Here is a 105,932-nt window from a genome sequence, read left to right on the forward strand (position 1 = left end):
GACTCAAATAAACTGAAGAAAGAGGAATTTTTACTACTGCAAAGTACTGGCTATAACAGAAAAAGTTAATAAATGCCTTCTAGTCGAGTACGTTTTTCAGGATGACAAAAAACGAGTTAAGCATGACGTACAACTCTAGCGGCAACGAGAATCTGCTCAGGGGGCTTAAAGTGGGGGTCGAAAACTAAATATGTATTGTATGAAAAAATATTAATACAAATTTACTCTTCGAATTTCTACATACACTACAGCTAAGCCATCTTGACTAAGTCCCCTGTACATCGAAAGCAAACAACGTAGGTAGACCGAGGCGAATCGGATCACAGGGCGAATCGGATCAAAATAAGAAATGTGTTGATAATTCAAATATCACATTCACATAGAACGCACTCAACCGGCGTTTTGTGTCTCTCCATTTACTGAGCACCTCCCGACATAAGCAGTATTTCGATCGCGCTTGTGGATCAGTGGCAATACCGCTCGTCAGCCACTCGGTTTTTTGTGTGTGTCGCAATTTGGCGCTCATCTAAGGTTACGTACTTACGTTTTCTTTGTGTCATATGATGGATTTGTCTTAAAATTTAACTACATTGGTTTATATTGTTAAGCAAGGTGTTAATATTGAAGAACCAATTCGCTTTTAACTATAATCTTAGAGGTTAACGTCTAAAATATTTATTTCAAAAGTCTTAATTATGGGGCTAATCGGATCATATCCTTAGGGGCGAATTGGATGATACTTTTAAACTGATTTATTACATGTTTGAGGTTATTGATTTATATTTATTTCATGACCACCGGAGAATGGTGTCAAGAAAAAATGAAAGAGGCTGTAAATTAAGTCCAGAACAAAGAGTTGACCTTGCGTAAAGCTGCTTAGAGTTTTTCAGTACCGTTCACGAGCTAACAGAAAAAAAGGACCATAATATATATGTGAATTATGTGCCAATAATTAAAATTGATCTTATTGTTATATATTTTTACTGATTCCAAAGTTATTTAACACTATACCTTAAAATTTTGTTATATTTTGTGCACGATCCGATTCACCCCAAGAGTTGGGGCGATTCGGATATTTGCCTTTTTTTAGTTTTTAATAGCTAATTAAGAGAAGATATGTATGATTTAATTTTTCAAATATTTATTGCATAGCTAATTGTTACTTCTTACGATTTTATCAATAAAAATAACATTATATAGCACTTTAGTATGATTTACTCAACCTCAAAGAAAAAGTGATCCGATTCGCCTCGGTCTACTATATATGTACGGCTTATAAATGAACTACCCAGTCAGTTATTAGATAGCCTAACGTTAACCAACCTCAAAAGTAAATTGAAAAACTACTTTTATATGCATTTGTCGCGCTCCTAAACAATACTGCTATTGTTACATTTATACAAACCACAGCGGTTTTCTAATGTAACATATTATGATTTTATTATATTCTCTAAAATAAATTTAAAAAAAAAACATATATTTTTTTATATCTAAGTACTAAAAACGACTTAAATTATTGAACTAAAACTCCGAATTACATATAGTTTTATGTGAGTAGTGTTCACAAAATCACAAAATGACAAAAGCAATATTTTTAATTTCACTTACGCTTATCGGCGCCAGCTTCTGTTCTGATAATCTATTTGAAAGTATCAATAAAGGAATTATAAAATATAATGCGATCGGAGCGTGTAATATGATGCGATTATTTTACAGAAAAAAGCAAGCCAATTGGAAGTTATGCTCACAAAATGACAAAAGCAATATTTTTAATTTCACTTACGCTTATCGGCGCCAGCTTCTGTTCTGATAATCTATTTGAAAGTATCAATAAAGGAATTATAAAATATAATGCGATCGGAGCGGAAATAGGCTGGCAATCTTTAATTAATCCTAGCAACTCCGATTTGGCTAGAAGGGCAGCGGTGTATCAAAAGGATCGTTTGTTATGGCAACACGAAAATTGTGATTATCTGTCAAAATTAGATTATAACAATGAACTAAATGCATCCCAAAACAGACAGACCTATTTGCTATGTCGAGGACCGAAATTTACTTATGAAGAGACGAGGTAAATGATTTTTAAGTTCTATCCGATCACATCTCATTTTCTCCCCAAAATCTTTCAAATGTCTGATCCATCGTTTTAGCCTATCGACGTCCACAGTCTATGTCAGAATGCTGACAGTAGATATTTTTGCATTACTATTTGGTATATTAACTGATGAAAAGGGATCATTCATAAATTAATTTAGCAAATGTATTTTTAGAAAAACAAGTTACTTATATGAAGAGTTACAATCCATTTATAATGATGTTCAAGTCTGTTTTCCCGCCCATGGTAACAATAGCTTGACAAATTTTGAAGCCGCCATCTTGAAGAAAACAACTGATGCGGAATTTAAATTTGAACGTTTGATTTCGAAAAAGGAAGGCGTATGTTTGATAGGTGAAAAGGATTTTGAGAATGTAATGAAACATTCTAAAAACGAATCCGTTTTAAAAAGGACGTGGTCTATTTGGCGGGAAAATATGAGAGCAATGAAAATGCCATATTTGAACATGTTGGGAATTGAAAATAAAGCGGCTAAACGAAATGGTAATTACAAATATAACTGATATACAAAGAGGAAAACTATATAAATAATAGGGCAATTATTCTTTCTTAATTTACTTTTTTTTTACTAAGGTTACAAAGACATGGGTGCATTATGGCGAGACGAGACAGAATTACCGAATTTACGTCACTTATGTTACCAATTATATGAAAGTATTTTACCCTTGTACAAATTATTACACGGTGTTGCTAGGTATCAATTAAGGAAATTATATGGTAACATCGTTCCTGAAAGCGGGCCTATACCGGCGCATTTACTTGGTATGTTAACATGCTTAATAATTAAAACAGCAGCAATATCGGTTCAGTAGTTTTGGAGATAATCGTGCACAGACAGCCAGACAGAAAAAAAATATTGTTGTTTCTGTGTTGTACTCTTTCTTATACAGGATCGCGCTCTTTTGCCTTGATTATATGTTTAAAAAATAATTATTATATATTTAATAATGTCTTATTTACCTTAAGAGCAGTGTTGCCCTTGTTGGCTTGGGCGTGTAACTCTCATACCTGAGGTCGTAGGTTCGAACCCCGGCTGTGCACCAATGGACTTTTGACTCGTACCTACTTCGATAAAAAAGTAACGTGAGGAAACCGGCATGCCTAAGACACAAAAAGTCTTAGACCTAAAATATAACAGGCCTTTTTTAAAACTTTATAAATATTTTTTGTTCCAATGTGTTTTTACTTATAATAAAAGCGCAGGAAATAAATGAGTAAGTCCGTATATTTTTAGAAACATTGATTAAAAACTTCATTTCTTCATACCTTAACATCAATATTTCGTAGGAATGTTTATATCATACTTCGTAGGAAGACGCGATTTATTGAAAAAGATTCTCAATATAGACATTTTGATATTACTCTCGTTTCAAAGGGGAATTCTATTGTCGATGAAAATCCGTGCTTTCCTTTCCAAATACACCACAGAGTATTTTATCTTATTGTATCAACAAAAACCTATAAATGTGTCTATTACAATAGCTATTATTTACCGTATCATTAGAACGATTAGTGTGTTACTAAAATCAGGTACAGAACATTAAAAAATATTTTAGGTGATCTATGGTCGCAAAACTGGGAATCCTTAGCCGAGTTGATTGTACCGCAAACAGTTGATTTTGATAAGCGAATTAATAAATTAAATTGGACCGTGGGGCATATGGTAAGTAAGAAATATTTATATGGTTTGCCAGTTGTATGCAGAGTATTTTTTATAGTCGTTATATCCAAAAAATTGTGTCAAGAATTGAAGGGATTTGTTCCTTGGATGTGTCCTCACTCTTTACTTTAGTTTTTTATTATTCTGCTTTAAAAAAAATATAATTAGAAAAACCAAGCTTGGCGCGTAGGCAGCAATTAACAGACGTTTTTTTTCACAAAAGTAACTAACGTTCAAAAACGTCACTTATGTAAAAGATACATGCAATTGTGTAGTTTTTGTAAAATACACATTTTTATAATATAGTATCGTGTAACTTGTTTTAAAGATAACAATGCCATTTAAAAAAGGGTGCGTGTACTTATGTACGCGCGTAAGAAGTTATACTTCTTTGGCATTATTAAAAATAGTTTTTGATTGCATGCAAATAATTAATTACAATTAAATAATCAAAGACTGGAAAAGGAGTCATTAAAGTCAATAAAGTTCAGTTTACATTTGAAAAATTAATTAAATAAATATTTATTATTATTCTCTTACATTAAACAAATAAAACACTATTTATCTTTAAAACATTTTTATTTCATTATACTATTTATTTTTAAGTGACTGTCTTCATCAGAATTTCGGTTTGTAATTTTAAATTAATCATTACTTGGTTGTGCATCTACGAGGCTTCTCCAAAACTAAAACTACTACTTGCTTTCTGCAACAAATAAGAGAATATTAATTTAAGCTCTGTCCATGCAAAACTTAAAAAAATTTATAATTCATATTATAAATTTTTTAACACATTTATATTAATATAATTATATAAATGTGTTAATAATATAATTTGTAGCACATGCTACAGACCTGGATAGCAACTTTCTTTTATTCTATTTAGAGATAGAGATAATTTAAATATAATACCGGTGTCTTCCTTGTAGGTTTCTTTGGAGTTGTTTGGGGATTCTTGTTGTTCAGTTCGACATGATTTTCTTTAACCTTTCTTTAATCCTACAAAATAATGAAATTGTTAAGTTATGTTGTCACTGTTGTGCACACCTTTGTTTGGCTTTTTTAGTATTCAAGTTATGTCAAAACTGATTTATTACCTTGTCATTGTTGGCTTTTGGGATATCAATTGTTTCCAAAATGATTTTATTTGTAATATCCTGAAATATATAAATAACATCTATTAATTTAAGTATCATGGTGAGTGGTTCGCACTCAGGTATTAAGGTGTATTATACCCACTGTCCATTATAAGTGGGAATGGGCTCACTTCTGGCTGGACAGAGTTTCGGTACTACAAGTGCAACATGGATGTTTTGAGGTATTACAATATCTCTAACTACCTGTAGGGGAATAAAGTACTGTTGTGAGCATATGCCTATGCTTGAAAGGTTGAACCTTGAACATCACCATACATCATATTTATAATTAACATTCCTACCTCGACACCATCACAATCAAATTCATTGAAATCTACTTCAAACCGTTGCGGTATCATCTCTGCCATATCCATTGTGTCTCGAGAAGGTGATGGTGGCTTTGTTCCACCTCCAGTTTTAGATGTTTCACGGCGATAAGATGACAACTCTTTTTTTGTATTCAATTTAGTGCACTTCCACTGATTCATCAATTGTTTTTTGTCTCTTGTCCTTATATTTGCTAGATTAAATCTGAAAAATTACATGTTTTGATTAAATAATGTGGTCATTTTTTTGAGATGCAGGTACTTATTAAAATGTTTACTTCTCTGTTATATCGCTCCAAGCCTTCATTTTCTCCTTATTAGTATTCGTGCTTAAATCTTTGTTCTCAATTATTGATATATAGAATATTTCTAAAACGTTGCTGTAACAAACGCAATAAACATAAGCAATGAATAATGGTTCATGTTTCAGTTTTAATCAACAATAATACTCGATAATACCTACGGATAGTTAACCTCAATTGTATTGAAGCACTCAGGAAGGTTGGCACAGTTTTTTCACAAATATTTTATCATATTAATTAGTTTTGATTTACATATTAAATTTAAATCACTTCTGATTATAATTCAGACGCACATATAAAATTCGCACTTGTATAATGAAAATAACTAGATACATAGATAATCTTTTATTTTAAACAATAATTCAAACTCCTATATTTGTTTAAAAGGTAAATGTCAATGTCAGATGTCAATTGTCATGGATATTCAAAATTCTTGTTAAGCTGCTAAGCTAAGAAATAGAATATGCGTGAAGTTAGCTTATATTCTATTTCTTTTGTAGATTGCGCACGCTATAATCACACTCCGAATTTTGTGTCATAGGTGCGCGCGCATCGTAAAATTTCACTCTCATCAAATTTTCATAACGCGCCTAAAGAAGTATAACTTCAAAAAACGTAAAGTAAAGTATTAGTTACGTAGTTTTTTGTTAAATTACCTTCAATTCTACTTCTGTATTTATATACGACTTTTTTAGTTAGATATTATTTAATAGTAGTAATAAATACAATCTGATTTATAAAATTACAGGTAAAACGCGCTGAAGATTTTTACACGTCACTCGGGCTGCCCGCAATGACAGATACGTTTTGGCGGGAATCTGTATTTCGGCGGGATAACACTTCGATCCGTTGCCATGGCACCGCGGCGGACATGTTTAAAAAGGACGATTACAGGTTTTTATTTTTATATAAAAACCTTTTTCGTTTAATTATTATTATGCATGTAGCATTTCTATATATTGCTTCTAAAGATCTACTGTAATTTAGATCTTTATCTTTAGTAGGTAATTATGCTAGTCTGACGCATTTCTCAAACTTCAGCCAGACTTATATTGCCTTACAAACAGAAAATAATTGTTTTTGAAGCCGGCTTAATTCATTATTATAACAAAATGCACATCGCTACGCCAAGCCTAGACGTTTATCAGTTCTTGCTTAGTAGTTTTAAGGAGTAATAGATAGATTTTTGTCTTAGGCTCTTATACTGCGCGGACAATACGTTTGAAGACTTGTATGTGATACACCACGAAATGGGTCATATAGAATATTATATGGCTTATAATACACAGCCAGGGCTGTATCGCGTAAGTTAAAATTGTTCTTTTCGCTATTATATAGTTTCAAATATTTTCCCGTATAAAACGCGACTCTAATTCTAATCTAGTTTTGAAGATCTGTTAAATAATTTATTTTTCTATGGAGAGTGACATTTTTGACAGCGCTTAAGACAAGATTGTGATCTAGATATGTTTTAGAGTTCTAGTGTTTAAAGATGAAAGAGTTTGGCAAAATAATGTTGTTTCAATCTTATTTAGAAATTTTAGTATTAGTAAGTTTTACAATTTTCGTTTTGCATATTATACCTATACTATTTTAATGGAATATAAAAACTCTTATTTTAATCAAATTTTAGCAACCAGAAAGTGTTATCATTTCATTTTGTTTAACAAAAACAGTGGGTAATTTTTTTCATAAATGTATTTTATATTAAAAAAAAATTTTCAGCAAGCAAATACTGCTCTTCACGAAGCTATAGGTGACACTATAATGTTAGGAGTAGCCACCCCACAGCACTTACATAGACTTAATCTGCTAAAGGATGAGGAATTATACAACACTAGTATCAAAATTAGTAATATCGATCTTATTAAATTCGAAAATAAATCAAGACTTCTTAACGAGAAAGAAAATAAACTTAGAAACAACAACCGAAACATAATAATAAATAAAATATTCGATACAGATAAAATTCAATACGAAATAGTAAATAGAAGAAAAAAAGGAAAAACTATAGCCAAAATCTTTGACAATGTCAACCGTGACATAACCACAGATGATATTCTAATTTTGAAGCACGCCTTAAACAAAATACCACAGATACCATTCGCCCTTGTTCTCGATGAGTACCGATGGAGGCTTTTTGAAGGGAAATTGGATGAAAGATATCTAAATATGGAGTTTTGGGAATTAAGTAGACAGTTGCAAGGAATAGCGCCGATAGAAAAAAGAGGAGAAGAATATTTTGATGTGGGTGCCAAGTATCACGTTGCTGATAATATACCGTATACAAGGTGATTTGTATATAATTTTAATTATTTGTATTTAACAACATTTATTTTATTTAAAGTATACATTCACTGACCTTTGATTTCGAGATTTGAGTTGAGGAAAAACATAGCAACTCCAACACCAGGGGTTTTTATTTATTTTTTTATGTTTCTAGTTAGCCTGCCTATTTTCCCTGCGGCTACTGTATCACCGGGGTATCGTTAAATCGAAATAGCATCGATAGATAAATGTTCTTAGATCAATTATTGAACGGAATAGCGAGATATTTGGTATGAAATAAAAAAAAAATCAGTAACTTAACCAAAATAAACGAAGCGCAGGTCAGCTTTAAGTTTCTGTCACCAGCAAGTAGCAGCAAGGTTTTCAGTGAGCCCATACTATCTATTTATACAGTTCAAACATCATATCAGTTAAAACTTATATATTAACAATTATCTCATAATTACTACCATTCTGTTATCAACCTTTTTATTATTATATTAAAGGTAGTTGAATTTTTGATTATTTCAGGTATTTTCTAAGCAGTTTTCTACAGTATCAACTATTTGAGAGACTATGCAAAGCAGCTATCTTCGGGCGTCAGCCTAAATCTCTGCCAGATTCCATTCCTCTTCATCGTTGTGACATTTATGGATCAAAGGCTGCAGGAAAAATTTTAAGGTACATGTTCGATTGTAGGTAGGTAATACAATCATGTATAAATCATAAAGACACTATTTAAGTAGACGCGATCTTTCTATGAAAAAATTATAGGTAGCCCTGAATTTATAAATAGTAAGTTTATTTTTAATCTTAAATGTTTTTGAAGTTATACTTCTTTTTATTTTATTTATGAGAGTGAAATTTTACGATGCGCGCACACCGATGCTACGGCATTGGACATAATTTAAAAACAACATTCGAATAATAATAGAATTTATGTTACACTTAATGTAAGAGAATAATAATATTTATTTATTAAATTTTTAAATGTAAACTTAACTTTATTGACTATAATGACTCCTTTACCAGTCTTTGATTATTTAATTGTAATTAATTATTTGCATGCAATCAAAAACTATTTTTAATAATGCCTAAGAAGTATAACTTCTTACGCGCGTACATAAGTACGCATAATAAGTAATCTTTTTTTTAGGAATATAATGTCTCGTGGAAGTTCTCAACACTGGCAAGAAATACTTAATGACGCTGCAGACATAGATAATATTAACTCGGAAGCTTTGAAACGATACTACCGCCCTCTATATAATCTATTAAAACGCCTCGTTGCAAAATATAACATACCAATTGGCTGGTAAAACGGATAAATTTGTATTGTATTCTATTCAATTAATAAAATATACTGATAAAAATTGTTTCACTTCCCCATAAAAATCCCATTGTTTATTAATTGAATATTCCATAATTTAGCTATTAATAAAAAAACTATAAAAAATTATAAGTACTGCTGTAGTTGGTATTTCCTTGTTACTTTTGCTATTAACAGATAGATGGCGCTGCATGTTTCTAAAACGCGCTATCACTGTGTTTATGAAATTAGTATATAATATCCACATGTTGAATGGTACGTGAACCGATTTTGATGAATTTTGGACTTTTTTGAAAGCTGAGCCTCGCGATGTCGCGTTGAATCCAGCTATAATATTATAATTATTAAATTAGGGCTTAGGCCTTAGGCTTAGTTATTGATTTATATAATATAACACTCGTGATGTATTGATAAATAATTGAAGTGTAGTTCCCACGAGAATATAACTTATAAGTAATGTGACATTCTGCATTAAAAAAAAACTTATTCGATTATTATTTTTAGCATGAAAAATCGATTAATAAATAATCGATTTTTCTTAAAAAAATTATCGATTTTTTCCTAATTTTTGAATTAATTTCAAAATAAACACCCTAAATATTTTATTTTTCATGGTTTTTTTATTTAAAAATAAACAATAGAATTTATGAACACAAATTAACGTTTAAGAATAATCAAAATCGAAATGAACTCTCTCGTAACTTTTCTCAAAATCTCGTTTTGATAGATATAGATTGTAGGTGAAATTTGATAAATGCTGAGTGTATGCCTTTTCAGTAGCACATTGCAGTATTTTTGTTTTCTTTTTAATTGTATGTAGTCTAGTGCTGCTGAATAAATTGACTTTACTTTTGAAAAAATGTAAAGTTAACTTTATTCGATTATGTTGGCGTCTAGTGCAGATCGGTCTGGAGACAGAAACAATCAATAAAGAAAATTTGCACCTCAATTATCTCCTCTTTGGCTAGGAATTCCAAATTCAATTATTTATAGCTATTTACTTTCATTACATGTGCATTTGTTTTTCGAAAACCATGATTAATTTCATTTTTCCCTTTAATTTTTTTTTGTACGGTGTGATACTGTATGTATTTGTAATTCTTCCTAGAAAGATATTAGAGCGACTCATGGCCATGTGTAATACCTTTTCAGAATCCCTATGAAATGCGCCAAAACTTGTAATGCAGGGTACTAATTAATTAATTAATTAATTACTCTACTTTTCGGTAGAGTAATTTTTTTTCACAGTGGGGTCCGAAGTAAACAAAAAGTTTTGATTTGAAAAAAAAATTATATCGTATAACTTAATATTATCTTCAATATACTCAATAAACAACTATAAATAGTATGTCTAACGCAAGAACTAGTAACGCAGTACCAATCTAGTGGATATCATGAAAAAGATACAGGATGTAATTTTTTTCGAATATTAATAAGAATTAGTAAAAAAATTCAATTTTCTTATAAAACGCAAAATAAATTATAATTCTGCAGGGGTTGAGCTTAGAGACCTCCCGTAGAACAATTTTTTGCAGCTGATGACCTCATCTATCCCTTATTTGGGTTTGATCCACGACTGTTTGACCACCCTGTTTATATGTATACGTTTATTTAACTTATATTAAATAATAAGAACGAAATAAAACCAACAAATAAATTAACAATAAATATACTTTATTATCCTAGTTAAATAGTTATTGATAATCTTAAGTCTAACTACAAAAGTTAAAAATAGCACTAAGTCCGAATGTAAATAATTTATTAAAGCACACTAATCGTATGAAATCTTGTATTCTACTTAATAATAAAATTATCGATCTTTGTATTTCCTTATATGGGTGTGACATTTACAGATAATGCTAAATATAGCCGCTATAAAATGGAGACTTCATCATTTTTAGTTGAGATTCACTCAGCAGGGCTAATCTCTGACATTATAAACGAGATCACAAAAATCTTACAGCGCTTCTGGCGGTAACTCTATTAGTTATTCTTATGACATCAGTTGGCCAATCAAAACATTCGTAATTTGACAGTTGACATGACATGGCAACAACATGAGTTGTCAACTGTTCCATAAAATAATTTTGGGAAGAGTCGCTTGTATTAGTCTTGCTAAACATTTTTGTCTCACGACATTGTAGATATTTCTAGAAAAAATAGGAAGAGGCCGAATGTTCTACAGACAGTTGAACAATAATAAATTAATAAGTGAAAGCTTATTAGAAGAGATTCGAAATAAACTCTATTCTATATAGCGATTTTAATTTAGCGATATCTGTGAATTATGAAACATGACTGCAAAATATTTACACTGTAAACTATATACAACTTATTGTAATATTCTATCACATTAAAATTAATTTAAGAGTATTTTTGTATAAGTCAAAGAAAACAAAAAGTGTATTGGCTTTCATCTTTTCAAAGTTATGGTAACATAGATTAAGCCAAAAATAGTAGTTAAAAAATTTACGTTATTCCATAGTTGTAATTTTATTACTTATTAGTTATTTATTGCAATATGTAAATTGGATCAAAAACTTATTTATCCTTTTCTATATACAACTACTAGTTGCTTCTGAACTCGGAAGTCCTGCGTTTAAACCCATATCCTTTTTATCTATAAGCAATTAACTGAGTGAAGGAGTGAAGAATTGGTATATCTTAGACACAATCGATATTTACGCACAGAAGGTATAGCCTATTTAAGTAAAAAAAAGTATAGGACATAGAAATCGCATACGTTCACCGTTTATGGCTTTCGTTCTCTTTCTGTGGTACAGATGGGTCTCTGGGTTTAAACTCCGAAAAACAATATGTATGTGATCTTCTTCTTGGGATTGCTATTAAACTTAGTAAGCCCGCTGATTCTATTTAAATCCGTAGACTACGCCAGCGTAGTAGCGTGTGATATCCAATCTACAGTGTGCGCTACTCTATGGTAAATTCCAGGTTGACCGCGACTCGCGCAAGAATATCCGGCGGAAACCACGCCAATTAAATACCATCTTCCCGCGCGTTCTAACATCAATGGCCCGCCGCTGTCACCTTGACAGCTGTCTTTTCCCCCTCCACGGTATCCCGCGCAAAGCATTTCTGGGTATATTACTACGTTTATACCTGAAACAAAAAAGACAATTTACACTCATCATATGCAATACTTAATTCATCAATACATAAATAAGAAATTGGTCGTGTCCACTTGTTATAGGCACGACACCGCTTTTGTATTTTTGTATGTATGTCAATTTATATTATGTGTTTGTCCTAATTTTGTGGTTCAAATAAAAAAAAAGAAATTATATTTATTTATTTATTTCAAATTTAAATTTTATATTCTATGATTTTATCAACTCTCTTAAGCGAATATCAGCTAAAATTATGATAAAAAATCTTTAATTATAAAGAAATAAAAATAGATTAGGATATATTCAAGAAATATACTGTACGACCTAATTTAATATCTACCAACATACCTACATAAAAATTTAATAGATATCAGTCGAGTCGTTTCGGAGGAGTGCAACCCTCCATTGTATGTATAAAAAATTTGATATTTTATTACACGATAAATTATAATTAATTTTGTGAATGAATGAATGATCGTAAGAAATAACTCCCATAAAATACTCACCATTAGCTCTGTGCCAGCGTTCACAAACTCTATTATCTAGTACAGGAACGTCAACAGCCTGCAAGGTCCGGGGGCGAAGCCTCGAGCCGGGACTTAGGGCTCCCCAGCCGGCCGCCCACCCGTACTGACCCAGAAAGTCAGAGCCTCTTTCAGGTAGGCATATTGGGGCTGAAATCAGATATATTTTACTAAAAAGGGATAATTTTCAGTTTAAAGATTTCTGTATGCTACGTCGGGAAGTAAAAACGTTAAATAAAACGTAGTCTTGTCTAGTACTGTGAGATTTTATGGTTTATAAGTTTAAAAAAAGAAATAACATAAAATAAAAACTTTAGAGGTGTCAAGGGACACCCGGATGGAACGAAATTCCTCTCGGTTAATTTATATGTTAATTGGTATCATAACAGTATGATAGATTTTCTCGACACCAATCTTACGACGAAAAAAAAAAGCCAACATCACGAGGTGTTCCCAGGCGGTCACCCATCCAAGTACTGACCTCGCCCGACGTTACTTAACTTCGGTGATCGGACGAGAACCGGTGTATTACAATAGCAAATAGCAAAAAAGTGTCGTGACAACTTTTCGTAAGAATTTTTTCCGTCTAGCCCCCTTTCACAACGCGCGATAAGGAACTTCGTTCCAAATGGACACCTACAATGTGTCAGCTTGTTTATGGAAAGAATTTCGATATGCTACATACATTATTCTGACAGTGACAATTGCTATCTCTTTTAAATCAAGAGTAACTCACCAATATGAGGCATGTAATGAACATTTCTGTCCAATGTGAGTACTGCGACATCAAATCGGTCCGCTTGAGGAGTAAACTTGAACAGTGGGTGCACCTGAAAGTTAAGTCCTTGATGACTAGACTATAAATTTATCACATATACATTAATTTGTATGTTATTTTAAACTATAGTTAACATAGTGAGCAGTGAAAGCGCCTAAGGGCAAATGTGATTTTCGAATATCAAATTCCATCACTTATTTTCGTATTTTTATGTTACCCAAGTTTAAAAATTTACGATTATGGGTGAAGATTTTATAACCATATTTCTGAGAGAGAGCGATAGCCTTCAGCGTGCGACATCCCTGAGGTCGTAGATTCGATCCCCAGCTGCACCAATGGACTTTTCTGTGTGCGCATTTAACATTCGCTCGACCGGTGAAGGAAAGCATCGTGAGAAAACCGGCTTGCCTCAGAAAAAAGAGACGGCGTGTGTCAGACACAGGAGGCTGATCACCTACTTGGCTATTAGATTGACAAATGATCATGAAACAGATAAAGAAACCTAAAACGGTTGATTCGCCACAGATTTTTTATAACCCTTTTATTTAATTTAATCTTTTTGATACCGAAAAATTGCAATAATATTATGATAGCAGTTAAGTATTATTCATATATCTCGTTTAAGTAATGGTTTAATCCACAATTAATCTTAACTATTTCTTATTATACAAGTTTTAATCATGCTTAAATCTTGCGTATACTCTTTCTTAGATTGTTACCTTAATTGTCCTGACTCCAAAGGTATAAGCGGGCAAGGGCTCTGCCGCTGAGTTGATAACGTAATCTCCTAATGTCACTCGCACGTGACGCGGTTGCGCCCGCGCAACACAGTGACCCGCCGTTACCACGTGACGACGTGATATAAGGGAACCGCCACATCTGAAATCATATGACTTTTATGTAGGTTTTGTAATGTTCTGCGCTATTTTTCGTTATACACTGAGTGAGTAATCTATTTTAATATTAAGTGCATTTATAATGTGATAGAGCAAAGATATACATTTTTAATTAGGTAGGGTTGCAAACGGGAGAACCATAAAAGGCAAAATTCAAATTACTAACTATACGCCAGGTTTATATTCTCTGTTGTGTCCTTAGTAGGCACGCAAACTCTCCTCTTCGTCCCAACACACCCCAAAATAGGACTCAATCTAATATAATTAGCTACGTAATTTTTATCGCAAGATTTATCCTTCCACTAATCTCTACAATGGCTTAAATAAAAGACTTGCATAATCTTACCTATCACAATACATTTGTGACAAACGATTTTAAAACATTGGCTCGGAATTTTTTCTTTCATCCATCCACCTTTTTCATGCACGCATTCTTAGGTGTCGTCATTTACACACACAATCACACAGTCATCAGATATATTTATTATTTTTCCCTACTACTAATTGTGTTATTTATTTTGTTACATGTTAATTAAAGAAGAGCCAAGCGAAGCTGTTACAGGTCTTCGACTTAGGGAGGCCTCAATCTGAACTCTATATTTGAATTTTTTGAATACAATTTTTGGGTGCGTTACCGACCTTTACCTTGCCTTAAACTAATGAAAACATCTTTGACATGCAATCTTGAGGCGCGTTATGAAAAATTGATGAGAGTGAAATTTTACGATGCGCGCGCACCGTGACACAAAATTAACAGAATGAAGTTGCCAACGGAAGATGCTACGGCATTGGACATAATTTAAAAACAACATTCGAATAATAATAGAATATATGTAACACTTATTGCAAGACAATAATAAATATTTATTTATTTAATTTTCCAAATGTAAACTGAACTTTATTGACTATAACGACTCCTTTTCCCGTCTTTGATTATTTAATTGTAATTAATGATTTGCATGCAATCAAAAACTATTTTTAATAATGCCAAAGAAGTATAACTTCTTACGCGCGTACGCACACTTTTTTTTAATGTAACAGTCTGTATTTTAATCAAACATTACAGTAGATTCAAATGTGTAAATATCCTAGTGAAATATGTTTAATATACCCAGAAGCTGTTGAAATACATTCAATCTTAGATAACGACACCCACGGCCAAGCTTTTGTGGTTCTTGTCATAACATAATCACTAGAAAAATATTGAGAAATGCGCTAAGTGTTAAGTGTGTAAACGACACATAAACTTAATAGTAAGAAGAACTATTGGTCACTATTTGTAATAAAAATAAAAATAAAAAATCAGTGGCGCTACAACATTTTAGGTCTGGGCCTCAGATTTCTGTATCTGTTTCATGATCATTTGTCAATCTAATAGGCAAGTAGGTGATCAGCCTCCTGTGCCACGCCGTCGACTTTTTGGGTCTAATGCAAGCATGTTTCCTCACGATGGTTTCCTTCATCGTTCGAGAGAATGTTAAATGCGCACATAGAATGAAAGTCCACTGTTGTACAGCCGGGGATAAAACCTACGACCTCAGGGATGAGAGTCGCAAGCTTAAGCCAATAGGCCAACATATAATAATAAAATATATATAGTACCAATTTTTTAAGTTACTATTTGCTTTGGTGCCCAACGATTGATTGGTTAAAAATATTACTAAAACATTACGCTATGATATTATGAAGGTCCTAACTGAGTTCACAGTTGTTAAACTGTTAACTAACTTAAATGAGAATATATCTTTTTATTATATTTGATTGACACACTATAGGAAGCAAAAAGCCTTGACTGGACGTAAAAGTAAAATTATTATTACACACGCACAATTGTAACGCAAGATAGCACATTGATTAATTGCAAATTTTGTTCTGTTTCGGTAAATCTATAATCTTTGATTTATTATCTGTATAATAGTTTATAAAATAATAGCCATTTTTGCATTTGGCAACACTGTCATTAAAACCTAGATAAATTGTTGTTTTATAAAATGCTTTCTATATTTGAAGAGTCGTTAAAAGAATTACAAAAAACTGTATAAATACAAACAAGCAATAGGCAAATGTATATTTTTTTTCTTGACATATTTTAATGAGCTGTGTTGGTCTATTGGCTACAGCGTGTGACTCTCGTCCCTGAGGTCGTAGGTTCAATCCCCGGCTGTGCACCAATGCATTCTATCTATGAATTTGACATTCATTCGAATAAAGTAGACATCGTAAGGAAACCGGCTAGCCTGAGACCCAAAAATTCGACGGGGTGTGTCAGGCACAGGAGGCTGATCACCTACTTGGCTATTAGATTGAAAAATGATCATGAAACAGATACAGAAATCTGAGGCCCACAACTCAAACGATCGTAGCGCCACTGATTTATTTATAATAGACATATGTTTAGAGGCTTGAAAACTATTGTATTCTGTAAAATATTTGTGTGCCATATTGATATGTGCAATTTCTAACAAAAATGAAAATTGTATATTTACTCACGATATATTTGTATAGTGTACACGTATTTTATTCGAAAGATATACCTCTTATTAGTTTGGTAATCTCAATTTGATTTGAGAAAGTTTGCGCATGTAGTTAGCAAAATACTTGTAAAACAACTTCTGCGCATAGCGACTCATACCAACATATTAACAACTTACTGTTATATTAAAAATGTATATTTATAAACAATAAAATGAATATACTAAAATCCTACTTCAGGGATTTAGAGATTTTACTATCCAAGTTATAACTTATTTATTAAGTCATGCAAATATACATAGAGCCTTAAAAATAAACTTAAACATCATTCCAATGTAAAATACGAAATGTTCACATTTAATAAAAGTACAATGAATTATAAAATTTTTTTCAAGTTGTTGGCACGAATCTGGCATTTTATTCATTTAATCGACCCTGGGTTCGATTGTTAGTCAAACAATAATTCTTTAACATTCAAACAATTATCTATTTAAAAGTGTAATGTCATGAAATGAGTTCATTTGTAAAGCTCAATAAATAATATAAATACAGATATACACTTATCTTACATAAAGAGGAAAAATGTGCGAAAGTTTTCATTAAGCAAACATGCAATAGATAAGACAATATTTAATAATAAAACAATATATTTAACATATAAACATGTCATGATCTGTGATCACCAAACCCAATCATCTAAGTACGAGATAAACATTACCAATGTAGTTGTTTTACTGCGGAAACAGTTTATGCTATATGTAGAAGAAAACTATGAAAACAGTATGATGTGCCTTTAAAAACTATCTATATAAGTATTTACAATACTTTAAGGTAACAAATGAAGTCTTTATAAAGGAAGAAATTTTTGTACAAATGGTATATCTCTTTCGCACATTTACCTCTCTATCCAACATTGTTTCCAACCAATTAGCTCGAAAATGGACATAAGCATGTTGCACCTGAAATTAATGGTTTAGTGTGTTAGACGGCAACTGTGTTGCCATTGTTAGAAATTAATAAAAGCAACTTTGGGGTTACCATTATGTACATATCCCTTAGCAAAAAAATACGAAAGATGATAATGTCCGTTTCTGACTGGTCGAATTCAGAATTGTGGTTTAAAGAAATTTATTCTCACAACAAAACTGTCACTTACATGAAAAAGAACAAATAATATTCAAAGTAAAATTTATCACACCACTATAATTTACTACACGAATACTATTAGTCCTTACGTTTACTTCGAAATACGCTCAAACGCAATTTGTCATATATAAATTTACTATTACATATTACATTAACTACTCAATTTAATGTATTGTTTGTACTAAGGGTTTAATTAATTCTGGGTATCATATTTTATTAGATAAAACAAAAGAATTCTTGGGAGTAGTTCTATTATGATCTAAAGGCTTCCTATATACACTTAAACGTATGTTAATATTCTTATAATATATTATATTATATTCTCTTCATGTATTTTATGTTTGCCAAAGAGTGCTTGTCACTTTGAATATTGTATTTTATTTTTCTAGTGCCGTATGTATCAGAGTGCCGAGCGTTGAAAAGCTATTATAAATAAATAAATTAATTAAATTCCCGTCGTAGTACAACTACTAAACTAAAACGTTGTTTCGATTAATTACTATTATAAATTATTCCCTTTTCTGCCTTAAAACCCCTGTAATGAAATAGTATTCGCGCTTTTTTATATACTTTTGAAAATTAAAATATTGCATCGCTTGATTGTGATTGGTCTACAGTCTCTAGACCAACCATAATCTATTGACAGCATCTGTCATATTCCAGCATAGAGTCCGCGGCACCACTCATTGCCGACGGAAAACCCTGGAACTAAATTTGTCGTTACAGTGAAATATTATTTTATTCGTTTTAAGGTGAAACATTAGAAGCAAATCTTGGAATTTGCGAATTTCTTATTAATTTATGTTACGTTGGGGAAAAATAGCCTTGCACCTAGCACTAGCAACATATTACTACGCCGCGCTACTCGCTAGCGCCGCGCCTATCGGCATACAGTGGTGGCGCGGACTCTAGTTATAGATCTAGCTCCTGGATTCGAGTTCTTTAAAAGCAACGAAATACCTGTTCAGCCTTTCTGTACCTATTACATTGTTCTGTAGGTATAGTATGTCAAAACAGTGTATATCTAATATGATGTGGGCTCACAAATAATTATAAATTGTTAAATTGTTAGTATAAATTATGTAGATATAACCGACATATTAGTGCAATACAATATAACCTGGAGGATCCGATTCGAATATACGCTTGCCATGGGAACGTCCCGAAGCCAGCGTCATCACCGCCAACGATTCTTCGCTGGGCTGTCTGCTTGCTGGTTGCTACACCACAACCTGGAAAGAAAAAGAGCTGGTTAATTTTTCTTTATTATAAAATGTTGAGGTCGTATATCCTTACTGTTAATATGTCAATTCCATCCTTGGTCTTGCTTTCACACCATCAATAACAGTTACCTATTAGTATATAATATAGTTAACCTATCTTTAGTGAGAACACAAACCCAGAATCACCAGACCAAATACATTATGACATATTTAAATTTCATGTAATGGACGTTATAGTATAAATATATTTTTATTTGGTCTGTTGAAATAATGGAAAACCTCCTCATAGGAGAAAAACGTTGCTATCATATAGAAAACTAGTTATAGTTATTTAAATAAAGAGTGTATATGTCACAAATAAAACGTATGTAATGGCAATAAACACGAATATTTAATTTAAAAAAATTAAAAGTTTTACTTCTACTGTAATCTGCGCTGTATCTAAGCTAGTAAATATCTATAGTCCAACATAAAATACCGATGCTACACAACGCTGTTTTTTACCTTTGTATTTGAATTTTGGAGCTTTTTCTTCAATTTTAGGGGGATCTTTCAAGTTCGGAAAAAGCCAGTTTAAAAATCTTTGAGAATCAATTCCATATAACAATAATAAAATTATAAGAAAATGATGATTCAATTTTACACATAACTTAAAATAACGCATTATCAGGCAATCTTTTTCAAATTACACTTTAAATGTCACAGTTTAATATTATGGATTTTACACAAAAATAACTAATTCATATTAATTAATTTAATAATTAAATCACCAAAAAACAGTAACACAGCTATTCTAGATGATCACCTTATACTCGGACATTAATTTAAAATTTTAACTTTTGACAATTAACTACATCAGAGTTTCGCGCCTTTAATGTCTTCTAATAAACATCCCGCGCGTCCGTTTCATTGGACACGTTATAATCTACTGGACGTGATATAATCTATGTACATAATAGTGTAATAGAGATCCAAAAAAGTAAGTTATCGTAGCGTTAAATATTATACAAGACGTGTTTGGTCATACATTTGCACTTCCGCCGACTTAACTTGTATAAATCGGTATTAGGAAGTAGTTTGTTAAGTTTAATTCATAGTGTAAAGAGTGAGGATGAGTTTGTCTTTGGGCTTAATGTGTGTCTGGTCACATAAGCATTCTTGGTCTACTGGTTAAGCATGCATTTATCAACCCTGATGTGTATTCGGACCCTTGGTTTTTTTTTAATAATATTATGGCCTGGTAACGAGACCTTTAAGCCAAACGGACCCTTGGATGTCTCAGACCATAAACAAACGTATTGCAGCACAGAGGTAATTTACTTGTCTATAAAAAATAAACGAAACAGATGAAGATGTAAAGTTAAAATTTTTGCTAAGGGTTAAAGCGATGCCATCGCTACAAGATCATCCAAGAATTACGCCAAAGTTTTTTATCACGTCAAGATACAGCGTCGTTTTATATATGTATGTATAATGTATATACATATATTTATTCTCTGTTTATTACTATGCACTGTAGCACTGGAATCGGAATATTTATACTGTAAGTATGTAAAGTAATGTTTTAAAGTGTTAAGTACATATTCTCTCACGACTTTGGGGCTAAAATTTGTAATTGTCTTGATGATGCCTAAAACAAAGAATTTAATAATGACTTTGCTATAACGCAATATTATATTAATTACCTACTGTTCTATTGTTTATAATCATTAAAAATCTCTAACAGTCTAGTTTCACATAGACACCAATAAGCAACACTGTTTTATTTCAATAAGTAATAACAATATTAACTCCTTAATTTTTAAACATTTTGGCATTAATTGATTGAACACATGTATGAATAAGTCCTTCAAGAAACAAACTACATTCCGTAATAAACAATTAATTTTAGAGATTTGCGCAAAAACAATTAAATTTAATTTGTCACACTAAATTGGAGCGTGAAAACTATTGTTTCCGTATTTTGCCATTGATTTTAATTCAATTGTATTAATCGTAAAGCACTTAAACACTGCCCCTTATTCATAAATCATTATAATTGCAGCGTTTTAACTAAAACACTATCTAAGTAGTATGTGTCTCTTTTCATAATACCGGTAACACAATTCAATAGAGACACGAAAAGTACTTTAGTTAAAAGAGTGGAAATACGACGACTCATTGGTCTAGTGGTTAGTACCCCTGACTGCGAATCCATGGGTCCCGGGTTCGATCCCCGGCTGAGACGAACATCGATGTGATGAGCATTTGGTGTTGTGCTTAGGTCTTGGGTGTTTAAATATGTATTTATATGTCTATCTATCTATAATATGTATGTATATCCGTTGCCTAGTATCCATAACACAAGCTTCACCAGCTTAGCATGGGACTAGGTCAATTGGTGTGAATTGTCTTTTAAAAAAAATAGGCCAGGCTTCGTGTTATGTGTATAGGATCGTCTAAAAAACGTAATTTACGCTTCTAGCTTATACATTTCCGTAACTCTATTGTTTATCTTTAAAATATTATATATCTTAAATCGCTTGGTAAGATTACGCGTAAAAAAGCTTTTTCTTTCACGTGTTTCACTCAAAATCGGACTAAATACTCGTTTTGACGGGTTAAACAGCGATTTTCGTATTTCTTTAACTTAAAATCGGATGTAACAGGATGATAGCAGTAAAAGTGGTTTGAATAAAATGAAAAGTGTGTCACAGTTCTTGTGTTACCGCAGACACCACAACATGAAAGTTCATCTCTATATTACTTATAATAAATAAATGCGAAAGTTCGAAGCATACATTTAACTTAAACATTTATGACTGAGAAATACATAGAACTTTTGTAGAGAAGAAACGAGGTATGACATAGAATATGAAACCAGAGACCTTCAGAAGTTAACATCTTTTCAAAGTACCAATTGTTAGATTTATGACATTATACATTTCGTAAAATGATAGGTGATTATTTCACGGTATCTTAGCATCGGGCACAAGACATCTTGCGTGCGCGCATTGTTTGGTACAGCAATTTCAGTCACGGATGTCACCAATACCTAAATATAGAAATATTACTCAATAAATCGGAAAAATGGAACAATATTGCTTTAATAATGCGAGGATAGCCAAACACTAGGCCTTGCTAGTTTATAATAAGATTGGAAGCATCTTTGGCCGAACTTTGTACTAGAACCCTTTCTGCTCTGCCCTGCGATTCTGTAACTCACTTTTCGAACTCACACAGCGGTTTTCGCATCGGCGGTCGCTCTCAAATCAGTCGTGAAGCAGTCATTTTATGATTTGGCGTTCTGAAAAGGTGGGAACTTGTAGTTTATTGTTATTAAGAATGCCAAATCATAAAATGACTGCTTCACGACTGATTTGAGAGCGACCGCCGATGCGAAAACCGCTGTGTGAGTTCGAAAAGTGAGTTACAGAATCGCAGGGCAGCTCTGTCAAAACCTCCAGGCAAAATCTATGAAGTATATTAATTTAATTACATTACTTTAAACTTTATAGAATATTAGTTTGAAATAAAACTAATAATTTTGGAATTATTTAAATTTAAGCAAAGGATTTTTAGACTCACATTCCATACCATAAAAGTACAAAGTGGATTCGAATAATGATCAAAAGGGAAAGTTTGAATCCGTTTGAACTCGTTACAAGAAACCAGCTTTGTAAACAACTGATCCTTTATAAAATAATATGTAACAAGCAACCTTAATTTTTTTCAGCAAAATTACCTATCAGTCAGATTAAAACATTTTTCTTTATTTTTTTTATTATGTATTTATTTATAAAAACACTCCTGCCCTAACAGGAAGGTATTGTTCACTCTTGTCAAATTAGGGAAATTTGACAAGAGTGAACAATAACTTCCTACGAACCCTGTATCTTCCAATAACGATATTGACGGCGATTCGGATCTTAATAATGAGTTTTTGTTTCGCGCGAACCCGACACATTATACTTTAAAATATATATATCTAGTAGACCGGCCAAGCGTTGCTGTGGCTAAGATTTTTTTTATATTACATAGGAGTAAACTATTCAAGGGAAACGGTAGGAGAACACCAGTCATGGGGACCACCGTGCTTTTTTGGTGGTAATGCCATTAAATTGTAGCTTATGTGAAACGTTGGTACTTTCAACACAGCGCCATCTGTTAGAATTGTGACTATCAAATAATAAGCAAATATTTTGCAATAAAATAATATTGCGGATTTAAATTGAGATGTAAGCTATCTTATCTTTTAAGTTGGATCTAACTACACACGGTGTGCAAATTTGATTGATATCGGTTCGGTAGTTTAGGAGTCCATAGCGGACAAACAACGTGACACGTAATTTATATATATTAAGATGTTAATCTACTTTTTTATAGATTTCGGATATTTGTGGACTTCTTTCAAAAGAAGGAGAAAAAGAACAAAGTAAAACAATGTTTTCTATTCTACTCTTGCCTATATTTAGTGAGCATTAATTTTCAACCCCTTATTCCACCATTCCAATATTAGACACCTATTGTATGCATAGGACTCGCGACTTATGAAGTTATACTTCTTTAGGCGCGTTATGAAAAATTGATGAGAGTGAAATTATACGATTGCGCGCGCACCGTGACACAAAGTTGTCAGTGTGATTATAGCGTGCGCGAGCGAGATGGGAATAAGACAATCTACAAGTAAAAAGAAATAGAATATGCGTGAAGTTAGCAGCGATGCCAAGAATTTTGAATGACCATAATGACATTTACCTTTTAAACAAATAAAGGAGTTTTAATTATTTTTTCAAAGAAATTTAGCAATGTTTTTTCACAAAGACCTATTGTTATTTGTTACTTAGTTAAAAGGTTATGAAACATACCAAGTTATTAAATTGAATTAATAAAATAATAAATAATAATAATACTTGTTATTAATATTAATTAATAATTGAATAATATACTAAATATTAAATATTATTAAATTGTTTACGTTAAATATTAATTAATTATATTTTAAAAAAATAAAAAAAGCCAAAGAAGTATAACTTCTTACGCGCGTACATAAGTAAGGATGGGTTATGTTGCCATTAAAAGCCAATTTAAACGGACTGTCATACCTATATAGGTCATATAGACCTGATTTAGGAAAATAATGTTTTGGATTTATAGGTTTACGTAACTAATGGTTTTAGTAAACATAAAATATTCATTTAATTATCAACACTTATTTGTTAAGCAAAAGTTTGTTGACCTGAAGAAAAACATTTTTTTTAATAATTCAAAATATTATTTATGTTATCGTGTTATCAACTATTAAATATTAAATACCTCACAATACTTATAAACTGTTTGAATAAGCATTTTACCCGGAAATAAATCTTCATTTTTCGAAACGAAATTACGCGCAATAGCTAATTATTTGAATCGACCCAACAGATTAATGTAACCCAAATTTTCCATTCTCAAATCATTCCAATGACTAACAATATCTACAATACTTTCTCCATGACATAACATATGACATACATTACGTATTGTGTACTAACAAATTTAACTGTGTCGACGTGAGGGCATGCATACAAATCAATGGAATTGAGTTTATTATTGTTTACTAATTGTATACTTATTATTCTTGTCTTAAAGTACCGTGGGTTATCGATGTGGAGAACTTTTCGTGTCTTAATTAATAAAATTAACTTTGATTAACGGAGTGTCCCGTTACCTGACATTCTACAACACGTTAGAGTCTTTAGCAAAAGAAACTACATATATATATAGTACAAGGGTGTGCAGGGACACAATATGTCTCTATTCTTCAGCTTTTATAATTATTGGAATAATGTCCAACACGACTGGAATGTCTAGAGGTTCTTATACAAGGCACAGGGATGATAAAATTTCACTAACAAGGCAACATTACATATTTCTTGATTTTTATAGAGGAGGCTCACCTGATGTACCAACTTAATATCAACTTACCACTGCCCATGGACACTCTCAATGCCAGAGAGCTCGCGAGTGCATAGCCGGCCTTTAAATAATTCGTACGCTCTTAAAGTACCCTAAGTCGAATTAGTTCGGAAATACTTCAGTGGGCAAATCTGCCTTTAATAATATTAAATTGATTGGTGATACAGGTGGAACTTTTTGGTGAAAAAATCTCAAAAGTATGAAATATTATGGGAAATACACGGGTATAGCATCAAGCAATAGGATAATACTAGATTTCCTTAAATGCTCGAAATTGCAGAAGTTTAAAAAAAAAAAAAAATTAATCAGTGCTACAACCTTTTTAGGTCTGGGACTCAAACTATATCTGTTTCATGATGTAGGATCGGCCTCCTGTGCCCGACACACGCCTTTTTAGGTCTAAAACAATCCGGCTTCCTCACGATGTTTTCCTTCATCATTCGAGCAAATGTTAATTGCGCACATAGTCCATTGGTGCACTGCCCGGTATCGAACCTACGACCTCAGGGATGAGAGTTGCACGCTGAAGCCACTAGCTCAACGCTGCTCTATGTTGCATATGATATGAATACGAATAATAATATTCAAGGCTACTCCCAAGGACACTAACACTCTAGAATAATTGAATACAAATGTGTTGACACAGTTTTGTGTATTAGAATGCAGGTCCCCATTACTTGTTTCGTTATGTCATGTGATTTTATCTATTAACAACATATACGTAACAAACAGTTGATTTAAATGTAAATATATGAGCTAATCATAATTTCGTATTATTATTGTATTAGAATTTCTCTTATTTCTTTCGTAATTTCCGTTTTGTTAGGAATAAAATTTTCTTTAGAATACTATTTGCGTGTTGTTCCCACGAGAGGTTAAGTACGTGCTCCTATTTCACCATGCCTCCTGCTGATCGAGGACAACTCTTTGTTTTTAATTTATTTTATTATTATTTATTACTTAAGATGACATGTGGAACATAGTGTAATGGTTGCAGCTCCTTACGAACGTTGTGTCAAACAAAAAACTTGGCGATTAAACAGAGTGGCGGAGAGTTTATTGCCAGTTCTTATCTTCCGTTCTACGCCCTTGTTTTGAGAACTGGCAGTAAATGTAAAATTAGAAGCATTTTTATACAGTTCTCTTAATGTCCGTATCCGTTATCAAAAAAGAGCAGAAGAGATAAGAGCAACGACCAAAGTAGAGGATAATAAAGAAAATAAGGCAATTAAAATGGCGCTGGACCGGGCACATGACGAGAGATAGCAGGTTGAAATTTACAAAAATAATTACAGAATGGCAACCACGCGATGGTAGGAAAAGACGAAGACAGAGCAAGAGATGGGCAGACGATATAAAGAGAATAGGAGGCACTTGGACAAGAAGAGCTAACATCAGAAAAGATTAAAAGCAGCTGGAAGAGGCCTATGTGTCACAGGACACGCTGATTACCTAAAACGAAAGTTTTATTATGTAATTTAAATAAGTGTTAATATTATACTGGGTGCAAGAAAGGCTTAATAATAATTATAAAAAAAATAAAAAAAATCTGTAGAGTTTTTGTCGGAACCTTTGAGATCGGGACAAAAACTAATCGATCGATCGCTATCGTTATCGCTATTGGAAGTGGAAGGGCTCTGATAAGTGTTGTTGGTTGGTATTAGTGTAATCGGAAAATATATTAAACAAACTCTTTCTATAGTGAAATGGTACTTTTGATTGCATCCGTATCTTTGACTTTAATTCATAGACTCTGCCCTGCGATTCTGTAACTCACTTCACGAACTCGCACAGCGGTTTTCGCATCGGCGGTCGCTCTCAAATCAGTCGTGAAGCAGTCATTTTATGATTTGGCATTCTGAAAAGGTGGGAGCTTGTACTTTATTGTTTATCAGAATGCCAAATCATAAAATGACTGCTTCACGACTGATTTGAGAGAGACCGCCGATGCGAAAACCGCTGTGTGAGTTCGTGAAGTGAGTAACAGAATCGCAGGGCTGTTCTGCTTTCCATGCTTGATATGACGTCAACATTTTGAGTGCAGGTCAGGACATGCCGGTTTCCTCACGCTTTCCTTCACTGTACGAATGAGTAGATGCGCACATAGACAGAAAGTCCATTGGTGCACCGGATTAAATCTTCCAGACTGCTTTTATCATTATTAACTAAAAACACAAAGTTGTCTAAATAATAAATAATGATATGTCATTCTATCCTAACACCGGTAGTTATATAAAAAGATTCATTAATGATTTAATGTGTGTAATAATGAAATGCCCTTGGTTTCATTATTTCGTAAAGCGGAAGTTGGCGTCAGTTCATTAAGTTGTGGTGTAAGATATAAGAGTATTAAAAATAACAAAATTATGGTAAATTTGATATCGCTGATTTATTATACGTTAAATATGTATGATATAAAACAATTACAATTTAACAAATTTGTATTCATAATGATAAGAAAAACACCACCCCTAGTCCTCGTAATTATTTAAGTGTTCATATTACACTTGTTTTGTAAATGAAGTTTTAAATAAATCAATAAAATAGCCGTTGAACTTTGAATTTTTTTTATTATAATAGTTAAATTAATTATAATAGTTAACACTAGTGCTATTTAAAAAAAAATGAAATTAGCCCGAGAATTAAATTAGATTACATTAAGACCATATTATGTTTTACACTAGTAGGAAGTGAAGTGAAGTGTCGTTATTTATCAGTGAAATGTGGATATGTCCAATGTGTTTATTTTATGTTTAACTTTTATTTTATCTTTACTGTATAGCGATGTATTTGTTTAGTTTCCTTAATAAATAAATAGATATATACTCGACCACCGACGGAGTTTAAGCCTCCACGAAACGTTAGTAATTATTACAGTATTTTTAATAATTTATCATACATGAATATTGCTATTGCCTCGAGAACTATTTAATTTTTTTACTTTATTTAGTCCCTCCCTTTCGGGGTCAATTATTCACATCTGCGTATCGTCGCAAATAGTAGTCGTAAATAGTCGCAGTACTAGATAGAAAAATAATTGAAAAACTGATTGCTTGCAGTATTCCTTCGCTGTGTGAAACTGTATTCTTTTATGGGGCAAAGCAGCAGATATACAATCTATTTTTATCTTGCAAAAACGTGCTATTAGGTCAATTTATTGCTTGAAACCAGGCACTTCACTTAGAAATTTGTTCAAGAAAATCGATATTTTGACGGTACCTTCCCAATATATTTACAACTGTATCATTTTTGTGCGTAGTAATATTAGTTCTCTTTTACGACAGCGACATTCACAATAGGAATACAAGAAATAAGGGAAAACTTTTCCAGCCGTCTTACAGGTAGCAGAAAATAAATACTTCATTTATGGGCCTAAGTATACGCTGCTATAACATGATTCCTAGTGAAATATTGGAACTGCCTTTAAACAGATTCAAAACACATATCAAAAAAACCTTAATGTGTAAAGGTTACTACACAGTCAATGACTACCTGGAAGATAAAAACGCTTGGCAATAGTTCTAATTATATTCTTATAATTTGATTTGTTATCTTTGAAGTGTTATGAATATGTGTGTAATGGTGAATGTGGTAAATCACAGAACAGATTTTTTTTTTTTACTTATGTAACTTTTATGACGTTGTGGTTTATGACATTTTCCTTTGAATAATTGTAATGTAAAGGGAGGGCAAAACTTGCTGAGTTTCTTGCCCGTTCTTCTCAGAACAAGGCCTCCTGGTAGTTTTGCGAACGGATGGCGTAGTCCTGCTCTTTCGTGAATTTTGTAAACGTTGTTGACATTCATAAGCATGCTCTAAGAAGCATCTAAATTGAATAAACGTATTTTGATTTAGATTTTTTGATTTTGTATATCGAAAAAATTAATATAAATTATTAAGTGTACCTTACACTGCCATAAACTTTTTAAATTTGTTTTAATTTTCGATTTATCAGTTTATTATTATTACTATGTAGGTTAAGAAATTTGTAAATACTGTATATTTGTGTGTACATATAAATAAATGTAAACCTAAAAAAAATATAGTATAAATGACGTAATTAATAATATTGCATCCGCTACATCTTGTACTTATACCACGCGGTATAATCGCGTTCGTCGTCGTTTCCTCGAGCGTCTTCCGACGTTCCTTTCACTATTTACTTATGCATTTACTAATACTTTATAATACCAACTTTTATTTGGTACATATTTTCTTATTTCTCAATCGAGGCGGTAGAAATGTTTATCTACTATGTAATTATATTTTACACACAATTTTTTGTTCCAGTAATATATCTTTTTGAGAGCAGTGTTGGCCTAGTGGCTTCAGCGTGTGAAGCCACTAGGCCAACGCCAGAGGGCTCCCAAAAGCATTGCCGGTACATTAAGAATTTGTTATGCTCTTTTCTTAAAGGATCCTAAATGCTTCAGTTCGGAAATACTTCAGTAAATGAGTCTCGCATTTTGGGTCGGTTCCCAAGAATTATTTATCATTTTTGATGTCTAAGTCTGCACCGTGAAATCAAAACTTAAACCCACGGAGTTGATAAATGGTTGGAATTGATTCGTGTATCAATGTGCTCCAAATATATGAAAAAATCTCTGTTTTGTTCGGTATCATTAAAGCAAATGTATACTGTGGCTAAGATAGGTCAGAGGGATTATTATGCAAATAAATCCAGATCGGGTTTTAGAACCGAAAAATTAAGTAAATACAGTACACAGCAGTATTGGATAAAGGCACCCAAGAACGCCTTATGCCAATGCAGCTAGCGTCCAAATTACGCAACATATTACCCAACGAGATAAAGGCGTGTACATTTCCGCGTTTCGATACTGTCCTATAAACTTATATCTTGAACCTAACTGGTATATCTATGTACTAGATATTATGTATTAGTATATTATATAAAGGGCAGGTTGATCGAGTAACAAAGTTAAATCTCTTGGACTTAAGAAAGATCGGATGGAATGTCGTTGATCCCTTTGAAAATGGGACGGGCTTTAGTATGGGACGCTACTTGTATGGACACGACTCCTTCGGACAAGGTAAAAAGCTGGGACGGCCACAAAGTAGGCAGAAAATAATAAACGGCACAAATATAAGAGTCTTTCCTCCAACTTCGATTTTGTTCCCTTGGGAGTACAGCCCTGCGATTCTGTAACTCACTTTTCGAACTCACACAGCGGTTTTCGGATCGCCAGTCGCTCTCAAATCAGCCGTGAAGCAGTCATTTTATGATTTGGCGTTCTGAAAAGGTGGAAGCTGCTTCACGACTGATTTCAGAGCGACCGCCGATGCGAAAGACGCTGAGTGAGTTCGAAAAGTGAGTTACAGAATCGAAGGGCAGACTCTTGGGCCGTGGGGTTCAAGTTCACAGGCGCTTATTAAAGATTTCAGTTGGCGCCTAGTAGATAGTACCAGTGACCCCAGAGCTGGTGCTTTCCTGGCTCAACGAATAAGTATTGCAATACAGCGATAAAATGCTGCCAGCATTAAAGGTGACCAAACTTTTTAAATTTGTTTTGAATTTCTTTTAAATAATTTTTATTATTACTTTGTAGGTTAAGAAAATTGTAAATACTCTATACTTGATTGTAAATAAAAAGTATAACACGAAGAAAGATCTTCGTAGAAAAGCATTTTTTGTGTTAAGCATCTTTATTGAGTAGATGTTTTTGATGTAACAGTGGACAAACAAGCAGGAGGCTAATCTGATGTTAACCACCGCCCATGGGCACTCATATCGTGCGATGCCGGCGTTTTAAGAATTGGTATGCTCTTTGAAGTCGAATTGGTTCGGAAATACTTCAGTGGGCAGCTGGTTCTGCATAGTGAGGAATGACGGACGTTGAGGTGATACGGATGGTATTTTGTAACAAGATGGTGTTTGTTAGCAATTTGTTGGAAGGGCGGGAAGAAATTTGTTAAACTAGCATAGTTTGTTTTAATAAATTTTCCATAAGAGTAGTGAAAATAGTTATATTATACGTTAAGTAAGTTATCAAATCTAAAAATAAAAAAGTACTCTCACATAGTTTTAGGAATTATTGTAATTTCTCACTCAGGCAAGGAGACAAGACTATGTGTCTATGTCTCTTGTTTCTTGTCATTAGTAAGCAGGTCTGAGAGAAACTAAAATCACCGAGTTACTTCGTTATACCACGAAGGTACTTGGAAATTAACTTTTTATTATTTGTAACCATAGCTAATATTACGAGGCGTGGTGAATCGTCAAATTTCTCCTCAACAGCTGACTGCGAGTTATGAGCGTGACGTATCAATGACATATATCACTGTCAATTTTATACGGTTCATCAGCCAAATGTCTATGGTTAAGTTTGGTTATGTTTTCAGTTTTGCGAGCTCGTAAAATATAAATAAACTAGCCGATCCGGCAAACGTCGTTTTGCCATGTATATCATTTATAATAAAAAAATAGGGGTTGATCGTAGAGGGTTGAAAATTAGGGGTTGTATGTATTTTTTAATTCTGTAACATAAAAAAAATAAAAAATAAATTTTTATCTATAAATAAAAAAATAAAAATTAGGGGTGGACTACCCTTAACATCTGGCGGGCTGATTTGTGAATCTAAACCATTCCCAGATCCCCTTGAACACACACAAAAAATTTCATCAAAATCGGTCCAGTCGTTTAGGAGGAGTTCAGTCACATACACACGCACACAAGAAATATATATATTAAGATAATGGAAATACCTTAATTTACTTATTTTGAATTATTTATGAAGAAAAATGTATTAAAAGTAATATCATGAATTAGATAGACAAATATTCTAGTATTTATTTGCTGGGCATAGAAACAGTAAAAGGGAATCACTCTAGAATAACAAAACTATATACATACATACTACCAACATAGCTAAAAGATATGATAAGATGAATTAATCACTATATAAAACACTCATGCTAGCCGCCGTCAGCGCAGTTCAGAAGATAATATCGTATGCCTTAATACTAAACGTGGACTAAACATTAAGTCAGTTACCATGGTTACCGATTATATTTTGGAAAGGATCATAATCTTTAAAACATATGTCTTTTAGAATACGGCCAATACTGTTTAAAGTAAAGCATAATTTTACAGACTATTATATAAAAGTCTGATACTTTCGAGTCTATTTCAAAAATTATATAATTTGATACGTGTTTAAAGTTAACACTTTTTATACATAAAAAAGTCAGCAAACTGAATATGTCTTAAGTGATTTATATGCGATGAGTCATTTTTGCAACATCAGTTGGTTAACAAAGTCTATTTAATTTGTATTGTGACAGGCGGATCTCCGCTAACCTACATTTTTGGGAATGCCCACGTTAATTGGTGTTTTGACAGAATATCCTGACCTCCATGTTGAGCAAATTAGGCAATATTGAAAAAAAAACGTGTGTGTACTTATGTATACGCGTGAGAAGTTTTAGTTTATACTTCTTTGGCGTAACAAGATTTCTACGTTTGTAGAAAAAATGAGAATTACAATAGAAAAAACTAAAATGTTTACTCTAGCTAACTTCAGGGTGTCGGTTTTTGGTGAAGGTGTGCGGGCGCATCGTAAAAATTTAGTTTCATCATTTTTCCCTAACGCGTCAAAAGAAGTATAACTTCAAAACTAAAATGTTGATTATAGCTAGCTTCAGGGTGTTGGTTTTTTGTGACGGTATGCGGGCTCATCGTAAAAATTTACTCTCATAATTTTCGCAAAAGGACCATCAAATAGGGCTCTGTGAATATATTACAATTGTATAAGATTCTAAAAAACCTACCATTACACACGCGTGGACATTAAAGTTATTAAAGCTTCTATCAATTGGCGTAGTAGGTTTTTAACGTTCGGAAAAAGCGTTGAAATATAGAACAATGTCATGAAATTTTGGAAATTTTCGCGGTTTTGGAATTTGTAAATATAACAATGCAACAGGGAAACGCTGCCAGTCGTACGAGTACCTACTCTGGCACAGAGACCAATTTCAAAAAAATAAAATACGTACGTATGTAAGGTACCTACGATGTAATTATAACATACAAAACAAAATTAGGTCGTCTGTTACCTTTTTCCGTTTAAAATATCATAGTTTTTATTCATATCTATAACTGGCGAAAACGGGCAAGAGGCTCACCTGTTGTTAAGTGATACTCACATTGTCAAAGAGCTCGATGGTAAATTGAAAGTGAAATTCATCTCACTCAATCACGTAAATACATATTATATACAGCAAATAACGATTTTTTTTTAAAAATAGGTAAATTTAATTCATTAAACAGCTTTGTTGAATTGGGATACCTAATGATAATACCCTTTCTTTAGAGAAATTTAATGTTAGTAAAAACCGGTGAAATATAGAACGGTGTCATGAAATTTCGGAAGCGGTTTTGGAAGATATAAATATATATATAATACTATTAGAAATGTTATCACAGATTTTAATTCTATAAGTATGCGTGCAAATCGCAGCGTAATAAGGATGTCTAGCGACGTACATGATTAGTATTACTAAAACTAAATCAAAGTGTAAAACAGAATAAGTTAAGGCTTCAAGTGTCCATGGATGCTAACAACATATAGGACTGGACCTACTGAAAAGAGAAAATAACGACAAAAGAAAAGATGGATTGGTGAGGTAATACAATTTTCCAGGGGAAAGCTGGATAAATGCTGCTTAAGACAAAGAGAAATGGAAAAATATGGAGAAGTTTTTACCCTAAAAGCGGCCAAATACAAATACTAAAACACTCTTAAACCATAATTTTTAGATCTTATATTAACACAACTAATACCTATACTATGAAATGCAAACAATTCTTGTATAATTAATAAAGCTTTAAAAAAATGTGAGCGTGTACTAGGTGTACACACGTAAGAAGTGAAACTTCTTTATGACCTTATTTTTGGAAAAATGATCTACTATATGCAACATTACAGAAATTGGTTAAATAAAGTTAAATTAGATAAAATTAAACAAAAGGCTTTTATTATCATAGACATGAACACATATACAATTATTTCATTTTAACTTATTACTGTACTACTATGTAGTACTAAGATTATTACAGAATTTCGTTAATTGTAATAGAATTATTAGTATTACTATCATCGTTATTATATATTTTTGTTACTAATGGCTTCGAATCTCTTCGGATCAACCGTGGTAGGGACAAGAAAAAGATGGCGCGTAACGGAAAAATGTGACGCGTAACGAAAAAATGATAAAGGAGTTTCACTTCAATAATAATAATTTAACAGTTGCCGATAGAAAATTCTCATTGCAGAGTTGAACAAAATGGCCGACTTAGTTCTCTGTATGTATTTATTTCTAGGTGGGGAGTTACTCGACAGCCAACACTGCTCCATTACGTTAGAGACGAGCATAAAGGGTCATGAGGGTTCTTCAAAAGGCACGATGATACTTGGGGCTGGTTGCTTGTGAATTGCGCCCAGAAAATTATCACGAAATCTACTTTTAATCCGCCCAATAATATTTATTTATCTAATTCTTATAGTAGGTTTACTAATAATTATTCTTATTTTTTAATTTACAATATAGTTTTACACACAAATCTTCCAAGACTTCTTTTTTTACACTGTTAATTATTGTATTATTATTTTTTGTACTATTATTAATAGTACATTATTTTCATTTTTTGCGTATGAGGCGCAAACTAACCATTGTGGTCTCTGGCAGAATGACCAGCGCTGTGGAACACGTCTGCTCCACAGCTTAATGATGAGCCACGGGCAGTTACTACCACAACACATACATAACACATTTGTACCTTATTCCTTTTTTTTCTTTCCATAATTTTTTGTTATTTTTCTTTTTTGATTATTATTTTTAATATTTTGTGTGTTTCGTTAGTAATAAATGTTATGTCTGTCTATCTGTTGGCGAGGTCTATATGGCCTTTGGACTTGATCAACAAACACCTAGATACTCTTAAAACATAAGACTGTCTCTATATGTACCAATACAAGCGAGGAGGCTAATTTAGAGAAACGCGACTGTTCAGTGACTATTTGTTGACGCTAAGCAAAATATTGAGTATTGGTCAAAGTGAACCTTCAATAAGAAGTTTTTTGGACCCTCATAGCTCGTGTATGAACACCCTAAACGCACGTCACGCGTTGGCGCCAGTGAAAGTGTTGTTATACAATCATGTAAATGAGTCACCTTGAAGATTTTCGGATAAAAATGCTTTTTATTGCTATTAATATGAACAAAAACGTTTTCGTAATAAAAGATGAGCGCGGAACGTGTATTTTATATGAAAAAATGCTTTTCTGGTTTAATTAACGCAATTCAAGTCCGGGTTCGATTCTAGGTTAACAACAATTATGTGGCTTACAGTTTTGAAAAACGATTGTGACTAAATATATACAAATACCACAAAAAGCATTTTCCATACATTAAAAACATTCATTAATGTTTTTATATTTAAAATAATAATGAAAAAAGCACTTACCATAATCCTGTTCGAAAGCATGCAAAGAAAGCGGATTAGTTTGTTAAGTTAAAGATGTGAGGAAGCAAGACATAGTTAGAAGAGCTGAAAGAAATATATATGATATATACCTGTGACGTCACGTTGTCTGGAACTCTCTACCTATGTCTTGCCACGACCACATGAGCTCTATTAGTCCGTTAGGTCCAGTAAATCACACCGTTACGTAACCAGTCGAAAATTTGGCGAATTTTGCTGATTTTTGTAGTTTATAGATTTTTTCTAGTTTTCTACTGTATATATTAAAGTAATTTGTCTGTTTGTTATCTTAATGATCGACAGGTTTCTTATTAACACGCCAATAGTTTGACAGAACTACTTCCTGAATTAAATTTTTAAGACTATTTAACTGTATAGAACCTCTTTCATTATTTAAATTATTATTTTTCATGTTTTATGCTAATTAGTAGCATCTTTTACTAAGATTTTTATTTACATAATTATATAATTAGATGAACAAAGGAAACATTTATTAAAACGAATGTTGATAATACATCCTTTATACCAGGAACTAAAAGCAGAATTCAATTTTAATTTACTTTCATTACTGCATTTTAAAGTTTTTCATTGCACAACAAACTATTTCAGATAATTATTATGAAATACGTTGAAGATTAGATCTTTTAGTCTTGGATTATGCAAATCGGTGATAACAACGATTCTAATGTTACGCAACGGTGTGACAAAATCCAAATGAACTTACTGTCATCGTTTATGACTGGGCCATAACTGAATCCTTCAAAAGGCGATTCAATGCTATTCGAATCTTGTACTCCAAGTATACCAGATTTAGCCACTCTGTGACAACAACTCTTTAGCAAACCGCCACAGGAACCCTCTAACAGTCCACCTTTCATCCAACAGGATACAAAAAATTCGCAAGTTCCTCCTTGAGGACAACCATCATCGTACTTTCTGTCTTTCTCTGGCGAGTTGGTTATTGTATCTCTTGTCTCGCCCGTTTCGCTATCAATAAGCTTGCCTTTTCGATAATTGGTAGGCTTTGTACTGAGTATATCATTCATTATTTCGTTTATTTTCGATATTTGAGCGTCTGATATCGGTTTGAATTCTGGTACTGTCGCGTTTTGGTATTCAATAGAATTTCTTTTCGTTGTCTCTTTTTGTATGAACATCGGTTTTCTGATTACAATTGGTTTTTTTTGGTAATACTTTTTCCATTCGTCGATTCGTTTGTGAGCTCGATGTGGTACGTTGGCATCTGTGTTTAAAAAAGAATGAATGAATGGTATGAAGCTTAGTGATCGGAAATAATTAAGACACCATCACCAGATGTTAGAATATATTTCATGTACAGTTCAGCGACTAAATAAAGAATTCGGTTCAAGAAACGATAGAAATAGAAGATACACAAGCAGGTTCGGAAAAAGAACGCAAATCTACAATCATAAGCATATTTACATATTATATAAGAATTTTAAATAAATGTTTTGTTAATGATAACATTACAACTGCTATAAAAATCGTCCCATTCCAAAGCTAGAAAATGGAGTTTAACAGGTTTGTGTATTCTATGCTACGCCGTGAATGGAAAAGAAGATCTTTAGGTTTTATCTGAAAACACTACATTAAACAAATCCTTACTGAGCTACGGAAATTCAATATCTAGGACCCTAGGTAGTAAAAGTGGCTTCAAGCAAAACGGTAATTTCTGGAAAAAATATGAAATTGTTCAATAGCAGTTTAATATGACGCTTTGAATCAGTTTCAGTGTTTGGCATTTCAATTATTCGGTCATTTATTAATAAATTTCCTAAGAACGGGAAAAAGGGGGAATGCTGCCAGCATATTCAGAACCTTGCCTAAAGCGACTCCTTTTAATAATAAATTATATTTTTAAGGTTTTAGTTTTAGATTAAAAAAATATTGTGTTGACGTTACTTTATTAATGAATATATATGAATATAATATCAAATATTCATATATATGTAAAACGTTGATAATCAGTGTACAATTCTTGATGTTTCAGTCTACATTTGACTCGACTTAATGTGGAAGGAAAGGGTTTTAAATGAAAAAATACAGCAGAACTCTTGGGCTCATTTGGAACTAAACATGAACGCATAGTTCGTAAACAACTGAATAATAAACAAATTGTATCAAATATTAACTGAAATAAGCACGTATGGGAAAAACGATTGAAGCTTTCAAAAGCTGACATTGTGTTGACGTACGTACTTGAATACGTACGTATATACGTACAAAAGCCTTTTGTTTTCATGTTCACATATATATTACGTTCATAAGTTCATATGTTATATTGAAAATGACTGTGACAATAACAATTTTCAGTTGAGTTATTTGCTGACGGTAACGCGTTTCACTTTCACGGCTCGCGTCATGTTATACAATAACTGGCTATTGTATTTACGATAGCGTTTTGTATGGAACATAAATATCTGATAAGATTCGTTTAATATCGGTATATATGATTAGTATTAAGTTTAATTACTTCGTTTCGCGGCAGTGCACTTTAATAGAAAGAAAGGATGAACTCCTGAATCGTCGTTGCGTAAATTACGTAAGTTTATGACCGGTACAGAAGTTTAAACATTTAAATTCTTTTTACCCCTTGTAACTAAAATTCTTATTATTGTTTTTATAGGTTACGGGAGCAGATCATGAACACCCAATTTAGAGGGTGCATTGCCGGCCTTTTGAGGGAGGCAATATAATCTTGTTTTAACCAGTTACGGGGGCAGACCATGAACACCCAATTTAGTGGGTGCATTGCCGGCCTTTTGAGGGAGTATAATCTTGTTCTAACCAGTTTGAGGTCGTATCTCTCAGGGAAGGGGTGTCTCTGGAATCTCCGCGTGGGGGTTTACGGAGAGATTTCACAATTTGCTAGTTTGCAAAACAAAATGCCCAGTGACCGTGTCCGTTCCAGGCTACAACTTGATGGATGGAAGTCTGGTGAATTAATTTATTGACAGAACTGTTTGATATAATATTCATATCTATTTGTTACGGCCTATCACAGATTTACTATGCTATAAAATAAAATATTATTAAATGTTGCATTAATTAATAGGTCTGACTCACTTTCTATAAGGAGAAAGATTAAGGAAAAGAAAGAATAATGTTCAATGCGTTTGCTAAATGCGAAGATATATACCACTTATATATAATTCAGTATTTACCATAAATATTTTAAGTAAACAAAACATTTCAAAGCCTATTTGGGATTGACGATTATTAAGCCGAGTTTTAAGAACTATAATCGACATAATATTCAATGACTTAATTTTGATTAAAGATTAATTCATTATCTCGTTGTTATTGTAATTATCTGTTCAGACTATTATATATTTATTTAATATTACGTTGCAAAAAACAGTATGAATATTTAAATAATATACTAATTATTTGCAATAACTAGGGGATCAGACCTTATCGCATTCGAGCGATATCTTCCTTTGCTTTCTGGTAATATATAACCAATTTAACTTGATTTAATTTAAAAAATATATATATATTTTTAAGGAATTTATAATTAAGTTTATTATGGAAGAACTCGGAACCCTGACAAAGGTATTTTTTACACATAAAAGGGTTCCCAAATCTTACAGATTGTAATGCATATGTACTTGTAATGAATAACAATATTTTTATAAAAAAAAAGAACCATGATATGATAGTGATAATTCCTATATTATATAAGGGATACTGTGTGGACAAGTAATGCTTAAAAAGTAAAGGTTTAAAAGGAGGTCACTATTAAAAGGTTGTTTTATTATTAACTAACAGGCCCCGCGAATTTCGTTTCGTCTCGATATTTATTACTTAGCCTCCCTTCTTGTAGGTACACACCAACATAAGGAACATTGAACTATATACCATAGACACTGTTCACTTTTCTGGAATAAAAACGGGTTCGTTTTATTTTTTCGTAAAATTTTTCTCTTCATAAAAATTAATGGAATTGGTCCAGCCGTCTTCGAGTTACGCTTAGCGATATAATTTACGATTAGTTTTTAGTTTTAAACACTTGTAAATATTGCGAAAAATAAAAGATAAAATGCTTATATAATTGAACGGTTAGTAGAATAGAATCTACTTCTTGTCTTAATGTTACTTAGTCTTTAATTCGATCTTTTGAATGACAAAATATTAGTATACAAGCTTTAGCTTCGACACTGTTTGTAAAAACAAGCTTAGTGCAACAGAATAGTGCGCCAGAGTCAATGACACTGCGGGAAAGAGACGGAAAATACAGGAAATAGGTAAATGAACGGGACAAATACAAGTTTGTGTGTGCGTGCTGCCGTGCGCCAGTGAAATCTTTCTTTTAAGGGGAAGTGTGTTACGGAAATTTAAATTTTTTTTCTTTTTTAACGTTCGACTGAGTTATGTAACGGTAATGAATTGTAATTGTGATGTATGTGACATCTACGTAATGTGAAAATATTTTAAATTCATGATAGATTAGGTATCTTAAATTTTCAGTCCTAAATTTTTTATTCAAAAGAGATATGAAAACAATACTCTAACCTTTTTGAGATTATCTATCGTATGTGACTACTAAAATATTGGATTTGATACTACATTACGTCAACGTACAGAAATCGTCAGAAAAGTGAGGTCGCTCCGTGAAGTCTGTTAAGGAGACTTCTATGCTCCTGGAAGGGCTTGGCTGGCTTGGTAAGCCAGGAGTTTAAGCACATTGAATCTAATGAGAGTCTAGAGAGAAGTGCGGAGACTGAGTCCACAAACCATTAACCATAAACTATAAATAAGATATATAAATATAAATAAGAACATTACATATGTTTAATAATATATTGGTGCATATGAGATTCTAGTATCCGCGAGTACAACACTTGTAAATGAAATTTCTTAAAAAAAAGGTTTATTCCCTGATTATACGTTAAAGAGATTTTATTGATATATTACAATGTTATTTTAATACCATCTTCAGATAGGCTTCCCCTTAAATACCGCGTATTCATACTTGCGTTATAACGGTTAAAAGTAAAATATTCAACAGTAAAAAATGCATTTAAGATTACATATTTAGTTAGTAAAATGGCTGTGTCGAATATTTTAATTGCTTTATGAGATAGAGTCTGTGTTAAAACGAGTTCGTTTTCTTACCGAATTTAAAAAAACGTAGGAGGTTAACAAATCGACATGATTTTTGTGTATGTTCATGGCTCAAGCATAGCTTCGGTATCCGTGAGTCAATCGGGATTAAAAAAATTCAAATTCAGTCAAAAAATTTGGATTTCTAGCGAGACTAAGTGCATTTTGGAGTTTTAAGAAATTTATTTATAAATCGCGTGTTGCGTTGTAACGACACCTATAGTCTATGGCTACAACCACTGCTACTGCTGTTGTTTTGCTGCTGCTGTTTTGACCTTCAAGACAAAACAGCAAACTTCAAGACAGGTCAAGGATCATTAGGTCGGACGCAGAGCAGCACTTTCCTTGCCCTTGTCATCCCATGGGATTGATTCTTGGCGACACAAGATTTTCACATACTTGCCTAACCTATCTCTAACTTGTATGACAAAGGTAACATACAGAACGTTTCCCTTTTATATGAACATGAAATAGGCCTTAATTAATAATTAATAATAGTTTGTAATAAAAAAACTTTAGAGGTGTCAAGGGACACCCGGATGGAACGAAATTCCTTTCGATTAATTTATATGTTAATTGGTATCATAACAGTATGATAGATTTTCTCGACACCAATCTTACGACGAAAAAAAAAAGCCAACATCACGAGGTGTTCCCGGGCGGTCACCCATCCAAGTTTGAAAATTGTAAATACTATATAAGTCATTATAATATATGTACAAAAATAATTAATTATTATAAAAAAACAGTGGCTGCAATCTTTTAAGGTCTGAGGCTCAGATTTCTGTATTTGTGATTTTTTTATTTACCTTCTGACACACGCCGTCGACTCTTTTCTGAGGCATAATGTTTTCTTTCACCATTCAAACGAGTATTGATTAAACTAAATACATTGTTATGGATATATTTAAAAGTATGTTTTTATTAATAGCACTAAAAGTATCTGCCAGCCCAAAAGAAGTTGAATTATATAAATGTGTGTCATAAAAAAACGACGGGTTGCACTCCGGGAGTGCCGGCAGAAGTGAAAACTTGAATATTAACGTTGTGCATTTTTGATATTTTGTAATGGTTAGGGAATAATTTTGCACGAATTGCTTTAATTATCAGTATAAAAGTACTATCATTTATCTGGTAGAATATAATATTTATTTATTGCGCTATCGTACACAAACATGACAATTTATATTACATTAAATACGCCGCGCCAGCTGTCTACTCTCCATCCGTCGTCAGTCTGACCAAATTGTTAATAATAAAGCTTTAGACGTTTCGCAAAATTAAACCTTGATTTATTGACTTAAGGTCCAATTCCACATGCATCAATGTATCTGAAGAAAGAGACAAATGAATTAAAACCATAACTATATAGTACGAAGGTTCATAATCCTTTAAAAAAACATCCATCTTACGAAGTTGTCCTGACGTGAGTTTACAATTTTTTACCCTTTCCAAAAAAAGTCTACACCGCCGCTAAAGAAGTTTTCACTTCTAAAACATTTTAAGAGTACCGAGACGAGACAGTGCATCATCAATGGATACTCAATATGGGCAATTAAAACTTGCTCATACGGAAAACGTTGATTAGGTGAATAAGATAAATATTTGCGCAATTCTTTAAACCTTCAACGGGTTTTTGACGTCGGTTAAATAAGGTCAAAAGTTATAGCGCCACTGGTTTTAAAACAACTGCTTAGTTTAAATAAATAATAGTTAAAAAAAACTAAAAACTGGGTTGCTCGATAGACGAAAAATATGGCACAGAGAGCCACAATAATACCAGTATTTTTTGTTCATTACCATTTTCAGCCTAAATTAGGAATTATTTTTCACTTTTTAGTTTGATGTGCTTTAAAAGCGTGTTTTTTAGTTTTAGTGAATGGTTTAAAACATTATTTATTTTTTAGTTAAATTTTATTTATTGTTTTTCGGATTATTGCATTGTCATCGATCTTTGACAGTTGCGCAAAGTTTGAATTAAATCTGTCCGTTAAAAGTGGGTCAAAATCGAGTCGGTTACATACATACAAACATACATACATACAGGTGAAGCTAATATAAAGCGTGTAAAATAAAGTATTAAATTTCTTAAACAGTAAGTTCAGGTTACAATTAGAACACCCTTTGTATATTATATAGCTGTTAACTGATACGTTAAGTCACTGTTACGAAACGAAATACCGGTACTCCATACTTCCGAATCACAACCAGTTTTCGTAAACACCGTGACATTTGATACATAATGTTTACGCAACAATTGCATAACGATAATTATGGCACCAATGCGATTGTCTTGACCGATGACCTGGATGTCGCATCTCGGTTTCACTATTTTCATAAATTTTTCAAATGTGACACACTTTATATAAGATATCGTGTACGTCATAATTTGTTTACTAGTTGTTGGTCGTAGGGGTTGTCTTTCTGACGATTCATGTTACGTCAGATAGAAATTTAGTAGTATTTCTTTTAACTAAGTAATTAATTTACAGTAAAATAAAATGAATTTTCTAAGAAAACTATTTGAGTTTGTTTTTATTAAAACATGAGATAAAACATTTACTAGATCTTAGAATTTCTTGATTAGACGTCGTAACATGCTAAGTAATAAGAATGTAGTAGGAAACTTGCAGTGAGCTTTTGTGTTAAATGTATTTCATTCAATAACATTGTAATAAATTCGCATCAAAGATTCAGAGTCGGGACTTAATACTAAGACAAATAAGATAATGTCAGTCATTTTTCGAATCAGAAACTTTTAATTTATCTATAGAAGTGTACAGTGTAAGTGTAGGAGTGCCAACAACGTTTACTTATAAGTACGTAGGTATTTGTACATATTCTCACATTTTGATTGAAGTTCTTATTAAACGCTGGAATTGGGTGAATTTTACTGTATTATTAAACGTATTAATACATTTACTATGAGGCTGCCTTTGCTGAGGGCAACAGTTTGGAGTTTCTTTATGTAAAGAAAACTCTAGTTTATATCTTGTAATATTGATTTAAGCCATGCTTGGACAGCTAGCGCAGTTATTTTCATTAAGTGTATCTAATTACACATGGTTACAAAATAAAGTTTTTTCAAAATCTGATATTATTTCTTACAAATGTTTTAAAAGTAATATAAAACGGTAGTCATATTATATATACCACGTCAAATTTGAAGGTTTATTTCATCAATAGTGTATGAAGCAAACATTTAATAAAATTAAAATCTTTGTTTATTACTATGACTGTCAATTGTCATAGAGTATAAAACGGTAAATAAACTATAGAATGATCAGCCACAGAGTATTGGAGGGTTGCTAATTATATAGATTGTAAAAACAAGTTTTAAATTCATGTTTCTTAAAACAAGCGAAGTTACTAAATTAAAGATATTTGTTCAACTTAAGTGAAAAGATGTGATAAAATAAAATCAAGTAATTATTTTTAACATATATATAGATGTGTCTTACTTAATACAACATCTGTACTTTCTTTTTTCACATTAAAAGTGATATCAATCATTTGAGACTAAAGTAATTTATAATTTAGTTTACATCCGCCATTGAAATTATGTTTTTTTCCCGAACCGATAAAAATCAAGATATTCAAAAATGCTTAATCACAATGCGTTCACAGATTATATCTTATTGTCACAACAGTGAAACTGCACATTTCACTCTTCTTCCCACGTTTATACGTAGAAATGTTATTGTTCTCACGATGGGCTAGCGACGGTTAAGCATCGCTGGCGGCGGTCAGGATCTTGATGGGTTACACTGTCAGAATTGACGTTCCGTGATCCTAAAAATATGAATGTGAAAGTCTCTATCACAACTCATAATTAATTTACTAAAATAATGTATGTTGTAGTAACTTAATTCCTTTAGCTATTTATATTTACGAAGATATTTTTTAATGTCATTTTTTTCGAAAACAAAACATCTTATGTTATTTTTAAACAAAAAATTTAGAATTTTTTATTAGACTGCATTTTGTTTGTTGTTCTTGATACTTAGTGTGCTGTCATTAATAAATAATTGGCCATTGTCGCTGATCTCTTAAAGCATTTGTGGCAGTCGACTTAGCTTTTTTTGAAGTCCAGAAAAACTTAAATTGAGCAAAGGCCAATTAGAAAAAGGACTTGTCTTGCTGAGTGACTTTAATATATATATATATATTTATAGCAAAAGGCAATTTCTAGTTTATTTTATTGATATTAGAAATCAGTCATCATCTTTGATAATAATACATTGAGAGATCTAACCTTTAACATATGCGCTTTAAATAAATTTTAAGTACATGGAAAAATACCGTAAATTCATAAGCACATTAGTAGGTTTTTAATATAGGCCAGTGGCGCCAAAACTTTCTATAGCTTATGCAACGAAGATGTTTAAGAAACTTGACGTAACCGCTGTGATGCAATCGGCCTATAAGTTATATATTTTTATGCAAATAATTCGGATAAGCTGTTTTGGATCCAATCAACTTTTAATACTTTGCGACTACAGTGTTACTTATTTTGCAAAAGTTACTCTACTTAACCGGAAAAGCGAAAAAAGGGTTAATTTAAAAATAGATTTAAAGTTTACAACACGTAATTTATATACAAGTTAGGACATCACGGCCTGTCATGCCAAAAAAGTGCAGGCCGCTTCTCGAGACATGCCGCACTTAACGATATCATACGCCGTTCCCTTGCCACCGTCAACGTGCCAAGTCTTCTTGAGCCAAGTGGTATTGCAAGAGACGATGGCAAGAGACCGGACGGTATGAGTTTGATTCCATGGAAGATGGGTCGGGTACTGGTATGGGATGCAACCTGTTCAGACACGCTGGCCCCTTCCCATCTACATGGAACCAACTACAGAGCTGGTGCGGCTTGTGAAGCGGCTGAAAAAAATAAAGCATGCAAATACAGGGGTCTGGGCTCTGAATATGATTTTGTCCCATTCGGTGTCGAGACCCTTGGTCCGTGGGGTCCTAGCGCTTTAAGGCTTTTTAAAGAAATTTCAAAAAGGTTAGTCGACATCACAGGATACCGAAGATCTGGCAGCTACCTCGGACAAAGAATTAGTCTAGCAATTCAAAGGGGGAACGCTGCCAGTATCTTCGGAACCTTGCCTAAAGGGACTCCTTTTAATGATATATTTTAGTTTATGTTAAGTTTCGTTATTTATTTCAATGTATATTATTTTATTATTATTAGTTTATGTTTATAAGTTTAATTTTATTAATATTGTTGCTAATTACATGTTGACGTGTTATAGATATAATATAATAATATAATTTATATACATATATGTTATGTTTCCGCCCTAATCTGATAAAAGCATCAAAAAACTGAGATCGACCTTAGTTTTCTTTTAATCGAGTTCATATACTTACAACGAGTTTTTCCCAACGGCTCACGCCCCACAGGGGTCAAATTTATAGTTTAGGGAGGCAATTCGATTTTTTTAAAAATAATTCTTTGTAATTCCAGTTTTTCATTAAATCTACTTACTATGTTTCGTTGACAATTTCCAAGTAATTTCTTCCTAAAACCTATCAGTAAAGTTTCTTAAGTGATCAATTCAATTTTAGATATTCAAAATTATGTATGTTACATAGAGGGGACTTTAAAAAGGGTATGACACACACAATTTTGGGAAACACTGCTTTAAACCATCAAATAATTATTAAAATTAGGCTGCCGTTATAAGATTTAGTTTATCTGCTGTCTGTCGAACAGATGGAATATGTATCACTGTTACTTACTGTAGTACTCTGTTCAAATTAAAAGTTCTCTCATTTATATATTGATGGAATTTTCCTTTTATAACCGTAATTAACTCGTTCCTGTGAAGGCAAATATCGTTAGGAAACCAGCATCTCTCAAACTCTACAATCTATGACAGATAGACATAATAATTTTGGAAAAGAGCGTGCAATTCCCTCAAAGGTCGGCAACACACCAGCCAGCGGTAAGCACTCTATTCAAATGCAGCTGGTTTGCCTTTTGTTCAAAAAATATATACCCGAGTGTACGTTATCATCTCGTATTTTGTGACTTCGAATTCCACGTTAGAGCGTTCGTAATTAGCATAATAATTAAAAATATGACATTATATTGATGATCGCACAACTTTCACTATTATACCGACATCACTTTCATATTCATACGCACTTAGAAGCGTGGAAAAAGAATTGTTCGCTCCACATACTTATCTCGTGGCTTCGCTTATTTATTTGGCATACGAACCTGTTGTTTTATAAACGTAAAAAATTTCGTAAAAAAATTACCGGTTTAGGACAAAAATAGTGACTTAAGCGGAAAAGTGTTCTGGTAAGGTAATTTTTCCTTTAGGATTTTTGTACTGTGTGGATGTGTGTAAACAAAAACGATTGATTCACTATCCCATTCCAACTAAAGTCGAAATGGTGTCCCCATTTCGACTGTTAATTGACTTACTGTTCGCATAACAATGGCAGATGTACAAACAGGAGGGCCACCAGGGAAAAGAAAGAGAGGTCGCTCTCGCACAGTGGGCTGACGAGCTGAAAGAAGTTGGTGGGGATGATTGGGAAATGCTCAAGATAGAGAGATGGAGTCGGCTAGAGTGGGCCTTTAGTCTACCTTGCTCTCTCAGATATAGAGCTCTGTCAGATATAAGTCCGGGTCCCTTCTTGGGTAGAATGCCTGGCCAACCCCGAGGGCCCACGAGGGCTCAGGTGTTTCTGGTAGGTGGGGCCTCGCTACCCTTCTGAATAGCAGAGGGCTTTGAGTGTAGACCCAGCCTCACAGTCCCCACGTCAAGCTCCGATATCCATGGCCCGGACCTGCGTAAGCGCATTTTCACCTAATTTAAAAAAGCCATATACTCTATAGGAGGTCTTTAAAAAATAGGCAATTATCTTTGTATAAAATTTTATATGTGTGTATCTCTTGTAGAGATGGATATATCAAGGAAAAAATGGGGCTTGAATATTATTATATGTGGGAAATCGTAATAATCGTAGGATTGACGTTATAAAACAAAAAAACTATTTATACAAAATATTATTTATCAGGGGGGCAAACGAGCTTGCGGGACGACCAAAAAGGGCAGTCTACACAGCCCATAGACACTCATTTTTAGTGGGTGCGTTGCCGGCCTTTGAGGGAGGAGTAGACTCGCTTTTTGAACTTTTGTACAAACACTTTAAAATTTACTGAATTTTAATTATTTATCGTTCGATTATAATTGAAAAACGTAGAGATAGAGTCGCGTGTCTATGATTGGACTAGAGATGCGATGAATCACAGACCTTTTGTTTGTTTCGTTTTTTTTATAGTCTCTGGATTATGCGAACTTTATTGGACCTAAGATCACTCATTACATCTGCTACAAAAAACTTCCCCGGTGGCTTAGTGGTTAACACATGGTTTAGATATATAAGTTATGACCATAATAATTTCGGTTTGATAGCTACAGATATATTATATTTTGATGATTGCTTAATTATGTAAAAATGATTAAACAGATGCAAATATCAAGTGCTTTTAGCCTCATTACTTACTACCAAAGTCATCCGTATATGTTATTTATATTATATATCTTCGAAAACTGTAAGTAATTAAATTTAGAGCTAACAATGTGAAATGTAATGTTATGTAGTGTGCAATAAATGTTTATCTCTCTTTATTTAATGGCGTTTTGATGGCTATAATGAAGGCAAACATGATTGTTTACAAGTATGCATTTGGTAAAATTCTACATAAAGTAGTTTTTCCAAAGAGTAGAGTTTTATAGTAAATCGTACCAATTACGACTGGATATTCACTCTTTTTAACTACTATTGTTTGTCTTTCCGTCAAATAGTATTTACGATTTGATGAAAAGAGACATACATAATATATTAAATACAGTGTGTTTTGACTCCTTTATTTTATGAGTGTGAGTGAAAGTGATAAAGGCATTAGTGTAAGGCCACTCAATTACAATTGTTTGTTCAGAGATGCAGGAATATGCAACGCCAATTTATTAGACAAATGAACTTTCTTTGACAAATGTAAACATGAATATTGTTATTACTAGGATCGATCGTCTGTTAGCGAAGTAAATTTTACAAATAACGAATTTTTTTTTTCTCATTACTTTTGGAGTATAAAGAAAAATTGGATATAGAGGTATCAGCAAACATCATCAATGCATAGTAGAACGTTTCTCTATAATTTATGTATAACTATATATGTACTAACTAAACTATCTCAAGTTGACATTTACGTTTTACTACACTTAGGGTCTGTTTCACAATGTATTGATAAAGTTCCAAATAGCTATGCAACACATAAGTTATTTGGAAGATAAATTGTGCTATTTGACACTTCATCGACTCATAACTTATAATGGACTTTATGTGACGAATAGCCCTATCTGACAGTCGTGAAACGCAACAATAGTGTTTATCCTACCAATAAGTAATAAATAGCTAATTTGGAACCTATCCAGAACTTATCCGTACATTGTGAAACAGACCCTAAGCAGAAGCACAGTTAAAATTGTGTTTGTTAACATTCACAAATCTTCAATTCCAGCGATTAGATTCATAAATCATAGAGCCACATTTACCCCCTCTCAGACTAACAACTGAAAAGTGGGAAGTATGTAAATCGGCCACTCCTTCCAATGCTTTCAAGGGGAAGGTGATTAAATTTTTAAAGGCAAGGTGCTTATAGCGTGGGCGAGTATTTGGACCATAAGTATGCCAACAATTATAAATAGCTTAACTTATTATTATGACATTGTGTTGATGTTCTTATTATATGACATAATTTGTATGTCTATTGTTAAATGGCTGATTGTGCGGATTTTGATAATTGATTGATCTAAATGTACCACTTTCTTGCAAATAAATGATTTACTGTCAGTGAGAACTGAAAACACTCACTGGCGACGGTATTGTTGAAAAAAGTTAAAGACAAATATTTCCGTCAATGACAGGAGTAAGAGCGGAGTGTTTATGAGTTATGAATCAGTAGTCAATAAAACTAAGTTTAAGCAACTTTGATATTAAAAGCTTTTATTAAAATGTATATAGCGCATAAAACATTTCAGAACTTTTTGATTTGTCAATAATCTCTGGTTCCCAAAAACCCTTTTTGGGGTAGTTGTTTCATTTCGAAGGGTTTCCACTTCGAACATAGTCTGTGGCTTTGGCGTAAAGTATTAAACGACATCTATGTTTTTGAATTTGGAATAATAGATTATAATGGGAACTATGTAGCCTTGGCTAGTGTAATGTGTTAAAGGCAATGGATTTATTAGGCGAAACAAAATCCTTTTTGAGGTAGATGTTTGTGCTCCATTGGATTTCGACTTCCAACATAGTCTGTGGCTTACGCAAAAAGTAATAATAATCTTTATTTTCTTCTCTCACATATACATACAAGGTTTTTATGATAAAACTAAGATGATAACATTAGGAAGTGTATGTGAGAGACTGGTCTCTGTAACAGGAGACCTGAGTGACAGATAACCAGCCTCTCCACCACCGGACCGGAACACGTACAATCATGTAATTGTCATAAGTTACAATAGAAGAAAATAAGTATTAAGTGCTAAAAGAAAACATTGCAAACGGAGTCTTAAAAATAAATTTGGTGTGTGTTTGTGTGTGTGTATGTGTGTGTCTCTCTCTCTCTCTCTAAGTGGGTGTGTGCGTGCGTGGGTGTGTGTATATGTGTGGGGGAGTGGGTGTGTTACAGAATAACAGTTATTAGATCTTCTGTTTCATCATAACTCAACGTCTTCAGCCAAGTAGTAACCTTTTTTTTACATTTATATTTGGGTAGTGGGTAAATGTTAGTTTTTTCATTTAATTTATTATACAAGTAACAGGCCTAGGAAACCAAAGAATCTTTGCGAGAAAGAAGTTGTCCATTTTGTAATAAAAGTATTAAGCGACATCTATGTTTTTAAATTTGGAATACTGGATTTAAAATTGGAACTATGACAGCCTTGGCAAGCGTAGCTATGCGTAGATTAACTGCGAAAATCCACTTCTAATCATAGTTCCCTACATTTGAATACACGCTACATATTGTCACGCGACCAATAAAAATGAGAGTGTTATATTATGCAAGCGAATTTCAACATTATTACAATGCGAATAAGGAAGAGACTTGACCGCAATTTCTATCAAAATAACATTTGACGTCTTTTCCTTGTTTAACAAATTTCTATTTAAAAACTAGTGAATGTGCGTGGAATTGCTTGGCGTTAACTGTTCTGAATGATATTACTAATTATATGATAAAAACGTGACTCGGTATACAATTATAATTACCCCAAAATTACGTTCTGCTGAACGCATCAATCCTAATATTATAGAGTTTGATATTTCAAGTAAAATTTTAGGTCATACAACATTTCTAAAACTCCACAACACAGGTGACACTTTTCGGACAAAATAATATATTAACATTACTTTAGTTTAAGCTATTCACCAGTATTGTAGAAAATTCATTCAACATAATATGTATTACTTGTTAGCCATAATCATTGTATAGGCTAGGTAATTCATGTACAGTTGCATTATTGTAAGAAAACAAAAATAGATTTAAAAGCTGAAACGACCATAACTTAAATATGTAAATTAATTTCATTTAAACGGTACCTACACTAGCCCAAGCAAAAGATAACCTACATTACAACTAATTCAATCATAAAAGAGACTCAATTTTGTGAACCATCAAGCTTATAATCGAGGCCTTCACGCACGAATTTTTCCTAATTTATATAATTGGCTTTTAATAACTTCTTCTTATAAATAGTCCAGTCAGTCAAGACAATTAATTCATTATAATTCCAAAAGTTTTCAAATTTTGATGTAAGGTCGGGAGTGGTATTAAAACAAACTATAAAATTTTGCAACCTGCTCTGCGGTCCGGAACATTGTTAAAAATGCAATAAATGATAATTTGCTCAGTTCTTGAGACAAAAATTTCAAAAGTTCTGCAAAGTTGGAGTGGTGTTAAATATATTATTTTACATCACGTGTCAAATTTGCAACCAATTTAAGTGTACGGAACATTTTTTGTTATTAAAAATTAATGTTTTTCTTTATTAAACTGAAGGAAAACGTTCCAAAAGTTCTGCAAATTTGACAGATATATCGAAAATAAAATAAATAACAAAAAATGTTCCGTACACTTAGGTTGGTTGCAAATTTTATACGTGATATGAAATATTATATCGAAAACTTCCCCAAGTTTGCAGAACTTTTGGAATTTTTTTCACGACCATACAGCAAAAATTAATTTAATTGCAATTTTAACAATGTTCCGGACTGCGGACAAGGTTGCAAAATGAGATTTATTGTCGTCCCAATGTACCATTCACTTGACCGAAGTTTGAAAACTTTTGGAATTATTATCAAATTTTCGATTTCGAATGTCTATAATGACTGGTCTAAAAAGCAATATTAGAAGAACATAGTTTCTACTAAATTTCATTGCGTATTTTTAAATGACTTTTTATTACTACTACATACTTATTTTTTTTTATAGAACAGGGGGCAAACGGGCAGAAGGCTCATCTGATGTTAAGTGATACCGCCCATGGACACTCTCAATGAAAACGGGCTCGCGAGTTCGTTGCCGGCCTGCAGGTTATTAATTCGAACATCTCCTCTGAACACTCTCCATAATAAATGCGGTAGAAGATGCAGAGTGACCCCACATCTCGACGCAACGCCAAGGGAATACGCCGCTCCCTCAAAAAAACGTTCCTAGGACTACAACTTACTAAACTTGACAGGAAAACATTTGCACTCGTAATAATTATAAGTAAAATAGAAATTCTGTGTCTCAAGTAGGTATATGATGTATCAAATAAGTATATAAAATTATCATAATCAAAAGCGTTTTAATTAGACTTGAAGAGAGTTAAGATTACCTAGCTAAATTTATAATAACTCCACAGATTAATTAATTTACAAACGAACGAATTTCGAATGGACGAATTTATCTGTAAAATAATGCTGTCATCTATCCTATTGAAGAAATTTTTTGTTTGCCAAGTTATGCGTGTGGGAAAAATGAATGAATTTTGACGAAAGTCTTAACGTTTAGTGGTCTTTGAAGCGTCGTTCAACGTTCAGTTCAACATATTTTTTTTTCAAACCTACGTAAACTTATCTATTTAAAGGAGGCTTTGAACAGCCTGTGTATATTATAGTAACCTGTTTTTTATTATATGTTTAAGGTAATGAATTGTTAATGAATAAATATATATATATATATATATATATATATATTATTAAAACTATGTAAACTGTTGACCAATTGTTATTTTTTTTATAGAACAGAGGGCAAACGGATAGGAGGCTCACCTGATGTTAAGTGATACCCGCCACACATGGACACTCTGTTTAAAAATGGTAAACAATTTTAATCTGTTAATGTATTCAAGTAGTCCACATTAAGTTAATAATTTCATACGAATAATATTATAGTTTCACAAGTTCTACTTTCTATGAATAAGAAAATATACAGTTTCATTATTCAACATAATAATCTGTCCTTGCTTTTTCTTGAATATGTTCTACATTAAAAAAATCACTATATTACCTGAAAAGCAAAAATAAAATTAAAAAAATAACTCGCGCAAGATTCCTAAAATTCTCTATTATATTATGAAGTAATCTGTCGGGATTTTTTTTATTATTTAAATTGTATAAAATCTTTTATTGCCATGTCTAGGGAAATTTGAGTATAGTATAAATGATGGCTTGGTAATTTGGACGTGGATGGGTATTGCCACTGCGAATGTGTTGCTGCTTCTTAACAAGATACACTTCACGAGATTGACGGCCAATCTCCAGTAATGAAGAGGCACCAAGAGAAGAAGTAGTTAAATTAAACCAAATAGGTAATATTATTACTTTTAAGGAAATAGCAAAAAGGGTAATCGACATCACAGGAGACCGAAGAGCTGGCCTTGGACAAAGAATTAGTCTAGCTATTCAAAGGGGGAACGCTGCCAGTATCTTCCGAACCCTGCCTAAAGGGACTCCTTTTAATAATGTATTTAAGTTATTTTATTTTAAGGTAACTTATTGTTTTTGTTTTCAACCACTCGATGGAAAAAGGAAGACAGAGCAAGAGATGGGCAGACGATATAAAAAGAATAGGAGGCACAATTTGGACAAGATGAGCTAACATCAGAAAAGAATGGAAACAGCTGGAAGAGGCCTATGTGTCACAGGACACGCTGATTACCTAAAACGGGTCATATGATGTATTAGATTAAGATTTATTATGTAACTTAAATAAGTGTTAATATAATATACTGGGTGTCAGCAATAAAGTATATGTATACTAACTTTTTTAGTATAGTAGTTTATTCTAAGAGTACATTGTCTTCACATATAATTATTTAACAAATGTAACAAAATATTGTAAACCTATTTTAAAAGAGTAAGTGTGGAGTTTCTTGCCCATTCTTCTCCACACGAAACTACCTTTTGGAAGGGGCAACTAGAATCTTCTTTATATTTTTTTATGACGTTCAAAAGTGCCATTTTAGATGGTTTAATTGAAATAAATGATTTGACTTTGACTTGACTTTGAAAGGCTTAATAATAATTGTATTTGTTTATATTAATTTAAGTTAGCTGTAGGATTACAAAATTTAAAATCACACAGAGACATTCCATAGCTTTATCCATACAGTCAACTGACAATAACGAAAAAATTCGGATCGGAATCAAGTTTAATCAACTGTGTACGACCAAAGGTACAATTTTGCTCACTCAGGCTTTCTTAGTTTTATAACCGTGGTATTTTCCTAAATGAGTTACGCCCCGAGAGTACAGCCATACGTAGGCACTCTCTTCAACTATTACACTGCATTCGTTCGTTTCATAGCAATTAGCATTTCATTATTTCGCATATTCTATTGTTGTACGCGAGTGGTTAATTATAGAGTAAAAATGAAACCCTCTATTTAAAGCCCCTAATGATCCAGAAACTGTACACAATTTTATCTTAATACTAGCTGACCGGGCAAACGTCGTTTTGCCATGTATATCATGTATAATAAAAAATAAGGGGTTGATCGTAGAGGGGTGAAAATTTGGGGTTGTATGGATTTTTTAATGCTGTATCATAAAAAAATAGAAATTAAAAATGTTGTCTAAAAAATAAAAAATAAATTAAGGGGTGGACTACTCCTAAGATTTAGGGGGATGAAAAATAGATGTTGGCCGATTCTCATAGATACCGGATAAGCACAAAAAATTTCATCAAAATCGGTCAAGCCGTTTCGGAGGAGTATGGCAACGAAATCTGTGACACGAGAATTTTATATATTAGATACGTTGTGCGTTTAAAACTTAATTTATTAACAAAACCCGAACAAAAGTTTACAGTGCAAATACGATGTCTTTAACAGAGTAAAGCTAAAATACACTTTTCTACTTTTCTTTTAAGCCAAGTTTAAGTTCGTGAACAATGAAGTAATAAATTGCATTGTGGGAAACGCATGTCAACAACAAACAAAAGGTAAAAGTCTTTAACTGAATTAAACAACTGATGACAACAAGAAACTGTTTACAAACGCTAATCTACATAGTTTCATTTTTGGCTTTTTCCTTTCTAAGCTTTTCCAAAATGTGTACTTTTTTCTATTCTAAAATTTTTCGTATGGTGTACGGAAATATCATTTTTTAAATATAATATCGCCTATATTAGATATATACTATTTTTAGAAAAATATCAGTCTATTAATGACTATTTAAGTGAAACATTATAATTAATATTAATTTAATAATGTATATGTACATTTCTACCTTTTAAGATAAATTTGCAAGGCTTTATATGGGGCATAATATGCGAAGTTTGTATACCACTATAATATTTTTGTACTATATTCTTTTAATTAAATTATTATTATCATAAAAAACATGACTGCATAATGTTAGGCAGGAGGTCTTTATATCATTTATAATCGATATTTATTAAAAAAAGAAGTTACAGAAATCTAAGTCAACCCACAACTAATAGAGAGTTGTAACGCCACAAGATATAAGTATGATGCTGTCGAAAATGTTATACAAATACGTGAGGGGTAAGGACAATGGTGAAACAGCTAATCTATATTTATTCATCTAAAAGAAATCAAGAGTATCAATAACTTGCTTTGTGTCATTTTTTATGTTACTATTTATGTAGAATACCTTACGTAATTAATGTTATTTTTAAATCCCTCTATATAAACCTTACATTTCACAAAGCGAAAGTGAGTTCGGCGTTCTGAAGCAAAAGACATCAACGCGCGTTCAATTCATTTCAGAATTTTTGTAACAAAAGTCCGCAGTCATTCCTATTGTACGATTATGTCATCCGAATATGTATTACATAACATACCTCTCTCGGAGAAAGCGTCTCCACTTATGTCCTGCAGCTGATCCTCGGCAGCAACGTCGTTTGCATCTATACTTGGTTCACGAAACACAACATTGTCTATACTCGGCGCTGTGTGTGAGTTTGTATTTATCGAATTGCTCGTATCTGGGTTGTATGGGAACACAACACGGGGAGAGCGGGCCCTCCAGCCACTTGCGGGGGGGTAAAACCCATTCCTCGGTGGGGCAATTTGGATAGGTTCGAAGGCGAAACTCGGGGCGTACGGCCGGCCGAACCTCCCTTGGTAAAACGTTGGGATCGAATACAATCGATCGTTTCCTTTGTAGTCTGGTTGGAAATCGATATTCGGATAGCGTTTCTCCGTTAAATCGATTTCGCCGCGGCCAAAATCGTCCTCATCGATAAATAATACGCGCGGTACGCGTTTTGGCACAAACATCGGCATACGCGGATAACTTAGCGCGCGGGTTCGCTCACTACTTGCGATCGAAGTTAATAAAAACACTTTCAAAGCGAACGCTAACATGTTGCCGGTCACATGAAGTTCACTTTCATTTTTCACTATATTTACGTCCGATTTTGTTAGTTTGTCATGTTTTGTGACGCGTGCTTGTCGATGGAAAGTTGGCCGCGGACTGGCTGTGCACTCGGTCCCCACTCTGGGGGTTACATAAAATTGTGACGTTTACTTTTACGTAATAGACGGTGATAGCGTTGCTCGGCAACCGTTTGGGTGATGTCATGGCCCATTTACAGTCAAGGATGTGTTGAGTGCTTTTGAATGGACATTGAAAAAGTTTTTGATAGCTTAAGGAATGCTTTAAAAGGAATTTAAAGCATTCCTACCGTAAAAGATTTTTACTTCGTTGAAAATTACGGCCCAATTATTTATTTCGTATATTTATTACTCTAACGCCTGCATGTTAGCTGGTACGTCCAGGAATTTCTTTATTTTTAATAAAAGGTCTACACAGAGTAGAAATAGTTATTGAAATTGATTTAAAATGTATGAAAAAAATACACATATGTTTGATGCATTGTATGTATGTTTTTTAACGAATTGTTCGCTTGGAATAAATGTTCTATAAAAGCTTCCGGGTTGAACGCATCAAATCAATCTGATCAATTGATTCACGGAAGCTGTGAGTAAGCGATGGTCGGTTCAGAAAACAGACTTAATTTCTTATGCCTGTAATTGTATGACGTAATACTATAATTTAAGTTCATTTAGTAACTTTTTAAAACATCGAGGTCCGACTGACTGTGAACTCATAGATTTTTCATCTGTACGTACCATCATCATAAGGAATGGCTATATATAGTATATACATTATACATATATATATATGTACTTATGTATATACCAAGGATACTTGTGGGCCTCAAATACACTTCACCATCGCAATCTATCCAGGGCTTCCTGCATCCAATTTCGAAACCTTTTTTTTTCGAGGTCCTTGACAACTCCATCCCACCAACACAAGTCTACCGGGTTTTCTCTTGCCACCGGGTTGTGAGTTTGTACGTAATACATGTACAAAATAATTTCAGTTATATAAAAACAACACAAAGATATATCACCAAATATACTTTAATAACATTAGCATATTATGGAAACAAAACACATTTCCATATAATTGTAAAAAGCGCCATCTACTGTCATATTTATAATACATAAAAGGCTTTCATGGTTTAACAAGGTTGTATTGGAAATACACAATTTTATCGAACCTACGGCTAGATGGCGGCTGTTAAAAGACTTTTATATTCAACCAGAGTAATATAGAATGGTTTGAAAATGATATTGTCTGGTCATATGACCATGCAAATTGTGTTGCCGTTATAAGGTGACTCTTTTGGCTAAATGACGTAATTAAATGTACAAAAACACAAACAAAATTATCTCAAATAAAATTAATTGCAGATCCTGTCGTTACCTGTCTCGTACCTGTGCTTTGTTTCACACTCCTCACATTACACATAACTCTGAAAAAGCTCAGTTTTGTATCGCGCTGACTTACTACTTACGAAATATATAAATAAATAAGAAATGTGGTTGTTATTTGAGGGACATAGTACCTTTGTGGCTGTTTACGCACATGCTGGTTACCTCGTAGACCCTGGGTTCGTCTGCTTATAAATAAATAAATAAAATAAAAAAGTATGTCTTGCAAAAGAACAAAGTAAACTTAATCCTATTATATATATATTTTTTCCTATTTCTTATATATATTTCCCAATTATTTAGCAAGAACCCTTTCGCAGGTGAAGGCCTCCTCCAAGGATCTCCAGGTATCTCGGTCTTGGGTGAGTTGCTTCCAGCTCGAGCCAGCCGTTTTAGTAATATCATCCCCCCATCTCGTGAGCGATCTTCCTCTGTTTCGTTACCTTTGGGTCGCCCTTATGGTCCATCGATCGTCAGATAGTCTTGCTACATGTCCTGCCCATCTCCATTTAAGGTTTAGACCATAGTTTAGGGCATCAGTAGCTTTAGTAGCGCTTCTTATCTTTAATTTTAATTCTTCTTAAATTAAATTTTTCTAATGTACAGCATTCTCCGATCTAGGACCTTTTACAAGTTCTGATTTTTCTTTTTATCTTCTTTGTATATTTACAAGTCTGGCAAGCATATGTTAGAAATGGCAAGAGACAGCTTGATATGGCTTTGGTTTTAAGTATCGCATATTGCATTTAAACATTTTCTTAAGACGTTCGTTTTAATAAATAATTGTTTCCGGTTAGTAGGTAAAAGCTGCTATCTACACAATATTAATAAAAGAAATATATTATCTGCTACATGCCCTTTTTTATGTGGGGGCAACTTAATTGGTTCCGATATTGACAAAATTAATGTTAGTAAGAGATGTTGTGAAAAATATAATTAAATTTGCATTAATTTATGGGCTATAAACAGAGAAATTATATCATTATTTTGAAATACTTTTCCATCGATAGCTTATCATTAAATCGTGTACTTTCTTCGAAACACTTTATATCAGGCGATAGCGACATGATTCATACGATACGATAACTTTTAACATCAACTAATGAACCAAACCGATAGACATATCTCATTTTAAAAAACTCATTTAATAGAATTAAAATATTTTCTATGTGAGATGGACATAAATGTCAAAATCAACCTCGGACCGTTGTGTGGACAGGCATAATTTCGTGTTAGTGTCGTCGCAAAACTTCCTTCACTCTCCCTTTGGCAAGTCTCTGTGCCTGGGTGATGGTAATACATGTGTACCGCCTTTAGTACTTAAGGGCCTTTACTTGATCGGTCCAGCGAGTAAGGGATCAGCCTCGAGAACTAGTTCCCTCCACTCTGCCATCACGTGGAATTTTTACACTTTCTGGATTTTTGCGTGTTAATTGTCCAAAAAAACTCGGGATGCGTTGAAAACAAAGTGTCGTAAGATCATTTTTTACCTGTCACCGTCTTAGTATGGACACGTTTGTTTCCTTAGCTGTCTTTAGCCTCCAACACCACATTTCCAGTACATCTATTTTTGTCTTTTAAGATAGATACCGTGGTAATGTACTCGTATGTTTAAAATTATTTCATAATAGAAAGGTTTATGTTCAAAATGCACTAAGAATTTATCTAATAACTACGCAAATAATTAAAAAAAAATCCTGTATTGTACTAGAACATAATCAAGATTACATTAAGTCCATGTCCAAAATGTTTAGCAATAGTACACGACCTCCAACGGTAACTCCATCCGGTGGCCTTCTCCAAATTACATTTGTCTCTCATCCTCACTATTTTCCGATCCTACCCCGATATTTCTTTTATACGATCTTCCCAGGTTTCTGGTGGGTGGTCTCTAATTTCTTCAAGTAAAATAATAGCAACACAAAAATATGTTATGTAAATCTTAGCACCGCTCCGTGAGCGTAATTCGAACGAAATGGAAAATGTTTTCTAATAAAAAAAGTATTAAAATTGTAGAAAAAATCTATATGCTCGAGCTGTCAGAAACTGTCATCATTGCATTGACGATGTGACCTGACTAAACTATCGAAGTGTTAACCGTACCGTACGATGTAAAAGTGTAGTTTTAATAATCGTGACAGTGTGACCAACCGCAACCCGTTTTACCGGACAGATTTGAAACTTTAGTCTGTAACACCGTGCCGCGTTAAGCACACGGAGGCTTATTAGCATTTTAAATAAATCATCTTGATTTATTATTTATGCTAATTACTTAAATGCTGACAGGAACAGTGTTTTAATAAAAAATTGTGATACTGGCTGAATATAAAAAAGTTATTAGAATTTGTTTTAAATTAGTCTGTGAATTAACAAAAGGGTTTAGAGTTCCTTTTTTGAATTTGTGGTACAATTATGAAGTGAAAGGGTAAGTGAAAGTGAGTGAATCTTGTTTTCTTTGTTATTGAGATGTGGCCTACATTGGTTTTGTTGTGTATAAATTGCTCATATTAACGAAAACGGTTTTAATATTTTAACAGTATAAATAACTATAGGAAACATTCATATTGCATTGATATTTTAAAGATAAAATTTATCCTATTTTTAGCTACAAACAAAATTTCCATAAAAACTCGCGCTCGGCACATGTACATTGTAATTAATGTATTGTTAGTGTAATGTCTGTATATTCCCAATATATAACAAAACTACTGCACAGATTTTCATGCACCTATAGATATAGTGATTGATGAGCAAAGGTGGTGATAAAATAAATGATGAAATATAATTTTTCAATCTTTGTGTCAGGTGCTACCTAGGAAAAGCGGTTTAATTAATAATATTTAATTGGCTATATTTATATATATATTTCTACAGTACGTGTGTATGTCAAGACCTCTTAAACGGCTGGACCAATTTGAATGAATTATTGAATTATATCCCAGGATAGTTTAGAGTCACAAATCAGATGGCAATTTATCTGCAGTCGGTATCTAGGTTATTTATCTATACAGCTTTTATTAGCTTAGGTATATAAATCTTCTGTGCAAGTATTCGTAATTAAACTCCTAAATGGCTGGACAGATTTAGATGAATTTGTTTGTGTGTAAGACGTGTGTACAGGACGTCTGTCGGATCCGCTAGTATAATATAAATTTAAACACCTAATCATCAAAAATCTGTCTATTCATAAAGACAAAAACAAACAAACTAAAACATTAAATTCGTAGATAGTAAGTAAAATGTATTGGATTTTGACTTACGGGGTTCATAGTTCATAAGTTTCTAATCTAAATTTTACCTTAAGCGTATATAAGGGCAGTTAATTTTACAATATGTAGAGAAAATTGCATTAAGCGTATTAATTTCGTTAATATTTATAATACAAATCGTTTTAATATAACTTTTAATCATTTGTGAGTATTTTCCTTAAGGATGCGATGTATCATAGATCATAGATCAATTCCCGACTGCGATCCTATGTCCGCAATTAGCACTTACTCGTACGTTGAAGGCTTGACAAAGGCACGGAATCACTTACTTGTCTTTATAAAAAAAATATTTTGGGTTCGATACCTGTCGAAACAATAACTGTTTGGTTAACTATGAAACATACACAGGAATGTGTTTGGAAGGGCGTAGTGAGAGTTAGGATAACCACTTTCATTTTTAATATTAACATAACATTATTTATAAATATTTCTAGAGATTCAAGGTCACGGACCAGATAGGCGCCCATGCGAAACGAGCTTTCTCTTAGTAATTAAACACTAAATAACGTGATATAGTTTTTTTTATATTTAGCTATATATTTTTTATTTTATAAAATGTTAAGCATAACCCATAAATATAGATAAAAAGTAAACTTAAATTTAAACGGATGGTTCTAAATTTAACATTTGTGCTAGTTAATCGTTATCGAAGAATACGTATGAGCAAGACGCCATAAAAATGGATATCAAATTCCTAAAACTACAGAACCTGATTCCGTCATGACCTTACAAAAAACGCTGATGCAGAAGAAAGCTGAAGTTTCCCCATTTGTAGTTGACATCCCCAAGTGCAAAACACGATTTGGTTCGTCGTTTCTTTCGGAGTGGAACTCCATTTTCCCTAGATAGTTTAGCATGGGTTTATTGAAGCGGTGGTTAAAAAGGCAGGTAGAATTGTGGTCTGTCCAGTTCTGTTCAATAAACCATAGATTTCGGGAGCTTTGGATCGATACAAGAACAATATTGATGTGTTTGAAGTTACAAAATACCGGCGTGGTTAAAACCAATATAGTCATAGTAAGTGTCTGAATTAATAACTCATAATGTATGTGATATTTTTACAGCATACAAACTGTAAAACACCCCAACAGTTGGAACTAATTAGATAATATTCGAAATGTGCGAAGATGTCACAAAATTAAAACCATGTCAACGGTGAATAATCTATGGATATTAAACAAAGACACGGATAGATTTAAAAAAAGAAAACACGGGTTCAAATGTCAAACAGTGGCAGTATGGCGCTCAAAATGGCGGGAGTTTGGTGTCGTGATATTAATTTTACAAGTTGGACATGTGACTGCTGTTGAAAGTAAGTATTATTGTCTTAAATAAATCATCTAAACGGATATAAACACGAATTTTCACATTAATATAACTTTCGTTTCGACTGCTTTACAGCAATATTGGTCAACGAGACGCTGGCATATCAAATTGATAATAATTAACTTTATTATTAAAATATTCCTTTCTTGAATCTTTTCCATTTTTAATAAAACCGAACATAAAGGATCGGTCGCCTAGTATAGCGCCATCTGTTGGATCTATTTTAAATTAAAACAATAATTCCATCTTAATTTGAAATATTTGATACTGACATTATTTACGCACTAATCAAATATTTGACTTAGTCAATATTTAAAATGTTTTCCCCTAAGGTGCGGATGACGTAAACATAAAATATTATTTAATTGGAATAGGTATACCAAAAACAGAACGTAGTAAAAATAATTAAGGTAACATTACATTAAAATATTTAAAATAATTATTGATACCAAAAAGTTAATGCTAGGGGACACCCGGGTTTGAACCGGGGACCTCTCGATCTGCAGTCGAATGCTCTACCACTGAGCTATATCCCCAATGGCTATACTTTCGAAATATTCGAACTTACCCTTATCTATAAATATAATTTGACATATTTCGCATATATTACAGGCCTGACTTCCCGCGTGTTAGCTTCCTTCCTAGGCTACCCTGCATCATGCACAATTGGAAATGACGTCATACCATGCACATTATCTATTTCCTGTTGGCTTCGTGGAGGGATACGGTCTAAAGGCTGCGGAGGGTGGCTGTTTTCTTGTTGTGTGGATAATGAACTTGATAACAGGTAATACATTATAATTAACCGTGTCTATGTGCACTAATTTATCTTACAAGGTATTGTGTATTTAAATACTTTGTGTTAAGGTATAATTTACAACTATACGTTGTAGCGTTATGTTTTATCAGTTGCAATCCTAATTGTTGGCAATATATTATCTGTGACATTTTGCTATATGTATCAGCACTTGTTGTAATTTTAATATGGCAATGGCTGGCATTTTTTAATATTTTGTAATGAACAGTGCTAGGTCTTATCTAATATATAAAATTCTCGTGTCTCAATGTTCGTTCCCATACTCCTCCGAAACGGCTCAGCCGATTCTTATGAAATTTTTTATGCCTATTCAGTAAGTCTGAAACAGATAATATCTATTTTTCTTCCCTCTAAATGTTAAGGGTGGTCCCACCCCTAAATTTTTATTTTCATTTTTTAGACAAAACTTTTTGTTTTTATTTTTTTATGATACAACATACAAAAATACATACAACCCTTAATTGTCAACCCCTCTACGATCAACCTCTTTTTTTTATTATAGTAGATAGTTATTTTTATTGAACTAAAAAAATGTTTCCTAGAAATAATATACATCGCAAATTGCCGGGTACCTATAGTATACTATATAACTAGTCACACCTGTTTTTTTATTGTAGCAATTTGTAGCTAACACATTAAGATTCTCTTCTCATTTAAATTTGTTAATTTTATTTAAAGAAATTAGTAATTAATAGTTAATTTTATTTTTAAGTATTATAAATGTCCACGCTTCAACGACAGAGATATGAGATCCATTTGTGTTCAACAGTCACATAAATTTGTGTATTTGTCTGTATTGTCTTTTTTAATGAATAAAAAAGGATTTATCAAGATTTTAATAACTTTATTAACCCATATTAAACACCATATTGTTAATGTATTAAATTTGTTTTTCAGTATTCCGTCGTCAGATTGGCAATACAAGGTGCCACCAAAACTTCGTGTTCCACAGAGAAATGTCATCCCTCCGAATGTGTTTCGACGGAGGGTTGATGATGAAGACCATGTATGTATAATCTATACTTATACACAATGTAATAATAGAATATTGAATACCCAGCTGCCCACTGAAGCAATTCCGAACCAATTCGACCTCCTTCAAAAAAGAGCGTACCAATTCTTCGGCAACGCTCTACTTCGACAAGGCTAAACACCATCCCAACCCGATGGTGCGAAAAAGCATCAACCATTACCCCTTCCCGGCCTGAAGGAGGCCCCGACATGTTCGTACGGATCCGGACGATACAATCACGATAGCCAATGACAAATTAAAAGCCGCCCGCGCGGCCAATAATAATGAAAACAAAAATCAGATTGGGGTAAAAAACCGCGACCTTTACTTCGAGCTTCCGCCCTGCCCTTCAGGCGATTGACCACCCCACGATGCCCCAAGCCGAGGTTCAAGCCTCACAGGAGACGCCCTTGCACTAGCCGCGGGAAAAACCATTCAGGCCGAGATGCGCTCGCCAAAACAGCCCGAGCTGAGCTGTAAAGGCCATTAAGGCCAACAGCGAGATTCAATTCCATAAAAAAAAATCCGGCAACGCACTTGCGAGCTGTCTGGCAATGTGAGTGGGTGGCGGTATCACTTAACGTCAGGATAGCCTCCTGCTCGCTTGCAATATATTGCTACATACAAAAAAATATATGCATATATGTTTTCCGCATACTTAAAACAAATACATAGTAAATGCACGATGTGTTGTTATAGTATTCTCTTATATTTAATAAAGTTTAGTATTTGTCAAAAAGATATTGTAAATTAATATCGAGGTTTTTAGTTTGTAAAATTTACTTTACAGACGATATCCCGAACTAATTTTATACCCAAATTTTTAGTTTTATATCGTATAATTTGAAGTGAATGCCTAAACATATATCATACTTTAACAGTAATTTAATAGTCATTCAAAAAATAATACTAAATAAATAGCCTTTCTTTCACCGTTACTTACAAACAAAATAACATATAAATGGTAAAAAAAAAATTTATGGTCAGGTTGTTTTTTGACATAGGCCTCCCCTATTATAGCACATCCTCTTCTATCATGGTCCTATACATAAAAATATAACGATAACTGAAACTTTTTTATAAAGCACTTGTAAATTTAATCATCTAACAAAAAAACGATACAAAGAAAAAATTCCATAAAACTTAAAAATATATAATTTAATTATAGTAATGGATAAGCTAAAGGATGGTTTTTTAAAACTTGTAGGTGGACTGCGGTGTACCATCTTCTAGGGTACTTCAGAAGCGTATAATAGGGGGCCGTGAAGCAAGACAAGCGGAATTCCCTTGGCAGGCTCATATCAGAATATCTGAGTTTCAGTGTGGAGGTGTACTTGGTAAGGAACTTATAGACGGTCGTATCCTCATATCATATTTATTATTTTCTGAATTAATTAATTCAAATAATATATTTATTTATTTAAAGTAACAGATCAATTGTTATGTATAATTAAATTTTTGTTTATAGTTCTTACAAATTGTGAAGCCCGCGTTTGTTTGTATAAACGCGATATACACTAAACCTGCCGAATGGATTTTTAGACAGTTCTTAATAATAATGTGATTCACTAATTCCTTGTAACAAAACGATTATTGTGGCCGCAAAAATCTTAATCTTCAGTTTACTTATAAAGTCAGAATACATAAAAAGATGAAATCCAAAAGATTATTTATGCTAATTGATATATATAATTCTACTGTATGGTTTTAACAAATCAGACCGGCAAATGGCGCTGCATTCAGTATGTTGGTTATTTATCTATACTGCAACTAAGCAGCTGGTTTTTCAGGTCTCGGATAGCTTAACTGGTTGAGTAACCAAACGATCTGGGTTCGATTCCCAGTCAGAGCCGTCCGAATTATTTTTCGTTTGCCGAGAAATATTTCCATGCAGGACAACGTCTGTCGGGACCGTAGTATATATGTATAGACATTTAATGTTCCTGCCAGATCTCTACGCTCGCACAGAACTTTTAACCTTCCGACTCCCAGAATCAACATTGGGTTCCGTGAGCCTCTTCACAAGATGTTCTTCCTTGGATTTTGCCTAATATCGACCTTTTTCGCACTCCTCTACTGCTTTATTTAAGAATAACTATTAATATCTTAAGCCTTGTATCTTCCTAGTTTATTACTACTAGTTTGTTTGTCGTTCTCCTAATTTATAAATTTTGTGCCGTCATGTTTTGCTTTGTATTATATTTTTGATCAGTTAAATTTTTTGTGGATATGTCCAATGTCTTTATTTTATGTTTACTGTATAGATATGTATTTGTTTACTTTCCTTAAAAAATAAATAAATAGCTTAAAATTTTATTCTGCAGTATCGCGATGGTACGTGGCAACCGCAGCCCATTGTGTATCCCGGGCTAGAGTCAGAGACATCGCTGTGTGGCTTGGAGCTCTCGACACAAGCGCTGGTTCCCATACAGCTAGGAGACTCGGGTTTGTAAAACTTTAAATTTACTTAGGACAATAGCAGGTTCCTTCTTGTGCCTCGATATGGTCTTCATGTAAGCCAATCACAACCTATAAACATTGAACGTTATATTGTGTATATATTCGTAATGTGTTGTTCTTATACATATACAAATATCACAATAAATTTTAAGTAAAGTTTTCTGTAACAAAATATAATACACTATGAACAACAACATTTGTATAGTTTAACTTGTAATAATTTTCATAGTTATGTTTTTATTACCTGGAATCAAACCAAGGTTGCTTGCAGCTTGCAAGACAAACAGCTGATGCGGTAAGAATCTTAAAACAAAACAAATTTAAATCTAATAGGCAAGTAGGTGATCAGCCTCCTGTGACACACGCCGTCTTTTTGGGTCTAAGACAAGTCGGTTTACTCACGATGTGTTCCTTCACCGTTCGAGCAAAATGCGCACATAGAAAGAAAGTCCATTGGTGCACAGCCGGGGATCGAGCCTACAACCTCAGGGATGAGAGTCGCACGCTGAAGCCACTAGGCTAACACTGCTATATGTAAAATAATAATACAAAAATATATTCCTTACAGAGTATCACAGAAATTACTTCACCCCCTCTTCCAATTTCGTATGACGCAACCGGATAGATACGACATAGCACTGCTTAGACTCACGAAACCCATTACCTACTCTAGCCTCATCCTCCCGATTTGTCTGCCTGACACCGAAATGGAATTGTGGGGCAAATCGGGTGTGATAGCTGGGTGGGGCAAAACGGATGCTAGTATGGGCCATACAGGGACCAATTTGTTGAGGTCCGCCAGTGTGCCTATATTAAGTAAGTATGTTAAAATTTCGCGGGCAGTATCTTTAGATTCTCATCAGTACTTTCGTTTTGATACTCTAAAGGCTATAGATGATACCTATAGAGTATTATAGTACCTATAGAGTATATAGTAATATATTCTTAAGGGAAGTCGAGATAATGTAATAATGTATAGCTGAATTACATTGAAGAACCAATATAATAATAATATGAGAAAAAGGCAAACAGTAAAAATATTTTATTTCTGTGATCCAATAATAATGAATACGAAAAATTCAACAACGCAACAAATAAAACACTTTTCTTTTTTAGTAAGATATTTAATTATTAAAATAACCCACTGGCAATTTTTTGCTCGAAAAGCACAACTGTAACTTTCTGTTTTCTTGTTAACTGCTTTTGATTTCTTGGTTAGGTGGTTTAAATAAAAATCTTCACCCCAGAAAACCACCTAACCTTATTAATTATTAATAATAATTCAACAAAACTAGGTGAAAGAACTAATAGGTAATAATAGAATGACATTGACATTGAGAACTTGATAACTCCGTTCATTCATTCAATGTATGGGTAATCCCGATTAACGAACTACGAACGAATAGTTGTATGGGTTGCATCACTACTTTATATATAACTAGCTGACCGGGCAAACGTCGTTTTGCCATATCATTTATAATAAAAAAATAGGGGTTGATCGTAGAGGGGTGAAAGTTAGGAGTTATATGAATTTTTGTATGTTGTATCATAAAAAAATAGAAATTAAAAATTTTGTCTAAAAAATAAAAAATAAAAATTTAGGGGTGGCCGATTCTCATAGATACCGGATAAGCACAAAAAAATTCATCAAAATCGGTCAAGCCGTTTCGGAGGAGTATGGCAACGAAAACTGTGACACGAGAATTTTATATATTAGATAGAAAATACTTTTTTTCTTATCTAAATAAGGCGGCTGCTTAAACTTAAATGCCGAAAGCAGTTTCTTCCAGATACCAATGAGGTGTCTTTTACTTAAAATTTCGATTCTTTTAGGTATAGACCAATGCATCAAATGGCACCAGAGCAAACAGATTTCAGTACAAATACATTCAGAGATGATTTGCGCAGGACATTCCGACGGACACCAAGACGCCTGCTTAGGTAAAAAAAATATGTGTGCGTGTACTAGGTGTACACACGTAAGAAGTGAAACTTCTTTATGACCTTATTTTTCGAAAAATGATCTACTATATGCAACTTTACAGAAATTGGTTAAATAAAGTTAAATTAGATAAAGTTTAACAAAAGGCTTTTATTATCATAGACATGAATACAAATACAATTATTTCATTTTAACTTATAACTGTACTACTATGTAAGATTATTACAGAATTTCATTAATTGTAATAGAATTATTAGTATTACTATCATTGTTATCGTTATTATATATTTTTGTTACTAATGGCTTCGAATCTCTTCGGATCAACCGTGGTAGGGACAAGAAAAAGATGGCGCGTAACCGAAAAATGTGACAAATGTGTGTAAATTTTTTTCCAACGCCGATAAAGAAGTTTGACTTCAAAAAGCAACATGGCGCGTAACGGAAAAATGTGACGCGTAACGAAAAAATGTTACTTTATTTACTAAATTTTTTTCCAACCCCGATAAAGAAGTTTCACTTCAAAAAGAAAACTTAAAGCTACCACGGCATATGCTTAAGTAGTAATAAGAATATCCATAGTGCTAAATCACCATCATGAGCACACCCCACATACACACCCACACGTACATACCCTCACTTTCACACCATCACACAGCACAGCCGTTAAATTTTTTTATTGATTTTTTCCTTTCGTAATTGTTTGAACCTTTTTGTATATATTATGTGCTCCATCTTTTATGTTTAGTATAACTATTTTTGTTGTATTAAATTGGAACGAAGTTCCTTATCGCGCGTTGTGAAAGGGGGCTAGACGGAAAAAATTCTTACGAAAAGTTGTCACGACACTTTTTTGCTATTTGCTATTGTCATACACCCGTTCTCGTCCGATCACCGAAGTTAAGCAACGTCGGGCGAGGTCAGTACTTGAATGGGTGACCGCCTGGGAACACCTCGTGATGTTGGCTTTTTTTTTCGTCGTAAGATTGATGTCGAGAACATTTATCATACTGTTATGATACCAATTTTTTTTTTTTTCTTCTTTATATCTGCTCCGCGGCAATCTGTTGCACACAACAATAAGCCACTATTTTGTCCGATACGAGTGTATCTGCTTAGACTTTTTAGCGTGGTGAGACACTTCTCCAGTAGGTGTCTCATTCCATCCTGAGGAATCTATTTTTTAGGGTTGGAACACTATGTATGTTCAATCTTTTGTGTTGAAGGCTTTGATCTCCACAGAGTTTGAGGGCAAGCTCATTTTTGTGGTTTGAGAGTCTTTTTTGGTAATTGATGCTATATCTTTCTATCTCCTGTTTGACAGTTGGTATATTTAAATCAAGGTATATGTTCTTATTACTGATGTATTGGGAGATATTAAATATGGTCCTCAGTGTTTTGGTTTGGAATCTTTCCAATATCTCAATGTTACTATTGCTAGCAGTACCCCAAAGCTGTATGCCATAGGTCCATATTGGTTTCAAGATGGCTTTATATACAGTCAACTTACTGTGTGTGCTCATTTGTGAGTGTCGTCCTATTAACCAGTGCATACTGCGAAGTTTTAAGTCCAGTTGCTTCCGCTTTGTCCATATGTGTTTTTTCCACGTTAATCTTCGATCCAAGTGAATGCCCAAGTATTTTGCATGGTCATCTTGAGGGATTTCCTCGTTATTAAGTGTAATCGGTGGACACGTGTCCCGTCTGAAAGTAAAGGTCACATGTGTTGATTTACTTTGATTTGCGTGTATTCGCCAGATTTTGAGCCATTCTTCAATTTTGTCAATGTGGTATTGTAGATGTTCTGATGCGGTTTTTGGATTCGTGTGTGTAGATAGTAAAGCTGTATCGTCTGCATATGTTGCAACCGTAGTCTTGTCTGATGTTGGTATGTCGGCAGTATATATGGTGTAGAGAACCGGTCCCAGTATACTTCCCTGTGGTACTCCTGATTTGATCTCATGTAAGTCGGAAAGTTCGTCATTGAACTTTACTTCAAAACATCGCTTGCTGAGATAAGACTTTATTATATGGTAAAAAGAGTGTGGTAGCATCTTTTTGACTTTATATAATAGGCCCTCATGCCAAACCTTGTCAAATGCCTGGCTAATGTCCAAAAAGACGGCTGAGCAATATTTCTTGTCTTCCAGCGACCTGCTTATAACGTCAACGATGCGGTGAACTTGCTCGATGGTTCCGTGGTTCTCTCGGAACCCAAATTGGTGATTTGGGTTGATGTCACTTAGGTGTGCTTTCATTCTTTTCAGTAACATTTTCTCGAGGAGTTTCCCTATTATAGGCAAAAGACTTATAGGTCGGTATGACTCTACTTCATTTGGTGGTTTACCGGGCTTAGGTAACATTTTTACCTGGGCTATCTTCCATTGTCCTGGAAAGTGGCAGTGTCTTAAGCAGGCATTAAATATGTTAACAATAGCTAATATGCCCTTTTTTGGGAGATTTTTTATAAGTACGCTATCGATTTGGTCGTATCCCGGTGCTTTGCCTTCCTTGAGGTGTTTTATTTCACCAGCTACTTCGGTAGGGCTCGTATACTTTAGTGGGAGGCACATTTGCAGTGGACTTTCCAGATAACTTCTTATTTCGGCATCGTGCTCTGGTCTCAACTCAGGAAATGGTTGGAACACTTTACTAAGGTGTTCAGCAAATAGTGTAGCTTTCTCCGTGTCTGACCTGGCCCAGTTCCCGTTACTTTGTCTGATAGGAGGGATGTGGTAATTGGGACGTTTTAATTTCTGTGTCGCCTTCCATAATGAGTAATTTGTGTCCAAACTTGGGGTTAAATTAGAAAGGAACGTTTGAAGGTTATTATTTGTAAAACTTTTAATGAGGTCTTTTAATTCATTCGAAGATCTGTTAAACGCTGTTTTGTCCGCAGGATATCGAGATTCATGCCATATCTTTCTTAGAATGCGACGTTTTGATATTTTGTCTTTGATCGTCTTCGGATATTTGTTAAGCGTTAGGGGTAAGTTTTTTCGCACTTTTGTTGCAATTGTGACTGCTTCAAATATTATTTTGTTGAAGTTCTCAATAGCCTCTTCTATGTCTTCCACCGTTTTTAATGGATTTGTGAGTTTAATTTCCATCGTGATTTTATCCTTATACATTTCCCAGTTAGTACTCTTGTTATGGAGTTTTTCTGCAGGTTGCACTAATACCACTGATGAGCTCATATTTAATATGACTGGCGTATGGTCGGAAGATAGATCCGTGCACGCTTCAGTAGTCATGTAGTTTTGATTAAGCGTGAGCCCCAGTATGTGTGTTTTGCATTCCAATCCCCACCACATACAAATGAAGAAAGCCCAAGTGAAGAAAAATACGTATTGTAGTCTTTTTTTGTTATTGTGTGTCTGGGTGGACAATACACTGCAGAAAAGGTTGTCTCAACTCTATCATTAAATACTACTTTAATTGACGTAGCTTGTATTTTATCAGTTTGATATTTTTCCAGTTCATAATGTTTAATATTACTTTTAATAATCACTGCAGTTCCGCCATGACTATTTCCTGATGGGTGGTCAGTTGTGTACACTGTGTAATTTTGTACGGCGAAGTGAGATCTTGCGGTGAACCTTGTTTCTGAGACTAACGCTATGTCAATTTTTTCTATTTGAAGGAATGTTTGAAACTCCTGACGACGGTACGTCAGGCCGTTGGCGTTCCAAGTGACTACTCGGAGTGTGTTAATCATTTCGTTATTAGGCTTGAGACAAGTTGGATCATTCTGTCCATCATTTTCTCCATCATGGTGATCATGATTTGTTGAAATTTGGCGAACATTTGTTCTAATCTGTCTGGACCATTCTCTGGGTCCTGTATGCCGGTTAGTGGTCGATCTTTTGTTGCATCCACATAGCTTCTTTTTTCTGTGTGACTATTTTGTCTTAGGTTTTGTTTTGCTTTTTGATCCAATATTTTGATCTCTTTTGTATTCAGGGTTAGTTGCTTTTCTTTGTGGGTTGGTTTGGTTTTTAATAGTTTTTCTTTATATTGTTTATATTTTAAGCAACCCTTGTAGCTTGCCGGATGTCTTTCTTGACAATTTGCACATGTGGCATCTGTCTCAGGAGTTTTGGTGCACGAAGAAGTAGGATGATCGCTACCACATTTCACACATCTGTATGGTCTGAAGCACTGGTTTTTAGTATGTCCAAACCTCTGACATCTTTTGCATTGCATTATTTCTTTTTTCTTATAAGGAGCTTCAAATGTTACTCTCATTTGACTTAGGTATCTTAAGTTAAATATTTCTTTGTTGTTCTTGTTTGGCTCCAAGTCCTCAAAGAAGATAGGCAATGCCTCTTTGGTAGTCCTATGTAAAACATTTACTATTTGTCTCACCTCATGGCCTTGTTCTTTTGACTCTTATTTTATTAGAGCAGTATCTTCTGTGGAGTGTAGTCCTCGTAGTACAACTCTGTATGCTCTTTCACATTTTAATTTATAAGTATAATGTGAAATATTGTTGGTTATAAACTGCTCTCGGATTGCTTTATACGTTTGTATATCGTTGGGCATTATCTTAATGATATGGCCCGATCTTAATGTTGTCATTTGGTATGATTTGTTGTCCACAATTTCATTTAGAGTTGCTTTTAGTGCTATAACATCCATGACTCCCGTCACAAAGATAGGTTCCGGTTTTGGTATATACTCTGTAACTGAGACCGGTTCTTCTGTTTCTTCACTGTTGAGGATGTCGAATTTGTTATGCGTAGGCACTGCGAAGATGGGTGTATTCTTAGATTTCTTGGTATTGTCTTTACAGATGGGGCTCGTTTCCTTTCTTTTTTGCCTTTTAAGAGGTACTTGGTCATTTTGCCATGGGTTTAAAAGGTTATTATCATTATTTTTCGGCTCTAGTTCATTGTTTTGACATTGTTTATTGCAGGTTTTACTTGCTGCGACTGATAGAAGACTGTTACTACGGTTTCTGATGAACATACTTTTGTGGAATTGCTGTTGGATCAAATTATTAGGATTATTTGTAGTTTTATTGGTTTCGTTCATATTGTTCCCACGAGTGAGGTCGAAATAAATAGTCACTTGAAGGGTGACGCCTATTCCTTCAAGAAGGCTCATACAACAACGTTTGCCGGGTCCGTTGAGGTTGGCGCTAGCAGCTTACTACCTGTAAGCCATACATCCTCTCGGCGCGCTTCCCACCTTAGGATTAGGGTGAGTTTTTATAGAGGCTTTCTACCTCGTGACACGGGCGGTGAAGCCAAATGCCCCCGGCTCCATAATACAATGGAGTTGCGGGTTGTGGAGGTCATTTCCTACCCCCAACAAGGATCTGCTTGTTAGGCAATCTGAGTCGGGTTAGTAACCGCCGCCCGAGACTCGGCGTTGTTGCTCGTTTAGCACCACCCGGGGGAGACGTGTAGGGTGGGTCTAGGAAAAGATGGTAAATCCTACGGACGCGAGCAACTTCCATCCCCCTAAAGTTGATACCAATTAACATATAAATTAATCGAAAGGAATTTCGTTCCATCCGGGTGTCCCTTGACACCTCTAAAGTTTTTTATATTAACTGTAGGATTACGAAATAAATAATATATCCATTTTTAGGTGATTCAGGGGGTCCTCTTATAGTAAAGGAAAATGGGCGCTTCTTCCTTGTTGGAATAACATCTGCTGGATTCGGTTGTGGAGTCGATCACCAACCTGGTATATATCACAATGTTTTGACTACAGCAGCCTGGATTAGAGATGTCATTAATCCTACTAGTAATTATATAGACTTTTAAAACAAATTATTAATTAAAAACACAATTATGTTAGTCAAATTTTGTTGAATATTTATTATATAAGCCCCAGTTAGCTCTTTAACTTCAGTATGTTTTTATTTTATTTGGACTACTAAATGAGAACAAACACATGTTCTGGCAAAAATAGACATAATGGTGCCAAAAAATTGGTTAATAAAACAAAATTTAAAATTAGTCGAAACGATCCTAATATTGCTATTATTATTATATTGATTTAAATACATTTAATAAATCAAACTGTAAAAGCAATTCACAATAATTTAATACTAATGATACCAAAATCATATTGTTTCGTGTACAATTAAATCGATTTTAAAACAAATTTCGCGGTTTTTGTCAATATCGGCGAGTATTTAGACCATAAGTTCGACAACAATTATGAATAACTTAACATTTTATTATGACGTTAATGTTCTTATTATATGACTTTATAAAAATTAATATGACATTTACATGCCTATTTTTACATGGCTGATTGTGTGAATTTTTATAATTAATCGATCTAAATGTACCACTTTCTTTGCAAATAAACGATTTATTTTATATAATGCTATTAAACAATTGTGATTCTTATAAGTCACATTTTACCTTAATTTTTTTAGATAACAAAAGGGTTTTATAATTGAAATTTGACATGAGTGGCACATATTTTTTTTAATTATTGTCTATTTGTTATATTATTGTCTAAATATAAAGACAATACCTTAATTTAGTGTATATTTATTAGCTTAAGATGTAAAAATTTAAATAGTATTAAATTTGTGACTATTTTTTAATTTATCAAAATGACTATTGCATTTAAAATTGATCTCTTGGTATTAAAATAAATATTATTCGTTAGTAAGTGTTTTATTAATGAGGTTTTTTATTTCCACTTCATTGCACGAATTATAGTAAATTAAAAAAAAATTGAATTATAAGGATCTTATCGCTTTCAAGCGATCTATTCCAGGTACTCTAAGGAAAAAGAAAATTGAATAAAGTGAGCGTAAGAATTGAAAAATTATATACAATTACTTAGACATACAAACAAAACTATTAACACATATGTAGACAATGAAAAAGGACACACAAATCACACTAATTTCAGTTACGAAAGGACGTGTACAGGTTATACTTGTATAGTAGAAGTAACTGTCGCCGCACACGGGCCACATGCCACAGCCACAAACGCCGCCACGAGAAGCTAGAAGCGGCTACAAAGGTAGCTGAAGCGCGCGACAGCTACTTGTGGCCGGTAGTCGACACTTGCGGTCGGTGGCTGCTACTTTTTTAACCCTTGCCTGCAGTATCATAATGGACTCTGACGAAGAAGGTTTAATTGCGCTACTTTTGATAAAAAGACGTCGTCGTAGAAGACGAAACCGTAGTTATTGGATACACAGAAAGACATTAAATATCCCCTCACCACAACAGGTCGGTAATCGACAACCATTGAACTATACATGATGAAGCATTTGGCCTCAGTGAAAATATGATGAGGCCATATTCTGGAAAATATTTGGAAAATTAAAAATAAAACTATCACTTTTTGAATCCCAAATCGCAGGACGGGATTGCATCTCTGATATAAATAATTCTATATCCATATTTATCTACCTATATGAAACACAGACTACGTGCGTGCGTTACCGTCGACTTCAGGTTAACTGAGGTAAGGGAGAGAGGGGCGCGGAATCGCGCGAGTGGCGTGTGGCGGCTTTTTGTGTCGGCGTTTAGTGGCCGGTGCGAGCCACAAGAAGCAAGCTGCGACGATTTGTAGCGTGTGGCCGCCACCGGCGCCACCGTGTGCGGCGAGTCCATATAAAATGTATGAAAACTACAGGAAATATGCCAGTGGCGGCGTTTTGTGGTTGTGGCCGGTGGCCCATGTGCGGGGACCCTTACTGTCGCCGCACACGGGCCACACGCCACAGCCACAAACGCCGCCACGAGAAGCTAGAAGCGGCTACAAAGGTAGCTGAAGCGCGCGACAGCCACTTGTGGCCGGTGGTCGACACTTGCGGTCGGTGGCTGCTACTTTTTTTAACCCTTGCCTGCAGTATCATAATGGACTCTGACGAAGAAGGTTTAATTGCGCTACTTTTGATAAAAAGACGTCGTCGTAGAAGTCGAAACCGTAGTTATTGGATACACAGAAAGACATTAAATATCCCCTCACCACGACAGGTCGGTAATCGACAACCATTGAACTATACATGATGAAGCATTTGACCTCAGTGAAAATATGATGAGGCCATATTCTGGAAAATATTTGGACTTAGACAAAAAAGTTTTCAATTATAGGTTAAGCCGTGCCAGACGTTGCATTGAGTGTACCTTCGGCGTACTAGCAAACAAATGGAAAATATTACATCGCCCATTAAACACTTCTGTTCATTTCTCAGAAGACATTGTGAAATCTTGTTGCATTTTGCACAACTTTATTCGCAAAAGGTGAAATCATCCCTTCCATTTTCGTCACACTTTGAAAATAGTGGGACTCGAAAATATACAAAATACAGGCTGGCCAGTATCACGAGCGTCTACTGCAAGAGATACGTTAAAAGATTATTTTATGAATGAAGGAGCAATACCGTGGCAAGAAAATAGAATATAAATATATGATTTTATATTATTTTATTAAACTTACCTTCAATGTTCTTTTCTTTGGCAGTTTTATTCGAAAAAATTCCCACAAACAATTCGCAGATTTCTACCCAGGCCTTCACCGTCGACTTCAGGTTAACTGAGGCAAGGGAGAGAGGGGCGCGGAATCGCGCGAGTGGCGTGTGGCGGCTTTTTGTGTCGGCGTTTAGTGGCCGGTGTGAGCCACAAGAAGCAAGCTTCGACGATTTGTAGCGTGTGGCCGCCACCGGCGCCACCGTGTGCGGCGAGTCCATATAAAATGTATGAAAATTACAGGAAATATGCCAGTGGCGGCGTTTTGTGGTTGTGGCCGGTGGCCCATGTGCGGGGACCCTAAGAGAAGGAGCTTACGGATAGCTAGGTGAATTCCATTACCTCACTGCGGAGACCCTTAAAGAAGAGTTATGTGATGAGATTACAAGGATACAGATTTTTGAAATTTAAAATTGTTCTTGAGGTAAGAAGTTTTTAGGATATAGGAGTATAAGAGTTGGAGAACGGCATCACGCTGCTGATGCGCAGGTGATGAACGAAAGGGTCGTATAGTCTTGGACCAAATATGAAACGTTTATGTCTCATTAAACTCTCATGTTGGGGAAAGAGGATATATTCTTCTTATCGACAATTTATTTTACTGCGCGCCTGTCACAAATTGCATAGCAAAATGTAAAATTCCTCTGTCATCCAAAACTGCTAAACATTGCATCTGGATTATTACAAAAGTCGGTTTAATGATTGTTATGTAGCACTGATCATAATAATGCTATATTTCTAATAGTACATATTTAGATTTGTAATGTTATTTTAATTTTTGGGATATTTTGTACTATTAATTTTTTGACCGTTTCTAATAAATTTCGTTTATTTCACCGATGTTTTCTTTCACTATATAAAGCCTACCCTCAATTTAATGACTGTAATAAGACATCACCTGTCCCGCAGTCTTTGTTAGATACTCTAATGAGGAGGTCATCATCCAGGTGTTCTAGAGGCTTTCAGCGTGCCGCATTGTTCTAACGTCCGTGATTTGGTGCCGTCTTCCATTCAAGGTAGTACAATAGAGTGGAAGTTCATAAGGAGTGGATGCGATTCTATTTTAGAAATCGTCCTTTTTTCTCTATATAATTAAAAATTAAAATCGATTTTTGTTTAGTTTTTAATTTTTTGATTAGTTTTTTTTTTTAAGACAATTCACACCAATTGACCCAGTCCCATGCTAAGCTGGTGAAGCTTGTGTTATGGGTACTAGGCAACGGATATACATACATAGATATATAAATACATATTTAAACACCCAAGACCTAAGCAGAACACCAAATGCTCATCACATCGATGTTCGTCTCAGCCGGGGATCGAACCCGGGACCCATGGATTCGCAGTCAGGAGTACTAACCACTAGACCAATGAGTCGTTATTAGTACCTGTTTGTTTTGTTTAGTAATTGTTTTGAATTAATATTTGTATGATCTCTACATGTATGTCATGTTTGCCTTTAAGTGCTTGTCATATTAAAAAATATATTTTGTGCTTGTTTTACCAATGTATCAGTGTGCCGAGCGTTGGCAAGCTTTTATCAATAAAAAAAAAAATATTTATGTAACTAAAACCACCAATATAAATGAACTATGAAAGTAAATAATAGCTTCACATACATGTATATATATCGTGGATTGAGCCCTTTTCCTAGTATCACATTGATTCATTCATGAATCACAAAACGAGCTCCATAATAACATTTTGTAAAACTATACGTCTGTGGAACTGGTAAAGTCACTTTCAACAACCATGCTTCACAAGGAAAAACACTATTATAAATCAATCTAAATTTAACTCTAACTCAAACACAATAAGGTCTAAAATATATCATATATTGTTCTTTGGTTTGCACTGTTAAACGAGTGATTGATTTTAAACGTTGTGTTAAAGGTATTAGGTTGAATTTTGAATAACGAGTGGAAAACGGTAACCGCAACGCGTGATGCCAAATAGCAGTCGGCGAGAATGTCAGAGCCGCGTCGACGTATAATTTAAATTGAATTTACAAAATGGTGGGAAATGTGTGGTTTTCTTTTTTTATTGTGACAATTATGGCAGCGGTGTTAGATGGCCAGACCTTGGGAGGTAAGTGAAAGGAGTTTTTATTCAATAGCTTACATGTATTACTTAGGTCTCAAAGAGAAAGTACCGTCCAGTCGTTGTTTGTGGATGACTGAAGGTCGGTTATAAGTTATAACTTGCCTTGCCAAAACCGTGTTTTGCAAGTTTTGTAACATAGCTTATGTCTTGTCCATACAAATATCATGTAACAACTACTTATTTTCACAACACAATTGGTAAAATTGAATAAGAAATATACCTAGATCGTTCGTGACTCGAAAATTGATTTTTAATTGACAAAAAATGAATAGAGTATCACACAAAGAAATTCTGCGGTCATACCATAACCAGAACTTATGATTAGCAACATTGTATTGATATTACTTTGAATTCTCGAATCGTAAATCTTTATTTGTTGTTTTAACCTAAGTAAAGCTTGAAAATGATATGCAAGTTTCTTGGACGGGCGTGTTCTTAAATGTTCATGAATTATTCTCTAAGGACTTTCAATCATCGAATAAATGATATTTCCTAAATAAATTAGCATGACATTATTTTTATCAAAGTCTTACAATTGTCCGAACTTACCTCAAGAAATCTGTTTTGGTTTTATCTATGTAACCAATACACATTATATGCATGCATTAGAGAATGCGTTTAACATATTTACATAATAATTCTTTGGAATGATACCTATCTAGGTAACTGTTATTTCCGCCTTTGAAAAGTCTAATAAATATATACTATAAATAACATTCTTGACTAATTGGAAAAAAACTAATAATATCACTTTATCGTACAAGAATGCATTTAATTACCATAATATAACGATAACGTATTAGATGTTTTGCGTGCATTGAAGCTTAGAGACTTATTGTTTTTACTTATATTTGGAAAAGTCATTTTAAATCTAATTACGTGGTTTTAAATTGGGATTTATTACAATACTGTCGCACTGATCACCACTGAGTAATCAAACGTCTTTCTGTAGATAAATAATTCAAATAAATACTTTAATCCAATGTATGTTTATTTACATGACATGACATTTCGTCAATCGTAATATTTGCATTTGAGACATTGATTTCCAACAAAACTGTGCAATACTAGTAATTATTATTTCTTTATTATAGTAACTTACCGCGCTTTGGATATAGTACACTAAACATAAATTTAAGGTTTGAATGGACACATAACATATATAGGATCACATAAGTAAACTCAAATTATAAAACAAATATTATTATTATTATTAGTGCAAAGAACTGTCAAACCATTTTTCTCATTGAACTTCGGCATTTCTTGCAATATCCAAGGCTAGCACCTTGAGTTGCGATAACTACTAAACTTTTTTAAATTGTGATATAAATATAATCCATACTAGTAGGGCAATCAAATAAGTGGGTGAATTTCCGGTTGGAGGTCTATCTAGTTCGCAAAAATCTTTTGAAATTTGATTTTACGTTTGTAGAAAAAACGACACAACGACACTAACAATAGAAAAAACTCAAATGTTGACTATACCTAACTTCAGGGTGTCGGTTTTTTGTGACGGTGTGTAAAAATTTACTCTCATAATTTTTCCCTAACGCGCCAAAAGTATTACTTCAAAAGCTAGGCTAAACTTATAACAGCAGGAAGTAAAGATTATCCATTAACCTTGCTAATTTATTTGGTAAAGTACAAAGTTTCCCACAGTAAAAATACATATTTGTTAGTTAAAATTGCCCTTACATTGTTTACAGTAAGTAAAGGCAGGTGATCAAAACAATAAATGAAAAAAGAAAACTACCTGACCTTTTAAATGATCTCATATGCACAGCGCCATAATTGATTGTTGGAAAAATGTTTAAGTTTAAAAATACTTACAGCGAATGCGAACAATATGCTTCAGTTCCTATACGGATATGAAATTTATTAAATCAAGTATTTAACATACACTAATGGTGTCTTCGTTATATTTTCATAGCAAATTAAATATTAATAAGATGGACATCCAGCCATTTCAAGGTGAACAAGACGATCAAAATTCTGGTCACGTGATGAGAACTTTTGTATTGTGACATACTTTAATTATAAAGAATCAAACTGCATTTAACATTTTCGGATATTTTAATACAAATTTATCAAAGAATTTTTAGAATTTGTATAATTTTATTTCCAATAAATATACGGTATTGACAATATGCTTTAAATTCTATATAGTAATGATAATAATTCAAATTGTTAAATGGAAAATTAAACTAAACTAGTTCCAAGCTTTATATTATATTATTCAAATTTTATAAAGACGGCTGTGACTTGGTGTTTCTTAGTGTTTGATACTATTATAGCCAGGCCTCCTACATATTACGATAACTATTTAACGCTATTGTTTATATGTGCTTAGAAATAAAGAACGTTATGTGCTGTTAATTTTTGTGTAAATTAAGCATTTTCGTTAAGAAATTGCTTTACTAACATAATTATTAATTATATAGCAAATTTATTTTAGCCTCGACTTTATGTTAAATTGAGATTCGAAACACGGTACACGAAATGGTCATTTATCAGTATAAACTGAACTTTAATTTATACATAAAGGTCACTTTGTACAAATTACATGAGCACTTAAACCACAGGCGCAAATTAAGGACAGTGTTCGTGTACGTCAAAAGTGTCGACTGTCCAAACAAATTTTATAGTACACGTATTCTATTTGGGCCTCCGTTTAGTAAATACGCACAAAATACTTCTAACACTTTCCAGACTTCTGTTTTTTGTTTGTTTGTTTACGCAAATGTATAATTACGATAGCTATTCGATTTACACATCTATACGTCCTACGGTAGTATAAACGAGTTCAACGCGCATGAGCCTGTACGCCTTAAATTAAGGAAAATATTAAATGAGTAAAATTTCGCTAGCACAAAGAGTTTTTTGTAAAATATAATGTAACTTAATGTACGATGTTTCGTGGGACATTAATAAAGTAGGAGATGAAGAAAGGAGGATGACTTAAATTTTAATGGCAAATATTTAGTTCAGCCAGTAGACACACGAAACTAGTATGTTTTTGTTAATGAAAAACAATTTTTTTTTATTATACTTTATAGATTATACATGTTTCTACTACACAAATAATCACTACAACGAGGAAATGCTACCAGCATTAAAGGTACACTGCCACAGGGACCAAACTATTTCAATTTGTTTTCTTTTTCTATTAATCCATTTTTTATTATTATTATTACTATGTACGGTATGAAATTTGTAAATACTGTATATTTCTATGTTGAAATAAATTAGCAAATTTTTATAGTATCATAAATGTTTATATGCTAATTATACGTTATCGAATTTACTATGTGTAAAATAATATTACTAAAAATATATTTCTAGAATATTTTTTGTGAAGGTAATTATTTAAAAATTATACGGTTTCTTGATTCAGACAATTGGATGACGCTTGTAACGGTTAAACAATTATGTCGTTTTGTTTTCACTGACTTTATAGAACGTGTCATAGCTTAGTGATTAAATTTTACCTTTTTATTTATAACTAGCGGCCTATCTCGGCTTTGTACGGTTGAAGTTGTTTAAATATTTTAAAAATAATATATATAATCTATTGGTGTAAAATTATAGATATCGGGCCAGTATTTTCTAAATATATTCGTTATGGCGCGTCTAAACGGGCCATGTTTTGCTGCAATTGATGGCTACACTGTTGGCAACTAATTGTCCGGCCATTAGAAAAATATTTTAATGCAGCTGATGGCCGAACAATCTATGGCTGGGCAATGTGTTGCAATATGTCTGCAATAGTATGGCCCATGATGCAGACTCCTAAACGGGCTACACAAACCGGCAACAATGGCTGACGAAATCACACTTGTCCCAGCAGCTTATATTGTTTTAAAAAAGAAAGAAGAAAAAAAAGAAGAGATTGTGGATTCGACCTTACTTAAATAGGCGTGAAACTGTAGACAATTTGAGTCTAGAAATAAGTCTTGATAATAAATTATTCAGCCTTCCCACCACGGAAGTTTAAAGTTCAGATATATAAAACGACAGAGTTTCGGAATTTAAAGGCTATATTATTATTATTATAAATTATTCAAGAACTAGAATGTTAAATGCAGTAATTTTTACGTAGTAATCTAAAGGTGGGAACTGACCAACGTTACGAGGTGTAATGTAACATGTAACATTACATTACATGTTACATTACACGTCGTAACGTTGGTCAGTTCCCACCTTAATGTACTGTTACACAGCGAGCATTCGTGCAGTCAGTACGTCGTGTTACGTTGTGTTTCCCCGCAACACGACGTACTGACTGCACGAATGCTCGCTGTGTAACATTACATTACATGTTACATTACACATCGTAACGTTGGTCAGTTCCCACCTTAACGTCAAATACAGCTGATCGCAAAACACAGAATATAGCGACAGGCACACTTCACTCATAGCAAACGTCATGTCGCGTAGAAAAGGATACACTGTGCCATAACAAAGAGAGTGACTGAAACAACAATAGAACTGTCTGTGCAATATTGCAGTTGAATTCGATAGCCTAGCGATCGTTCGGCCATCCATCGGGGCAATATCGGCCATATGTGGCTATACAAAACATGTTTGGCTATATGGCTGGGACATTACTGCAATATTAAATAGTGTGGCTGCTATTGTTTGCAATGTTGCCGGCCACAGTGTTGCAGCCATCAATTGCAGCAAAACATGGCCTGTTTTGACGCGCAATTACAATATTTAATGGTATGTTTATTAGTAATCATAATATACAGTATTTACTATTTTCTTAACCTTTATTTTTTATTTATTTTAAGCCTTAGCTTATTTCCTAATACAAAAATATCTAATTATCTCATGTGTTAGTGAATAACTTTTACAGTTAGTAAGTATATTTTCTTAACCTTATGTTATAATAAAAATAATTGTAAATTTAATAAAAGAAAATTACAACGAATTTGAAAAAGTTTATTCCCTGTGACAGTGTAGTGTAATGATGGTTGCATTTCCTCGCTGTATTGCAATACTTGTTCGTGTCTAAATTCTCACCTATTGAACTAAAATCTGATATAATCGTAAATAGATCTGATAGTACAAATCTGCGTTACCACCTAGAGTACCATCGGCAAGATATCAAACGTTAAAATTAGATTTTAAGTTTTATATGCAAGAATTTATTGCGAGAATAAAACAACTGGCCCAACCCGTCTTGTTGACAACCAGCATCTGAAGAGAGTTCTTGCATGTTAATTTTGATGGCTCTGTAAAAGATAGTTATATATTTCTGGAATGTTTTCAGAAGCCTTTATCAACAAAGTGTCCCTTATTGAATTAAATGCATTTTTGACGTCCACATTCAACAATTATTACGAAGAAACCAATATCATTACAAATCATATATTACATATAGACCAGTCATTATAGACATTCGAAATCGAAAATTTGATAATAATTCCAAAAGTTTTCAAACTTCGGTCAAGTGAATGGTACATTGGGACGACAATAAATCTCATTTTGCAACCTTGTCTGCAGTCCGGAACATTGTTAAAATTGCAATTAAATTAATTTTTGCTGTATGGTCGTGAAAAAAATTCCAAAAGTTCTGCAAACTTGGGGAAGTTTTCGATATAATATTTCATATCACGTATAAAATTTGCAACCAACCTAAGTGTACGGAACATTTTTTGTTATTTATTTTATTTTCGATATATCTGTCAAATTTGCAGAACTTTTGGAACGTTTTCCTTCAGTTTAATAAAGAAAAACATTAATTTTTAATAACAAAAAATGTTCCGTACACTTAGGTTGGTTGCAAATTTTATACGTGATATGAAATATTATATCGATAACTTCCCCAAGTTTGCAGAACTTTTGGAATTTTTTTCACGACCAAAACTTATTTTTAACAATATTCCGGACCGCAGAGCAGGTTGCAAAATTTTATAGTTTGTTATAATACCACTCCCGACCTTACATCAAAATTTGAAAACTTTTGGAATTATAATGAATTAATTGTCTTGACTGACTGGACTAATAGCACAATGCTTAAAATGACAGAAATAACGGACCGTGACATTTTTCGCCGAGACAATATACTTTCACGTATAAAATATATATACAGACAATATCGTGCAGGCATCGTCCATATCATGTTTGTCATGTATGTTGTCCATATCATGTGATATGCAGTTGATTGACAAACAAATTACGGACCTTGTAAACATCGTGAGAAGCTGGAATCTGGCCAGGCCTTAGACCTAAAATTGATGGCGTGTGTCATATACAGAAGGACTTATTAGAAGAGAAAATGACGGCCTGGGTAGACGGTGGTTATTTTGGTTCACTATTTTGAAGTGAAACTTCTTTAGGCGCATGACGATGAAATGCAATATTAGCGTCACGAAGATGTACAGCGTTTTTGTCGAAGAAGAGGGAGAGAGCGATTGAGAGAGAGTGAGAAAGGGCGAACGTAGCATAAAGCCACACGTTACAGAATAGAACTTTTGATAGCAATTCTGTCGCAGTAAACGCAGATTTTTTATTTATTTATATTATCATTTACGTTTACAGTGTGTAAACAGTGTGAATATAGATATAAAAATACATGGAGTGATCATATACTGGTACATGATCATCTATTGGGGCTTTTAACTTAGTAATAATTAATTTACAAAGAAGTTTAACTTCTTACTTTGTACTCACGCACTTTTTTTTTCTTTCCAGGACCTATGCATGGCAAAGTAGTGGTGTGTTACGTAGCCAGTTGGGCAGCATACAGAACTGGTGCAGGCAAGTTCGAGCAGAGCGACCTGGAGCCTTCTCTCTGCACTCACCTAGTATATTCATTCGCTGGTCTGGACGAACATGGCCATAGCATTAAGAGCTTGGGTAAGTGAATTGACGTTAGTTTTATAAAACTTATCCAGTTTTGCAGTTGCAAGAACGTCAGTAAAAGTTACATTGAACATGATATATTTGAAAATACACGTTGCCTAAGAGATGCGATACGCACCAATAACATTTATGTTTAAGTATGTAAGAGACTATATATTTATTATAAATGTTATTTTTTATAACATAAGTACATAGTAGTTATGTAATGTTAAAGAAATTTGAAATATTCCGTAAATGTTAAGACTTATTTCGCTTAAACAAAAGAATAAAACACTTTATTATTAGTGTAGGGGACATTAGAATTCACTGCGCAAAAAGCAGTGTAATCTTATACAGTCGAATAATTTGTTTACTTGGTGAAACAGACTTATCTTGCCAAATTATTGTGAGTGTTCATTTACAGACGTTATAGACGACTATGATATATAATATAAAAAAGTCAAAACATTTACTTTCAATTAGGCCTATTAAAAAGGCACTTTTGAAAACAAAATTACAACATAAAAGTATTAAAAAACAACTCTCGCTGCCTCTTCCAAAAGGTAGTTTCATATGGAGAAGAATGGGCAAGAAACTCTATACTTACTCTTTTAAAAATTATCAATAACTATTTTAATCATTTAATTTTAATTCGACTGTACTAGTCTATTAAATATATATCATAAAGTACAAATTATTGTAAGTTGAGTTTTAGTATCGGACGTCAAGGCAGAATCCAAAATACCATCCGTATCACCTCGACGTCCGTCGCTCCACAACTGAGCGTTTCTTAAGGCAGTTTTTGCCGCGCACCACCACTATGTATTACATATAACCAGCTGCCCACTGAAGTATTTCCGAACCAATTTGACTTTGGGTCCTTCAAGAAAAGAGCGTACCAATTCTTGAAAGGCCGCAACGCACTTGCGAGCCTTCTGGCATTGTGAGTATCCATGGGCGGTCCATCACTTAACATCAGGTTAAAAAAAAGAACTTAATTTAAAGTATTATGTCCACAAGCAATTGAGTTAACGCAAAGACACCTCGCACAGCTATTAATATAAGTATTCTACATGTCATAGCATTGTCTATGGAAAAGGTATATCAGATATAATCTGCATATACCTTTAAGATTTATCTTAATCAACCTCTTTATAAATCCAAGATTATATTTTCAGACCCTTGGCAAGATCTTGAAAAGGACTACGGCAAAGCGGGTTACAAACGAATGGTGGCGTTGAAAGAGAGGTACCCGCATCTTAAAGTGACGTTAGCTATTGGAGGATGGAACGAAGGTTCTCTGAAGTATTCAATAATGGCGGCTAGCCCAGAAACGAGGGCAAAGTTTGTGCAGAGCGTCTTGCTTTTCTTGGAGTAAGTTTTGTCGCGTATAGGTATAGTTTTAAGATTTAAGTTGGGCTTGGTAAATCGTACCGGAGACACCAGAGCTGGTGCTCTCCTCGCGCAACAGGTTTCGCATTCCTACCATTGAAGGCCACAGGGACCAGACTTTTTAAATTTATTTTAGTTTTCTATTTATCCATTTTGAATAATGACTTTTATATATTCTAGAATGATTCTTTCTACTAGAATATAATCTTATTTGATCTGAAAGTGGAGATGTCTACACGATCTCTATGTCGAGCGATTTCTTTTCACCGTATATTGATTATTTATAATAATAATAATAATATAGCCTTTAAATTCCGAAACTCTGTCGTTTTATATATCTGAACTTCAATATATTTTCACTCCAGTATATCTCGAAGTTTGGTGTGTCTCTTGGCAAAGGCCTCCTCTAACTTTTAAAGTCCTAGTATTGAGCGATGCTATATATATATATTATGTTTTTTTGTTAGAGGGTGGTGGACTGATCTTCCCGCGGCGACCAACCGTGGTGGGAAGGCTTCTTGATTAGGTTGTTTTAGAATGTGTTTTTTCCATATTGATTATTTAAACTATTTTAATTTCAGTACATACAAATTTGACGGACTAGACTTGGACTGGGAGTACCCGACGAGGCGTGACGGTAGACCTGAAGACAAAGCAAACTATGTGTTATTAGTCAAGGTAATTGTTATTCTTATATAAAAATAAAATACAATATTTAATGTGATAGGCACAAAATAACAATCCCCAAGAGATAGAAAAGTTAAACTAAAAAATAATAGTATAAAAACTAAAGGCAAATTAATTTCAAAATGTAAGAGGAGCAACTACGAGTATGTATATCCAGACTTAGAGCGTTTATGCTATGTTCAATCTGGATATCTGGGGTATCTAGGGGGTACATGAAATTTAAACTTAGTCAAAAGGTTGATGTATGTTTCCTGGGTCATCGGGGTGCTTTAAATAATAGAGGATTTTAATTTAACTCTATACAATGCAATGAAACCGTTGAAGACAGTGCCTACGTCTGGCTATACTCTCGGGCCGTAACTCTGACGAATTAGGAAATCGGCACGCTTATGAAACTAAGAAAGCCTGAGTGAGCAAAACGTACAGCCTTGACACGTGCAGTTGGAGAAATCTAATTCTTAAATATCTTAAATGCAAACGATATGAATAATTTTCTACGATTCTCCAATGACAACATCTTAAAGTGTGCTTCGTTTCGTATATTGGCATCTCTTTTTTCGAAGAGCATTTAGGGATATAATCTACCACGTGGTAAATGCTTGAAAAATGGGTCGTATTCGTATAGAAAAATGCTAAAAACTTTTAAAAAAATCTTTTGAATATATAACTATAACTTGGAGTAGTTCTTAATTTCTTAATGAATATTGCTACTAAATGTGCGACAATGTGTTTACCATATCATAAAAATTTTCAGGAACTTAAAGAAGCCTTCGAGTCTAGAGGTTACATACTGACGGCTGCGCTCGGAGCTGGCAAAGAGACCATGGAATCAGCATATGACCTCGCCAAGTTGAGTCGGTATCTGGACTTCTTGCATATGATGTGTTACGATTACCACGGCACCTGGGACGGTGTTGTTGGGGCCAATGCCCCGTTACGAGGGACCAACGATCAGGACGTGTTAAGCGTGGTAAGAAATGGATATACAGAGACGACTTGTGTTAGCCTGATTTCAGGTCAGATATAATTTTGTATGTATCTTGTCTAGTAGTGTCAGTCTAGCTTTTTATTTATTTACTAGCTGACCGGGCAAACGTCGTTTTGCCATGTATATCATTTATAATAAAAAAATAGGGGTTGATCGTAGAGGGGTGAAAGTTAAGGGTGTTATGTATTTTTTAATGCTGTATCATAACAAAATAAAAACAGGAAAAAATATCTAAAAATAAAAATATTTAGGAGTGGACTACTCTTAACATTGGGGATGAAAAATAGATGTTGTCTGATTCTCAGACATACCCAATATGCACACAAAATTTCATGAGAATCGGTCGAGCCGTTTCGAAGGAAACACCGCGACACGAGAATTTTATATATTAGATTTATTAACACTTCGTTGCATTAACATAATTAAATGAACTGGCGGCTTTATCGCATTCGAGCGATGTCTTCCAGGCAACCGCTGTTAAATTTTTTTTTAATAAATTAGAAACGGTAAGCAAGTAGTGCAAAAATACATAATACATATTAATACAAAACTAAAGACGAACAAAAAAAAACTAAACTAAAAAAGAATACATGATAAATAAAAAGTGCACATAAATCACAATAATTTTAGATCAGTCTCACGTTAGTTAGTAGTTAGTACGAAAGTTAGGGATACGATGTGGACAGGTAATGTTTGTACAGTAGACATTTTTATAAAATTATTTTTTCAGGAATTCACCATCAAATACATGTTAGCTCATGGCGTCAGTCCTTACAAGATGGTACTAGGTCTTCCCATGTACGGTCGTAACTTCATTCTGGAGAATCCTGGCGTTAAGAAAATTCTGTTCGGAGTCACAACAGTCAAGAGTATGGGATTCCCCGGACCATTAACTAAGGAAGCTGGGTTTATGGGTTATAATGAGGTAAATATATGTACAGTCTATTTATTTATGTAAGCAACAGAATATATAGAAAAATAAAAGAAACTAAATAAAATGTAATAGTGAAAAGTCAAAATCATTTATTCATATAGATAACACAATGTACACTTGCAAACGTAAAATAAATATAATATATTAAAAACTAATTTTACATTTACTGCCAGTTCTCAAATCAAGGGCGTAGAACGGAAGAGCAGAACTGGCAATATACTCTCCGCCACTATTTTTAATCGCCAAGTTATTTGTTTTATACAATGTTTGTAAGGAGCTGCAACCATTACAACATGTTCCACATGACATCTTAAGTAATTGATAATAATAAAATAAATTAAAAACAAAGATTTGTCCTCTATAAGCACGGTGAAAATCTATTCTAGTGAAATATAATATAAATATACGTCTGTGTGTGCGTGTGTCATAAATTCAAATCACAAAGCTACGAAAGTATGCCAGATTACTAAAGGTGTTATCAGACGGTTCACTCGAATGATTGTTCACTCGAGTGAATGCTTCATTTTTTTTCATTCTATGTTCACACGGCTTAGACGAAATGATACAGAAATGAACATTCATTGTTCTTTCTTTTAAATATGTCATCGAATGAAGTCGTACGTCTTGGAATTAGTTTAATTTGTGATCATTTAATCAAAGAGTTGACAAAAAAGAAGCAAAGAAAACGTCGACGGTGGTGGGTGCGACCATGGATTGAAAGAAGAAATTTATTAAAAAAAAAAAGTAATGTATATTGATCGTTCCACTTGAACACCATTTTGCCGCATGAAAACAATATAATAACACACAGAAAAAAAAGTTATAACTTCGTCGACAACGTGATGTCCGTCGGCTACAGGACTCGAAACAAAATGGCCGAATCCGAATGAACGTCCTCTCAGTGTTCAGACCGTTCATTTCTCGTTCATTCGGAGTGGGAATGAAAGATAACGGATGCCAATATCCAACACTGTTGGATCGGTTCACTAATGAATTCATTCGGCACTCGTGTTTCATTTTTTGTTCAGACATTTCATTTCGAGTGAAATGTACCGAATGAAAGGTGAAAATTAACAACTTAAATCTAAGCCTGAATATTGACACAAAATTAGTTCTGGCCAATATTTAAAAATATTACTTAAAACAAAACTCCTAGAAGTCTTGTCAACTAATGTGGGCAACCGTCGATGTTATTTTCTGTTTTGATGTTATAGATTTGTACCGAAGTAACAAATAAGTCAGCGACATGGACCCAACACTGGCACGAACAGACCGCAACTCCGTACTTGCGGGACGGTGCACGAGTTATATCATACGATAATGCAAGATCCATTGCTATTAAAGTAAAGTAAGTATAATAATATCAGAAAAGAATGGAAACAGCTGGAAGAGGCCTATGTGTAAAAGGACACGCTGACTACCTAAAACGGGTCAAGTGACGTATTAGATTAAGTTTTATTTATGTATTAGAATTAAGCGTTTTTTTTAACTTAAATAATTGTTATTATATTGTACTGGGTGTCAGCAATAAAGGCTTGATAATAATAATAAAAAGTATAATTTAAAAGTTGGCCTGGTGACTTGAGCTTGCTACTCTCATCCCTGCCCTGCGATTCTGTAACTCACTTTTCGAACTCACACAGCCGCTGTGTGAGTTCGAAAAGTGAGTTACAGAATTGCAGGGCTGATATCGATCGCCGGCTGTGTACCAATGGACTTTCTTTCTATGTACGCATTTACCATTCGCTCAAACGGTGTAGCAAAATATTGTGAGGAAACCGGCTTGCCTTAGACCCAAAAAGTGGACGTGTGTCAGGCACAGGAATCACTTGCGTATTAGATTGACATGAAAAAGATACAGAAATCTGAAGCCTAGAGCTAAAAAATGTCGTAGCGCTACAGATAAATTTATTATTTACTGAGCCTTTTCCTTAATAATCTTCGTTATCTTCATAATTGTTGCTTAATAACTACGATAATATTAATCAAAGGCAATTAATTTCTTTTTAAATCTAGACTACAATTACTATGGTTTTTCTAGATTGGCCATAGACTACGGTCTCGGTGGTCTCATGGTGTGGAGTATTGACACAGACGACTTCCGCGGCGCGTGTGAGAGCGAGAAGGATGCATACATAGACTTTGTGGATAGATATAATAAGATTGTAGACGAGCCAATACTGCAAGAAGCTATGAAGACACTAAACCTACCTGATGGTAAGAAAATATATATGGAATTCGTACTTTCATTTTATGAATTAAATTTATGGAAGGTATATAATAACTAAACGGCTAACTTTACTATGTTAGTGCACATATGTTATTGTAATTTACTGTACAGCTTGATGTTATATTTTTAATAATTAACAAGAGCAACCAAGGTTGATAAGCGTTATCAAAAGAATTTGTTTGACAGGTGAAAGTTTAAACAGTCCTTTTAATAATAACGAGTAATAATAATTCATCTAAGCAACAATTAGTCTTAAAGGTATATATTTTTTCCAGCGAACCGGATAGAGAACTTAAGCAGACGCACAGCCTATGTTGTTTCAAATGGACGCTTACACCTTCGACTTCCAGAAGGAAACTACTCCAACTACAGTCTAATGAGAACTATCGACGAAGCCACTCTATTAGCACTAGAAGAGAAGAGAATCCTAGATGAGATAGAGTTGGTGAACAAGAAGAATGAAATTGGTTATGAGCCCGATTCAGCTGTTGTCCTATCTAGTAGTTATTTATCTATGGTTCTATGTTTTACCTTACTTTTCTATTGAGATTTGAATTAAGAATTTAAAAATATAAATTGAACTCATGAACTTTTTGAATCTGTGGCTTTATCCAAGCGTTTGGCAGTCATGAGGAAATGATAAATAGACAATAAATGGATAGACTAGACCGAATCGAAATATGTATTAATAATATTTATTCTGAATTTAAAATTATACATTTTTAGTCACGAGTTCTCGTCTCGTTCTATGTGTGCGGAATAAACTGTCCAGCCCGGTAAGCTATGATCAATTTGTTGAGAAGTTTCTATATTGTGTCTGCTACATCCACTAATACAAACTATTAGGTACTCAGAAACATAATATAGGCTAAACTAAAATTATATTCCCCATAACCGTATGAAATATCTATCACTTGAAAGTTGACACGTTAGCAACCATTTGAGAAACTGTAAACAGCGCCATCTATTGGAATATGTGAAACATTTCCGTCTCAAGCTTCAACTTAGAATGGATAATAGGGAAAAAAAGGTATTTGTTGAGAACCATGTAAGCTACAAATGTTTACTGGATTGAACTAGTATTATTTCTATGTAAAACATTTTTCATAGTCTTCTAATATTGTTACTATTAATGTTAAATACATTGTGTATTTGTAAAAAATTTGTTGGTATGTAGGCATCTATATAAAATCACATGTTATATCGCTATACTAATTCATTCATAAATTAGCTCTTCGCCGGTCATATGTTAACGAAATTGGAAGTTACTTCAATGTAGTTCACGATGAAATCTACAATTCTATTTTTCAATTATTATATAAATACTAGCCACGCACCGTCGTTTTAGCCGCGTTAATAATGTGAATATTGCTTTTCTTGTTATATATACTATTCACGATATTTGAACTCGTTTTTGAACACGTTCAATGAAATAAACAAAATGGCGGCTTTATAATAAGGATACATTTCATTGTTCCATAACATTCGGTTTCAAAAACATATTTTTCTTTCTTCTGGTTAAGTAATCACTGCCATTTTAATACTCATGATAATATACTCTGTTATGAATTTATTTCTATGTAAATAGTAGTAATTCTATATTTTCTTTAATAAAATAATGTACTTTGAACAGTTTTTTATTTAACTGTCCATTTTTTCTTAGATACATGGTATTAGAGGCAAGGAACTTACGGAATAATGTGTCGTTTTGTCAAAAACAGAGCAGCGTTGGTAGCAGCTAAGCGAGCGTAGAGCGTGTGACAATTGTGTTTAGTTTATTTTTGTTAATATACATATAATTAAAAGACATTGTTACCGTTTTGTATTTAATTATATTAATTAAAAATATATAAACTAACCAACGATTTGGCAAACGTTTACCAACGATTACGAGTATTTTAAGTACACATCGAACCGCTTACATTACATACAAATAAATACATTTTAATTTAATAATAACTACAGGTCTTCGTAAGGTGATCCACAACGTACATTGTAGAAATGATCGCACACCTGAAAAATATTTTTATAATAAGTAAGATATAGAATATCTGAATTATAACGACGTATACATTCACACGTCTGCTTTACAGATTAGCATTCTGTCTCTACAATAAATAATAAACAAAAGACAGTGCAACAACATTCACAACTCAGCCAATTGGGATACTAAAACTTTGCATTTTGTCTTTAAAGACGAATGTGCGATTTTATGGATTCGAGGTAGCAGGAGGTAGCACTAACTACGTTTATTACGCATTTAACCAATTATTTAATTCCATTCCCTATTACCAAAAACATTTGCCCCGGTGACGGGCACTGTACAAATAAATACCTGAAACTGTTCGTTGAAAAGAGTCCCATTCGTACAAAGGTCAGTATTGACCAGACGATGACGCCAGCAGAAATGGTAAGCCTGTAATAAATAGCTCACTATAATTCCTTATTCGGGGGCCTCATAGCCTAGCGGTCTTATTAAGTGGCAGCTAGGTGAGGGGTACTGGGTTCGATTCCCGGTTCGAGGGCAAGTTTTAATTTAATTTAAATTTGTTCTCGGCCTTTGGGAGGGTTGTGCGGTACCGGGCGAGTGCTTAAACCGTACATAGAGGACACTGTCGAATTTCTAAAAAAGACAAGCACGAATTGTAAAAATCCTATACTTGACGCTGGCTAATGCACATGTCGTGCCAGAGCCATAAATAAAAAAAAATCCTTATTCAGCTAAAATAAACACAAAAATATTTACGCTGTGTGCGGGTTGCGTAATTTATCTTTATATGTAAGCTCCTCCGACGATTGTTCTTGACAAACAAGGATATCTTAGATCCCAAAAGAGATCTAAAACATGGATTTATCGTTATGACAACAATTTTCCTTTAATGTACGAGAATTGCAAAAATATCAAATACAGCACTAGACTGCGCCTGCCGTGGCAAATTATTGTCACAGTAATGTCATGTCATATATCCAGAAGATAAACCACTCCTTATATGAAAATTGTATTCGTTTGTAAACAACTCCCAAGCGAAATTAGATAATTATTACTGAATAAATTCAAAACTTTCGTTAAACGTAAATTAATAAAGCTTTTCTATATTTGACGAATATTTAAATGATCCTAATCCTTGGGATTGATTTGCTCCAGTTCAAACCATTTGTATGACTCAAAACTTGGCGATTAAAGACAGTGGCGGAGAGTTTATTGCCATATCTTTTTGCCCGCTCCACGCCCTTGACTTGTGAACTGGTAGTAAATGAAAATTTTGAATCAATTTAACATCTTTTCAGTTGACGTTTAAAAGTATACTTGTTTACCTATATGAATAAAGTTATTTTGAGTTTATTTTGAGTATATATAAAGGGGTTTAATAAGTGTGAACATGGAGAGATCACCGCTCTCTTTTTTCTCCCTTTAAATCATAGCCAATGTCTCTAATATCACCGGAGTATCGTGAGAGGTGAGAAAATACAAGATAAGTGTATGTATTTGAGGTAAGGTGTCCAAACTAATCTAACAAAGGACTATTTTTAGAAAAAAATCAATTTATTCAGCTTCAATTTCAATCAAAGACAATCTGTGAATATTCCGTAACCAATGAGAATTATAAATACCTGACATCCAGCTTGCACGTCAGCATAGTAGCCTCTTGGGCGTCCAGCACAGCTGAATTCCGTGTGAGGAGGCCGGTCAAACACTGGGTATAATGGGGGTGAGTGGGGCAAGTGTAGCACGTGGTAGTAATCGTACGGAACTTGGGGTAGGGCGGCTGTTACCCCTGTAAGTAGATGTTAAGCAAAAAATTATATAATAAATGAGAGATTTTCGAACCAAGAGTCTTTTTGTAAGTTTTAACCTCTTAAGACTATTGAGAGGACTACATTTTCATTGTTTGATTTCATAATTTCTTCACAAAGTGATTAAAAAGCGATAAAAGCGATTCTATCAGGATAATCATATTATCAATGATTGAAAACAAATTCATAATACATTTATGGAACTACCAAGACCGCCAAGCATTTTAGAGAGATAAAAAATATCTTCTTTATTTTTTCTACTCTTATTATATTCATAAGAATAATGAATATTATGTTACGGAAACTTAAAAATATATATGCACATCACAAAATTTTCACTCACCAAGAAAAAATATTGCAATAGCTTTTAACATTTTTTAACACTAAGTACGAGGCGCGCACGCGTTGTAATCTAATAAATGACTTGTAAGTATTGCTTTTAATTTAGAAGGTGATAGTACAGATATGGGAGGATGGATGGTGTTATGCGATGTATATAAAATAATTTTAGTAATCTACTGGTGCTACAACCCTAATTGGGTTTTTGCCCTCAGATTGCTTTTTTTATAATGTACCTCTATTCTATAGTGTCTATAGTGGTACCTCCGCCCATAGACACTCTCAATGCCAGAGGGTGCCGTGCGTTGCCGGCTTTTTAAGAATTGGTACACTCTTTACTTGAAGGACCCTAAGTCGAATTGGTTCGGAAAAACTTCAGTGGGTGGAATTTCGTATTCTGCCTCGACGTCCGATGATGAAACTCAGCTGCATGTATCCGAACAACTCACTCAACACTCTCCATGGTAAATGCGGTGAGAAGATGCTGAGTGACCCCACATCTCTACGCAACGCCAAGGGATCGAACCGGATTAAAAGGAGGATTGGTAACAGCTTTTCGTAGCATACTATCAAGTGAAAGGAGCTGGATGTATGTTATGCTAATGTATGAAGCCATCCATAGGATCTCTAGTATCATTTTTCGCGACCCCGAAGGCTGTGTCGCTTACTGTCCGACCTTCTATATCATCTAACACCGCCCACTGTCCATATATATTTCATACTATGTTCATACTACGGCTTCATATCTATAAAATATATTAATAATTCAATTTATTTTAGTGTACGATCTCGGACTCAATTAGGTGCAATAATTTATAAATCAATTTTACCTGCCTTAATTAGAGGTAAAATTGAAATATAACAATATTTTAATATATATAATATAATTTCGAGATAGTCGTTATAAACATTGAATTATTAGATTTAGAAGCGTTATTTGCATATCAATTTTAGTTTAATATTTTTATACCCTAGATATATGAATAGAGAATAGAGAATAGAAGAATGGTATTAACTTACAGTGCAAAAAAACTGGTAATGATTTTTTGAAATAGAAACATTTATTTTATACATTCTTCTTTTTTGTTCACCGTAATTGTCATGCAATACAACACATACATACATTGAACGTGTATTACATTGCGTTCTTTAATAAATAATAAATAGATGTAAAAGTAATTGTAAGCATTTTATTAAAATCCTATACTAGTATTTTTAGCTAGATTAAAAAATATATTAAAACTAAAAATTTGACCTTTAACGACATTCTAATTTCAAGTTGTCTGTTTGGGTTCGAAATTTGAAATTTGGTTGACCTCAATCAATCAAATTACTTAATGGTATGCGGGCGCCACTTTGCTATATGCTAAAAGGTAGGTATGCTGTCGGAAATTATTTGAATATAATTTAGTGTATAGAAAAACATTTGTCTAAGGTTCACATATAAATACGTAGATTAAAACATTCAAACTAATAAACAACAGAAATGAACTTATGTTATTAGAGGCAATTTTAGTGAACATTACTTATTACAACTAACAACTCTAATATCAAACTACTTCTGCCACTAAATAAATCTAATTATAAAACTTAGTAGGTAAACATAAATGTAATAACAGTTTATTACTATTATTTTATTAATGTAACTAAACATAACAAAAAAATATACAGTATTTACTATTTTCTCAACCTACATACCTAGTAATAATAAAAAGTAAATTAAAACAAATTTAAAAAGTTTGGTCTCTGTGGCAGCATTTCCTCGCTGTATTGCGATACTTATTCGTTGAGCAAGGAAAGCACCAGCTCTGGGATCACCGGTACTATCTATTAAACAATAGTACACCTCACTCCACACAATTAAACCGACACTTATTTTAGCTATCGTGATTAAGTTTTTACAAATGAAGAAAAGGGAGAGAACGATTGTGACCGATTGAGAGAGAGGGAGAAGGGCGAATTACCTTATAGAAATTATATTTTAAAATTAAAAATTTCGTTAAGAGAATTTATGAAATATTACTGTTTTATATTTTATGCAAAATAATATATTCAAATCTCAAATGACGAATTGTAAATTAAAATGCCACGTGTTTTTATTATCGAAGAAATAAATTAAATAAATTAATTATTAATAATTTGTATTAATTTTCGACGTTTTTAATATCTTAATGACAATTAAATTTCCCTATTTCCCTCCCTCTAAGTCTCGGAAATCTAAACTTTTAGATTTGTATAAATATGAACAAGACTTAAAAATTAGTTTGCCAAAGAAATTTCACTTCTGACATGTGTACTTTGTACGTACGCACTTTTTTTTTATTTGTCTCAACACTAACAAGCATGATCGATAAAGCGTGCGCACAATTAATCATGACAAATCGTTAATCGTTATCTTAAACTGATAATAGGCCATTGTCATTTCAATGCTATTATACTTTGGGACCTTCGGAGCTAAGTAGTCCACGACTTATCAGATCAAAAACATTAATTTCACGTAAAAAAATAGTCGTAATCGATTATTGCCTTCTTTGATATCGATGTTACCATTGTGATGATAAGACACATAGGTATTTTAAACTCTTGACTTAAATATTTACTAAACCGAACTAAAGTCTAATAACTGTGTTTTAAGTACTGAATCGTATCTTTCTGTCAAATAGTGTTTACGCTGTGATAAAAAGAGACAGAGAGACTTTAGTCTTTCTTCTTCGTAGTCTTTATTACTGAAGATCGTGTCTGTTTTGGAAAGCCCTAACCGATACGTTGACTAGCCACTATGCCGCTCCATCCTCAGCTTGCCATTATCAGTTTGTTGAGACTATTCGGTTCTCTCTCTTTAGTAAAGGGGCAGTAACCCCACCACTTATCTTTAAAAAAAATATATATTAATGAAACGCAACTGTAAGGTTCTGATTATAAAAAATTATAATGCAAAAGTTTGTTTCATACAGTCATACATTTAACAAATAAAAACCTTTCTGCAACCGAATTATTAGTATTATATGGTATTAATCGAATCTAAGAATATAAGCACTAAACGTAATTCCCGTATTTAGTAAAAAATATATTAGATTTGACATACATAAGTCGTATGCGTATGCAATATTCAGAAACCCTCGTAAATAATTACTGATAAAGATTAAGGTTTCGACTCTAAATCTTAATCTAAAATATGTGCAAAAATTTAATAGCCTTAGTGTACCGAATATATACAATATAAACTCATATTAACTATACGAAATTGTTGCTTATCGATCAAGTACACGACCCTAACCCTGAGGTCAATGCAACATAAGTGTATTAATGAACTGGTCTCCGATTTCTTCATTTTAGTAAGGTCAGATTGCTTTCTATGTATTTTGCCCTTCTGTCTTATATTAAATTGTATTTTTACTTAAATATAATATTAGGTTGTGGTTAAAATAAAATGAATATAACTTGATTAAATATATTTTAAACATCAATTTTAACATTGTATTGTAGCTAGCATGACGTTCATAGAAGTCATAATAAAACCAAGAGTTATAGTATAATTTCTCCTAGATGGCGTTTTAATACGCCAAAAACCAAGTAATACAGGGCAGCGCCGGTAGATGTCGTTAGATATGTTGTTCTTCTACTAAATTCCGCTATCACAGTATTTCCTTTCTGCCTTATATACTCTAGAGTTAAAAATTTCAGTATCGCTTCTCGGCCTTTTGGCTAAGATCAAAGTGTAGTATCTGTTCTTTTCAGCTTAATATCTGAAAGTTCCCGCATAGCGGGACCAGTATATTAAACTGATTTTTGGAAACTGACGGGATGTTCGGGGCTCGCTCCACTCCTGTCACGGGTCGGCCCGGCATTGCAGTGCCGCCGGGATCGGCCCATACAATTATTATGAATCTTAGGATGAAATGAGAAATCACTAAACAGTATCTATTGTACTATGTTATAAGTTATAACAATATAGTTTGAACTTTGATGTTCCTTAGATGTCCATTGACCATTAGTTGACAGAGGTTCAAGTTATTAGTTAGTAGTTACTCGTTGCTCATTGTGCCAGATTATTCCTATTATTGTTGTTTAGCATAATATTAAAATAGAAAAGGACAGGGGTGACGGAATGCCCTTTTTAATATTTAAATTAAATGTAGTTTTTTTTTTTAATTTATGTTTGTAAGAGATCCCTGGGCTTAACTCATGGATATTTTATAGCCTAAAATATTTGATGGTACTGCGGGATACACCAATTATCCGACAATATTCTTTAAATTACAAGGACGGTTTCCCGCGGCTGTCGCTTCCTTACTTCTGTCCTTGCTATTTAGTTTGCTACAAAAGTTATTCGGGGTCAAAGGTCAATTAGAGGTTTTTTGATTTTTTCTCGGAAACGGTAAGTTTTATCAAAAAAGTTCTCAGCCAAAGTTGTAGATCTTAAAATTCTCTACCAAAATAATAATAAAAAAGAGTTACCATTCCTGAGATATCGTGATGCTAAGTCACACACATGATATGCACATATAATCCACGTGTAAACATTATCAGGCAATTAAGACAAGTGTAAATACCTATTTGTGTCTCTTTTATATACAATATACTATTTGACGGCTACAGTGACTCGACAAAGAATATTAAAGCATCAGAACAACGTGTAGTTAAGTCCATGTGCCCTTTTAGGCAAAAACTGTAATGCGTGATGATTGATTGATAAGGGTTAATTTTCTTTTTCGGTGAATTCCAAAAGATTGCATTTTTTACAATATATAAACATAACATGAAAATTATTTTTATTCGACTTGATGCTATAATTTTTAGCAAATTTTTATATCAGTTACATACATTTACACGTGTAAATAATAAATATGTATTATTATAGCAGTTATCATTTATATACTAATTATCAAATAAACTTAATTTCTTCTAATAATAAAAAAAATATTTAATTTCTTCATTAAACTTAACTAAAGTTTAGTGTTTATTTGATCAAAAAAGTTAATTCGTATCATAATGTTATCTCAATAGTAAATTGATGACTAATGAGTTTGATGTCTACATTATTAAGTCATTCAGATAAGACTGAATTAATCCATGTAATTCAACATGTTTTGCATGGTCAGAATTACATGTTACATACAGCTACTCATGTACACACGTTAGAAGCTATACTTCTTTGGCGTAACAAGATAAAAATCATTTCAAAATTTTTATCTTTCGCCTGATTCTACTTGTAGAAAAAATTTACTATCCATAATTTTCCCTAACGCGCCTAAAGAAGTAAACGGTGACACCTAGCGGGATAGATAACAATTAATGGCTATCTCTCTTAATCTATTTATATAGATAAACTTATGTTCCCTCAGGCGTGCCGCAAGGGTCTCATTTGGGTCCTATACTTTTTGCCTTATTTATCAATGATCCAACTTACTTTAAAAATAATAGCAGGTATCTCTTTTATGCTGATGATCTGAAACTATACAGAACAATTGGTGAATTTTCTTATCACATTCAAAACTTACCATTAGTTCGTAAATATTAATATAATAAGTTCGTAATTTTAGATCAAAAACTGAATTTCAGTGAACTCACGCAAACAAATAAAATGCTATTTGTATTAAGGTCCTCTTCATGCTTTACTAACGTTCAAAGTATAGTTAGTCTTTACAAATCACTTGTCCGTAGTATATTAGAGTATGCTACTATAATCTGGTCACCTCATTACAAAATTCACGTAAATGTATGAGTGTGGTAATAACTAAAAGGGCTCAATATTGGCTTCAAGCTTGCGATGATTGTTTACATTTTGTTTACGCTTCTTATTATTGAGTAAAATATTTATATGTAACTAACCTGGCAAACGTCGTTTTCCATGTATATCATTTATAATAAAAAATAGGGGGTAAAAATTAGGGGTTGTATGTATTTTTTAATGCTATATCATACAAAAAAAATAATCCAAAAATTAAAAAAAAAATTAGGGGTGGACTACCCTTAACATTTAAGGGGATGAAAAATAGATGTTGTTCGATTCTCAGACATACCCAATATGTACACAAAATTTCATGAGAATCGATCGAGCCGTTTCGGAGGAGTAACCACAAACACCGCGACACGAGAATTTTATATATTAGATTTAACTAGTTAGGTTACGTAACACGTATCACAATTTTATCTCAATAGTAAATTGATCTGTGATGATCTTGATGACTACATTTTTAGGTCATTTATACAATACTGTTGGCGACTCATAAATATAAATATAATATAAATAGTAATATAAGTATGAGCTATAAGTAAAATAAGAATATTGTTGATAGCTCATAAGTAGAAATTAAGTATAAATAAGTTAGATAAAAATATGTAAATAATTTAAGGGAAAAATACAGTAAAATAAATTAATAAAATGCTTCGCCGAATAAAAGGGTCGCGTAGCTCTCGTCGCGGTATACGCGCGCAGATTTCTGTAAGCGCAGCTCTCGTCGCGGTATACTGTTTGAGTACTTAAGCTCGGCGAGATTTACGCAAAATCCTCTTTTTCCTCCGCAACGAACTGGGACCCAAGAATAATCGGCGAAGCAAGAAACAAGAACAAGGCGCAGTTTCATTTCAAGACAACATCCTACAATTACGCACTAGCAGGGGTGCGTGGGTTGAGGCGGTGCCAGCGATACGTCGAACCGTCTTGACAAAACGTACGTAGTCAAACCCCACCGGTATTCAAAGCCGCGCCGAGGTTACTTTGGTTACTGCACGGGTGTTCTCAAACGAACATCTAAACGTCTAATCCCGTGCAGGCCCGAGTCTCTGAGGCGACGTCGGGATTGGCTACAACAGTAGTACGTACGAAGTCAAACCCCACCGGTATTCAAAGCCGCGCCGAGGTTACTTTGGTTACTGCACGGGTGTTCTCAAACGAACATCTAAACGTCTAATCCCGTGCAGGCCCGAGTCTCTGAGGCGACGTCGGGATTGGCTAGAACAGTAGTACGTACGAAGTCAAACCCCACCGGTATTCAAAGCCTCACCGAGGTACTTTGGTTACTGCACGGGTGTTCTCAAACGAACATCTAAACGTATAATCCTGTGCAGGCCTGAGTCTCTGAGGTGTCGTGGGGGTTGGCATCAACAGTGGTCCTTCGAGCCGGATTCTGCAACGGTTGTCATCAAGAAGTGAATACTGCGAAAGAAAATGCCAGTCACAAGGTCACAGAACGGGATGCAGCGAGGGGAATCGACGACGACTGTTACCTCCGCCACTACGTCCGAAGTCCGGACCACAGGCGAAGAGATAACGATAGAGCAGTCCACGTCGACGAGTGCAGCCAGCCAGCCAGATCAAGCATTGACTCTGGCACCAGCGGGTTCCACCCGGCGGGCCGCATCGAGAGCCGTATCCAGAGCCAGCTCAAGAAGACAAGCCGAGGCCAGAGAAGAGCTGGCTCGCTGCGAGCTGCGGGAAGCGCAGGCAGCAGCACGCCTGGCCAGATTACGATTAGAAGCAGAAACGGAAGAAGAAGACTCCTTTATAGAAGACGTCAACGATAACCATGAAGAAAAAGTTGCAAACTGGATGCGCTCATCGGCACAAAGGCCAGAAGAAATAGAAACAAAGAGCGACATTCGAGCAATAGCTGACGCAATAAAGGAAGCCATGACGACACATGTAGAGCCGCAACCGAAATACATTCAAGAGCTGCCGATATTTGAAGGCGACAGCTCCGAATGGACGGCGTTTCGAGTCGTATATGAAGACACATCTCCGATGTTCTCTGGCATTCAGAATATGGCGCGGCTACGTAAAGCGATTAAAGGCACAGCGAGAGAAAGCATTAAGAGCCTCTTGTACTCAGAGGCGATGCCAGAAGAAGTTATTAACGCTTTACGCCGAAGATTTGGTAGACCCGACGCGCTGGTGCTAGCAGAACTGGAGAAATTAAAGGCGCTTCCCAGAACGACGGAAAATCCCAGGGACATATGCGTCTTCGCTAGCCAAATAAATAACAGCGTGGCCGCCATAAAGGGATTGAAGAGACCGCAATACCTCTACTCACCTGAAATCGTGAAACTTATAATAGAGAAGATGCCTCCAATTCTCAGATTCAGATGGTATGATTTCACGGCTGCGAGGGAAGAGGAATCGTTCAGTGATATCCAATCGATAAGCAACTTCCTCAATTTAGAAGCGGACAAATGCGGCGCATTCGCGGTACTCGAAGACAGCAAAAGCGTACGACCGAGCGCAGCGATAAGAAGGCCAGTGAAACAAGCTACATATAATATCGCTGAAAGGAGTAGACCTGAAGAAATCAAGTGCCCAGACTGTGAAGGTACACATAAACTCAAAGACTGCCAAAGATTCCTAAAAGCGGCAGTCAACGAGAGATGGGAAACAGTTAAGAGGCTTAAGGTCTGCTTCAAGTGCCTCGCTGGGAAGCACCGGAAAGAAACATGCCGAAGACCACCGTGCAAGTTGTGTCGAAGATGGCACCATAGCCTACTACATGTGACGTCGGAGAGCGAACAATGTCACGAAGAGGCAGCGCCCGAGACAGCGACGGTCAATACAATTAGCACACCGAAAGCTATTCTTAAGATGCTCAAGGTGGAGATATACGGACCGGCTGGGAGCAAACAAGTACTGGCGCTGCTAGATGAAGGCTCAACGGTGACACTGCTTGATGAAAACGTGGCTTCGAGCATCGGCATCAAGGGTCCTCGCGAAGCCCTGAATATAGAAACTATCGGCGGAGGGCAAATGAAAAATCACGACTCCATGATTTTAGATATCGAACTGAAAGGGATCAAGGAAAGCGAGAAGAGCACACTTAAGCGGGCAAGAACTATCAAGGAGCTCAAATTAACCCCTCAATTCGTAGATAAAAGCCGACTAAAGAAGTGTCATCACTTGCGGGGCTTACTACAAGACGTGTGCTACGAAGCTGAGGCGCCGAAGCTGCTCATTGGCCAAGACAATTGGGAGTACATTGTCTCGTTACAAATACGACGTGGAAAGCCAGGGCAGCCGGTAGCGTCACGAACAAAGTTAGGGTGGGTTCTCCACGGCTCCGATAGCAGCGGCGTGTCTCCGATCAATTATGTAAACACATGTGCACACGTCAGCGTCATCGAAGATACAATAGTTCAGCCGAA

At 33.8% G+C, this 105,932-nt stretch overlaps 5 protein-coding genes and 2 non-coding genes across 10 annotated transcripts; 4 read left to right on the forward strand and 3 right to left on the reverse strand.

Annotated features, from left to right (window-relative positions):
• Nucleotides 1-1,721: 1,721 nt before the first annotated feature.
• Nucleotides 1,722-9,163, forward strand: LOC125055271 (angiotensin-converting enzyme-like). Its single transcript, XM_047657660.1, has 9 exons — nt 1,722-2,071; nt 2,271-2,599; nt 2,690-2,878; nt 3,673-3,779; nt 6,289-6,434; nt 6,736-6,844; nt 7,266-7,831; nt 8,340-8,489; nt 8,965-9,163. The coding sequence occupies exons 1-9, from the start codon at nt 1,752-1,754 to the stop codon at nt 9,125-9,127; spliced, it is 2,079 nt and encodes a 692-aa protein (XP_047513616.1). The 5' UTR covers nt 1,722-1,751; the 3' UTR covers nt 9,128-9,163.
• Nucleotides 9,164-10,791: 1,628 nt separating this feature from the next.
• Nucleotides 10,792-56,891, reverse strand: LOC125055514 (venom protease). 3 transcript variants are annotated; one of them, XM_047657977.1, is made up of 8 exons: nt 56,257-56,891; nt 36,469-36,987; nt 19,203-19,314; nt 17,836-17,895; nt 14,288-14,447; nt 13,527-13,620; nt 12,773-12,940; nt 10,792-12,258 (listed from the first exon to the last, which is right to left on the reverse strand). In XM_047657977.1, exons 1-8 carry the CDS (start codon nt 56,780-56,782, stop codon nt 12,026-12,028), a joined length of 1,872 nt encoding a protein of 623 aa, XP_047513933.1. In that variant the 5' UTR covers nt 56,783-56,891; the 3' UTR covers nt 10,792-12,025. The 3 variants fall into 3 exon arrangements, with proteins under 3 accessions (XP_047513933.1, XP_047513935.1, XP_047513934.1); XM_047657979.1 differs by lacking the exon at nt 36,469-36,987; XM_047657978.1 differs by lacking the exon at nt 17,836-17,895.
• Nucleotides 56,892-60,368: 3,477 nt separating this feature from the next.
• On the forward strand, nt 60,369-74,965 carry LOC125055530 (serine proteinase stubble). 2 transcript variants are annotated; one of them, XM_047657995.1, is made up of 9 exons: nt 60,369-60,636; nt 62,535-62,782; nt 63,409-63,583; nt 64,511-64,619; nt 65,833-65,962; nt 66,950-67,070; nt 67,654-67,901; nt 68,919-69,026; nt 74,623-74,965. In XM_047657995.1, the coding sequence occupies exons 2-9, from the start codon at nt 62,617-62,619 to the stop codon at nt 74,799-74,801; spliced, it is 1,236 nt and encodes a 411-aa protein (XP_047513951.1). In that variant the 5' UTR covers nt 60,369-60,636; nt 62,535-62,616; the 3' UTR covers nt 74,802-74,965. The 2 variants fall into 2 exon arrangements, with proteins under 2 accessions (XP_047513951.1, XP_047513950.1); XM_047657994.1 differs by having other exon boundaries at nt 60,369-60,626.
• Trnac-gca lies at nt 63,261-63,332 on the reverse strand. Its single transcript has one exon. It is a non-coding gene; the product is annotated as a tRNA-Cys (tRNA).
• Nucleotides 74,966-79,426: 4,461 nt separating the features above from the next.
• Nucleotides 79,427-94,296, forward strand: LOC125055158 (probable chitinase 2). Its single transcript, XM_047657430.1, has 9 exons — nt 79,427-79,571; nt 86,286-86,450; nt 87,614-87,809; nt 88,409-88,505; nt 89,269-89,484; nt 90,233-90,427; nt 91,651-91,784; nt 92,478-92,653; nt 92,942-94,296. Exons 1-9 carry the CDS (start codon nt 79,496-79,498, stop codon nt 93,211-93,213), a joined length of 1,527 nt encoding a protein of 508 aa, XP_047513386.1. The 5' UTR covers nt 79,427-79,495; the 3' UTR covers nt 93,214-94,296.
• A 311-nt stretch (nt 94,297-94,607) lies between these two features.
• On the reverse strand, nt 94,608-96,882 carry LOC125055540 (U-scoloptoxin(01)-Cw1a-like). Its single transcript, XM_047658003.1, has 4 exons — nt 96,805-96,882; nt 96,279-96,442; nt 95,002-95,082; nt 94,608-94,679 (listed from the first exon to the last, which is right to left on the reverse strand). The coding sequence occupies exons 1-4, from the start codon at nt 96,833-96,835 to the stop codon at nt 94,626-94,628; spliced, it is 330 nt and encodes a 109-aa protein (XP_047513959.1). The 5' UTR covers nt 96,836-96,882; the 3' UTR covers nt 94,608-94,625.
• Nucleotides 96,883-100,485: 3,603 nt separating this feature from the next.
• On the forward strand, nt 100,486-100,678 carry LOC125055656. Its single transcript, XR_007117946.1, has one exon. It is a non-coding gene; the product is annotated as a U2 spliceosomal RNA (small nuclear RNA).
• Nucleotides 100,679-105,932: the final 5,254 nt, after the last annotated feature.

This window comes from Pieris napi, chromosome 13, assembly GCF_905475465.1.
Source record: "Pieris napi chromosome 13, ilPieNapi1.2, whole genome shotgun sequence".
NCBI lineage: Eukaryota > Metazoa > Arthropoda > Insecta > Lepidoptera > Pieridae > Pieris > Pieris napi.

What these genes read in the sequence shown, in the direction of transcription:
- LOC125055271 (XM_047657660.1), top strand. Translation starts at nt 1,752, where the DNA reads ATGACAAAAGCAATATTTTTAATTTCACTTACGCTTATCGGCGCCAGC. An exon ending in CACAGCCAGGGCTGTATCGC is followed by an intron (nt 6,845 to 7,265) that starts GTAAGTTAAAAT and finishes AAAAATTTTCAG; the next exon opens with CAAGCAAATACTGCTCTTCA. An exon ending in GCTGCAGGAAAAATTTTAAG is followed by an intron (nt 8,490 to 8,964) that starts GTACATGTTCGA and finishes TCTTTTTTTTAG; the next exon opens with GAATATAATGTCTCGTGGAA.
- LOC125055514 (XM_047657977.1), bottom strand. Translation starts at nt 56,782, where the DNA reads ATGTTAGCGTTCGCTTTGAAAGTGTTTTTATTAACTTCGATCGCAAGT. An exon ending in AGACGCTTTCTCCGAGAGAG is followed by an intron (nt 36,988 to 56,256) that starts GTATGTTATGTA and finishes TTTTAAACACAG; the next exon opens with ATGCCAACGTACCACATCGA. An exon ending in AAACAATGTTGGATAGAGAG is followed by an intron (nt 14,448 to 17,835) that starts GTAAATGTGCGA and finishes ATATGATTTCAG; the next exon opens with ATGTGGCGGTTCCCTTATAT.
- LOC125055530 (XM_047657995.1), top strand. Translation starts at nt 62,617, where the DNA reads ATGTCAACGGTGAATAATCTATGGATATTAAACAAAGACACGGATAGA. An exon ending in GATAATGAACTTGATAACAG is followed by an intron (nt 63,584 to 64,510) that starts GTAATACATTAT and finishes TTTGTTTTTCAG; the next exon opens with TATTCCGTCGTCAGATTGGC. An exon ending in CGCCAGTGTGCCTATATTAA is followed by an intron (nt 67,902 to 68,918) that starts GTAAGTATGTTA and finishes CGATTCTTTTAG; the next exon opens with GTATAGACCAATGCATCAAA.
- LOC125055158 (XM_047657430.1), top strand. Translation starts at nt 79,496, where the DNA reads ATGGTGGGAAATGTGTGGTTTTCTTTTTTTATTGTGACAATTATGGCA. An exon ending in ACTATGTGTTATTAGTCAAG is followed by an intron (nt 88,506 to 89,268) that starts GTAATTGTTATT and finishes AAAAATTTTCAG; the next exon opens with GAACTTAAAGAAGCCTTCGA. An exon ending in ATCAGGACGTGTTAAGCGTG is followed by an intron (nt 89,485 to 90,232) that starts GTAAGAAATGGA and finishes TTATTTTTTCAG; the next exon opens with GAATTCACCATCAAATACAT.
- LOC125055540 (XM_047658003.1), bottom strand. Translation starts at nt 96,835, where the DNA reads ATGTTAAAAGCTATTGCAATATTTTTTCTTG. An exon ending in TATTGCAATATTTTTTCTTG is followed by an intron (nt 96,443 to 96,804) that starts GTGAGTGAAAAT and finishes ATCTACTTACAG; the next exon opens with GGGTAACAGCCGCCCTACCC. An exon ending in ACGTGCAAGCTGGATGTCAG is followed by an intron (nt 95,083 to 96,278) that starts GTATTTATAATT and finishes TATTTATTACAG; the next exon opens with GCTTACCATTTCTGCTGGCG.